The sequence below is a fragment of the Ahaetulla prasina genome, chromosome 11 (assembly GCF_028640845.1).
Source record: "Ahaetulla prasina isolate Xishuangbanna chromosome 11, ASM2864084v1, whole genome shotgun sequence".
NCBI classification, from domain to species: Eukaryota; Metazoa; Chordata; class Lepidosauria; order Squamata; family Colubridae; genus Ahaetulla; species Ahaetulla prasina.
The window spans coordinates 28,642,315-28,769,279 of NC_080549.1; the positions used below are offsets into that span (position 1 = coordinate 28,642,315).

General features: G+C 45.8%; 1 protein-coding gene across 1 annotated transcript; it reads left to right on the forward strand.

Annotated features, from left to right (window-relative positions):
- The first annotated feature begins 1,067 nt into the window (after positions 1 to 1,067).
- On the forward strand, positions 1,068 to 90,692 carry MSN (moesin). The gene is made up of 13 exons (XM_058196683.1): positions 1,068 to 1,219; positions 58,184 to 58,267; positions 70,466 to 70,561; positions 72,921 to 73,195; positions 73,909 to 73,992; positions 74,435 to 74,581; positions 76,401 to 76,497; positions 78,665 to 78,828; positions 79,760 to 79,890; positions 79,976 to 80,136; positions 84,765 to 84,857; positions 86,203 to 86,436; positions 87,837 to 90,692. Exons 1-13 carry the CDS (start codon positions 1,208 to 1,210, stop codon positions 87,999 to 88,001), a joined length of 1,743 nt encoding a protein of 580 aa, XP_058052666.1. The 5' UTR covers positions 1,068 to 1,207; the 3' UTR covers positions 88,002 to 90,692.
- Positions 90,693 to 126,965: the final 36,273 nt, after the last annotated feature.

Genomic DNA, 126,965 nt, shown 5'->3' on the forward strand with positions numbered 1-126,965 from the left:
AGGGATACATTGTTTTAGGAGAAAAAAAGCTTCAATCAAAAATCTAGGGAGATTTTATGGAAGGATTCTCTGTATAATTATGGTCCTAGTCATAAGATTAGGCTGGATAAGGGAGTCAAGAGACAACTCTGTCTAGAGGGGGCCTTGGGCTACTAACTGGCCATTGAGGAAGATGACCATTCCAAGACTCAGCTGTTGGGTGAATGGCCTTCTCCTCTATCCCAGACTTTGGAGGGGCTGCCAAGGAGGCTCCCTTCGCCCAATATTCCAGGAGTCAGGAAGATGGCAAATGCCCACCAGCTTTTTGTAACCATCCTAAAGAATTACTCGATTGTTGGAAATTACCTTAAGTGTTAGTGTATATAGAGAAAAAGGAGTATATATTGAGGATCAGTTGTGCAATCAATTGTGCAAACTTCTCGGCAGATCGCTTCCTGAGTGCGCAGGATAGGAGAACAGCATGAAATGAATCCACCTTCTGCATTTACACCATACAGTACCTCTGAGCAAGGCCAAAGGGTCAGCAGCACCGACTCGATGCGGGAATGTTTCAAAGGGTCGTCGGGCAACAGTGCCAAGGGAAGCCCCCTTGATTGAAAGGCCCAACCCGGATGACTGGGCCTGCTGATCGGGCTGGCATGAGGCGGGATGGGGTTGGGGGAGAAGCTCACTCTTCCCTGCCGCACTCAGCACCCCGGGCATCCGACGTCTTGCAGGCAGCCTGCGGGGGGGGGGAGGAGGGGGGGTTGCGGCATCGCCCGTGGGTCGCTTTCCACAGGCCAAGAGCCGGTCTTCGCCGTTCACCGGGCAGAAAAGCGCCAGAGCGAAAGCGTGTCTCCAGCTCAGCTCAGATCCCGCCGGCCGCGCACCAGATGCTCCCGAACGTTTCCTTCCCCGGCCGGGAGCAATGCTGGGGCCGCCCGGAGTGCCCGCCGAGCCCCTCTGGCGCCGGTACTCGCCCTGGCAGGGCGCGCGCCGGGCAGCCTTCACAGAGGGTGCCCCGAGGCAGGGAGGGCGTGAGGCCCGCCCGGGAAGGGCGGGAGAGCGGCAGGAGCGTCGGGGCGGGGGCTCCAGAGCGCCGGCCCCGAATAAAGGCGGCGCGCTTGGCCGAAGCTCTTAGCCTGCCGACGAGCGAGCCACTCCCGCCGCCCAGCGAAGCTCCAAGCCGAGACGCCCGCAGCCCCAGGACGCCCAGACTGCCGGCAAGATGCCGAAAACGGTATGGGGGGCCGGGCAGGGGAGGCAGCAGGCCGGGGGCGCCCCTTCTCTGCCGTCGTCGCATCGCGGCTGTCCGGGGTGCGAGGAGCGGAAGGGCGTCTTCCGGGGGTGGGTGGGTCGGGGAGTGAGCGTCGGGGGCTCCCGCGGGGGTTTCCCGTCCTACCGGCCGCGGACCTTCTTGCGCCGGGCACCGGGAGGCCGGAGGTCTCGCTCCCCTGTCCCGCCCGTGAATGGGGGCGTCGTTCGTGGGAAAGAGCCCAGGCCAGAGCGCCGGCCCCCCGCACACGCGCTTGCCGCTTCCGCCCACGGCCGCTCGGGGGGTGCTGAGCCCCTTGGTCTCGGAGCAAGGCGGGACCGTCCATGGCGGCGCTACCGGCAGCCTCATCCGCTGCGCCAGGCGGGCCCCGCCCGAGGAGAGCGCTTGGCGCGGCGGAAACTCCCGCCCGAGGCCCGGCGGTGGGGGGCGAGGCAGCCGGGCCCGAGGCAGCGATGGGCGGGAGTCGCCGGCTGACCTCGGGGCCGGCCGCGGGAAGCCGGTCAGAGGCCCCCCGTGGCACCCAGGTCGGAGTGCCGGGCTGCCGTCGGGCGGGAAGGAGCCCAGGGAGGGGCGGTGGGCGCGGCACCTTTCCCGCAGGCCCGCCCGCCTTCCTCCTTGGGGGCATCATGGCCGGAGCGGGGGAGCCGATGTGCTCGGCTGACGAGTCTATAGCGGCCGGGCCGGATACTGATGCTGGCCCGTGGGAAAGCGGGCCTCACTCCCGCCGGGTGGAAAGGGCGAGGCGGCCCAACCTCTCCGGATCCCGCTCCCGGTCGGCCTCCCCCTCAATTCTCAGGCGGAGCCGGCGGCCGCGGGAGAAAGGCTCCGCGGAGCATCGCCGGTTGCGCTGCGGCTAGCAGGTGGATGCCGCGACTGCCGAGAGGCTGAGGAGGGCAAAGGCCGGCGGGGCCACGCCGTCGTTTTCCCGCTCCTCAGGCGGAGGGGCGGCGGCTCAGGCCGAGAGTTTGAGCAAGGGTTAATTTCCCCCGCGCGGCCATTTGCCCACGTGAGGCCTAGAGGCGTCCACGCTGAAGAGGCCGCCAAGGAGGCGCTTCTGCAGGCTCCACCCGGCTCCTGTCGGCCGTCGAGTAAGAGAATCCCGGTTCCTTTCGGGCGCCAATGGCCGGTCCAGGTCTGCCGCTGTTGCTCAGTGCTGGGACCCAGCGGCGGGTGGCCGTCTGTGCCTTCAGCTGGGAGGGACCGTTTGAGACGGCGTGTTTTTTATTAAGAAAAGCTTCCGTTTCCTTTGATGGGACTTCCATTGTCTGCCTACCTCAACGTTTCTCAACCATGGCAACTTTAAGCTGTAGGGACTTCAACTTCCAGAATTCCCCAGCCAGCAGGACCTGCCCGCCATAGTGTCTGGCCAGCATAATCAGTGGCTTTGGGTGCCTTTCTTTGTGTCCTTTCAGTAGCTTTCAGCAGCTCATACCTTTCTCCCATAACCGTTGCCTGGGTGGGGAAAGGCTGATCGACTCCTTCGGGCATAGCCAGAGGCCTTTCCCAGCAGTTACTCTGAACCTCCTTGGTCTGGAGACCCCAGGGATGGAAGACGGGCCTTCTTCTTGCTAGACCTGTGGATTTCCTGACTCCTCGTGCACAAGGGCCCTGTTGGAAGAGTTGCAAGGCCAGTATCTTGTTTCCAACAGTATCGAGACTTTGCAGATCCAGAAAGCTGAGCAAGAAAGGGGACGCTCCTCCTTCATTGCAGAGAAGTGAAAGCTGCACCTACTCTCAGTAGTAGCAGTGGTTGGTCTAAGGGAAGGGTAATTTTCCCCCAAGAGGCCACCATGACAAACTGAGGTTGTTCTGTAGGGCTGAAGCAATAGAACTGAAGGTGTGTAGACATGCATGCACATGCGTAAATTGAAAAATAGTTGCCTTTAAAAGAAAGCAACGTAGTTGCATTGCCTGCGTGATATACACTTATTTCCATTTGATTTCTAATTTCTAAGTGATCTCACGTGGGCCAGACGGGGACAGCCAAAGGGTCAGATGTAGGCCTGGGGCTGTACAAGGCCCTGCTCTGGTCTTAGGGATCTGCAGTCCAGTATTGTGGACATCCCAAGTCTGAAACAGAAGCAATTCCCTCGAAGCACTGCATGTTTTGTCTGGATGTGTTAGCCTCATCAGATCAACCAGACAGGGAACACAACCAGATAAGATTAATTCTGCTTTATGGCAAAGCTACATTAACAGAATTTGGAAGCCTGAGATCTTGGGGAGGGTTCTTTCTAAGTCTCTTGCCCCACCCAGCCACAGGTTGTGCCCCCTTATCTGGTCACTCCTAGGCAACATCGCTTTGCCCCTGTTCCCCAAAGCCATTGTGACATACCTTTGCAGGAGGTGAGCAGCGGAGACTCTGATGCTACAATAAGAATTGTAGTTGGATCCCTGTGGAAAGTTAGAGGCCGGGGAGGCTGCTGAGGGATTGGGGTTCCAGTTTCAGGGACCCAAATGTTAGTTCCAGGGTAAGGTAACTTGTGGCTGGAGAGCTTTGCGCTTTTGAGAAATGTCACTGGTTCTCTGTGGGTGCTCATAAGAGTGGCTACTCTGTGGGTGCAGCTGTTTACAAACTGGTCCTTTACCAAACAGCAGCAGTGCTTAGGAGATGCTCTGTGCCATCCCTTCTGGGATGCTGTCTCTCACCTGCCTTACCTGCATCTTTGCATGGGATTGGTTGGCACTCTCCCAAATGAAGCCATGCTTATTTTTGAAGAATGCCAAAGGGACTGCTGCCCTTGGAGGCTGGCCTATTAACTTGTGTTGTTGTGTAATATTCTTTAAGTTAAAAATCTCTCAGATGGTGCAGAGAGATTTAGCCCTGCAGGAGAACCTGTTGATGCCAAGCAGCAGCAAGGCAGAGCTCACAGCTACAGTTGGGGTGCATGGCATGGGGAGCAGCGGCTCACACCTCTGGAGACTGGAGGCGTGTGCCTGGGGCATCTTGTCTTGGGGGACTGATGGGAGCTCCATGGTTTGCCAATCGCATTTGTGGTTGGCCTGGTTTTGCTGCCTTATGTTGGACCAGAGCCAGCCGCTTTAGAGAGCTTCCATATCTTGTATTCTTCCTTGTGTCTTTCAAAATGGAATTTCAGAGTTTTCCTTGTGATCGCTGAAATATACATAGCTGACATAAACTGTAATAAGTTATATCTTTCTGACTACTGGCTTTGGAAGAAGAGTTTTGAACTGAAATCATTGCAGATTCAGTGTGCCAAGAATATGTTATTTTGGAGCTGGTAAATGAGTTCAGAGTTGCTGCAGAGCCTTGTCTGAGCTTGACTGGAATGGCTTCCTTGGCTAAGGAAAGTGAGGTGTGCTAAACATGGAGCATGTCAAGTCTGTACTTGACTTTCTTTTGGGGAGAAACAGGAAGATTTTAGGAGAAAAGATTCCAAGAGAAAGGAAGGGACAATCTTGGCTTGTTTTCTAGCTGAAAACTTTAAGGAGCAAAATAGGAGACTAGTTTGATTAGCTCACAACAGGAGAATGTTTTTCAAAGTGGCATAGATGGGGGTGGGGGAAATGCAACGCACAGCTTTCTTAAAATACTAAGGGTATTGTGAGTGGATTCCCCCCTCCCCCCCCACTGCTGGCGAAAGATCAGCTTGATTCTCTAACTCCTTGTTCCTTGGGTTGTACAATAGCTTCTTTAAAGAGATGGGTATCTGATACTTGAGTGGTATAACCTTTGAAATGAGAAGGACCTGCAGCTTTCCTTTCTTCAGGTTTTTTTTTTTGTTTAAAACCCTGCCATTTTTAGAAAGAAAGAAACCAAATGGCTGCTTTGTTCCTAGGCAGGAGGGCTTTTTTTTGACATGCCAGGCTAGCACCCACTGTGGGGTTTGAAGACCTTCTCTTGAGAAGGAGGATGTCGTAACAAGCCCCCCACCCCTCTCTTCCTGTTTCCTTCAGAGGCCACCTCCCTTCTGCGCCTCCTCCCCCCTCTCCCCCACGCCTGGGGCCACCAGCAACCAATCCGCATTTTCAAACATTTGCAAATGTGCACATTTCTAGCCATCTACAGCTGTGATTCCATAGCTTGAAGGGGAATCTGGGGAACAAATCCATGAGCCTTCCCAACCAAATTCCTAGCTGGAGTCCTTTGGGCAGAGGGCATCTGCAGCCGTGCCTTCTGGGCACCTCTTATGGCCAGAGAAATGTGTACTAGTTGACAGGTGAAATCCTGGGGCCCGATTTCCTCAAGATTCCCACAGTGCCTGGGTCAGTTGTCTTTGCTTCCAGTGATCATGGATAGAAGCTATTTTGTCTGAACTGATTTCATATTAAAAAAGTAAAACAAAGCCAGAATTCCTGGGATCTATTAGTGCAGCATTTCTCAACTTTGGCAACTTGGAGAAGTGTGGGCTTCAACTCTCAGAATTCCCCAGCCGGCCAGGAAGCCCTGGCAGTTCTACACATCTTAAAGTTGCCAAAGTTGAGAAACAGTGTCTTTGTCTTTGCAATTACTCTAAATGAATAACTGAGAATGCACACTTAACCTTCTTAAGGCAAAACTATGTCTTCAGTGAGCCTGAGTAGCACTCTTATTTTAAGTGTGCCAGAATTACCCTGATGGTCTGAGAAGTGCCCCTTTTCCCAGGCAGAAATCGGTACTTGGGTGTTATTTATTTTTTATGTTATTCAATTTCTAGAGCTGCCTATCTTAGATACAAAATTAAGTCTTAGATTTCTTATTTTTTAATCCCACCTTTATTATGTTTATAAATAACCCAAGGCAGGAAACATACCTAATACTACTCCTTTCTCCTAGTTTCTCCACAACAACCCTGTAAGGTGGACTCGACTGAGAGGGAGCGAGTGACTGGCACAAAGGGGGTTCTGCTCCAAGAGAAAACCTGAGTTTGGTTAATTCAAATTAATTTGAATTAATTTGTTCATGTGATTCTTCATTTAATAATCTCTTTTTGTTACATTAAAATTACATTATGGGAAGAGTTTATAGGTCTGAGGGCCATCCAAAACCTCCACCAGCCTCAGGGTATTAGTAAGACTCCTTTTACTAATCTCTTACAATCTGAAGGAGTTGGTGACTCATGGTCCTTATCTTCTCCTGGAGATTACAGCAGGAATGTGTGGGGCCACATTCCTGGTCCTGCCCTATCTGACCTGCAAAACAGAGAAATGAGCAGTTGATGGCTGTTACAGCTCCCTGTTTTTGTATCACTTTGCTGCTCTCTCATGGCAGCCCACAACTGTTTGCCCAACATAAGCTAGAAAGTGAGCAAGGCCAAAATGAAGCTGTGGTCAGAAATAAAAGTAATTTAATAGAAAATGGAATTAAAATATTTATTATGCCAGTACTTTGATTACTCCTTGTGTGTTTAATAACTTTCCACTTGTACTAGAATAGAAATTGCAAGTTGGCAGTAGTCTTGCTGGTTATTTCCTTGCCTCTGGTTTGCATTCAGTATGTTTGTTTGATTTCTGTAATGGTCAGATAACATCTAAGGATGAAGCAGTCTTGTGATACAATATCTTCATTTTGTCTCATAACAGCAAAATCCAGGGCCTTGGTGGTTGAACAGGTAAACTCTCTTTCCTAAAACTTGGTGCCTTCAACATTTGCAAACAACCTTCAGAACCAAGTCTTTGAAAAAGTTCTCCTGACCTCAAAATAGACCTATTTTTGTTGTCAGGGATTCATCACAATTCCAGAGTTGTCTTCTGAGCAGAGCAGAGATGTGGTGTTCCTGTACAGCTTTGTAGACAGTAGCATTTTAGTGCTTTCCAGCTCCGTAGTGAATGGCTAAAGAAAGCAGCCATGCCTAAAGTCCATTTATTGTCACCGTCCCCTGCCAAGCATTCTCCAGATGCATGGAGGATACATGTCCCAAAGGTGCTTTTTCAAAAGGCAACTGGACTTCGTTTTTCATTGAAGACATTTCACTTCTCATCCAAAAAGCTTCTTCAGAACTGAAGAACTTTCTTGGACGAGAAGTGAAACATCTTCAAGGAAAAACAAAGTCCAGTTGCCTTTTGAAAAAGCACCTTTGGGACAATCATAACCTGGATGACTGAGAATCTCCATAGACATTGAAGATACTTGTACCTGATTTACATCTGGCTATATTTGTATGTTGAATACTTTCATAAACATTATCAGGGCTATTAATAGGGGAGCAAAACCCATGGAAACAAAAGGATTTTGGTATGTCTTTCTAGGCATAAGGAATAAAAGGGTTCTGTCTTCCTTTTAGGTTAGGATATTTTTTTTAAAAAAAAATGGAAGTAGGCTTTGTTCCTTATTGTTTAAAAGAGCCAAGTTATAAGACCATAACTTAAAAACTCTGAATGAGTCCAGTAAAATAAAGAGTCCTTCGTATCAAGGTTGGACTGCGTGACTCCTGGAATTATTGACCAAGCACAAATATTTCATTCTTGGCCAGGGAGATCAAGTTGGTGAAGACTTCTGGAGAAATGTATCCTAGTTAATAACTAAGAGTGATCTGGTCCATTTCAGCCCTGCTTTTGGTCAGGATGTGGGACTGAGTCTCCTGACCTATGTGAGGAAAATTGGAACGAGCGTGGATCTGTTACTCTACTCCCCCCCCCTTGATTGTTTAGTACATGCCCAGTGAGTGGAAGGGGCTGGTTTCCTTGCTTGTCAGCATGGACATTAGCCTGGGGTGCCTTGTGGGGCTCATCTTGTTCCCTTATTTGCCAGCAATGCAAAAGAAATCAGCTGGAGGTTTGCTGTGAGTTTTCATCAGTATTTCAATAATGGTAGTTTTATTGCTTGTTGTCATTAACCCCAAGCAAATTGGCCTCAGATGTTGCTTGAGTTTGGTAGTATGTGGGATGAGGGTGAACAAGCTGAAATTAAAGCCAGACAAGCCAGGAATTCAAATTTCTGTAAGAAAATCTGTCTCAGGGCTGAAATTCAGCACAACTCCTCTGGCAGTATTCTTGAAGGGGGGGTGGGGGCTTCCTAGCAGTGCCCCATGGCAGTTTTCAGATGAAAGCTGGGGAGCACATTTACAGAACTTGGCAACAGTTATCCATGCTTTTGTTGAATTGCATTTGAGCTGTTCCAGTACATTTATGCATTTATGAAAAGTACCCAAGAAAGCTCCTAGCCATGAATGGAATCACAATCGTCTCATGCCCACACAGATGCTGTAGGTTGGTGCTGTTCACCACTTGTTTTACGGGCTCAATTAAGCAGCACAGGCTATCTGATTTGCCAGCAAAAGGGGGGGGGGGCAAGGGACTCTCCGAGGGGTCATGCTTCTGTTCAAAAAAATGAAAAAATATTCAGGATGGCTTGCTTTTAAGACTTTGGAAGAGTGTTATATACCTTGCAGTGTTAGAAATGCTTAGGAATTGATGTGCTTTGCCTTTTAAAATGGTACAGTGCTCAATGGGTTGTGGTTGTAAAGCTGGTTGGGAAGATCATCTTCCCTTTTAAGGGAAAAAAGTGAGTAATTATGGCAAAAAGGAATATATGAACTGTTCTGTCTGCTGCCTTTCATATTCTACTATTTCACATCTTGGAAGCATTTTACTAGCTGCTGCCAGAAACAAGATGTTCCTTTTATTTATGCCAGTTTATTACATTTTTACTAAAGACCTGCCCTTTTTTTATGCTTCCCCCACTAATTTGCTAAGCTTTCTGTTGTGTTACTGTGATTTCAAAAAAAAAAAAAAAAGGGAAAAGGATGTTCATAAGGTTCTCCAAAGGTGACTTTCCTATAATTAAATTCAACTTTGGAGGACTTTCGCATCTTCTTTGTCTGTTCCCTGTTCATTTTTTTTTACAAAGGATTTGCACATGGAAGGAAGAACTTTCTCCATTTCTGATTTTTCATGAAGAGCTAGAACTTCCTTGCTTGCTAGGCCTCTTGGATTCTCACGCAACCACTTCACCAGTATCCTTCCCTGGCAGGATATTGCCCACAGTGCGACAAGCGTGTTTCCTCTTTTATTTTAACATCAGGAGCAGCTTGATTTTTATTAAAAAGGATTTCGGCTCTTTGTGTTTATTACTTAACATGGCTCCCTTGGGGATGGTGAAGATCTCTGAATCGTTGTGTTTTCCCCACAAATGGCATAAAACACCGTGTTCCCCCTCCTCTCTCCAAAATGGGTTTGGAGCTCCTCGAGTCCCTCCAGAAATTGCTGCAGTCATGCAGTTTTCACCATAAGAAGAAGAAATTGCTAAATAAATGGGAAGTGATCAACTTCCCATTTATTTACTTCCGTTCAGTTGTGTCTGATCTCAGAGACTGCCTGGACAAGTCCTTGCAGATTTTTTGGCAAAATTTTTCAAAAGTGGTTTGCCGTTGCTTGATTTCCAGGGCTGAGACAAAGGGACTGGCCTAAGTTCACCCACCTGGCTTTCTGCCAAATATGGGACTAGAATGTAGACTCCTGGCTTCTATAGCCTTGTGCCAAAATCACTATACCAAACTGACTTTTAATTGACATTGCTTAATTTACTTACAGCATATTTAAATCAGATTTAGTGTCTTTTTCTGTTCTTTGGAGTACAGCCCTCCAGCAGGTTCCTCAAAGGCTAAGAAATGAGCCTTCGTTTCAATATCTAGACTGAAGAGTTGGGCTGATTCTTCGTATTACTTTACCCTGGGGTGGGGCTTCTTCCTCGTCCCTCATGAGTTGACCTGCCACTGAATGGGTGGATGGGATCCCTGGGCTCTGACCTGGGCACAACACTTGCCAGGGATCTGCTCTAGGCTCAGTCCCCACTGCACATTGGTCACTGATTTGTCCCATTGAATCAAAGATACAGAACTTTGATAGCCGGGACGGCGGTTGAGACCCCCAGGCTTATGGTCATGGGGGATTTCAACTTGCCGTCGGCGGGCGATTCGTCAATGGCAGCTCGGGAGTTCATGGCTTCCATGACGGCCTTGGACCTGACCCAGGTAGTTGCGGTCCCCACCCACGTTGGGGGTAACACACTGGACTTGATTTTCGTCTCGGGACAGTGGCTAAATGATCTGGAGTTAGGGGAGTTAATATCTCAACCCTTGTCATGGTCAGATCATTTACTCCTTCAGCTAGACTTTCAGACCACTACACCTCACCGCAGGGAGACAGAACCGGTTCAATGGTTCCGTCCCAGGCGCCTGATGGACCCTGAGAGGTTTCTGACGGAGCTTGGGCCATTTCCGAGGGAGTTAGCCCACGGCTCGGCTGAGGAGCTGGCGGCCGCCTGGGATGAGGCAGCCGCTGGCGCCTTAGACCGCGTCATGCCTTTGCGGCTTCTGACCCGGCGACGAACTCGACCAGCTCCTTGGTATAACGAGGAGCTGAGAGAGATGAAGCGCCGGAAAAGAAGCCTAGAGAGCGCCTGGAGGTCCAGCCGCTCCGAACCAGACCGAACACTAGTGAGGTCATATATTCAGACTTACCTAGTGGCGATCAGGGCGGCGAAACATAACTATTTCTCCGCACTCATCGCATCGGCAGATAATCGCCCAGCCACCCTGTTTAGGGTGACCCGCTCCCTGCTCACGCAGGAGGCTCGGGAGGACCCCTTACAGGGACACGCTGAGGATTTTGTTCAGTATCTGTCTGATAAAATCGCTCAGATTTGGGACGGCCTGGACCCTGATTGGATAGATTCAGGTGGGATGGCGGAGACGAGTCTTGAGAGTGTTATCTGGGCTGAGTTCGATCCTGTGACTCCTGAGGACATGGACAGGTTGTTGGGTAGGTTGAACTCCACCACATGTTTATTGGACCCGTGTCCCTCCTGGATGGTGCTGGCCACTCGGGAGGTTACACGAGGCTGGCTCCAGGAAGTTACCAACGCTTCTTTGTTGGAGGGTGTTTTCCCCACCGCTTTGAAAGAGGCTGTGGTGAGGCCCCTCCTCAAGAAGCCCTCCCTGGACCTGGCTGTTTTAGCGAACTATCGTCCAGTCTCAACCTTCGCTTTTAGCGAAGGTTGTTGAGAGTGGTGGCATATCAGCTTCCTCAACACCTGGAGGAAACTGTCTATCTGGACCCGTTCCAGTTCGGTTTCAGACCGGTTACAGCACCGAGGCGGTTTTGGTCGCGTTGGTGGATGACCTCTGGAGAGCCGGGACAGGGGTTGTTCCTCTGTCCTGGTTCTATTAGATCTCTCGGCTTTTGATACCATTGACCATGGTATCCTGCTGCGACGGTTGGAGGGATTGGGGGTGGGAGGCACCGTTTATCGGTGGTTCTCCTCCTATCTCTCTGACCATTCGCAGACGGTGTTGGCAGGGGGGCAGAGATCGACCCCGGGGCGCCTCACTTGTGGGGTGCCTCAGGGGTCTGGTCTCTCGCCTCTCCTCTTCCACATCTACATGAAGCCCCTGGGCAAGGTTATCCGTGGTTTCGGGGTGGATTATCATCTGTACGCTGATGATACGCAGCTGTACATTTCCACCCCGAACCACCCCAATGAAGCCGTTGAGGTGATGGGCCGGTGTCTTGAGGCTGTGCGGGTCTGGATGGGGAGGAACAGGCTCCGACTCAACCCTTCCAAGACAGAGTGGCTGTGGGTGCCGGAGTCCCGGTACAGTCACCTTACACCATCGCTGACTGTGGGGGAGGAAGTACTGACCCCGAGGGAGGGAGTGCGCAACTTAGGCGTCCTCCTGGACAGTCGGCTGTCCTTAGAGGATCATTTGACAGCCGTCACCAGGGGAGCATTTTATCAGGTCCACCTGATCTGCCAGTTGTGCCCCTTCCTTGACCGGGACGCCTTACGCATGGTCACTCATGCCCTTGTCACTTCCCGCCTGGACCCTGATTGGATAGATTCAGGTGGGATGGCGGAGACGAGTCTTGAGAGTGTTATCTGGGCTGAGTTCGATCCTGTGACTCCTGAGGACATGGACAGGTTGTTGGGTAGGTTGAACTCCACCACATGTTTATTGGACCCGTGTCCCTCCTGGATGGTGCTGGCCACTCGGGAGGTTACACGAGGCTGGCTCCAGGAAGTTACCAACGCTTCTTTGTTGGAGGGTGTTTTCCCCACCGCTTTGAAAGAGGCTGTGGTGAGGCCCCTCCTCAAGAAGCCCTCCCTGGACCTGGCTGTTTTAGCGAACTATCGTCCAGTCTCCAACCTTCGCTTCTTAGCGAAGGTTGTTGAGAGTGTGGTGGCATATCAGCTTCCTCAACACCTGGAGGAAACTGTCTATCTGGACCTGTTCCAGTTCGGTTTCAGACCCGGTTACAGCACCGAGACGGTTTTGGTCGCGTTGGTGGATGACCTCTGGAGAGCCCGGGACAGGGGTTGTTCCTCTGTCCTGGTTCTATTAGATCTCTCGGCGGCTTTTGATACCATTGACCATGGTATCCTGCTGCGACGGTTGGAGGGATTGGGGGTGGGAGGCACCGTTTATCGGTGGTTCTCCTCCTATCTCTCTGACCATTCGCAGACGGTGTTGGCAGGGGGGCAGAGATCGACCCCGAGGCGCCTCACTTGTGGGGTGCCTCAGGGGTCTGTTCTCTCGCCTCTCCTGTTCAACATCTACATGAAGCCGCTGGGCAAGGTTATCCGTGGTTTCGGGGTGGATTATCATCTGTACGCTGATGATACGCAGCTGTACATTTCCACCCCGAACCACCCCAATGAAGCCGTTGAGGTGATGGGCCGGTGTCTTGAGGCTGTGCGGGTCTGGATGGGGAGGAACAGGCTCCGACTCAACCCTTCCAAGACAGAGTGGCTGTGGGTGCCGGAGTCCCGGTACAGTCACCTTACACCATCGCTGACTGTGGGGGAGGAAGTACTGACCCCGAGGGAGGGAGTGCGCAACTTAGGCGTCCTCCTGGACAGTCGGCTGTCCTTAGAGGATCATTTGACAGCCGTCACCAGGGGAGCATTTTATCAGGTCCACCTGATCTGCCAGTTGTGCCCCTTCCTTGACCGGGACGCCTTACGCATGGTCACTCATGCCCTTGTCACTTCCCGCCTGGACTATTGCAATGCTCTCTACATGGGGCTCCCCTTGAAGAGCACCCGGAGGCTCCAGTTAGTCCAGAATGCGGCCGCAGGGGTGATAGATGGAGCACCGCGCTGCTCCCATATAACACCCATCCTGCGCGGCCTACACTGGCTACCGGTAATCCTCCGGGTGCAATTCAAGGTTTTGGTTACCACCTTTAAAGCGCTCCATGGCTTAGGACCGGGATACCTTCGAGACCGCCTTCTGCCGCCGATTGCCTCCCAATGACCTGTGCGCTCCCACAGAGTAGGCCTCCTCAGGGTGCCGTCGACCAAACAATGTAGGTTGGCGACCCCCCAGGGGGAGGGCCTTCTCTGTGGCAGCACCAGCCCTGTGGAACGAGCTTCCTCCGGGATTACGACAACTCCCCGACCCCCGGACCTTCAGACGTGAACTGAAGACTCTATTATTTCAGCGCGCTGGACTAGCCTAAGAATAAAATGTTTTAGCAAAATTTTAATGGGGTTTTTACTGGTTTTTACTGTTTTAGTGATCAGGCCATGATAATATTTAGTCTTAACTGGGTTTTAATGCTTATTTATTATATTGTTTTAATATGCCTGTGAACCGCCCTGAGTCCTATGGGAGATGGTGCGGTATATAAGTATGATTAATAAATAAATAATAAATAAATAACTTTGGATAGAATCCAGAACTTCCAATATTCACCAGTTGCTTGAAGTTGGCCTCTGAATAAAATTGGATTGAAACTAACAGCTAAGAGATATTGTTACTGTTTTTTAAAAGCTCCAATTGTTTATTACTTCTGTTTACATGGCCACCCCTCTCAAATTCATGACTAGCCATGGCAACCACAACAACGCTTGGGGCTGTGGAAGGAAGGGCTCTGCTGGACTGGCCAAGACTGCCCTCTTCAAGGTCAGGCTGGTGGGGCAACCCTGTACTGCCCAAGGGCACTTACGCCTTAAGGGCTGTGGGGTGGGAGGGAGGCCTGAAGATTGTGAGGGCAGGATTGATTTTTTCCTTTTTGTGGGGTATTTGCAGGATTTTGTTTTGGCTAATTAAATATAATTGCCTATTTTAAGACCATGGGGGTTTTTTGGGGGGGGGGTCTTTCCATCCCAAATTCTGCAAGTTGGGATGGTGATATTTAGGGAACAGGTCACAAAAAAAGAACAGGAAAAAATTCAAGAGGCCCACCCTTCTAAGAAGTTCTTTGAAGGACAAAGCAATTTTCAAGAAGGCAGTATAAAATATTAACCAATGTATTAAAAATGGCAGATCAAACACCTCCTAAATATCTTGGCGCAACCCTCTTTGTTTACAGCCTGTTAATAAATGCTGGCTTAGAGGCCTCTTCTCTCCTTTGCCAGGTGCTGCTGGCTGCCTGCCTTGGTCACTTTTGTGGCCTCCAGAGAGTTGGGAAGGAACAGAATGCAGGAAAAGCTGCTGCAGGGAATTAAAGGGGTTGTGACAAAATGCAGCTGAAGGATGTTCACCACAGTTGCACCAGGTTGCCTGGCTTGCCAGCTGGAAAAGTTGGCTGTATGTCCTTGTGCAAAGGCATTTCTCTCCAAGTGGAGCTGAAGGTCATGCATTGTGAAGTGTCTACCTTTACTGCAGCCGCCTTATTCCCTCAAGCTGTGCTTGTAGAGTGGTCAACGTACCTAAAAATCCATGGAAGAAGTACAAAAGCAGTCAAATAAAAGATAAGACAGTCAGAACTACATTTAGTAAGCAAACAGCTGGCATTGTTAATGCCAGTGAAGCCGGTTTTAGTCATTGGTCTCACAGAGGTCCTTTTTTTTTGGTGAATTTTTAAAAATTTTTTTAACATACATAAAACCATCTTCGATCCAAATACATTGTGTCAGTGGGTTGATCCCTAATCTTATGTGCAACTTGCCATATACATTCCAATTAATTTATCTAAGCTTATATTTTATCAATCTGAAATGTATCTCAACACTATAATCAATTAATCTCTAATTAACTATAACATTTCAATTTCTCCCTTGAAATCAACTTTCCAAATTAATATTATACATCTTCAAATCCATTTCCTAAAATCAATTATATAATTTAAACATTTCCCTTTATTCTAACTTTTCTGAAATCCCTTTAACATAATTTTCCTTCTAACAATTGATAAGAGACCCCATATTTATAAAATTGTTTATCTTCCTGTTCTCTAATTTCTAATGTCAATTTACTCATTTCTGCGCACTCCATCATTTTCCTAATAATTTCATCTTGCAATGGTAATTTTTCATTATTCCAGTTTTTAGCAAACACAATCCTAGCTGCTGTCAAAACATTTACAATCAAATATCTCAGTTCTCTATTATACGTTTCAGATATAATTCCCAGTAAAAAAACTTCTGGCTTGAAGTCGATGTGTTGTTCATCTTTTCCAACCATGTGTGGATTTTAGACCAATATCTTTTAGCTTCTACACATGTCCCCCACATGTGGTAATATGAACCAGGAATCTGATGACACTTCCAACATTTTTCAGACTTATTCTTGAACATTCTGGCAATTCTTGTCGGGGGTAGGTGCCACCTATAAAACATTTTATACAAATTCTCTTTATACGCAGTAGACATTGTCATTTTATAGTTTTGTGTCCAGAGTTTTTGCCACACCTCTAAATCAATCCCATGTCCAAAATTTTTCCCCCAGGCAATCATCGTCTCTTTGACTTCTTCTTCTTCTAGTTTAAGTTCTAATAAGTATCGATATAATTTCCTAATTAGGTTGTCATCAGTGCCTGTCAAAATTTTATCTAGGTTAGTCATATTGTTATAAAATCCCTCAGTTTTGGAATCTTTGTTGTATCCGGAGCGTATTTGCAAGTAAGAAAACCAGTTCATTTTTATACCTTGTAGTTCTAATTCTTGTATTGTTTTTAGTTCACCATTTCATTCAACAGTTCACAATATCTCACAATTTGTTCTTTCCTAAATATTGAATATGAAAAAGCCTCAATAGTTGATACCCAGACTGGAATTTTTAAATAGTGGCTTTTTTTAATCTTTTCCCAGTTTAACAATAATGCCTCTCTCTTAAAGATAGATTCCCAAATACTTAACCTTATTAGTAATCTGCATCTCTGATCTTTCCATCAATTCAACTTTATGTTTTATTAATATATTTTTTGTTAGAATCTTTGTTTTGTCTTTATTTATTTTCAAACCTGCTACTTTCCCATATTCTCCTATCTTGTCAATTAGTATATTTATAGATTCTAATGGATCTTCAATAATGAAAACCAGATCATCTGCAAATGCTTGTAACTTATATTCTTTCTTTTGGATTTTCATACTCTTTATTCCTTCTTTCTCTCTACTATAGAATAGAATAGAATAGAATTTTTTATTGGCCAAGTGTGATTGGGCACACAAGGAATTTGTCTTGGTGCATATGCTCTCAGTGTACATAAAAGAAAAGATATGTTCATCAAGGTACAACATTTACAACACAAATGATGGTCAATAAATCAATATAAATCATAAGGATTGCCAGCAACAAGTTATAGTCATACAGTCATAAATGGAAAGAGATTGGTGATGGGATACTAATATTTCATTTAGTACTTCCAATGTTAATACAAACAGCAGAGGTGATAGAGAGCAACCTTGCCTTGTGCCTTTTTTTATTTGTATCATTTCTGTCAACTCTCTATTCATCATTACTTTGGCTGTTTGGTTATAATAAATAGCTTCTATAGTCTTAATGAACTTTTTACCAAAACCCATCTGTTCCAACTGTAGTATCATAAAACGCCAATTCACCTTGTCAAAAGCTTTCTGTGCATCAAGAAAGATCAAAGCCATCTCACAGAGGTCCTTTTGATGTTAGTAACAGGCGAAAGAACTGAGTGGACTTTCCTTCAGATTTTTTCAGAAATTAAAAGTCCCCAAGCTCCTGAAGGCCTGGGCGCCGCCTTAGCTCTGAGAAAGGGTCCTCTGTGTGTGTAGGGGGCGGGGGAGAGGGGTCCCTCTGAGATCTGCTCTTGAGATGGATGGGTGGAAGGAGAGAAGCCCAGGAGACCATCCCCCCATCATAATGGACAAGGTGTGGCCGTTGGGTCACCTGGTCACTAAATGCGTGCAACACAGCTCCCCTCCCCCTTTGGGGTTTGCTCCTTTCCTGCTTTGAAAGGAATTTCAATAATAAATGCTTTATCTGGTGGAACAAGAGCTGGTCGGGAAGAGGCAGGGAATTTTTCTACCTGGCACCAGGTAGGACTGACTAGGGAGTTGGAGTGTGAGATTGCAAAGCAACAAATTCTAAGCACTGAATAGCTTGAACTGGCAGGATTGGGGAGGCTGGCAACATGCTTGGGAACTCAAAGCTGAAGTGGGTGGACCCACCAGCTCCTACTTCCAAATTGCTGAGAGTAGCAAAACTCTTTAACTGTCATATCTAGCAGCTTTCAATCCTTCCTTTTTTTTAAAGTTGAAGTTCATTTTTTTCAGTGAAGCCTTGCTCGCAACATTCACACGGCTGCCCTCATAATTCCTTGAGCAGACCAGGCCAATATGCTAGGAGGGCTTTTGTTGGGTGGAGTCAAAGAAGTCAAGATGGTAGCTGTGACACATGTAAAAAAAAAGGTGGGCTTCAAACAAGGGGTTGTGGCTGCCAGTGCAGAGAGTAGCCTTCCTATCCTGGGAAGATCTTTTTCCTACCAGGGTGGTTAGCTTGCTTGATTCAGTTGAAACTGAAAGTATTTGCCCCATTTTGTGTCATATACTTATTTGGACATAAACTCACTTTTTTTTTAAAAAAATCATAGGTTGGTCCCCTCATATCTATGATAATTGATACGTTTAGTGGGCAACCCTGAATCAGTTTTGCAGTTCCTCACTAATGTCCTTGTCTGGATGGTGGATTAAGGTTAGGTTTACTTAATTGCTTGTTTCCATGCCATGAATGCCTGTGTTAATTTTTGCATCTGAGGCTGGTGGAGGTTTAAAATTTGCATGCTTGGCATTTAATTCAGATTGTGTTAAGGATCGTGCTTTAGAATCTAGGTCCATGGAGCCGATAACAAAGGGTTGGAATAATCACAACGTCGGATTTAACTGAAATGTTGAGTCTTTCTTTCTGAGAACCGGGCGAGCTTGAATCTGCCAGGATAAATTCTGCGAAGGAATGTCGGTGCCCCCCCCCACCCCCTCTGGCAGGCTTGCTCTGCCATTCTCTGCAGCCCCTCCCCGCCCCAGGAAGGCCAAAGGGAGCGAAGCTTCGCCCCCCCCCTCCTCCTCCTCCTCCGGGTAGGGCCGCGTTGCCCCCTCCCCGTCTGGGGCCAGGAAACGCGGCGTCCCGCAAGCCCCCCGCCTGCCGCGCTTCGGGCCGGGGCGTCTTTGCTCCTCCGGCCTCGGCCTCGGCCCCGCGCCAGGCTCGCAGGAAAGGGTGACTCAACGCTTCCTCCGGATGACGTCGCCGCGGGCGCTTCCCGGCCGGTGCGGCTCGAAGAGCGCCTTATTTGGCCGCATCGGCTGCGTCCCGCGCAGCTGCTAGCCCTGCCCGCCGTCTCCGCGCAAGGAAGCCCCGCGGCGGCCGCGCTTTGGGGAGGCGAGCTCGGCTCTGCCGGCCGCCGTGGGAGGCAGCGGCTGCTCCCCTGAACGGCCCGCGAAGAAGCCCCTCCGCCCGCCCTGGTTGCGGGTTCTCTGCTTGAGGCTGGCTCCCCTTTAAAAGGCGCCGGTTGGCAAACAGTCTGGGAGCCTCGAGTATTGGGGTACAGCTGCCCCCCCAACTCTCCAACACCCCCAAACTTGCTTATTAAGAGGGGACAGGAATCCATGGCCGGCAGGGGTTCTCTTGGAGGGAGCCGTGCTGGAGGACTGGGTGCTGCCCCTTGCCCGGTCCTGGGAGGGTGAGAACCCATTTCTGGGGAGGGGAGCGTTAAGAGGAAGAACAAGGAGCTGGTGCGTTTTCCTTTGGCTACCTTGTGTTTTCTGTATCCCCTCCTGCGCCCGCCTTGCCATGAGAAGGGTGGGCAGCCGGGCAACCCCCGCATGATATTTGTGTTTAGGGATGCCACCTCGGTTTCTTCCCAGCAGTGGCCAAACAAAGGCACATTCATAAGGCCTTTCCTTTCCTTTCTGTTTCCTTATTTGCAGACAGCCTGGGAATAAGTAGTTTTCTGCATAAAAATAGAACAATGCAATGAAAAAGAGCAGAAGCCCAAAATCAGTGTTAAGAAAACCAGGACATTAAAACCAACCAACTAGGTTAAGGGAGAATGAAAGTGGATAGAACAAAAAATTGTGTGAGCTTAGCAGGCACTTTTAATAACAGGAAGTGCCTCTTCTCCCGTTTCTGAATCCTCCACCCTCTCTTTTCACTACAGAGCAGCTCTGGCTTCCTGTGCCTTCATCATGCTGAAAGCGCCTGGCTGTTGCCCCAATGGTTCTAGCAAGGCGCAGGTGGCCTCTTAAGCAGACCGCTTGGAAGCCTTGGCCCTGGGCATACTTGTCCTTCGGCAAGGAAGCGGGGGGGGGTGCATTGCGCCTGCAGCTCTTTTGAATTTGCTTTTAACTGCATGGCTGAGCCCTGTGGTGCTGTGGTGGGGGACTGTGGATCAAGGGGTGCCTTGAGCTGTGCTTGGCTTGCCTGGTCTCCCTTTGGGAAAGTGGCCAGGGGCTGTTTTGTGTCTTCGGATGGTGTCTTTCTGTCTCTCTCCCTCCCCCTCTCTCTTCCTCTCTGCCCATGGATGGCAGTGGGCAGACCCCACCATCACAATCTTTGTTGAGTTTGGTTTTCTCCAGGCTGTTTTAAGGACGACTCTGTTCAGCTGCTCACCTCTAGGAAGGGCTAAACTCTGAAGGAGGGGTAAAAATGTGCAGCAGTGATAATACCAAGGATTCCCCCCTCCCTCATGCTCTGTGTTTCAAGGATAAGTATTGCTGTTCTGCAAAGCTGAGGGAAGGAGCCTCTTGGTGGCTGGTCCTGGTGTTCAGATCACTTCTGCAGGAACAGCTTTACTGTAGAGCTAATATTTTTACTTTAAAACTATAGTTTGCATGTTCGGCATGCAAACTGGCTTTTCTAGAAGATCTTAATCGGGAAAAGGCAAAACTGAAAACTTACTGCACAAGATGGAAGCAGAAGCCTCTAATGTATTCCAAAGTGGTGGGAGGCACTGTGGCTTTTCTAGAGAAGCCATGCTTTTTGCTCCTCCTCCTACATTTCGGCCACCAGCTGCATTCACACCCTAAATCTGTCCCAAGATGTGAGACTGCAAGGCCCTGGATTTCTTTGGGCCCCAGAAAATTCAAGTCAGTGCCAGATCAGTGTTAATGTGACAGAAAGAAAAGTGATTAACTGCAACTGCAGAGTTAATCTCATTAATCACACTATATTTGAATTCAAATATAAATTTACCATGTTTCTCCGAAAATAAGACAGGGTCTTATTTTCTTTTGACCCCCAAAATAAGGGCGTGGCCTTATCGCTGTGTGTGTGTCTTATTATTTTGGGGATGCAGGAGGTGGCAAGCATGGGACTGGATGTCCCGTCGCTGCTGTCGCCTCCCCTCCCTGTTTTTTGTGCCGGCCGAGCGACTGGCTGGTGCTGCCCTGGTGTATCCCACTGCCACTGTCACCTCATGGAGCAGGACTCTGCAAGGCTTGTTGTGCCATTGCACTCACGAACGGCAGCACTGCTGTGAGCTTCGTCATACTGGCACAGCTGGTGTCCTGGAGCTCGCGGCTGCACTGGTATGTCAGACCTCATGGCAGGGCTGCCATTTGTGCGTGCAATGGCACAACAAGCCTTGTAGACTCCTGCTCCGCGAGGCAGCGGTGCAATGAGTCCCACAAAACTCATTTCTGGCAGGTGGCAGGTGGGGCGGGCAAGAAGCAAGACGCGCGTCTTTCCAGCTCCATCGCATTCCCCACTGTTGTGTCAAGGGAAACACATTGTAAAAAAAATCTCGCAAGTTCAATCAAATTTCTCGAACTCACAAGAAGATTTTTTTTACAATGTGTTTCCTGGGCACAATGGCAAGGAATGCGATGGAGCTGCAAGTCTCCGGTAAGACGTGTGGGGCACAATTTGGGGGTGGCAGATGGGGTGGGGTGGGGCAGGGCGGGCCGTGAGACGCGCGTCTTACCAGAGACTGGCATCTCCATCATGTCTCTTGGCTGGTCTGTGCAGGGAAACACCTTGCACGGTAAAGAAAAACTCGCAAGTACGAACAATTAACAACTTCTCGAACTCATGAGAAGTTTTTATTTACTGTGCAAGGGGTTTCCCTGCACAGACTGGCCGAGAGACACAATGGAGCTGCCAGTCTCCGGTAAAATGCGTGTCTCGCGGTGGGGCACAATTTGGGGATGGCAGGTGGGATGAGGGATGGGGCGGGGCAGGGCAGGCTGCAAGACATAAGTCCCAGCTGGAAACTGCTCTAAGCGGAGAAGAGGCCAGTTGGGCCAGCCGCCTGCTGCCATGTCTTCTGGCAGTCGGGGCAGAGAGGCAACGAAGGGCAAAGGGAGCCACAGCCCCACATGGAGCTGGAACCATAGAGCAGGAAGCACACTTCCAGAGCGGCCGCTGCCAGAAGAGTCTGCCCTGGAAGGCTCTGCCCAGCTAGGCGGGGGGGGTTGTCCACTGGGGGGGCACTACGTGGCAAGAGGTGCTGGGCGGCTACTCTCTTGCGAGTGGGGCAGGAGTTTGCAGGCAAGGGGGATGGATGGATGGATGGATGGATGGATGGGAGGCAGGCAAGTGCCAAAAATACTCAGGAGAGATAGAACAGAGAGGCAGCTGCCGATCAGGTCAGCTGATCCACGGATCGCGATTAAGGGGCCCAGCTGCCATTAGCTGACCGGGGAAGGGAAGGGCTGCCTCCTGTGCTGGCCATGCCCACCCCTTCACTAGGGCTTATTTAGTGGGAGGGTTTATATTTACACCCTCCTTGGCTTTATTTTCAGGACATGCTGTATTTTCGGGGAAACATGGTATGAAATAGTATCTTTTATACTTTTATTTATCACAAGGAAGGAAGGAATGCTTGTGCAATTTATACATGATACAGAACTGTGGGAGAGCTAATATCTAATACATTGGTAGAAAAATATGTATTGTGATTAATAAACTGCTTTAATTGGTTGTGTGGATCCCTCCATTTTTGGCTTATTTAACAAACTGTGTTTAATAATGGTTTGATACAATCTGAATCCAGATATGGTTGTGCACAAAAACCACCCCTCAGTATCTGGAAGACAAAAGGCAGCTAATTCCACTTTAGTGATTGCCAAATTTACTCACTCCTAAAAAGTCCCCTGAGATCGGTGAAGTTATTTGCTCCTTAAACAAGTTCCGATTTTGGCTCATTGATGCTGTGTTTGACCCAGGAGCTGTGCAGCTTCGTCAGACAGTTTCAGCTCCATGTCCTTAAATTGCCAGCCATTTTCACCTCCAGGAGGTTGAGTCTTCCTCTTCCTGCCAGGATTTCTATGTCCTGGAAGGTCTATGACAACTCGCCATGGCCAACTTGCTGTGGCCAATTCACCGTGGCCAACTCACGCCAGGACAAGAGTTACACTAATATCAAAGAAGTTGTGGAACAAAATCATTAAAGAAAGGATGCCAAAGGAGGGACAAAATGAAATGTGAATGACAAAAATTAAAATATTTTTAAAATTTTTAAATAAATTGAATTGTTCTGTTGTCCTGTGGCGAGTTGTCCCATTGGAGAGCCCCAGGACCTTTATAGTCCGGACAGACATCTTACATGACTGCGTAGTCTCAGATCTGCAGCAGAAGATGACCCCACCAGATGGACAGCAGCCTGGCTGGATTTCCTTGCTACTCTAGTCATCCCCTGTGTTTCCCTTCAGGCCTCCTGCTTTCTGCTTCTGCCTTTGTTTGAGAAGCCTCTCCCTCCAGCCCCCTCCCCCAGCCCCCCCCCCCCCGTCTCTGGAGAACAGGCGGCAGGGCAGAGCGGCAGGGGGGTGGTAGAGCCCACCTACCCCCCCACTTTCTTGGGGAGTTTTGCAGGCAAGTGAAGCAAAGGAAATGGGGAACTGGCCCGGCTCCTGGGCGGGTCAGTCTGACTTTCCTGACTAGCTAAAGGAGTCATGTTGAAGAAGGTCTTGAATGGAAAAGGAGGGGAATAGTGGCTGTCAGGCACAGACTGCCTTGCTCTCTTCCACCCACCCCCACCCCAAAGAGACAGAGTGCAGGATCTTCCTCCCTTTCCAGGCAGAGCCCAAGCTGGCTAGAGTTAGTCCTCAGACCGAAAGATAGTCAAAAGAAAAAGGCTGTTGGTTTTGGGCTCCTGCCTCCAAGCTGGCAAAGGACTGGTGGGAATAACGTGATTTACAAAAGTCCACATGTCCACTAGATGACAGCAGAGGGAGTCAGAAAGCCAGCCTGTTACTGCCATCTGGTTGTTGCTCTGTGCTTTGCAACCTCTAACCTTATTCCAAGGCTCCAGGAAAATGCAAGGCTTAAGGAATGAATTTTATTTTACATCACTGGTCTGATAGTTTGAAAGCTGCCAGCCAAAGATAGAGATGTTGATAACTTCTGTGTGGGTTAAGTGTGGAAGAAAAACTATTTGGAACGTGGTGGCCATATTTGAGATAGGAGCAAATTCTAAAAGTAAAGGTGTGTTCCTATTTCTGTGCAGGGAGAGAATGGAGATGAGGTTTGTTTTTATTCCTACATTCAAGAGAAGAAGGGGAAAATCTTTTTTAGACTTCCTTTGCTGTGAACTTTAAAACAAAATGAGCTAATAAATCTTTCCAAGCCTCTGATAAAACTTATCAATCAATCAGAAGAGAGCTGGAAGATACCTTGGAGGTCTTGAAGTCCAATCCCCTGCTCAAGCAGGAGACCCTATACCATGTCAGATAGGTGGCTGTCCAGTTTCTTCCTAAAAACCTCCAGTGATTAAGCACCCACAACGTCTGAAGGCAACTTCTGTTCCACTGGTTAATTGTTCTCACTGTTGAGAAGGAAGTTTCTCCTGAATTCCAGGTTGCTTTTCTCCTTGATTAGTTTCCATCCATTGTTTCTTGACTTGCCTTCTGGTCTTTGGAAAAATAAATTAACCCCTTCTTTTTTATGGCAGCCCCTCAAATACTGGAATACTGCTATAAGGTCACCCCTAGTCCTCCTTTTCTCTAGACTGGCCATGCCCAATTCCTGCCAACTGTTCTTCATGTTTTTGTCTCCAGGCCCTTAATCATCCTAGTTGCGCTTGTTTGCACTTTTTCCAAAGTCTCAACATCTTTTTTGTAATGTGGTGACCAAAACTTGTCTTCTAGGGTGTTGGCTAGTGCTGCCAGCTTTGGGTCATCTACAAATTTGGTGAGTTCCCCTTCTATTCCCTCATCTAAGTTATTTATGAAGATATTGAAGAGTACTGGACCTAAGACAGAACCTTGTGTTATCCCTCTGCTTCCTTCCTTCCATGTAGGTGTAGTACCATTAAGGACTACTTGTTGAGTACGGTTTGTGAGCTAGTTACAAACACACCCAGTGGTGATGCTGTCTATCCCACATTTTTCTTGTTTCTAGAAAACTAGAATTATTTTTTCTAGTTTTCCCACATTTTTCTAGTGTTAGGCCAATCTGCAACCAAACTATTATGCAGAATTGGGTTCTGTATTTGCAGTTAAGCAGCGAAGTGTTCCTGTTTTAAAGGAAGCATATATTTCTGAAGAGAATTTTCAATTTTTAAATTATACATAGGGCCTAAGGGAGGGGCATATCTCTGCTTTAGATCCCATTCAGAATATTTTTTTGAACTGTCATCTGAATCAATTCTTTGCAACAAAACTAATCAGCTGAAATGGCTCAAAGAGTTATTACATTCTTTTGAGCTTCCCCTTGTCCTGGAACTTTAGTTGTGATACCAATAGCACTTAGACTTATATACCACTTCACATAGCTTTCCAGCTCTCTCTGAGTGATTTACAGAGTCAGCATCTTGCCTGCAACAATCTGGGTTCTCATTTTACCGACCTCGGAAGGATGGAAGGCTGAGTCAGTGACAAGAAAAAATGACAGTGACATAGGAGGCACTAAGATGTATTTGGGGGGTGGGACTCACACATAACAGAAATCCATTGGTCACTAGATGATAGTAACGAAATAGGGGAAATGATGATTATTTGTGCCCTCTAGTGCTCATCTGGGTTTTCGTAGCTCAGATAGTTCTCTGGGATGCTGGCCTTGCGCCAAAGAGAGCTGCACTCGAGTGGCTCCTTCCAAGAATTTGGGGCTGAGAGGAAGCTGCGAATGTTCTGGCCAGTTGCCTCCCGAGTGGATCTGGTGGAGAGGGGATCCTTGCCAATCAGATCAGGCTACCTGAGGTGGCACCACTAAGGCGAGAGGAAGCTAGTTTCAAGCCTTGCTGAGGAAGTGAGGGCTGAAGGCAGTCCTTCTCTACATGGGTTGGGAAATTCCTAAAAACTGTTGTCAAAAGTCATTTTGATTTAGTCATGTGCCGTATTGTTCAGGAACAAATATGATAATTGTGTTTCAGTTAACAATCATGTAACAGTTTTAAGGTTGGAAAATGTGAGCACCCCAGAGACTGATCAGTTCTGAAAACATGCAGAAGAATGCAGTCTGGGCTGCCTGATAGACTGTTCTGACAGAAAGGTGGAGTCAAATAATAGTTTCTTTTGTGCAACACACTAAACCAAAATGTAGCTTGCATATTTTTGACTTGGCATGTAGTTTGAATTCCATTACTGTGTTTGCAAACATGGTTTGACTGAACACAAGGTATGGATTCAGATTTCTTTTTTGTCTGTTTCTCAACCTCGGCAACTTGAAGGTGGGTGGACTTCAACTCCCAACTCTATGCTGGCTGAGGAATTCTGGGAGTTGAAGTCCACCCATCTTCAAGTTGCCGAGGTTGAGAAATACTGTTTTATGTAACCAAGAGTGGCTCGGCCTGCAATATGAATGCAGCCAATGGCCGTCAAGAGGGACAGGAGCTCCTCACCTTGACTCATTCCTTCCTTGATTCCTAGACTTTCCCAGCCCCCTCAGTAAAGAGAATGCCTTTAGTACAAAGAGGCACAGTAGATGAACAGTCTTCCCCCCCAAGATGGTTCTGGTGATGGGCCCCCTAACTCCTGGCCAACTGAGGCTTAAGAGAGTAAAACCCCAGATTGCTTTAGGAGAGAGCGGAGGAACCTGCTTTGGAAAAGAGCGGCTGCCATTTTCAAGAGGAATATGTTTCTTCTCCATCTGTGGGATGTTACAGCTAGGGTGGGGTCTGCCAGCTGGGGGAGATTCTTAATAACTGGAGCTCGTGATACCCTCCCCATACTTACGTTCCCTCCAGCTTCTCGGTCCCCCAGAACGATTTAGATTAATTAGTGTCACCCTTAATACATTTCCTGCCCTTAAGCAGTCTTGCCCTTCCTGAAAGTATTAAGAGTGCAAGGACTTTGTTATGGCTCAAAATGACAATTTCGCTTTCTTTGGGGGAAGCTGCTGGCGTATGGTTGCTTGACGAGTGAGGATTGGTTTGCTCCACCTTCTGTCTTCCTGAATGAAGGAAACCCAAATGCCTCTGTGATGCAGTTTTATCATATTCTCCCTCCTTGAAATAGAATTATTGGTGAACTCCTACAAACAGCCCCTTTTGAGCCCCACCAAGAGATGATGCTTAGCTGTTCTGGAGCCAAGATGCTACTTGGCTGCACAACTTCCAAATTAAGTTGTTCCTATCTGTGAGTTGGCCCTTTAAAATGGGAGAGAGGATTCCTTCAGGATGTTGCAGATTTCCACCTTATCTGTGTGCTGCTTGTCATCTGCAGAAACCATTACTTTTAATTTGTTAACTTGGTGGTTTGAAGTTTGTGATCATCAATATAATGAAATACAACTCTGCTTCTCAACTTCAGAGCAGAGACTACAACCAATAAGTCAAGGCAAAACACTCAATTTAGTACTTCCAGAAGAGCAGGATTAATCTTTATCTAAATTGAATTAAGTGGAATTCTACTCAGTGCCTGATAGGTAGAATTTCTTTACTTTGTTCTTGCTTTGTACCTTTGAACTCACCATCTCCAGATTTCTAGCCTGGTGCCTGAATCACCACACCAAATTGATCGTCCATGGAAGGCTTCTGCCACATCCAGTGTTTGAAAACCTTGATGGGAAAAAGGGAATGAGCAGGTACCATTTGTTTCCCTGAAAAATAGGCAGAGAATCATGAAAGCAGAGATGCCAACGTTCTCCATCTTCTCATGGCTATTAAAATACAGAGACTCACCATTGCTGAAGTGCCTGACTGACCATTGAGGGTTCTCATGGGCAATAACAATCACCTTGTCGTGCATGGATAGATGGCTGATGGCCAAGGGACATGACAGATTTCCCAGTTCAGGGATCTTCAAGCGTTTTGCATTGAGGGGCATGTGTGGAATTTTGAGAGCATCCCCTGCCAAATGGCTTCCATAGTGGATAGGGTCCATCTTAAAGCCTCCCTCTTTAGCAACCCCCATTTATTTTTGACCTTTTTCTTTTTCTAGCAAATGAACGTTGTGTCCATAGAACCATTAACAACATTTTGATGTTCTAAGAATGCTTTGGGGGTTTCACTATTGCTGGAGGATGTTGATTTGTTTTCCAGCGTATCAGTTTCCCCAAAAAAATTTTATGATAACTGAAAGGGGTTACAGGATTTTTTTCCCTAAGGCAGGTAGCTCAGGGAGCAGATGTCTCAAAATACCGGATAGGGGACCCAAGCTCTAGTGCCAAGCCAATAATAACAGGCAAGGTTATCTCTCACTTTGACCATTGTTCATAGAAATTTCAGCCAAGCAAAAGCCATGAATATATACAAAACGAATGGGGTGCTGACTCTGGCTTGCAGAAATAGGTAGGTTTGATCTGGGTTTTTTCCCCTTTCAGGAGGCCTGATCTGTTTGTATATGTATTCTTTATCATCAGCTGGTGACAGGCTCATTAGCATGGCCTTTGCAATCAGAGAACCAAGCTGATTTCTGAGGTGGTTTTTTTCTATTGTGTTTGCACAGAGGCTACCAAAGTCACAGGGAGATGGCTCTGCAGTATGTTGGGGTAGGTAAGAACGGTTGATACCAGAGGGCACTTCTGGAAAAATTTACCCTGCACCTTTTCTGACTTACGATACTCCTTCTTGCTCCCTCACGCACTCAGCTAATTTGTGTGAAACGCTTGTGCTGTGGAAGATTTTTCACCATTCGAGAACTATTTCGATATCCAAGGGCAGACTAATGTCTTTTAGCATAGGCCTTGTTTCCTTCTTTCCATGTTTTTTAATCTCACAAAAACAGTTGTAAAGTAGTTTGGTCAAAAAAGGAAGTTTCAAGAGAACAGGCACAGTCCTGTAAAGACTCTTGGGACAGCCTTAAAAATACCTCCCAGCAAAGACCAGGATCCATCCGGGTGGGGCACTTCTGATTCTGTGATGGCTCATCGTGTTGGCTGAGTAACTGCCGAGAAGTCCGATTGCTCAGAAAAGTGATGGTTGGGTCACTGGGCCTGCCCAGACGATGAGGTCTGCTCCAGAAATAGCTTTGGCCAGAAATGGTCATCTCGGGGAAGCCTCTTATCCAGCTCTGCCTGTGGCTGCCTGTGATAGCAAAGGACAGGGCCTTCACAAAGGGGTCGTGGACATTTTGTAAGCTGGACTCGCCCTGGTGGAGTTATTTTGAAGAAGATGAAGTCTTACAACCCACACTTCTGCAGCCCAGATTTGCCTACCTGTGGCGGGGCCAAGAAAAGGAAGGGCTTAGCAATGGTGAAATTTTGGACTCTAGTCACCTCTTTAGTATAGGGGATGGGTCAAGTGCTGAAGAGATTCTGCTTCTAATTCCTCTGGACCAGACAAAGTCCCTGGGAGATGTTGGGCCACCCTACCCCACGCTGAGCTCTTAAACGAAGAAAGATGGGGATCTCCATCCCCATCTCTGAATCTTGTCCAACCCGGATCTGCTGCCCAGGGATCCCAAGGAAGTAACTTCCAACTCCTGAAGGGGCACTGAAGCAATGGAGATCTTATGGAGATAGGCTTTGTTTAGAAATATAATCTTTCTGCCTACAATGAATTTAATGCAGTTGTCCCTGCAACAGCTTATGTGTAACATGTTTTCTGCAAATTTTCATTTTCTGGCAGTTTGATTATGCCATTTGGGGGGGGGAGTCAGAGGTGCCTGTTATTTCACAGACCTGTGCTTTCTGACTGTGTTTATGTATTACATTAAGTTATAATGTGGTTTGTTTAGCTGAAACCTGGGATATTACATGAATCTAATCAATGATTATCAATCATAGCTTATGGCACATACAGCTGATTGTCATACATCCACTGTAGAGCAGTGACGCCATATTGCTGCTCCCTGTTTTCTAAGCCATAGCCTAAAGCCTAGTGTGCAGGCTCCAATTACAGTTGAATTCAATAAACAATGATTGCCCAATTCTCAGCTTGTTGTGATTCTAGGAAACACATGATGGTTGGCTTTCTCAAACTGTCCTGTGTCTCTCTCTGTCTCGTAATCTCTGGCCCAAAACACCTGTGAGCTGTTTTGCCCAAAGCAGTGAAGGGAGACGGGGTGGGGTGGGTGAGGGGGCAGCCTTGTATTGCAAGCCAGACCAGGAGGAGAGATAGCAGAGCCTCCAGAGGGACGTGAAGGATGAAGTGTCCCTTTCAGCCCATTGAGGTTGACCGATGTTAAGAGGATTGGCCCTACCAGGTGCTCACCTCTAGTGACAGTGGCCATCCAAAGTGGGCTCTGGTCAGCTGAAACTGGAATTGATTTTTTTGGCACTTATAGACAGCCACTTAGAAAAGACCCCCATGAAGGACTGGTTTTGTATAAGGCATTGCAGCTACCATACGCATAACCAGGAAAAATAGTGAAATACAAGGGAGGAGTGGACCATGAAGTGGGCAGAATCTGCAGAAATGATAAAATGGACCTATTTGATCAGGATAAAACAAGTACTTTTATAAAAGTGTAGAAATTTTATGGACTTTTGGCTGAAAATCGAAAAAATGAGTTAGAGATTTTTGGCTCTGTTGATTGAAAAGGGTTGAATATGGAGAGAAGGGAATTATGTAATGTAACTTTAAGGAGGGAGATAAAAGAACTAAAGTCACTTGAATGTTCTTTTTTTCCTTTTTTAAAATTCTTATAAAACTTTCATATATATTTTTAACAGTGGGTTTTGGTTTTGCAAAGCAAAGTAAGAGCTACGGATGGATGATGGTATGGTGCCTCAAAGTAAATCCCCCACGTTGGGTACTTTTCTCCAGCTTGTAGATACCTTGAATCTTCTCATTGCAGGCGCTTAACTGAAGTGGGGACTTAGGAGTCATTAAGCTCTGCCCCAGACCCCCCATTCTCCTCCCCCAGGGCTGAGTGGGGGATGCCTGCAAGAGGAACCGTGAATGCAGAGCAGAGCCCTTCCTTCACAAACGCTGCTAAAAATAAGCCACATTGACCGAGTATTTCCCTCTGCTGCTTTGGGGGAAGGCATCGTTGAACAGGATGTTTGTGGCTTCCTGTTCAGCGCCCAACCTACCCTATCTCTTAACCGTTCAGCTCTACCAGAGGCAGATTTCTGGTGGAACAGGCTGTTGGGAACAAATATGCCAAGGTTTTGGTAATGCTACCATCCCTACTCCAGTCACCCTTTGGCTAGGCCAGGGCTATTCGCACATGGGCAACCCTTTTTAATGGCTTTTGCACCTGTATTTTAATTGCAACCTCTGCCAGCTTGGGACAAACCTCTAACTCCTTTGTACCTAAAGAAGTGAGGGTATTCCATCTTTTGCACATAATTTGTGTCATGTCCAGAGAAGAACTGACAGGAACAAGAAAAGCAATCAAATATTTGCAGGTTAGAAAGCATAGCTAATAAAAACAACAGTGAGGAGGATGAGGAGCACCAGGTTCATCGCACTTGCCAAAGGAAGCTTTTATAATCATCAGAAAAGTGCAAAGGACGAGACAACGTACCTTTTCTAAGGCAAGGGGGGATTCCACAATGTAGGTGACAGGACAGGTCCCCCCAAGCATGTTTGAGCTAAAAGCAGAAATTTATTTCACTTAGAGGTGAGGCAGAGGTGCAGCAGGCTTACATGGACATTTCTGTTCTCAAGTTTTGTAATCTGCCTGAACCCAGATAGCTCCCCAAAAATGATTGGGTCTGGGAGGGATTTGGGAGCTCTTAAATGACTGAATTGGGTGCCTTGAGGTTTTTTCTGCAAACCCCTTAAAGCAGCTGCTTTGCTGCTTCCAGAAGCCCTAAATATTTGGTCCTACCTTCCCCAGGTACTTATGGCCTTCAAAGGGGTCTCTGCATTCTTTAGGCTGATCTTGGTGGTAGCAGCCACTCTTTTGCCAGATGGCACAGTTGTTCCCTCTCTCCGAGGTCCTGGCCATGCCTTGTTCTCATGCAGTGGCATCCTACACGAGGCATTGGGAAGCTCCTAGGGGAGGAGAGTTAACTCAAAGCATGTCAGAGTTGCCCCTCTAGGAAAAACAAAGAATAACAGAGTTGGAAGGGGCTTTGAATGTCTTCCAGTCCAACCCCTGTTCAAGCAGGAAACTCTATACCACTCCGGACAAATGCTTGTCCAATCTCTTAAAACCCTTCAATAAAGGAGCACCCTCAACTTCTGGAGGCAAGCCGTTCCATTGGTTAATTCTTCTTGCTATCAGGAAATATCTCCTTCAACAATTTAGATGAGGGGATAAAAGGGGAGCTCATCAAATATGCAGACGCCATCAAGCTTGGGGGGGGGAACACTAGATCAGAGGTAGTCAACCTTTTTATACCTACCACCCACTTTTGTATCTCTGTTAGTTGTAAAATTTTCTAACTGCCCACCGGTTCCACAGTGATGGTGATTTATAAAGTGTATCGTTGTCTGCGCATGCCTCTTGTGCATCGTGGATTGGGTTTGGGGTGAGTGGGCGCCGGGTACCAGCTCTGCTTGTCTGTTACAGCTGGGTGGTGTGGGGGGAGATGCGCGAGCTATTCTGGGATGAGGCTCTTGTTTGCGGTCGCACTATAGCGCCATTTAGCTTCACTTAGGTAACGTGAATGAAACTTATACGTGGGCAATACAAATAGTATATTTTCAGAAATTTAAATTGTCATGGGGAATTTTATGAAAACCTAATGAAAATGTTTTTAAATAATGCTATGAAATTTTTTTAAAAAGTCAATTAAATTAAAAAAAAAAAGGAAAGTCCTTCAGTATCGGACAAAACCCCTACCACCCACCATGAAAGCTGGAACGCCCACTAGTGGGCGGTAGGGACCAGGTTGACTACCACTGCACTAGATGATACTCTAGGACCTGAAGGATCTTGACAGACTGAACACTGGGTAACAAAATGAAACTAAGTGGAGAGAAAAGTAAGGTTTTACACTTAGGCAAGAAAAACCAAGTGTACAGATATAGAATAGGTGGCCCCTGGCTCAACAATAGTAACTGTGAGAGGGATATTGGAATCCTAGTGGACAATCGCTTAAATAAGAGTCAGCCATGTAGCCACCAACAAAGGCAATGCAGTCCTAGGCTGCATCAACAGAGGGATAGCATCAAGATCACGTGAAGTGCTGGTACAGCTATATACTTGCACTGTAAGACCATGACTGAAATACGGCATACATTTCTGGTCAGCACGATACGAAAAAAGATGCTGAAACTCTAGAAAAGGTGCAAAGAAGAGCAACAAAGATGTTAAGAAGTCTGGAATCTGAACCATATGATAAATGATTGAAGGACATGTTGTTAGTTGCGAAGTCGTGTCCGACCTATCGCGACCCCATGGACAACGTTCCTCCGGACCTTCCTATCCTCTACCATCCTCTGGAGTCTATTTAAGCTCACACCTACTGCTTCAGTGAGTCCATCCAGCCACCTCGTTCTCTGTCGCCCCTTCTTCTTTTGCCCTCAATCTTTCCCAGCATTAGGCTCTTCTCCAGGGAGTCCTTCGTTCTCATTAGGTGGCCAAAGTATTTCAGTTTCATCTTCAGGATCTGGCCTTCTAAAGAGCAGTCAGAATTGATCTCCTCTAGGACTGAGTTGTTTGTTTGCCTTGCAGTCCAAGGGTCTCGCAGGAGTCTTCTCCAGCACCAGAGTTCAAAGTTCAATTCTTTGGTGCTCAGCCTTTCTTATGGTCCAACCTTCACAGCCATACATTGCAACTGGGAAAACCATAGCTTTGACTATACGCACTTTTGTTGGCAGGTTGATGTCTCTGCTTTTTAGTACGCTGTCTAGATTTGCCATAGCTTTCCTCCCCAGGAGCAAGCGTCTTTTAATTTCTTGGCTGCAGTCCCATCTGCGGTGATCTTGGAGCCCAGGAAAATAAAATGTGTCACTACTTCCATTTCTTCACCATCTATCTGCCAGGAATTGAGAGGGCCGGATGCCATGATCTTAGTTTTCTTAATGTTGAGTTCCAGCCAACTTTTGCACTCTCTTCCTTCACCTGCATCAAGAGGCTTTTTAGTTCCTCTTCGCTTTCTGCCATTAGAGTGGTATCATCTGCATATCTTAGGTTGTTGATATTTCTCCCAGCAATCTTAATTCCAATTTTTGATTCATCCAGCCCCGCCTTTCTCATGATGTGCTCTGCATCTAAGTTAAATAGGCAGGGCAATAGTATACAGCCTTGCCGGACTCCTTTTCCAATTTTGAACCAATCAGTGGTTCCGTGTCCAGTTCTCACTGTTGCTTCTTTATCTGCATACAGGTTTCTCAAGAGACAAATAAGATGGTCTGGTACTCCCATCTCTTTAAGAACTTGCCACAATTTGTTGTGATCCACACAATCAAAGGCTTTAGCATAGTCAATGAAGCAGAAGTAGATGTTTTTCTGGAACTCCCTAGCTTTCTCCATGATCCAGCGTATGTTGGCAATTTGATCTCTAGTTCCTCTGCCTCTTCAAAATCCTGCCTGTACTTCTGGTAGTTCTCGATCCACATATTGCTGGAGCCTAGCTTGTAGGATTTTAAGCATAACCTTACTAGCATGTGAATGAGTGCAATGGTGCGATAGTTTGAACATTCTTTGGCATTGCTTTTCTTTGGAATTGGAATGTAAACTGACCCTTTCCAATCCTGTGGCCACTGCTGAGGTTTCCAAATTTGCTGACAAATTGAGTGTAGCACTTTTACTGCATCGCCTTTTAAGATTTTGAGTAGCTCAGCTGGAATACTGTCTCCTCCACTAGCTTTGTTGTTGCTCAGATTTCCTAAGGCCCATTTGATTTCACATTCTAGGATGTCTGGCTCAAGGTCAGTGACCACCCCATTGTGGTTATCATGTTAAGCTCGTTCTTGTATAGGTCTTCTGTGTAATTTTGCCACCTCTTCTTAATCTCTTCTGCCTCTGTTAGGTCTCTGCCACTCTGGTTCTTTATCATGCCCATCTGCATGAAATGTTCCCTTCATATCTCCGTTTTTCATGAAAAGATTTCTGGTCCTCCCTATTCTATTGTTTTCTTCTATTTTTTTGCACTGTTTATTTAAGAATGCATTCTTATCTCTTGTAGCTGTTCTCTGGAATTCTGCATTCAACTGGATGTATCTTTCTCTTTCTCCCTTGCCTTTCGCTTCCCTTCTTTCCTCAGCTATTGGCAAAGCTTCCTCAGACAGCCGTTTTGCTTTCTTGCCTTTCTTTTTCTTTGGAATGGTTTTAGTTGCTACCTCTTGTACAATGTTGCGAACCTCTGTCCATAGTTCTTCAGGCACTCTGTCTATCAGATCTAATTCCTTAAATCTATTTGTCACCTCTACTGTATATTCATCAGGGATATGATTTAATTCATACCTGAGTGGCCTGGGACTTTTCCCTACTTTCTTCAATTTAAGCCTAAATTTTGCAACGAAAAGCTCATGATCTGAGCCACAGTCAGCTCCTGGTCTTGTTTTTACTGACTGTATAGAGCTTCTCCATCTTTGGCTGCAGAGCACATAGTCAATCTGATTTCTGTGTTGACCGTCTGGTGATGTCTATGTGTAGAGTCGTCTCTTGGGTTGTTGGAAAAGAGTGTTTGCTATGACCATCATATTATCTTGACATAATTCTATCAGCCTGGGCCCTGCTTCATTTTGTTCTCCAAGGCCAAACTTGCCTATTATTCCGGTTATCTATTGGCTTCCTACTTTAGCATTCCAATCCCCATGATGATAAGGACATCATTTTTTGGTGTTAATTCTATAAGGTGCTGTAGGGCTTCATAGAACCAGTCAATTTCATCCTCTTCAGCACCAGTAGTTGGGTTTGCCTTGGATTCGAACTGAGATCATTTGGGGATTATATCCTAGTATTGCTTTTCCTACTCTTTTATTGATTATGAAGGCTACTCCATTTCTTCTGAGGGATTCTTGCCCGCAGTAGTATACCTGATTGTCATCTGAATTAAATTCACCCATTCCTGTCCATTTTAGTTCGCTGATTCCTAAGATATCGATGTTTGCTCTTGTCATCTCTTGTTTGACCATGTCCAGCTTACCTTGATTCATGGATCTTACATTCCAGGTTCCTATGGAGAAAAAATCTTTACAGCATCGGACTTTCCTTTCACCACCAGATACATCCACAACTGAGCGTCCTTTTGGCTTTGGCCCAGTTGCTTCATTCTTTCTGGCGCTACTAGTACTAGCCCTCCACTCCTCTCCAGTAGCATATTGGACACCTTCCGACCTGAGGGGCTCATCTTCCGGCGTCATATCTTTTTTCCTTTTTGTACCGTCCATGGGGTTTTCATGGCAAAGATACTGGAGTGGGTTGCCATTTCCTTCTCCAGTGGATCACGTTTTGTCAGAACTCTCTGCTATGACCTGTCCATCTTGGCTGTCCCTGCCCAGCATAGCTCATAGCTTCATTGAACTACGCAAGCCCCTTCGCCATGACAAGGCAGTAATCCATGAAGGGGTTGAAGGACATAGGTATGTCTATTCTAATGAAGAGAAGGTATAGGGGAGGCTTGATCGCAGTCTTCTAGTATTTCTCCTCACAGAGAAGAGGAGGCTGACTTATTCTCCAGAGTGCCTGAGGGAAGGATAAGATGATCAGAGAATCAACCTAGAATTAAGGATAAATTTCCTGACAGTGGGACTAATTAATAAGTGGAACAGCTTGCCTCCAGAAATTGTGGGTGGACAGCCACTTGTCTGAAATGATATAAGAGTCTCCTGCTCAAGCAGGAGGTAGGACTAGAAGACCCCCAAGGTCCCTTCCAATCCTGTTACTGTATATGCTATGTTGTAATTGCAGAAAAGCTGGTATATTGATTGAAGCTGCATGGTTTTAGTTCTGGCATTAAAGAAAATTGAGGTGCCAGGTTTAGTCATTTTAAACAAGACTAAAATACATAAAAGTGCCTTTATGCTTCACTGTACTGAGGGGGGAACACCTTGTTCTGTGTATTCTTTTGTTAACATGGAAGTGGTGTTTTGCTAATCCTAGTTACTGTGTGGCTGGAACTCACAGCCAAAGTTTGACAGAGATAATTGCTATCCTAATTGCCATCCGTACCAAGGATGGCCTACCTCTGATTTATCATTTCAGTCCAATTCTCTCAAGCAGCAAAGTCCTGCTGGTTGGAGTTGGCTATGCAAACAAACACTCCTTGTCTACATGGAGAAAGAAGGAGGCAGTAGGTTTGAAATACTGAGTTACTTGCAAGATGTGCAACTCCCACCCTGTACTGGCTGCCCCTTTCCTGGCAGCTATTTAAAGAAAACCTGGTTGTCTGGCTGGAAATTTCAGGACTCATTCCAGGTGGAAGGTGAAACATGCTTCTGTGCCCCCCCCCCAAAAATCAGGGCCATAAATTGGGAGTGCCTTCTGCTTCTGATTAGCTTAAGGATATGAAAAGGCCTCTTTCAGTGAAGGTTTGCTTTAATTAAACATAATCCCTTCAGCAATTGCAAGCATTTGCCTGTTGCCAGAGTTGGGATTTTCATCCTTCAGGCAAAATGCCAAAGCTAGAGATGGAGAAGGAGAACGGTTACAAGAATCCACTGAAAACTGTCAATACGTTTAAATAAATTTAAATAATATGGGAAGGCAGCCACATCCCTTGAGAAAACATCTTGGGGTGGGAAATTCCTGCTCCCTCCATGGTGGTGTAACTCACCCAGGGAGCCTCCCAGGTTCCCAGAAACACTTTGCTGGGTATCTTATTCATCTGGAACTGTTTCTTAAGTCCGGCAGTTTCCAAATATGTGGACTTCAACTCCCAGAATTCCACAGCCACCATCTGGAAGGGCCAGAGTATGTCCAACGACATGGTCTGGCTGAAAGCTGTAGTGCCTCAATGGGCATAGCTAGGCGTACCCTCCAGTGGCCTCTGCAGTGGCTGTCTCTTTGTTGCCCTACTTGATGGAGTCTGGGCCAGTGGGCAAGGGGCAGATAGAACCCAGCCCTGCCAGAATTCTGCCTCCTGAGTAGCCAGCAAAATGCTTCTAAGGAACTCGGCAATTACCTTTTGGTCTGAATTTGTGGTGTTTTAAGGCATCCCGACCCTACTTCTGGAGGTTCTGGCTTGCTCTGGTTTCCATTTGTCTTAGCGGAGCACATCCGTCCAGAGCATGGCAGAGATTTCCACAGACTTTATGTTGCAGGAAGTGTTTCTGGCTCCACTGAAGAAACTGCTCATCAGGTCTGGTGCCTTTTTCATTCCATCCTGACAACAACTGTTCAGTCATACTTTCTTTCTGACCATACATCCTCCAAGGTTCAGATTGGGCAAAACCTGGTTCAAAAACAGTTACTGTGAGAAGGATACCTTGGAGTCCTAGTGGACGATCACTTAGACAGGAGGTAGCCCTGTGCGGCGGCAGCCAAAAAAGCTAATACAATCCTGGGTTGTATAAACAGAGACATAGAATCAAAATCACACGAAGTATTAGTACCACTTTATAAAGGCTTAACAAGACTGGAATACTGCATCCATCTTGGTCACCACATTTCAAAAAAGAGCTTCAGGCTTTGGAAAAAGTGCAAAGAAGAGCAACTAAGATGATTAAGGGCCTTGGAGACAAAAACATATGAAGGACAATTGCAAGAATTTGATCAGGCCAGTCTAGGGAAAAGAAGGTCTATGGGTGACATGATAGCAGTACTCCAGTATTTGAGGGGCTGCTACAAAGACGAGGTGGTCAACTTTTTTTCCAAAGCACCAGAAGGCAAGACAATGGATGGAAGGCAAGGTAATGGATGGAAACTAATCAAGGAAAGAAGAGAAGAAGAAACTTCTTAACAGTGAAGATAATTAACCAGTGGAACAGCTGGCCTTCAGATGTTGTGGGTACTTTATCACTGGAGGTTTTTAAGAAAAGACTGGACTTGTCTGAAATGGTATAGGCAGGGAGTTGGCCTAGAAGACCTCCCAAATCCCTTCCAGCTCTATTCTGATTGATTGGTTGGTTGGTTGGTTGGTGCTTCCTTGGGCAGGGCTTGTGGACTTGATTCTGATGGTTCATTCAAATCTATGATGATGCCTATTGGCGTCCAGTAGCAGCCAAGAAGGTCCTACATGCATCACAGCATGACGTGATTTGGTTTCTGAGGACCCTGGAAAGGGGACAAATGTGGACCAAAGCTATATGGCATTACCTGCGGAGAGGGAGAAGGGGGGAGGCATCATTTGAAGTAACATTGGTTGCTTTTGTTTCTGCCATTTGTGATTTTAAAGTTCTGCAGCTACAACAAAAGGAGGGCTTGGAAAGAGGTTATGGGAAACATTGTGAAACCCCCATTACAAATAGGCTTCCAAGAAGTGCTACCAGGCACCAATGTGATTTGCCTGCTCCAAATAGACCCCACTTAAGGAGCTCTTGGGATGCGTGTGCAGTGAGGAAAAGGTGTCTTCCAGAAGTGTGCAAGTCTGTGCATGAAAAAGATACGCTTGAACTCTACTGCTCTCTCCCACCTAAGCAAAAACACTTCTGCCCCACCAGGCTGATGTGAGGGAGTTGCCTCCCAGGTGCACCAGCCTTGCCTGCAGAAAGTATCCAGGACATGAAAATGTGTACTGAAAATGAAAATGTTTGCAGTGCAAAAGTTCTCACTTATCTGCAAAACCTGGGAATGGATGTTTTTGTTTTCCTTCAGCTATTGTTGTCCTGCCCCAGCCTGGGTGTCAAGGGCAGGTTTCAAAACCCATCGCTACTGGTTCACTTGTGGATGTGCATGACACTTCTGTGCATGTGCAGAAGCGTCCAGGCGGGTGGGCGGAGCCTCCCTCGGCTGCCGCTGCTGGTTCACCTGGTCTGGTCCAGTAGCAACCCACCACTGCTGGGTGCCCTCCAGATGTGTGGACTGTAGTGCCCAGAATTCACCAACCCCCCTGGCCAGTGCTGGGAATCTAGAAGATATCCAGGTCTCCTTTCAGAGAGAGAATCCTGATTCTCTCTCTGAGAGCAGAGAGTGTCATGCCATCTGTACGGTAAGTGGGAGAGGCAGATATGGCGGAGGCAAGGGGCCGTATCATTCTTCGGGAGCACGTGTTCGATGTTTAAAGGCAATCACATGCTCCGGCCCCTCAGTCCTTACTCGTTCCCCGGATGGTCTGGATCCCCAGAGCTTGGGTCTGAGGCTGATGCTTTGCAATGCCTGGTCTGTGGTTAATAAGGCTCCCCTGATTTGTGATCTTATTCAGAGGAAGTCCGCGGACTTTATGGGCATTACGGAGACCTGGTTGGGCACAGAGGGGGGTGTACCCCTGGTTGAACTGTGCCCTCCGGGTTTCCGTGCATTCCATCAGCCAAGGGCCCAAGGTAGGGGTGGGGGGGTGGCGGTTGTGATTAAAGAGAGTCTGGAGCCGAGGGAGTCCACTGTACCTCAGATAGCTGGTTGTGAATCCCTCCTTGTGAAGTGGGGCCATCGGAATCAGATGGGTCTGTTGATCACGTACCTGGCTCCTTGCTGTGTGACTACAGCCCTACCTGAGCTACTAGAGGTGCTTGCTGGCGTGGCAGTTGAGATTCCCAGACTTCTGGTCTTGGGGGATTTCAACTTGCCATCAGCCGGCTTGTCATCAACGGTGGTTCAGGAGTTCCAGGCCTCCATGACGGCCTTGGACCTGATTCAAGTAACTGATGGCCCTACACACATTGGGGGAGGTGCACTAGACTTGATTTTTATCTCAGGTCAGTGGGTTAATGATCTGGAATTAGGAGATATAGTGACGGAACCGGTGTCATGGTCAGATCATTTTCTCTTTCGCCTAGACTTTCGGACCGCCGCCCACCACCGCAGGGAGACGGAGCCAATGCGTTGGTTCCGTCCCAGGTGCCTGATGGACCCGGAGAGGTTCCGGACGGAGCTTGGGCCGTTTCCTGAGGATCTGGCCCACGGCACGACTGAAGAACTAGTTGCGGCCTGGGACCGGGCCGCGGCTGGGGCTTTGGACCGTGTCGTGCCTTTGCGGCCTCTGACCCGGCGTAGATCTCAATTGGCTCCCTGGTTTTCTGAGGAGCTGAGAGAGATGAAACACCGGAGAAGACGCCTAGAGAGCACTTGGAGGTCTAGCCGTTCCGAGGCTGATCGGACACTAGTGAGGTCTTTTACTAAGACCTACCTAGTGGCAATGGGGGAGGCGAAACGTTGTTACGTTTCCACCCTCATTGCATCGGCAGATAACCACCCGGCCGCCTTGTTTCGGGTGACCGGTTCCCTCCTTTATCAGGAGGTTCGGGATGACTCTTTGCAAGGACGTGCTGAGGAGTTTAACGGTTATCTATACGATAAAATTGTTCAGCTTCGGGATAGTTTGGACCAAGATTGCGATGATCCAACCGAGATGACAGAGATGCGTCTTGTTGAGGTTATTTGGGATGAGTTTGATTCTGTGGCTCCCGAGGACGTGGACAGGTTGCTGGGGAGGTTACATGCAACTACATGTTTACTGGATCCGTGCCCTTCCTGGTTAGTGCTGGCTGCTCAGGAAGTGACAGGAGGCTGGCTCCAGGGGATTATAAATGCTTCTTTTGGAAGGGGTTTTCCCCGCCGCCTTGAAAGAGGCGGTGGTGAGACCCCTCCTTAAGAAGCCTTCCCTGGACCCAGCTATTTTGGGGAATTACCGGCCAGTCTCCAACCTTCGCTTTGTGGCGAAGGTTGTAGAGAGTGTGGTTGCATGGCAGCTCCCTCGGCACCTGGATGAAGCTGTCTATCTAGACCCGTTCCAGTCCGGCTTCCGACCCGGTTATAGCACGGAGACGGCTTTGGTCATGTTGGTGGATGACCACTGGAGGGCCAGGGATAGGGGTTGCTCCTCTGCCTTGGTCCTATTAGATCTCTCAGTGGCTTTTGATACCATCGACCATGGTATCCTGCTGCGCCGGTTGGAGGGATTGGGAGTGGGAGGCACCGTTTATCGGTGGTTCTCCTCCTATCTCTCTGACCGGTCACAGACGGTGTTGACAGGGGGGCAGAGGTCGTCTGCGAGGCGCCTCACTTGTGGGGTGCCTCAGGGGTCGATTCTCTCGCCTACCCTGTTCAACATCTATATGAAGCCGCTGGGCGAGGTCATCAGTGGTTTCGGGGTGAGTTATCATCTGTACGCTGACGACACTCAGCTGTACTTTTCCACCCTGGACCACCCCAATGAAGCTATCGAAGTGCTGTCCCGGTGTCTGGAAGTCGTACGGATCTGGATGGGGAGAAACAGACTCAGGCTCAATCCCTCCAAGACGGAGTGGCTGTGGATGCCGGCACCCCGGTACAGTCAGCTGCACCCGCAGCTGACTGTTGGGGGCGAGTTAGTGGCCCCAAAGGAGGTGGTTCGCAACTTGGGCGTCCTCTTGGATGGACGGCTGTCCTTTGATGAACATCTGGCAGCCGTCTCCAGGAGGGCCTTTTACCAAGTTCGCTTGGTCCGCCAGTTGCGTCCCTTCCTTGACCGGGATGCCTTATACACAGTCACTCACGCTCTGGTAACGTCTCGGTTGGATTATTGCAATGCTCTCTACATGGGGCTGCCCTTGAGGTGCACCCGGAGGCTACAGTTAGTCCAGAATGCGGCTGCGCGAGTAGTAACGGGAGCCCCTCGTGGCTCCCATGTAACATCACTGCTCCGCAGTCTGCACTGGCTCCCTGTGGTCTTTCGGGTGCGCTTCAAGATTTTGGTTACCACCTTTAAAGCGCTCCATGGCTTAGGACCCGGGTACTTACGGGACCGCCTGCCGTTACCTTATGCCTCCCACCGACTGGTACGCTCTCACAGAGAAGGTCTCCTCAGGGTGCCGTCCGCCAAACAATGTCAGCTGGCGGCCCCCAGGAGTAGGGCCTTCTCTGTTGGAGCAGTGATGCTCTGGAATGAACTTTCCCCTGGCCTACGCCAAGTGCCTGATCTTCGGACCTTTCGCCGTGAGCTAAAAACATACTTATTTATTCAAGCTGGACTGGCATAATGGTTTTTAACATTTTAAATTGGGTTTTATTGTGGTGGGGTTTTAAATTTTTTAAATTTTAAATTTAAATTTTTATACATTGGCCTTTTTGTATTATGCTTTATTTTAAATTTGGATTTTAATTGTATATATATTGTGTTTTATTTAGGCTGTACACCGCCCTGAGTCCTTCGGGAGAAGGGCGGTATAAAAATTTGATAAAATAAATAAAAATAAATAATTCATTGGAGGGCGGGCAGGGGGAAAAGGTTGGGTCTGTTTCATGGAAAAGCTAGTAGGGCCTCTTAGACTGCCATAAGCCAGTAATAATTAGCCATAGTATATTGTATACATGATTGGCTGAGGGTCAGTAACTGAGCCATAAATCAAGGTCATGCAACATGGTAGGCAGAAGAGTGAGAACTTTGCCGGGATTCTCTCTGGGTGTCAAACTCAAGGCTTAAATCTGGCCTCAGGGGCGGGCCTGGAAATATCAAAGGACCAGCCTGCGGTGCCTCTGCCAGCCAAAACAGGCTGTGGGGAGGGTGGCGGGGCATTTTCAGCTTCCCCAACCTCCAGAAGCACTCTGCCGTCCAAAAACGTTTTTTATTTATTTATTTAATTTATTTATTTATTTATTTAATTTATATACCGCCCTTCTCCCGAAGGACTCAGGGTGGTTTACAGCCAGATAAAAACAAAGTAACAAAAAATTAAAAACATTTTAAAAATCTAATTCAAATTAGGCCGAAACGAATAAAAACAGTAATAAAATCATAATAAAACCCACATTTAAAATACATTAGGCCAGCCCTGCGCGATAAAACAAGAAGGTCTTTAGTTCGCGTCGAAAGGTCCAGAGGTCGGGGAGTTGTCGTATCCCCGGAGGCAGCTCATTCCAGAGGGCAGGAGCCCCCACGGAGAAGGCCCTCCCCCTGGGCGTCGCCAGTCGACATTGTTTGACTGACGGTACCCTGAGGAGGCCCTCCCTATGGGAGCACACAGGTCGCTGGGAGGCTATTGGTGGCAGCAGGCGGTCCCGTAAATAACCTGGTCCTATGCCATGGAGCGCTTTAAAGATGGTAACCAACACCTTGAATTTTTGGCCAGCAGAGTGTGCTGGAGGCGGGGGAGGCTGAAAACAAGGCATGCGGGGGGGGGAGTGTACGCCCTCCCATGCCCTGTTTTGGCTGGCAAAGTGCTGCAGGAGGCATCGGTCCCGGCTCCCTCCCACTCTGCTCCCCCCTGCTGGCCCGCAGAGGAGAACTGCAATGCTGATCCGGCCCTTGAAGAAATCCAATTTGACATCCCTGCTCTCGACCTTTGAGGGTGAATTGGTGGGTGGGTGCTGATCTACACTCTGAATTAGAAGCCTGTTTGTACCACAAAGGCCCTGCTTTTAATTGGGGACGAACTCTTGTAGTTCTGCTTCCTTCCATCTAACATTCTTGCCCTGACTGTCCAGTAGAAGACCTCATTTGGCTTCTCTTCCTGAGGGCAATTCTTTAATAAGATGAAGGCTAAAACATAGGAAGAACGGTTGGGTATGTCTAGTCTAGAGAAAAGAAGGAGTAGAATAGAATAGAATTTTTTATTGGCCAAGTGTGATTGGACACACAAGGAATTTGTCTTTGGTGCATATGCTCTCAGTGTACATAAAAATACAAGATACACTAGTCAAAAATCACAGGGTGCAACACCCTGTGGGTGTAGGAGAAGGGGTAACATGCTAGCAGTCTTCCAGTATTTGAGGGGCTGCCACAAAGAAGAGATGGTCAACCTATTCTTCAAAGCACCAGAAGGCAGGACAAGAAATAATGGATGGAAACTAACTAAGGAGAGAAGCAACCTAGAACTAAGGAGAAACTTCCTAATAGTGAGAACAATCAATCAGACGAACAACTTGCCTTCAGAAGTTGTGGCTGCTCCAATACTGGAAGTTTTTAAGAAGGGACTAGGTAACCATTCGTCTAAAATGGTATTAGATCGCCTGCTTGTAGGGGGTTGGACTAGAAAACCCCCAAGGTCCCTTCCAACTCTGTTATTCTGATAGTTCTTCTGCTTGTACTAAATGGTTTTCTACCTGCAGTAAATGAGATAAATTGTGGGTTTAAAAAGCCAAGAGGTTTAACTTTTGGTCAGGTTGTAACCTGCCCTATGAGACTAGTATGGATTGTGTTTGAATGCCATAATCCTGGCATGTTAATTTAGAGCAGGGGTGTCCAAACTACGGCCTGCGGGCCAACTGCGGCCCGCGGGTCAGTTTTTATTGGCCCGCAGCAAATTTTGAAAGTATAACTGAATATGGCCCTTTTCGGCTGCCTCCCGGTGGTTCGCTGCGAGGCTCGCGGCTCCTCCCCATGGGCGGGGAATAATGAAGGGAGGGGGCGGAGGAGGCGGCGAGCGGGAAAGAGGCTGCTGGCCGTGCCCGACCCCAGCAGTTCTACCCTCGCCTACCTCGGGCCGCCTAGTGAGGCTCCTCGCGCCTTCCCATGTCGGACACGCGTGGCGGCAGTGACAGCCATCGAGAAACAGGTGAGGAGGCGGCGAGCGGGAAAGAGGCTGCTGGCCGTGCCCGACCCCAGCAGTTCTACCCTCGCCTACCTCGGGCCGCCTAGTGAGGCTCCTCGCGCCTTCCCATGTCGGACACGCGTGGCGGCAGTGACAGCCATCGAGAAACAGGTGAGGAGGCGGCGAGCGGGAAAGAGGCTGCTGGCCGTGCCCGACCCCAGCAGTTCTACCCTCGCCTTCCTCGGGCTGCCTGGCGAGGCTCCTCGCGCCTCCACCCCTTGGGCAGGGAATAATGAAGGGAGGGGGCGGAGGAGGAGGCGGCGAGCGAGAAAGAGGCTGCTGGCCGTGCCCGACCCCAGCAGTTCTACCCTCGCCTTCCTCGGGCCACCTGGCGAGGCTCCTCGCGCCTCCACCCCTTGGGCAGGGAATAACGAAGGGAGGGGGCGGAGGAGGTGGCGGCGAGCAAGAAAGAGGCTGCTGGCTGTGCCCGACCCCAGGAGTTCTACTCTCGCCTTCCTCGGGCCGCCTGGCGAGGCTCCTCGCGCCTCCCCATGTCGGACACGCGTGGCGGCAGTGACAGCCATCGAGAAACAGGTGAGGCGGCGAACGGGAAAGAGGCTGCTGGCCGTGCCCGACCCCAGCAGTTCTACCCTTGCCTTCCTCGGGCTGCCTGGCGAGGCTCCTCGCGCCTCCACCCCTTGGGCAGGGGTGGGGGCGGAGGAGGCGGGGACGGAGGAGGCGGGGACGAAGGGAGGGGGCGGAGGAGGCGGTGGCGAGCGAGAAAGAGGCTGCTGGCTGTGCCCGACCCCAGCAGTTCTACCCTCGCCTTCCTCGGGCCGCCTGGCGAGGCTCCTCGCGCCTCCACCCCTTGGGCAGGGAATAACGAAGGGAGGGGGCGGAGGAGGCGGTGGCGGCGAAAGAGGCTGCTGGCCGTGCCCAACCCCAGCTGTTCTACCCTCGCCTCGGCCGCCTGGCGAGGCTCGCCCCTCCACCCCTGGGGCAGGGGTGGGGGCGGAGGAGGCGGGGACGGAGGAGGCGGGGACGAAGGGAGGGGGCGGAGGAGGCGGTGGCGAGCGAGAAAGAGGCTGCTGGCTGTGCCCGACCCCAGCAGTTCTACCCTCGCCTTCCTCGGGCCGCCTGGCGAGGCTCCTCGCGCCTCCACCCCTTGGGCAGGGAATAACGAAGGGAGGGGGCGGAGGAGGCGGTGGCGAGCGAGAAAGAGGCTGCTGGCCGTGCCCAACCCCAGCTGTTCTACCCTCGCCTTCCTCGGGCCGCCTGGCGAGGCTCCTCGCGCCTCCACCCCTTGGGCAGGGAATAACGAAGGGAGTTTCAAGTTCATACCAAATACAAAAGAAAAGCCAAGATCAGGGGTGTCCAAACCTGGTCTCTTTAAGACTTGTGGACTTCAATTCCCAGAGTTCCTCAGCCAGCTTTGCTGGCTGAGGGACTCTGGGAGTTGAAGTCCACAAGTCTTAAAGAGACCAGGTTTGACACCTAAGATGAATGAATATGAAACATTTCCTTAAATGAAGATGATATCCACATATTGTAAACTGCACACTTCCCTGCGCTGTCTGAAATCAAGTCTGCTTTTCCAAAGGCAGACCTTTCTGCTAAAAAGGAGAAATATGTTTCTGTAATTACATCTCTTGTGACAGAATTCAACCAGCGTTTTCAAGATTTTTCTGTCATTGAAAAACAAATCAAGCTGTTCTCGACCCCCTTCCTGGTGGATGCAGAAGAAGTGGAGGAGAGTCTGCAGTTAGAACTGATTGAAATGCAATGTGATGATTCTCTGAAGAGTCAACATCAGCTTCTCTCCCTCCCTGACTTCTATCAGAGTTTGGATCATGCCAAGTTTCCTCTGATGAGACGCCACGCAAAAAGAATGATGAGCCTGTTCGGCTCAACATACATATGTGAACAAACATTTTCTCTGTTAAATCAGAACAAAAGCAGACTGAGATCCAGAATGACTGATAGCCATCTCTGTGAAGTCCTTCGTGTCTCAACCACCAAACTTTCATATACTTAAGCCTAAACTGTGCATAGGGACTACCCAGACGGCTGAAAAAAGTGATTTCTGACAGGTTCTCACACTTTTGACCAGTCCTCACACTTATGACCGGTCATCATTTATGCCTGTTGCAGCATTTTGTGCATAAGGACTACTCAGAGGGCTGAAAAAGTTATTTTTGACCTGTCCTCACACTTTTGACTGGTCCTCACACCTATTTATTTATTTATTTTTATTTATTAATCGTATTTATATACCGCCCTATCTCCCGAAGGACTCAGGGCGGTTCACAGGCATTTAAAAACATATAAATATAAATACAGAATAAAAACAATTAAGAAACTTATTTGAAAGCCCGTTAATTAAAATATACAAATAAAACCCAATTAAAACCCATGAATTTAAAACCTAGCTCAGTCCTGCACAATTAAATAAATATGTTTTAAGCCCGCGGAAGGTCCAAGGTCCGGAAGCTGGCGGAGTCCGGGGAAGTTCGTTCCAAAGGGTGGGAGCCCCCACAGAGAAGGCCCTTGCCCTGGGCGTCGCCAGACGACATTGCCTTGCTGACGGCACCCTGAGGAGACCCTCTCTGTGAGAGCGCACGGGTCGGTGAGAGGTATTCGGTAGCAGTAGGCGGTCCCGTAAGTAACCCGGCCCAATGCCATGGAGCGCTTTAAAGGTGGTCACCAAGACCTTGAAGCGCACCCGGAAAGCCACAGGTAGCCAGTGCAGTCTGCGCAGGATGGGTGTTATACGGGAGCCACGAGGGGCTCCATCTATCACCCGCGCAGCCGCGTTCTGGACTAACTGCAGCCTCGGATGCCCTTCAAGGAGCCCCATGTAGAGCATTGCAGTAATCCAGGCGAGACGTCACGAGTGCGTGGTGACCGTGCATAGGGCATCTCGGTCCAGAAAGGCGCAACTGGCGTACCAGGCGAACCTGGTGAACGCTCTCCTGGAGCGGCCGTCAAATGGTCTTCTAGAGACAGCCGTTCATCCAGGAGGACGCCTAAGTTGCGGACCCTTTCCATCGGGGCCAATGACTCGCCACCGATGGTCAGCCGCGGATTAAGCTGACTGTACCGGGATGCCGGCATCCACAACCACTCTGTCTTGGCGGGATTGGGCTTGAGCCTGTTTCTCCCCATCCAGACCCGTACGGCCTCCAGGCACCGGGACAGCACTTGATAACCGTTGGGGTGGTCCGGTGTAGAAAAGTACAGCTGGGTGTCATCCGCATACAGCTGATACTTCACACCGAAACCACTGATGATCTCACCCAGCGGCTTCATGTAGATGTTAAACAGGAGGGGCGAGAGAATCGACCCCTGCGGCACCCCACAAGTGAGGCGCCTCGGGGTCGACCTCTGCCCCCCTGTCAACACCGACTGCGGCCGGTCGGAGAGATAGGAGGAGGACCACCGATAAACGGTGCCTCCCACTCCCAATCCCTCCAACCGGCGCAGCAGGATACCATGGTCGATGGTATCGAAAGCCGCTGAGAGGTCTAATAGGACCAGGGCAGAGGAGCAACCCCTATCCCTGGCCCTCCAGAGATCATCCACCAACGCGACCAAAGCCGTCTCCGTGCTGTAACCGGGCCGGAAACCGGACTGGAACGGGTCTAGATAGACAGTTTCATCCAGGTGCAAGGGAAACTGATATGCCACCATACTCTCTACAACCTTCGCCGCAAAGCGAAGGTTGGAGACCGGACGATAGTTACCTAAAACAGCCGGGTCCAGGGAAGGCTTCTTAAGGAGGGGCCTCACCACCGCCTCTTTCAAGGCGGCCGGGAAGACACCCTCCACCAAAGAAGCGGTCGTAATCGCCTGGAGCCAGCCTCGTGTGACCTCCCGAGTGGCCAGCACCAGCCAGGAGGGGCACGGGTCCAGTAAACATGTGGTGGCATTCAGCCTACCCAGCAACCTGTCCATGTCCTCAGGAGCCACAGGGTCAAACTCATCCCAAACAATATCGCCAAGACCACCCTCGAACATCTCGCCCGCATCACCGCAATCTTGGTCCAACCCATCCCGAAGCTGAACGATTTTATCGTATAGATAACCGTTAAACTCCTCAGCACGGCCCTGCAGCGGGTCATCCCGCTCCCCCTGATGTAGGAGGGAGCGGGTCACCCGAAACAGGGCGGCTGGGCGGTTATCTGCCGATGCAATGAGGAGGAGGCGAGCTACGCCGCTTCCTCAATGCCACTAGGTAAGTCCTAGTATAGGACTTCACTAGTGTCCGATCAGCTTCCGAACGGCTAGACCTCCAGGAACTCTCTAGGCGTCTTCTCCGGCGCTTCATCCCTCTCAGCTCCTCGGAAAACCAAGGAGCCGGTTGGGACCTGCGCCGGGTCAGAGGCCGCAAAGGCACGACACGGTCTAAGGCCCCCGCCGCGGCCCGTTCCCAGGCCGCCGCAAGTTCCTCAGCCGAGCCGTGGGCCAGACCCTCAGGAAACGGCCCAAGCTCCGTCCGGAACCCATCAGGGTCCATCAGGCGCCTGGGGCGGAACCAACGTGTCGGCTCCGCCTCCCTGCGGTGGTGAATGGCGGTCAGAAAGTCCAAGCGAAGAAGAGTGATCTGACCATGACAAAGGTTCGATGACTATTTCCTTTAAGTCCAGATCTCTCAACCACTGTCCAGAGAGAACAATCAGGTCCAGAGTGCCACCCCCAATGTGAGTAGGGCCATCAACTACTTGGGTCAGATCCAAGGCCGTCATGGAAGCCGTGAACTCCCGAGCTGCCGTCGATGATGAGCCGGAAGATGGCAAGTTAAAGTCCCCATGACTAAAAGTCTGGGGTCTCAACTGCCACCCCAGCCAGCATCTCCAGGAGCTCGGGCAGGGCAGCTGTCACGCAGCAAGGAGCCAGGTACGTGATCAGCAAGCCCATCTGACACCCACGACCCCATCTCACAAAGAGGATTCGCACCCGGCAATCTGAGGTACAGTGGTCTCCTCGGCTCTAGACTCTCTCTAATCACAACCGCCACCCCCACCCCTACCCTGGGCCTCGGCTGATGGAATGCACGGAAACCCGGCGGGCACATCTCTACAAGGCACGCCTTCAGTGCCCAACCAGGTCTCCGTAATGCCCATAAGGTCCATGGAACCCCTGTATAAGATCACAAACAAGGGGGCTTTGTTCACCACAGACCGAGCATTGCACAACATCAATCAAGGCCCAGGCTCTGAGGATCCTGACCATCCGGGAACGGAAAAGTCCAAGGGGTCGGAGCGTGATCGCTTTAAGACATCGAGCACGCGCTCCCGAATTTGATATGACCCCTCGCTTCCGCCATACCTGCCCCTCCCACTTACCGTGTCAATAGGACCACCTCACAGATAGGAACAAACTCCTCCCCCATAACCTCCGAACCTGATAATAAAAAACCGCCGCGAGCATGTGCAGGAACTGGCCCCTTACCCGACGGGTTACCCCCATTACCCGCCCTTACCCTCCCACCCCTTAAAAATTCCCTCTCTAAAAAACCCCACAAGCTCTTCTTTTTCGCATGCCACCTCTGTGGGTCCCAAGACCCGTCATGGAGGCCGGCCCTCGATAATGAGGAGGGCCATTCCTGCGGGGGCGGGGGGGCTCCGAGGCGCAAGAGTTCACAAGCAGTATAATGCGAGCAGCTGAGACTAAGAATCGGCAAAGTAGAGGCTCCATCTCCGGATGGCAAGATGATGACTGATGGTACTAGTCCAGAATGAAGGCATACAAAGAATGGAACAGCAATTAGCACCGAATGACAGTCAAGATGGTATTCTGTCCGGTGCCTAGTCCAAACATCCTGGAACCGGGGGTGAGGGGAAATGGTATTCCAGTCGCTGGCTACGTCCTCCTCCGTCCTCCTCTGTCCCCAACTAAATCCCATGTCCCCCCCCAAGGAGTCCTAATAGGACCATAAACGGCCATAGTAGTCTCAAAAAAGGCCGAGGGGGGCATGGGTGATGTTAAAATAGTCACAGTCATAGACTGGTTGCAGGGGGCAACTCCGGGGTGCCTCCATCGTCTCCCCGCAATCCTCCAATAACCATCTCCAGACATGGCCAGGAAAAGAATCCTAACCACTCCAGAAGCCGGGTCTCCCCAGACCTCTCCCTCCAACTATCTTTACATTTTGCACCCTATCTTGTAACCGTGGTGAAGAGAAGCAGTTGTGAAATGAGTGATATGGTTGTTAAAAATGCTGCAATGGGGATAAATGTGAGGATGGTCATAAGTGTGAGGACTGGTCAAAAATTACTTTTTTTAGCCCTCTGAGTAGTTTCTATGCCCATAGCCACATCCACTCAGTCACATGAGGAGTTAGCCACGCCCACCAGTCACATGACCACCAAGCCACACCCCAAAATAAGCCACGTCCACAGAACTGGTACGAAAAAAATTACACCCCCCCCCCCCGTTCAATGGTGTGGCCCGGGCCTTTGCTTATTTTTCTGTATTTGGCCCTCACCAAAAAAACTTTGGACACCCCTGATTTAGAGTGTTTAGACCACATGGGACCCCCAGCACAAATAATAGTATGCAACTTTCTCAGTTGCCCATCCTGGTTTTCTGGGAAAGGTGAGTGGTTTAGAAAACCTTTGGAAAAGAGCAGTGATAGTTCTGGAAACTTGTGTAGCCTTAAAAACAGTGTTTGGAGGTTGGATCTGGCCTGCGACCAGAGCTTCTCAGCCCCAACAACTTCAAGATTTATGTACTTCAACATAGTCCTGGCAGTTGAGGCTCATACATCTGGAAGTTGTTGAGGTAGAGAAATATTAATCTAGACTATAATGTACAAATTAGGGCCCTGGAACAAAATTTGGTCCTTCTAGAAGTTGTCGCCTAATTGTGATTTTTAATCTGGCAGAAGGGAGACTTACTAAAGGAATTATTCTAACTTACTCTTGATTTACTCTTAATTTGATTCAGTTTATTTTTGATTGTTCTGGTTCCATTCGGTTTTGTCCAACTGCAGTTTGTAGAGCATTTATCTGTAAGGTGGCTCCAAAATGTCAGGTTGGGTTTTTGCATAAAGCCCATTTAGGATTCACGCATCAGGTGAAACCCTAACTCAGTTTGTTTTGAACTAAGAGAGCTGTGTTTCTAGCTTAGCATGTAACATGAATGCCACAGCATCTTTGGCTGAAATAGTCAATTCTTTAGAGAGCAGGATGCTGAAGGTGAGTCTTTGCCAGGCACGTGAGAGGGAAAATGATGGCAATCACATCTGTTTTATCTAATTCATTATATTTGTGCAACTTACAATGTATAATGTAATGGCTGCTGCTGGTGCCCATGATATAATGATCTCTGATGCTTGGGCAATAGAACCTTTCTTGACAATTTCTGGAATCAAGTTATCCCTGCAAGTGGCCTCTCATGTGCATTGGCACCGTGGCAACTGCGGGGGCCTTTGGGTCTGCTGTGCTCTTGGGGGTCTGCTCGGAGAAGATAGGCAGGTGCCACTAGAGGCTGCATTTAACTTTACCAGATACTGTAGATGAAACACTCAGCAAGAATCTAACGACAAGTTTTTCTCTTGAATGTCAGGGTTGCTGGTGAAGAAGACAGGACAGCACCCCGTCTCTTCCCTTTGTTCCCTCCACATTGCTTGGTCTCAGTGTGGGAGCTCAGGCCGCTCTTTTGGCTCAGCTCTTTTGCAAGGGGGCAGGTGATTCTCTCTGCTTTCATCCCAGGGAAGCGCCCCCCACTCCCATACACAAACTCATGTATGCACACTGGTATTGCTGGGCTCCCAATGGGCCGCAGCTTCTTGGTACTTACCAGTTTTGGGCTTGCACTGATATGATTTGCACATGCATATCCCTGTGCATGCACACCTATACATCAGCTGCAGTGTATGAAGGGGAAACAACACAGCCTTCAGTCCTGCCCTATTTCCAGGCACACACTCTGGGCACCTTGGCATCTCCGGGTGGTGGTTATAGGGAAAAATCGAAGAGGTAAAGCTCCTTCTGCCCCCTTGAGCTTTTGATAGGAAAGCCCCAAATGTGAGAAATAATATCTGGGAAGCAAAAGTTCAGTAGAGCGAATTCCGACACATTCTCAGTGTCCCTCTCAACCCCACAAAAGGTTGCATCCTGCAGGGAGAGAACGTGCCTTGGGCGGGCATTCTGAAATAGCATTGTCAGAGAAGCCTGATAGAAGGGTCGGCTTGGTGTTTAGGACGTCTTTCTGAGCCCCCACCAGATGTGTTGGGGTTGCATTCCAAAGAGGTGGGGGTGAGGAGGCTCAGAAATGGCTGAGGGGCAGCTGACTCAGAGTGTCTTTTCTGCTGTTCATTTTCATTGGAATAGAACCATAGAGTGGTGGGGATAAATCTCTGTCTTAGCAGGGAGAAGGAAGTTTAGGTAGGCTCCATTTCATGACTATTTAGGTTGTTATTATAATAATAGACCAAAACAGTGTTTCTTTTTTTTTTTTTTTATTCAAAAAGTTTTACAAAATTTTTTTTTCCCCCTTTCCCCCCCTCCTCCCTCCTCCCTCCCCCTCCCCGACTTCCCGGAACGAGCACAAGGTATAGTTAAAATAAAACAAACATATGCTAAAAATTTTCATCCCAACTTAATTATACCCCTACAATCATCAATTCCTAACTTCCCCAAAAGCAATCAAAATAATACATCATAATCATTCAAAACAGTCTGATAACTCTTAGTCTGATATCTACGTTGAATATAGTCAATCCATTTTTCCATTCCTTTAAGTATCTTTCTTGCGTATTGTCTTTCAAAAGGCTGATATCTTCGCCATCTCAGCCAAATTGGCAACTTTCAATATCCATTCTTCTATTGTTGGTACTTCTTTTTCTTCCAATATTGTCCTATTAGTAATCTTGCTGCAGTTATTAGATTTAAAATCAATTTAGTCTCAATTACTGTACAATCCGTAATAATTCCCAACAAGAAAAATTGCGGCAGGAACTTTATCTTCTTTTCAGAACATTTTGTAAAATCCACCAAATTTTTATCCAAAAGGCCTTTATGTCCTTACAAGTCCACCAAATGTGAAAATATGTAGCGTCATCACAATTACATCTCCAACATTTTGCTTGCATTTCTGGATACATACACGATAATTTTTAGGATCTAGATGCCATCTATAAAACATTTTATAAAATTTTCCTCAGATTCTGTGCCTGCGTGAATTTAACATTTCTAACCCAAATTTTTCCCACGTTTCCAATAATATTGGCTCCTGAAAATTTTGTGCCCACTTTATCATACAGTCCTTTACCAAGTCCCTTTCAGAATCTATTTCAAGTAACACATTATACAATCTCTTTATATGCTCCTGAGACTGATTTCTAATTTGCTTTACCAAATTTCCCTCGTTCTGCTCTATACCAATTTTCTGATCTCCCTTCCATCTAGCACGTAGTTGCTCATATTGAAACCAAGTATAATTTTTCCCTTCCTCTCTTAATACTTGCAGAGATTTTAACTGCAAATTACCTCTTTCAGTATACAAAAGATCTTTATATGTAATCATTTCCTGATTCTGTTCTATGTTTATATTTTCTACTGTATGTCTAGGACTTGCCCATATAGGAACCTTATAATTTAATTTATAAGAGTATTTTTTCCAAACACGCAGAAGGGCATTTCTTAGCACATGATTTTTAAAGGCCTTATCCACTTTTTTGTCATAAATTAAATATGCATGCCATCCATATAGCAAATCATAACCTTCTATATTCAAAATTCTGTCCTCTGTTAAATTAAACCAATCACTTATTGCAGAGAGAGCAGCTGCTTCATAATATAATTTAAAATTAGGCATTTTAAACCTCCCTTTCCGAGAATCTTGAATTATTTTCATTTTAACCCTAGCTTTTTACCTTCCCATATAAATTTGTTAATTCCTTCTGCCATTCCTCAAGATTCTTATCTTTCTTAATTATTGGTATCATCTGAAAGAGGAATAAAATCTAGGTAAAACATTCATTTTAATAGCAGCAATTCTCCCAACAAAGATAATTGCAATTTTTCCAAACAATCAACTCCTTCTGAACTTTTGCCATAAAACCTCATAGTTATTCTTATACAATTTCACATTTGACGACGTAATATAAACCCTAAGTACTTAACCTTCTTTACAATTTCAAATCCTGTTACTTCCTCTAGTTTTTCTTTCTGTTGTCTGGCCATATTTTTATTATCACTTTTGTCTTTTCTGATTTACCTTAAACCCTGAGACATTCCCATATTGATCAATTATTTCCAACAAAGATTTACTAGAATTTATAGGGTTTGTTAAAGTAATCACCAAGTCATCTGCAAAAGCTCTTAACTTATATTCATACTGTCTAACTCTAATTCCTCTGTCTCCTTTACTTCTCGAATTTTATCCAATAATGGTTCTAGAGTTAAAATAAACAATAATGGTGATAAAGGACATCCCTGTCTTGTTCCTTTCGCTATCTTAAAAGGTTCTGTTAGGCTACCATTGGTTAAAATCTGTGCTGTTTGCTCTCCATAAATTGCCTAATTATTCTTAAAAACCATCTCCAAATTGCATCTTTTCTATTAATTTAAATAAAAATCCCAATGCAATCGATCAAAAGCTTTCTCTGCATCGAGAAAATAAATGCTGCTGGAATAAAAATTTTCTTTTCTAAGTACTCCAATAAATTAACAATCTGCCTAACATTATTCCTCATCTGTCTCCCTTTTATAAATCCAGATTGATCATTATGAATTCTTCGCTGCAGAATCAACATTAATCTATTAGCTATTATTTTAACAAAATCTTATAATCATTATTTAAAAGTGAGATTGGCCTATAATTCCCAGGTTTAGAACAATCCTGTTCCTCTTTGGTATCAATGAAATAAAAGAGGTTCTCCATGAGGGGAATTCTCCTAGTTGTATCTGATTAAATAATTCCTTAAGTGGACCTAACATCTCATCCTGTAAATTCCTATAATAACTAACTGTGAGCCCATCCGTACCAGGAGTTTTCCCCATTTTTAATTGTTTAATTACCAAAATAATTTCTTCCGAAGTTATAGGCCGATTCAGTTCATCCGTTTGTTCTAAAGTTAAATTTTTAACCTTATATTCCTTCAAATAATTATCAATATCCCTATTCAATATATTATCTTTAAGATATAAATTTGTATAATATTCTAAAAAAGCTTTTTTAATTTTATCCTGTTGATATCTCTCTTTACCTTTATATTCTATTTTTTCTATAGTACGTTGTTTTTGTCTTTTTCCATCATTCTATACTGCATCACCACCACTTGATCTTCATTTTTATCCAATTTGATTTGCATTCCCCCCATTCTATTTTCTATTTGTTGATTTGACTGAACAATTTCTTGCACCTCCTCCTCCACTTCCTCCAGTCTTTTTGCCAAACCTTGAAAAGCCATCAAGATATCTTCTCTTATTTTTTTATTATTCTCTTTTATTTTTTCTCTTATTTTCTCATTATTATCCATAATCTCCTTAAACCTTTCTTCAGACACTTTCCCTTGCTCTTTAATCAGATCTTCTAAAGCTGGTTCAGAACCCCTTCTGCCCCCAGTCTTAGGTGGTTTAGTAGCCATTTCAGTTTTAAAATTCACAAAATATAAGTCTAGAAACTTCTCTTTTCCCCTTTAAGTATAGGAGAGCTCAGTTCACTTCATTAAAATCCACACATAACATTTCTTATCTTCTTAGTTGCACAGACTGTTTGAAATTCCATTCGTCACTTTCACTCCCGTTCAGGCGCCATCTTTAAGAGTCAATTAAAACAAAGGAAAATTTTTTTTCTCTTTTTTAGAAGGTAGAAGTCAGGAAATCAAAAATACTTGCAATCCAATAATTGTCCGCTGGCACTCATTCCGCCTGCTTAAAGAGATCCATAAAGATAAGACAATTAGCAGAGATGGACACTTTCTTCTTTTCCTGCTTTTGCAGGAGCGCACTGAAGTCGGAGCTTATGGCAGGAATATTTATGGGACCCGTCGACCCTTCGAAGCTCTGCTTAATTAAAACAAAGCCTCTGGGGAGGTCTACCAACATTTCCTGCTGCTCTTATCTTCCCCTTTCATCCAGGGAAAAAGATTAAAGCCGGCTTTTCCTGGCTTTACGATGTTCAGTGCGGAGCCCCTTTAATTAGGGCTCAGCGAAGAGGTGGAGCCACCCGGAAGTCCCAAAACAGTGTTTCTAAGGAGGACCTTTTGCAATGTTGATTCCAAAATACACAATTGCACCTTTTGAATGAAACTCTGCAGGATCTTTCGGACTACAGTGTATGTCTTTATATTGCTTTAAATTTTTCATTGCACAATTTGAATTCTGTACAAACACAAAAAGACCTTTGGGCAAGCTGTCCTGTGGAAATTGCATTGGAAATAATCTGTGGCTTGATTTTTTTGGAGAGAAGTTGAAAAGAAAAGGAGATGGATAAGGTTTTGGAACTCCAAAGAAGCCTTTGTATTTGCCCATTAAAAGCTTAAATGCAACCCAATAAATGGTTAATGGGCTGCATTCCCCCCCCCCATGTCTTAGACTTTGAGTCCCTCCCATAATCCTCCCATTGTTTGGCTTGTGGATTGGGACCTATGGCAGTTGAAATCTGTCCCTGGAAGGGCTTATATAGGGCGTGTTATTATTTTTCACTGTTGATGGCTGCCTCTTCCTTTATCCTTCAGGCTGTTCCACTCTTTCGAAATCTCTTCCCTCTAAGGCATCAGAATCTTTTTTGTAACCTGGGGGTGGATATGACTTCCTAGTAACTGTGATGCTATTGGTTCCCCCTATTTTTCAACCCAAACCCTCCCCGCCCCCTTAATCAGAATGGAAGGCTTATCCAGATGACTTCTTGCCCTTTGAGAGATGTGAAAAACATCTTGGAAACATTGTCTGTGCCCAGTTGTGTGAAGTTCTCAGCCTGCCTCCTGGAGAACGTCTGGATCCCAATTGCCTGGTTGTCACCCTGAACTACATTCCTAATAGTGGTGCTGCCATTTTTAGTTAAGGGGTTGTCTTGTAGCTAAGATTGTGTTTTGTGTGGTGTGCTGGATTTTTCATTATTTTCTCCTTCTAATTCCAGATTAGCGTACGAGTGACCACCATGGATGCTGAGTTGGAATTTGCCATTCAGCCCAATACAACGGGGAAGCAGCTCTTTGATCAGGTAAGGTGGCTGGCCAGGAATCAACTGTGTAATGTTGGATTGTCCTCCTCAAATCTGCCCTGGTCAGATCCCCTCGAGGGCTCTGTGTTGAGTTCTGGCACTACCACAGTTCACAAAGAACAACAAATTGAATGAATCCAGAGGTTTCTAAGGCTTCTAAGATGATGAATCTGGAAATAAAGTCCTGTGAGGAACAGTGTGGAGGATTAGAGAAGAATGACCGAGGAGAGATGCAAAAGCATTCTTTAACTCTCTCTGAAGATTTCTCATGCAGAAAAGGGAATAAATTTGTTCTCTGTCAGTCAAGAGGATAGAATCAGAACCAGTGAGCAGAAATTGCAGGGAAGAACTGCCAAAATGATGGAGGCTCCAGAAACCAAATTGTGTGGTTAGAGGTTCTGAGTATGTTTAGCCTACAGGAGAAAAGGCTAAGAGGAAAGAGATAGGAGCAGTCTTCAAACATGGGAAGCATTGTCATGTAGAGGAAGATGTGAACTTATTCTCTGTTGCCTTTGAGGCAGAGGTGGGTTCCTACCAGTTCAGCCCGGTTCTACCGAATAGGTAGTAACTAGGGACTGGTTCTCTGAACCGGTAGTAATGGCAGCCTGGCCACGCCCCCAAACCGGTCCCCCGGTCGCTGCTTACTCGCCCACCCGATGCGTCCATCAGATGGTAAGCTGACCGGAGCTGGAAAGCTGCTGGCTGGCAAAGAAGCCTCTTGGCTACCTGGCTGCAGGGCGCCGAGAAGTCCTTCAGCTGGTGAGAAGAAAGCTGCGTATGCGCAAAGTTGGCAGCAGTGACCGGAGGTCTTTTTGGCACCCTGCGTCTGTGGCTGGGTGGAAAAGAAGCCTCTCAGCTTCCAAGTTCTGCAGCAGGCTCGGTCCCTTCACAGGGTCGCTTTTCTCCATGCCTGAGAAAGACCAAAAGCCTTTAAGGACAAAGTCGGCGTAGCCGCCTAGATGAGGAAAAAGAAAATGAACCACAGAGGAAAGGAGCCTCCCTGAAGCTGCCGGTGTTGCAGCTGCCCCCCACCCCCGTCCTCACAGCTTGGAGCTCCAAGTGGAAGAGGTCCTCGGGTGTTGCAAAGAAGCGGCAGCTGAGGACGGAAGAGTTCACTCAGGAGTAACGCTGATGAGGAAGGTGGCCAGGTCAGAGGGAGGCGTAGCCCGAGCTCTCTGGGATAGGTAAACAAGTATGGGGAGGTGAACTGAATGAATGAATGAATATTTTAATTTGTATACCGCCCTTCTCCCGAAGGACTCAGGGCGGTGAACACGCAGATAAAATACAAATATACACAATAGTTAAAACAACCCTTAAAAAACTGATTTAAATTAGCCCAAGTATTAAAATAACTTACACCCCCATAAAATAACAAAAATTTATAAACCCATCAAATACAATTAAAATCTAAAGATAAAAATCAAGCTAGTCCAGCCATACGAAATAAATAGGTTTTAAGTTCGCGGCGAAAGGTCCTAAGGTCAGGTAGTAGTCGAAGTCCGAGGGGAAGTTCGTTCCACAGGGTCGGAGCCCCCACAGAGAAGGCCCTCCCCCTGGGGGCCGCCAGTCGACACTGTTTGGCTGACGGCACCCTGAGGAGTCCCTCTCTGTGGGAACGCACCGGACGATGGGAGATAGAGGTCGGCAGTAGACGGTCCCGTAGATGGCTAAGCCTTGCACACTCATCTCGCGGACGGGACCCAGTCGGCCTGGTCCGTAGCCCGGTCCTAAGCCATGGAGCGCTCTAAAGGTGGTAACCAATACCTTGAAGCGCACCCGGAAAACAACAGGTAGCCAGTGCAGTCTGCGCAGGATAGGTGTTACGTGGGAGCTCCGAACCGCTCCCTCAATAACCCGCGCAGCCGCATTCTGAACTAGCTGAAGTCTCCGGGTGCTCTTCAAGGGGAGCCCCATGTAGAGAGCATTGCAGTAGTCCAGGCGAGAGGTCACGAGAGCATGAGTGACCATGCATAAGGCATCCCGGTCCAGGATGCCTGGTGGATCAGGCGAACTGAGTGGACTCGGCCCCCTGTGTATTGCACCCCCACTCCCAGCCTTTGCCCGTGCCTCCGTGCCGCCAGCATCTCCTGAACCCACCGCCATTGGAGCCGCGACAGGGACTAGGGCAGCCCGGTAAGCTGGGCGCCTGAAAATGCGGCGGAGACTCCCTGCAGTTCCTCGGTTTGTCTGGGCTGCAACTGAGCCGGCTGCCTTGAGCCGGCAGACGGAGGCACCCTTCCCCAGCCAGATCTTTCCGGATTTGACTTAGAGGAAAGTGCAGCTCATGGTTGCTATATTTCGCTGTGCTGCAATAGCGAAGGGGAAGAAAAAACCAGTGGAGAGCATGTTGAGCTGCTCCAGTCCACATGTTCTCCAGATCAGCGGCTGTTTCTCTCCTTCGTTGCTCTTTATGGGAAAGCGTTTGGCGCAGCACACTGAAATGTAGCAGCCATGAGTTGCACTTTCCTCCAAGTCTCATCCCAAAAGCTCTGTGCAGAGAGAAGCTCCTGTTTCCCTCTGCCACCCACAGCGCCTAGAGGAAAGCAGGGCTCATGGCTGCTAAATTTCGCTGTGCTGCGCCAAACGCTTTCCCATAAAGAGCAATGAAGGAGAGAAACAGCCGCTGACCTGGAGAACACGTGGACTGGAGCAGCTCTGTGTGCTCTCCACTGGCTGTTTCTTCCCCTTCGCTAGTGCAGCACAGCGAAATGTAGCAGCCATGAGCTGCGCTTTCCTCTAAGTCAAATCTGGAAAGATCTGGCTGGGGAGGGGTGCCTCCGTCTGCTGGCTCAGGGAAGCGGGCTCAGCTGCAACCCAGACAAGCCGAGGAACTGCAGGGAGCCTCCTGTGTGTTACACCCCCTCCTCCCAGCCTTCGCCTGCACCTCTGTGGCGCTAGGGTCTCCCAAAGCCACCGCTGTTGGAGCCGCGACAGGAGCAGGGGCAGCCCAGTAAGCTGGGCACCCGAAAACAGCACAGAGGTGGGGGCGAAGGCTGGGAGGGTGGGGGTGCAACATGCAAGAGGCTCCCTGCAGTTCCTCAGGTCATCTGAGCTGCAGCTGAGTCTGCTGCCCTGAGCTGGCGGAGGCTGCGTAGGGCACGGCTGGGAGCATGCTAACCTTGACCTCCCAGAATGCTGGACTCTGCTGTTGCCATCGCCCCTGGCCTGCCCACCTCAGCCCCGGCTGACTCCATGCTCATGTGGGCTATAGCATGAGCGTGGCTCTCCAGGAGTTCAGCAACAACAACGCCAAAAAAGTTCTCTGGTCAGCCGGGGAGAAGGAAGCTGCTTTGTGCTTTCCCTCCATTGCACTTCCAGGCCAAAAAGCCATGGATGGTGGGCTGCAGAAATAGGGTCATCCTCTTCACTGTAGACTTGGGCGCATTCTCGGTGAAGCTGCCCCCGAGGTCCAGAGGTAAGCCTTGCACACTCATCTCGCGGACGGGACCCAGTCGGCCTGGCTCAGCGCGCCAGCAGGAGTGGGGTGCTCCGGCTGCAATCATAGGCGAGAAGGGGTGCTTTTCGGCCAGGAAAGGCAACGGAGGGAAAGCTGAGACAACCACCGCCACCCCACCTTGTCCTGACCTGGATATGGGGCCAGAGTATCCAAAAAAAAAAAAAAGTGTCAAAAAGTGCCAATTTTTTTGGGCCACGTTTCAGTGGGCATGGTTTGGTGGAGTGTGTGTCATGTGACTGAGTGCGTGAGTGACGTCAAGTTGACCACACCCACCTAGCCATACCCACAGAACCGGTAGTAAAAAAATTTAGAACCCAGCACTGCTCTGAGGGGAGGATCAGGGCCGATGGGTTACAGTTGGGGGAAGGAGGCTCAGGCTAGACAACAGCCTGAAGTGCTGTCAGCCAGTGAGGTGGCTGCCCTGTTAATTGGTGAGTTCTCCTTGCTAGAAGTCTCCAAACAGAGGCTTGATGCTCATTGGTCAGAGATCCAGGTATTGAACTTGGACTAGAATGCCATAATTTTGTCATAAATCCATGTTAATAAAACACAATGGCAGGACTCGGTCAGTATGTTTTACCCAAATAAATATATACCTGGCTATGTTGCTGAGCCAGGGCCCTGGAATGCATTAAGAACCCCATTTCCTGGCTATATTGCCAAGCATCTGGGCTGCTATGTATATTTATTTTGGATGTTTCTTTTGTTTCTATTGTTTTAAAATGTTATTAGTATTTTGACTGTAATATATTTTTTGACTTGTAAGCCACCCAGAATCCCTGACCAAGTTGGGCAGCTATAGAAGTTGATTGATTGATTGACTGATTGATTGATTGAATGAATGAATGAATGAATGATCTAATGTAAAGGAGTAGCTCACAACTTAGATCAAGGCAATGCTGGGGTTTTCACAACATACTGGACCAAAAACCTGCCTATTTTACCCCTGTGTAGCATTCATGGAGAGCCAGAAGTATAAACATGAATATGAACTTGGTCAAACTTTCCTAATCCTCTATAGAATAATCAATGGGCTTGTCAGAGTCATCAACTGTGCCATTGGATCCAAGAGTCTTTAGCAAGTATCTGCTAAAAAGTGACTGAAAGATGAATTGGGACTTCAGCTGTTAAAAACAAAACTCCACTGGCTGAAAAGGTCTCCGGAGATCCTGGATTCTCTCTGACAGTCCCTTGAACAGTTTGCTTTTGCAAGCCTGCCTTCTGGGCCCTGAGGCCAGCTTGCTTTGGAGGAGGTTTTGCTGCTTTGGCTTCCATGCTTCTTCTTCTTCTTCTTCTTGGCTGCAGACGCACCTGGGGAGAGGAGGGGAGAGGGAGGAGAACACGGCAGCAGGAGGTCATTTGTGCAGAGATGTCACCCACTTGTGTCATTAGCTTGATGGCTTGTAACTGGTGTCACTGCAAGAACCCAAGTTAGTGTAATAGGTGTGTGTCTGTGCGGTTTCTGTGTCTACATAGTGTTCTGTTTCCCTTCCCCCAATACTCCCAGCAAAGAGTCCGTCAGAGGCCTTCCTTTTTTCCTTTTATTTACATAAATAGATGTCCTGGCCACGTCTACCCACGGGCCTGCCAAGTTTCTGGAGATAACGAGGAAATTATAGATAAGGCCAGAATTACTCACGAATATATTCTCCCCTCCATTAAAACAGTTAGCTCGCGCCAATTCATTAGCTCGCGCCAACTCATTACTTTGTCCAAGACAAAAAACCAGGAAGTCCCGCCTCCTATTTATAGTCTCTGCAGATGTCACTGCATGACAATTATGACTTGGCTTTGTCCCAACTCTTCCGCTGCTGCGCACGCCGATCAAGCCTTCGTAATCTTGCGTCCCTCCAAAACTGTTCTTGGGGCGTTGCCAAATCAGAAGAAGGCCCGGGAGAATCAGGCCTTGCCGGCCCCTCCCTTTGAGTGGGTGCCAGGGAGGGAGAGGGCTCAAGAGAAGCAGGGCTTGCCAGGTCTTCTCCCTCATTTTCTGAATCATCCGAGTCCAGGAGTCTGGGTCCAGGAACCTGGGTCACAACACATAGGTAGTCCTCGATTTATGACTGATCACTTAGTAACCATCGACAGATCGTCTATAGACCCGCCCAAAAGGTACTTATAACCTGGATTGAAGTTCTGACATGCCCCCCCCCACCCCTGTCATGACATGATTACATTTTGGGCAAACCCAAACCAGGTTTACAGCCATCAGCAGCGTCCTGGATCCTGTGGTTGAGTTTTATGACGTTTCTGCCAGAAACCAGGTTTACATCTCAGTGAGCCGGTTCACTTAATGATTCCTACATTTTGTAAAAAGCAGTGCAAAGAAAGTGCTAAAAATCAGATACGGTCACATGATGATCCTCTTAACAATCATCTTGACTTATGACCATAATTGCATAAAGTTGAGGATACCTGTGCACCATATCTACCTGTGTTTTGTATATACTGCATCATTAAACTTACCTGCAAGATAACCTCCTTCTGAGTGACTAAATCCTAACTCTGATGGAGCCACAAAAGTAGGTCTGGAGTGAGCTGAGACCTGAGTAGCTGAGTAGCTTAATTCTGCAAGAGGGCAGCTGGGTCAGCAGGACTGAAGAAACACGGTTAAGGAGCTTAGATTCATTCCAATTCCATAATTTTTGTAAATGCAGTGAATTAATCAAATTAGATTTCTGTTCCATTAGATAACTTCCAGAGGGGCAGCCATGTCCTATGTAGCAAAAAATCAGGGTTGTTCGGATACCATTTTGGAAAATATTGAATTGAAAATAAATACAACAAAGGAGAGAGCATGGAAAGAGGAGTAGAAGGTTAGATGGGAGGGGAGAAGAGAGGAAGGAGAGAGAGGAACAGAAGAAAGGGAAAAGGAGAGGAAGAAAGGGAGGGGAAATAAGAGTAGAGAGAAGGTTAGAAAGGGAGGAAGAATGGAGGAGTGGGGGAAAGGAAGGAGAAAGAGAAGAGGAGAGAAGAAAGTAGAAGAGGACAGAAGAAGGGAGGGAAGGGAAAGGGAGGAGAAGGAGAAGTAGGATTGTTGTAAAATACGAGAGAAGGAATGGTAGAAGAGTAACCCCGAATATACATAATTTTTTTAGGATGAAGAATAAAGTAATATGAAAGTTAAAAGAGAATATATATGATTAACAATGGATAAGAGGCTGTAAATTTAAGACATATTTATGAGAAATAAAAATTATTTTTTTTTCAAAAATAAATAAAGAGCAGTCAGGGATGATCTCCTCTAGGACTAACCGGTTTGATCGCCTTGCAGTCCAAGGCAGGGGTGAAATGCTCCCAGTTTGGACTGGATCGGCTGATCCGATAGTGATGGCAGCAGGTGGTTCGGAGAACCGGTAGCAAAAATCCCTGCCCCCACCCCCGCCCCCCCACCCCCCCCGCCTATGCCCACCCATAGAAATGGCCTGGTCGCCCGCTTGCCACTTCTTTCTGGCTCACTCACTTTTCCCGCCCGAATGGTAGGAATAGGTTGTAAAAAATGCTTTTAAAAGGTAAAAAAAGGGCTCTGACGATCACAGCTGAGCTGCGTGATCAGTCCACCCCCCCCCACCCCCCATCCCAACACTACATGCAACTGAAGAAAAAGAATACCCAGAACTACCAAGGAAAATTTGGCTGACTCCAAAAACCACTCATTTGGCTCCTACACCAGCCTTAACCTGGAAAGAAAGAGCCCTCGTGAACTTCATTGGAAAATAGCCACCTGCATGTTATCCAAGGGAGCCATGTTGGAAATGTCTGTTGAGGCCGTGATGCTGGAGATGGTGAGGCGCCTGCTTGGAACCCTTGGAACTCTTGGGATCCAGCGCCTAACCTGGGGCACCTCTCTGAGTTGGCCCAGATGATGCTAAAGTGCATGGAGCAATATTTCTCAACCGTGACAGTTTGAAGATGGGTGACGTCAGCTCCCCAGATTCCCCAGCCATCAGGCTTGAAATCCGGACATCTTAAAGCAGGCCACGTTGAGAAATACTGGTGTGGAGCATTGTTCAAACCGTGGAACATTTCCCATATATGTCAGTTTCCCACAAGGGAGAGATCTGGACCAGGAATACCTTGGCTGTTCCCCCCTGTGGACCTCTCTTGTGAAGTGCCAGGTTGCCTCCAGAGCCCGGCTGAGATTGGACGGCAGGGCTGCCTGGCCTCAGGCGGAGGGTGTGTCTTCCGAGGAAGGGACCAGGCTGTAGATAAAGCATCTAATCTGCTCTTTCTCTAACGCAGCTCTGGAATTCAACAACTGTCTCTGGACAATTGCAAGAGGAGGAAGTTGATTTGCAAAGGAAATAACCCGTTTAGCCTGGCCACAATGGGAAATCAAAGTAATTGCTCCCTATTTTTTTATTTTTTGCCCAACTGAATGTTCCAGCTTGCCCAGCCTGCCCTGTTGAGAAATAAAAACAGCTTGGCTGACTGTTCTCATCCCCTTCCAATGCCAAGTCTTGCCATGGCCCAGCTTTTAACTCTGCAGTTAGTATAAACATTAAGGTAAGTTTTAATGCTTTTTGTGCAAGGCTGGCTAACCATTGAAATGACTCTTTTAAAGATAGCGGTGCATCTTTTTAGCAGTTTTCTTGCAATAATAATAATAATAATCCCACCACACTCCTCTTTATCACTCGAGTTCTTTTGCATTGGAGGTGATATTGACAACGTATTTCAAATGTTGGATTGGATCTTGTAATCCTTTCAATGTGCTGATGCATGATGGTTGGCACAAAAGGCTATTTCTTCTTCAAAGATATTAACTCACCAGGGCTTGCCAGTGGAATGGACACACTAGAGGCGAGGCTGTATATATGAAGCTTTACAGCTGCCAGTCTTGTCAGTTCAAATAAAGGAGACAATAGGTGCCTTCAGAAATGTCATAGGTACCATCTCTTCTTTTTTCCCTTTTCCCAGTTGTGAATTCTAAACATTCCTGGACATTCCTCCCTTTTCCCAGGCGGCAAGCAGGGTCTGTTGTTCCAAGAGCCCTGATCGAATAGGATATTCAAAGGTGGACAAGAATGTGGCCAAACCAGAAGAGGGTCTTTTCTCCAAAGCTCACTGGGAATCCTACAGCTTTCATCTTTGTTGACCTCTGCCCCCTTCAAGCTGCCCAAATGAACATCCTTGCAAATAGGGAGGAGGAGGAGGAGGAGGGAAGGAGATGCAAATCTCACAGCAGAGTCCCAGATCAGTGCATGTATATTACCTGATTTGCCAGAGAAAACTTCAGCACAATTAACACCTCTAATTGTCTGTCTTCCACACTTGGGCCCCTGTCTTTCCCCCATGGCCGAATGGAGAGCTGGGCAAGCAAGCAGGTGGGCGAGCAAGAAGGCTGTCAAAAGTGGGGGGGGAGGGTGATGTGCGGGGCAGCCCACTCTCATCCAGCTCTCCACCGGGCACCCACGAGAGTTATCCCCACAGTGAATTTCTGGTGTTGACATGTCCTGCGAGGAAATGGCACTGAGTTGGCAGAGGGGACTTGGCGGTGACAAGAAGGCCACACTGAGCTAATGGCAACGAGTCATCCCATTCTACCTTCCAGCAGTAGCTTGGAGGGTTCCTGGGCAGGAGATTCAGTTCTTCTGCTGTTCTTGAGCTACCAATTCCTGAGCCTGGGAAAAGCCATGTCCTGCTTCTGCTGGCTGGCTCCTCATCTGGTCTCTGGATTGCCTTTGGCAGCCGTTGCCGAGATACCTTCTTTGTGTGAATAGATGGTGAGCTACCTCCTTCCATGCCATCTGAGTGTCTCTTTCAATGTCCCATCTAATATGCCTGGCGGTTGGTTGGTGAATGGAAGCATTTGTCCATTGCTCAGGAAAGCATCTAGATGGTGCCAAGTTGCTGTATTGTCTTTTGCAATGGTTTTTTAAAAAATATTTCTGTCTTAAGAACAACAGTGTAAAAACAGTGTAAAGAGTGAAGAATAACTATTCTAATTTCTAAATAGTTATTTTATTGCTTTCAAAATGTGCCTTGATCATGTTTTAAGGTATGAATTGACTTATATTACAGTGTTCTTTTAGCAGTTCTTGATGATAGAGAGTTCTCTATTGTCTTTCCTTTTGTTATTTTTTTCCTTTGGCACCAGTAGAAAAAATGTAAACCATTGTCATTTTGGTCAGCACTTTGTGTTGCCTTTAACGTGGGAATCTAGCCCCCTGTAATCTAGTAAAGTTTAGGACTTGACCGCACATTAGACAGCAAGAATGTATGAAATTTGCACAGCAGAATGTAAGAACAAATCTCTCTTCGGTATCCAAGGCTTGTCCATTCATAGAACTCTCGGGTTGAAGGGATCTTGGGGTCTTTGAGTCTAACTCCCTTGCCTGGTGGAGGAATTCTTATCCCATTCTGGACAAATAGTTGTCCAGTTTTTTCTTGAAAATCTCCAGTGATGGAGCACCCACAACTAAAACTTAGTCAAGCTTGGCTCTCTCACTGTATAACTTGCAGCCACTGGTTCCTACCCTACCCTCCAGCATAGGGAGAATAGATGGACTCCCCCTTCTCTGGGTCAGCCCTTCAAGTATTGGAAAATGACTACCATGGCTCTCCTTCTCCTTTAGGCTAAACAGACCCAGTTATTTCAACTGCACTTCAAAAATCCAGCCTTCTAGCACCTTACTAGCTCGGTGGGGTCTTCTCTGCTTTCCTTCTGGTTCTTCGGCATCTTTCTTTTTTTTATTTTTATTTATTTGTCAAATACAACAGTATATATAAGTATAAGCATGAAATAACCATACAAATTGGATACAATCAAAGGGAACATTAGGACAGGAACGGTAGGCACGCTGGTGCTCTTATGCACGCCCCTTACAGACCTCTTAGGAATGGGGTGAGGTCAATAGTAGTTTTTGGTTAAAGCTTTGGGGATTTTGGGAAGAGACCACAGAGTCAGGTAGTGTCTTCCAGGCATTAACAACTCTGTTGCTGAAGTCATATTTTCTACAGTCAAGATTGGAGCGGTTCACATTAAGCTTAAATCTATTGTGTCCTCGTGTATTATTGCGATTGAAACTGAAGTAGTCTTCGATAGGAAGGACATTGTAGCAGATGATTTTATGAGTTATACTCAGGTCATGCCGAAGGCGGCAGAGTTCTAAATTTTCTAAATCCAGGATTTCAAGTCTGGTGGCATAAGGTGTTTTTTTTTTATAAGGTATATTTTTCATAAGGTATTTCTCGTATCGTGGGGACCAGCACTGGAACCAGTGCAATGTAGGGCAGTACTATCTCTTCCCAGGTTAGGCTGTCTTGTATTGTCCAGATGTTTTGGAATCCAAATTCCATGAGGTAGGACATTGGTGTTCATGGATTTTGGGAGCTGTAGTCAAGCACCTCAAAGGCACCATCTCAAAACAAGACTCAGCAATCATGATTTCATTATGTGCTGCCTACTGAAGTCCCATTTTTTAAAATAATATTGTCCCATACCTTACAGGACAAACAAAATTTTGAACAGCCTCTCTATTCTCACATGGAATGCAGGCTACTTGGTGGCCACAGCTGCCTGTGGCTTTGCATGAGCTACGCCCTGACGCCTTCTTTTGGAAAAGCGAGAAAATGCCAGTAGGATATTAATGACTCTTCATACATTTCAAACTGAATTGGGGGTCAAATAAATCAAGATAATTCCTGCAACTGCACGCTCCTTTTTATGATTGTTCTGCCATCTGGACTTTTTTGACCTTCACCCTCACCTATGCATCTTTTCTCCCTTCCGTGCAAGGCTGATGAGGCCACACTGTGCAAAGCCCAGTGGAGTTGCCTGGCGGAGAGAAGTTGGCCGGAGGAGTGGCTGGTTTGCAGCAGCACAGGCTCCCCAAGTGGAGCCTAGCACAGTGGTGTGTGCATACGTGTGTGTGTGTGTGTGTGTCTGTGTGTGTGTGTGTGTGTGTTGCATGTGGAAATGTTCTTCCCCTTGGACGAAGCGGAGACTCTTCGTCACCCAGGACCATCAAAGGCAGAAGGAGCCACAAGTGGCCATGCTGCTTTCAAGTTTTATTCTGAGGGACAGGATTTCAGCTAAGAGAAGCATCTCAAAATGGATCCAGCATCTAAAAAAGAAAAAATATGCTAGGACTTGTAAGGAACATTCAGCATTTGAGTAGAGAAATGAGAGCTACGTAGTTGTGGAAATAGTTGGTATTTTTTTTTTCCAACTCTAACTGAATATTTGTCATTCTTTGTTGAATGTCCTGTATTTTTCCCTACCAATTTTCCCCAAATAATTCTTTCTTTTTCCTAGAAAAAGCCTCTTCTTGCAGTCATAGCTGTTGAGAATCTCTACTTAGCAGCTGGTCTGGGGAGAGCTGTGTGGAAACCTTCTGCGGGCAGAGCTTCTCTGCGCATTTCACCCTAACCCTAACCCACCCACCCCCAGCCAACGGCTGCCTGGGGGATGCTGGGAGGAGCCATCGCCACTTCCCTCTTGGCCCCTGTCGGGGGAAAGAGGACAGCTCCCTTATGGCAGGTGGCCGCTTCCCAGCTGAATCTCAGTTTCTCTTAGAGGGTATTTAGGGCAGAGCTTGTTCTGTGCCAAAAACCCGGAAGGAAGGGAGTCACCCACTGATGCTGGCATGCAGCCATGCCTGCCATTTGGCCCTCTTGGAGCTGTCCTACAATGGACCTTTGAAGGTGTTTGGTGGTCCTTCTCCTTCTGGGGTGCAGTGAGCCGTAAGCCCCTTCCTCTTGCTCATGCGTTGATTTCTGGTTTTCATGAACAGGTGGTGAAAACGATTGGCCTGCGAGAAGTTTGGTTCTTTGGACTCCAGTACCAGGACACCAAGGGCTTCTCTACATGGTTGAAATTAAATAAAAAGGTATGGAGGTGCCTCTCATTTTATTTTCTGCTTCTGCCCCTCCCCCCTAAAAAGGGAGTTTACTTTCTTGGGCAGGGATTATTATTATTTTATTATTATTATTTATTGAATTTTTATACCGCCCTTCTCCCGAGGGACTCAGGGCGGTTTACAGCCAAGATAAAAACGACAACAATATACACATAAAACAATGAATTAAAAAACTTATTACACAAATGGCCGAATTAAAACATTAAAATAATAAAACCCCATAAAATTATGAAATATTAAAACATTAAAACTATTAAAATCCTATGTCAGTCCTGCGCGAATAAACAAATAGGTCTTCAGCTCGCGGCGGAAAATCCAAAGGTCCAGCAATTGACGAAATCCAGGGGGAAGTTCGTTCCAAAGGGTGGGAGCCCCCACAGAGAAGGCCCTACTTCTGGGGGCCGCCAGCCGACATTGCTTGGCGGACGGCACCCTAAGGAGTCCCTCTCTGTGCGAGCGTACAGGTCGGTGGGAGGCATTCGGTAACAGCAGGTGATCCCGTAAGTACCCTGGCCCTAAGCCATGGAGCGCTTTAAAGGTAGTCACCAAAACCTTGAAGTGCACCTGAAAGACCACAGGTAGCCAGTGCAGTCTGCGCAGGAGTGATGTTACATGGGAGCCACGTGCGGCTCCCACTATCACCTGCGCAGCTGCATTCTGAACTAACTGGAGCCTCCGGGTGCTCTTCAAGGGGAGCCCCATGTAGAGAGCATTGCAGTAATCCAAGCGAGAGGTAACCAGAGCATGAGTGATCGTGCATAAGGCATCCCGGTCAAGGAAGGGGCGCCACTGGCAAACCAGGTGAACTTGGTAAAAAACTCTCCTGGCGACGGTCGTCAAATGATCTTCGAAAGACAACCGCCCATCCAGGAGGACGCCCAAGTTGCGCACCCTTTCCACTGGGGCCAGTGATTCGCCCCCAACAGTCAGCCGCGGCTGCAGCTGACTGTACCGGGGTGCCGGCATCCACAGCCACTCCGTCTTGGAGGGATTGAGTTTGAGCCTGTTTCTCCCCATCCAGACCCGTACAGCTTCCCGGACAGCACTTCGATAGCTTCATTGGGATGGCCTGGGATGGAAAAGTACAGCTGCGTGTCGTCAGCGTACAGTTGGTACCTCACCCCGAAGCCATTGATGATCTCACCCAGCGGCTTCATATAGATGTTGAACAGGAGAGGCGAGAGAATCGGCCCCTGCGGCACCCCACATGTGAGGGGCCTCGTGGTCCATCTCTGCCCCCCTGCCAACACCGTCTGCGACCGGTCAGAGAGATAGGAGAACCACCGATAAACGGTGCCTCCCACTCCCAAACTCCCTAACCGGTGCAGCAGGATACCATGGTCGATGGTATCAAAAGCCGCTGAGAGATCTAATAGGACCAGGGCAGAGGAATAACCCCTGTCCCTGGCCCTCCAGAGATCATCCACCAACGCGACCAAAGCCGTCTCCGTACTGTATCCGGGCCGGAAGCCAGACTGGAACGGGTCTAGATAGACAGATTCATCCAGGTATTGGGGTAATGAAACAGGTTTGCCTTTGTGGGGTTGGGCCCCTGTCAGTCTTCGTTGAATGAGAGTCACAGGCAATGGCCTTGTCATTCTCTGAGACAGGCTGCAGCCCCACCTCTGAATCTGGAGCACCCTCCCAGCTTTCCTTCCATCTAGCAGGCTGCTAGGTTGCAGGTGGCATTGCTGGCCTACTGCTTTGTCCACCTGAGCACCCAGAAGGTGCAGGACATTCAGCACCCAATATTTTCTGCCATCGCCATTCCAGAATTCTGGAAGCTGGAAAGCTACAATGGTGGGCAGAGGCTGAGCTAGAAATACTAGGCTAGTCAAGCCAGTGGAATAGATTAACAAACTGTCCTTGGATTTAGGGCAGGCACTCCCTGGGCCACGTGGCTGGGGTCATGGGTAATGGATTTAGAGGGGCTACTAGCTTAGTAACCCCAAGGGCACTTTTTCGAAAGGCTACTGGACTTTCTTGGTTTTTCCTTGAAGACATTTTGCTTCTCGCCTAAGAAGCTTCTTCAATTCTGACTGAATGTTGGAGAATGGAAGGATTTAGAGTCCTTATATTCCAGATGACTACCTCCCATTCTCCACCATTCAGTCAGAACTGAAGAAGCTTCTTGGGTGAGAAGCAAAATGTCTTCAAGGGAAAACCAAGGAAGTCCAGTTGCCTTTTGAAAAAGCGCCCTTGGGAGAGCCATGATCTGGATGACTGAGATCTCCACAGACCTCCTGACTTAGTATTTGTCCCTAGAGTTCTGAGTTGTGACGCTTCTGGATACGTTTCCTCATCCTGATTTTGCCACAATGTGCTGCAGGTTACAGCTCAGGACGTGCGCAAAGAGAGCCCGCTGCTTTTCAAATTCCGGGCCAAATTCTACCCGGAGGATGTTGCGGAGGAGCTGATCCAAGACATCACGCAGCGCCTCTTCTTCCTTCAAGTCAAGGAGGCCATCTTGAACGATGACATCTACTGTCCCCCGGAGACGGCCGTTCTCCTGGCTTCTTACGCGGTCCAGTCCAAATATGGGGACTTCAATAAGGAGGTTCATAAGCCCGGCTATCTGACGACTGACAAACTGCTTCCTCAAAGGTAGAGTGAAATCTGTCAAAGTTGCGGTTCCCCCTTTAAATGCATGTTGTTGTTGTTAGTTGTGAAGTCGTGTCCGACCCATTGCGACCCCATGGACAACGTTTTTTAAATGCATAGCTATATATTTTATTACGAGCTTTATATGCCATTTTCCTGCTGTACAGTTTGGATGTTGTTCCACAATGGATGAGCCTCACACTCTTTTTTTTGAGGTTGGTTGGGGCACACATTGCGCTCAGCTGTGGTTTGCTGAATAAACCAGAATTATGTGAATAGCCATCTGACGTTAAGACACAAATAAAGTTGTGCTGAGCAAAGTGTGTGAATGCAGCCGAAATGCCTTTGGTGTGTGTTTTTCATTTATTTCTTTTCCTTAGTGAAATAATACTTAGATTCCAAACTACTGTTGCTTTAAGAGCTAGGAAAGAGACATTCTGAAAAATTGGAAAACAGTGTGAGAAGGAGAAACCCTTGGGAAGCAAAGACCCAAGAGAGGCGATTTTTAAAAGCACCCAGAAAGAAATTTAAGCTTTGGAGATTCAAGACCATAAGCGATTGCAGTGTGATCTGCAGCCCACGTTCATGTTGCCTCTCTTCCACTATGTGTAAACCTTGGAGGTTCTTTTCATGGTTGAACTTCATATGGCTGAAGAATTTGTTTTTGCAGAGCTGTCCATATATCCTAATATGTCTTCCATCTCTTTGCCTTGTAGAGTTTTGGAACAGCATAAACTTAACAAGGATCAGTGGGAAGAAAGAATCCAGGTGTGGCATGAGGAACATCGGGGGATGCTCAGGTATGGCTGGCAAGAACAGAAGGTGCTTTTGTGGTTCAAAAGAGAGCATTATTTATGACTTGTACAAGTCCCCTTGTGAGGTATTTGCTTGCAGGAGCATCTGCAAGGTATAATTGCGTCTAACAGTGCATCATGCATGTAAAAAAGGTTGGTGCTTTGGCCACGACTTTCATTTATCTGAGCCTTTGGTCACCCATCTACCCTTAAGACAGATGGGAAGATTGATAAAGTGTCTGTGTCTCCATGTGCTGACTGAGCTAGCTGGTGGTTACTCTAAAGCAGACGACCAGATGCTCTAAAAGTCACAATGCTCCAATTAAATGGGCAGTGCCCTCTCTTGGATGCATTACCAACTGTTGCAAAAAGAGGATGCTTTTGAGAATGCGTCACCAAAATGTAGCTTTTAACGTTAACATATGTTTTGTTTTCTTGGTCCTTTCAGAGAAGATGCCATCTTAGAATACCTAAAAATTGCACAAGATCTGGAGATGTATGGTGTGAACTACTTTAGTATTAAGAACAAGAAAGGCTCAGAACTCTGGTTAGGAGTAGATGCTCTTGGACTCAACATTTATGAACAGAATGACCGGTAACAAAACTATTCTCCTTAATATTCCGATAGAGTGCACAGTGGTGTGTGTGTGTGTGTCTGAGTGATTGAGAGAGGGAAGGGGTTTATAAGAGCAGAACACAGCTGGATCTGACAAAGTCTCCACAGATGGTGACAGCCCCCTTCTCCTTTGATCAACTAGATGCTGCCACATTCTTGGGAATATAGAATTGCAAGCAATTCTCTTTTCCTTTTCATCTTAAGTGGTTTTGACATTGTTCTGTTGGCTCTCTCTAGCCCTGTCTTAGCCAAAGTGACTCTCTGTGCTGACATTGGTTTGCCATTAGTTGCTTCCAGTTCTCACACAATTCTATGAATCTACTGACAGATTTTACTGGAATATTAATTAATTAATTAATTAATTCACATAGCTGTCCAACTTAACCAAGTGTCTCTGGTATCTTATAATTCTAAAATTATAAAACAATTAAAACAGTTTAAAAACATTAAAACAATAAAAACAAATGTAACTTGCTTTCTAATCCCAACATAATTATTTCCCAGAAATTAAATTACTTCCTAGGCTCAGAGGGATTTTGTGATTCATTTCGCTCTCATCCTCATTGTCCTTGAAACAAAATTGAGAAACTTCCTCAGATTGACTAAGAGGGTTGGGGTGTTTTTGCTTCCTGTTGTATGTAGCTAAGCTCACTGCCTGAATTGTCTCTGTATGGTCTGTATCTTCATATATGGTAGCGGAAATTTTGAGTAGTTTGGAGAACTGGCAAATACCACCTCTGGCTGGCCCCAGAGTGAATGGAGATTTTGCAATATCCTTCTCCCAGGAGTGGGGTGGGAATGGAGATTTTGCAATATCCTTCCTCCAGGAATGGGGTGGGAATGGAGATTTTGCAGTATCCTTCCTCTGCCACGCCCACCAAGCCATGCCCACAGAACCGGTAGTAAAAAAATTTGGATTTGACCACTGTCCCTACCCTAGTGTAGGAAGCACCATTGAAGTAAATGCACTATGAGGATGTCTTCCGGCCTTTGTGGAGTGGGGTGGCTGCACAGTTTGCACCAAAACAGAGGTGAGAGTGCATGGAAGGCAGGACTTACCTGGCATTTTAAACTGGGCATTTCCCCCTTCCTTGCAATCGCTGCCCTTTTGGGGTTCAAGGTCGGATTTGTAGGCATCTGCAGAGAGGATAAGAGACAATATAGGGAATCCTTAACTTAAAACTGTTTGTTTACCAACAATGTGAAAAGGCTGAAAAAAGTGACTTATGGCCAGTCTGCACAGATCCCCATGGCAAAAGGGCCAGATATGGGGCACTCGGCCACTGTTTGTGAGAGTTACAGCATCCCAGGGTCACGCAGTCACCATTTGGCTTCTAGTAAGGAAGGTCAACGGGAGAAGCTGGATTCACGTAACAACCACAGGATTTGTTTAACAACTGTGGCAAAAGCGGGTGCAGTTCAGTTAACAGCTACCTTGCATAGCAACAGAAAGTTCAGTCCTAATTGTGGTTGTGTGGACTACCTTTATGCATATCACGATGCCATCACACACCCGATACAGATTATATTCTGGTCGTCCTTTGGACCCGATTCCCGGCTTGGACTGGATGCCTCGGATGGCACCTTAGAAATTAGATGCCTTGTTTCGAGCTGCCATTTCTTTCCTAGGTCTGTTCAGTTGCATTGTTTGGTCAATTTGAAATTTCCACTTACATTCTGAATCCAGACACGTTCATTGGTGGGAAATGTCTGGAGGGTGTGAACAAAAACAGGTATTTGGATCGCTGCAATTGTTCATTGAGGTTTAATTTTTGAAATTACAAATCCTCTTTCACAGGCTAACACCCAAAATTGGGTTCCCCTGGAGTGAGATCAGAAACATTTCCTTCAATGATAAGAAGTTTGTCATCAAGCCCATTGACAAGAAAGCCCCAGTAAGTTACGCTTTGCAACTTAACTGTTTTAGTGTATTAATTTATTCAGAGATTAATTAAAAAGAAGTGGAAAGTTCAGATCAATTTAAATTGAAGACTGGGGGCCTTTGGGGCCACTTCCGGGCAGCAGGTTTTTGTCTCTGCATTTGACTTTCTTTACTGTGGTCACCAACCAGAAATGAGCAGGAAGAATAGCAGGGCTACCTCAGCCAATCAGTCAGGCCAGTGATGGCTAACCTTTTCCGGACCGAGGCGCCAAAGCATGCGTGTGCGAATGCATGTGTGCCCAAACCCCAAAATACAATGTGCATGTGGCTCCGCACATGCATGCATGCCCCCACACGCACGTGTGCACCCCTTGCACATGCCCCACCCCCCCATACATGCACAGCAGAGACCCGACAACCAGCTGGCCAGTGGGAGGCGTGCGCGTATGCACGGCGGAGCTGAACCGGGGTGGTGGCTCGTGTGCCTACAAAGAGGGTGCTGGGTGACACCTGTGGCACACGAGTCATAGGTTCACCATCATGGAGTCAGCAATAAAACACAAAACCAGTTGGCAATAAAGATAATGAAGATTAACTGTTGGCAAGTTTTGCAGGCAATAAAAGAGTCTATAACAAAAGACATATAAAGAGATGGCATTGCTCTGGCTGGGCAGGAAGTCATGTGAATAGAATTCAGTGTAAGTGTTGCAAGAACTTTACCGAAGGAAAAAAGAGACCAACCTTCGATGGCTCCAACTGCAACACAGCCAAATAACCTACAAATCCTTTCCAAAGCAATCACGGGCAGTCACTGCATCAAGCTAATGATAAGATCTTCTAAATTTGATGTTTATATCTTGGTTATCTAAGGAGACGGGCGGTTAAGAAATATGAAATACATTTATTTATTTACTGAATTTATTTACTGCACACCTTGTAGTGAACGACTCTGGGTGGTTTCCACATACATACATATATACATACATACATACATACATACATACCTGTAAAGTTGGCTTTGTAAAAAGACCTCTTGAAAAGAGGCGGTTTCTGGAATTGTTTTTCCCACTCCAAGACTGCTAACATGGCCTTGTCAAAACCCATCACTGCTGCTTTTGTCCCTGTTGAGTTTTCATTTTGGGTGACACATCCAAATTTTACACATTATCCTAAGCCAGGGTTTGTTTAGTCACTGTGGATGGCTGAGCCCCACAGATCACCCTGAGCCCCCAGCCTCTCTTCTACTGACCCATCTCCTCTGGGATATCAGAAGTGGCTTTAGCCCAGGACTTGACTCCCAAAACCTTGCAGTTGTTACCAGATTATACATTTTAATGTGTCTGAGGAAAAAAACAACGTGTTAAATATATTTAATTTCAGTTAAATAAGGTAAAAGCTAGAAAGGCACTAATTTTGTCCTGGCCACTTCACTGCTCTTTGGACTCTGTCGATGGCCAGGGGCATTTTATGGAAGAACACTGAGCCATGGCTGAGGAAAGGGCCTCGGGCTTAGCACGGCCTCTGCCTTTTGCCTGAGACATGCCGAGATTTGCTTCCAATGGTAACAGCTGTCGCCCTGCCAGTTGTCCTCATTGCCCTCCTTCTGCAGGATCTTTGGGGCAGAGGGGGATGATAGCGGGGCAGCTCAATAGAAAGGGACGGCTGAGCTGGGCACCTAATTTCTGCCTGGAGACCATAGACTAGAGACTCTAGATAAGCAATATCTAGTTTGTTCATGTAGACTAGCAATTTGCTTACAAATGGGATAGTATCCGAATTTAAAAAGAGCACCACAAAATTATGTTATGCGCACTAGGGATTTGAACTGCTGAAAAAGGTCATAAGACAACAATTTTTACAGCAAGGTATCTTGGATACGGTGGCTCAGTGGTTTTCGATCGACAAGCTCAGCGTCTTAGCCACTGAGCCAGCGCATTCGAGAGACCTTGCTGTAAAAATTGTTGTCATGACGTGCACTTTTTTCCTCCAATTGAAAGTTACAAAAGATACAAGAATTGTAATAGTATATACGGTAGATGCTTGCAAAACTTGTTTGGAGATATGCTTAATTTCCTAAAAATTACAGCCCACATAATCAAGTTGGGTTGTTACTTCTGGAGAAAAAGAGGGCCGAGAGAAGCTGCATTCAAGGCTAACCTTGTCCTTTCTCCTTTGCCAAGGATTTTGTCTTCTATGCTCCCCGGCTAAGGATTAATAAGCGCATTCTGGCTCTGTGCATGGGGAACCATGAGCTCTACATGCGCAGGCGTAAGCCGGACACCATCGAGGTGCAGCAGATGAAGGCCCAGGCCCGAGAGGAGAAGCATCAGAAGCAGATGGAGAGGTGAGTTGGCTAAGCACAGAGCTGCCCACTGGCTGGGCCTCTCCGGCCAGGGATTCTCACAGCAGAACGTGGGTTGCGGTGCAGAGCCTTCTCAGGGGGCAAAAGACTCGGACTCCCAAGGGACAGGTGGACAAGTGGCAGCTAGGAGATTGGCAGCTAACTCTTTGAATGCAGGATCCAAATGAGGATAACAACCAAGTCACATGAGGAGGAGGATGTTCCAGGGTGCTTTGTTAAGGGGGTGGGAGGTTTCAAGAACTCTTATTTCATAAGGGGGGAGAATCAAAGGCTCTTTTGAGGTATGTTTGAACAAAATCTCGGTCTATTGTATACTGGAATAATTCTGCACAAAAGCACATTCTTGCATGTTAGGGATGCCAAGCGATAAAGTCATTTTTTGTTCCGCCTCTTGGAGGTCTGGGAGGATGGGGACCCCGCAAAGACAGAGGAATCTCTGACCCCCCTCCATTACCAGGAAGGGTTCTCTTGGTCCTGCCAGGGGATTAAAGACTTCTGAACAGGTTCCTTCAGCTTTTAAAAATGTGGAAAACCTGTTGAGACAACCCAGAGAAACATGATGAATTTTGAATTGAAAGTTTACAATTCCCAGGAGAGATCAGTTTTCCAAGCCATATTTTAATTTGAGATATGCAGATTATGTGGTTGGATTAAAAGATTTGGAGGAGACAAGTTTTCCCAGTCTTCCTTTTCAGTTTGTTTAGAAGTCACTAGAGGTCTTCAGGCAGAAATTGGTGGAAGCAAGGTCATCCGTCAGAAGTATGCTAGAGGGATCCTGTATTGAGCAAGAGGTTGGACTAGATGACCTCTAAGACCATTTTCAACTTTAACTAAGTAGAAATTGCACACTGAAAGCCCATTTTTTTATATATAAAGGAGGCATGAGATTGCTGCATGTTTCCTTTCCTCTCAGGGCTTTGCTGGAGAACGAGAAGAAGAAGAGGGAAATGGCTGAGAAGGAGAAGGAAAAGATTGAACGTGAGAAAGAAGAGCTGATGGAGAAGCTCCGGCAAATTGAGGAGCAAACTAAGAAAGCTCAGCAAGGTGGGCAGGAGGGCTGGCCTCAGGATGGGCCCCGGGAGAGGAGCGCCGGGGGCAGCACGGGTGACGTCTTTGCCTCTTTCTCCAGAGTTGGAGGAGCAAACGCGCAGGGCGCTGGAGCTGGAGCAGGAGAGGAAGCGAGCTCAGGAGGAGGCAGAGAAGCTGGCAAGGGAGCGGCAGGAAGCCGAAGAAGCCAAGGAAGCTTTGTTGAAAGCCTCCAATGATCAGAAGAAGACCCAGGAACAGCTGGTAGGCATCGGCCCCAGGCATCTGGCGCTGCTTCCAAGCTGCCCAAACACCAGGGGAGCCTCTTTGGTAGAGGGGCCTGCATCTGAGAGTGGACAATGGGAAAGTCAGCTCTGCAGCCAGGATGACCGCAGGGGAGGTGCTGCTGTGCTGCGCAGGACAGGGAGGAGGATGTCCCTGTGGACTAGAGCGGAAGTGTGCAATAGGAGGTTATGCAAGTCTGGAAAGCATCCCCAACTGTTCTGTCCACCCACCTCATATAGGACGACACATGAGCAAATGACGTCTACCAGTAATTTATTTTTACAAGCCGACCTGAATCCCTGTAGCAGATAAAAGTGCTGGCAGCTACTTTCCGAATGCCTGCCAAGTTTCTTATCAGCTCTAGAAACAGGAGTCAGCGTATTTGTAGTCTGTTGCTGGAGCAACCAAGAGTTCAAAGAGTAGTCAGAAGTCATTCACAAAGTCCAAGCCTTAATTCCGAAAAATATCCCATCCGAAACTCACGATATGCAGTTTTTGTCCGTCACAGAGCCTGCAGAGCAACCCCACCCACTTTTATCCCCTGTGGGGTGTGGCTCAGTGATTCAGCAATCTCTGGCCCTTCCACACCTCTTCCTTTGTTGCGCACGCCTCTCCCTCCGACGCTGCCTGGGATCAATCCAAGATTGATCTTCATCACTCCCTATTAGTGGGTGCTCCAACATGCCTTCCTCCTAGCCTTCAGCTGGAACCTGAGGCGTTGCCAGAAAGGAGGGTCCTGGAGAGGGAGGCCTTGTCAGCTCCTCCCCATCACTTTCAGAGTCATCTTTGTCCGTGAGGACAGGCTCAGGAGCCAGAGTCACAACACCAACACCTCTCAAAAAGTTGCCCTTGTAGTAGAACTCTCAGCATCAGGCAGAGGGAAAATAATTCCTCCTGCCCATTCTAACATGCATTAATGATACTGCCATTAATTTATTTCAACGAATTTAATTTTAAATGCTGTTTCATCCAGAAGCCCAACCAACTTTCAAAGGGTAGCCCCTGACATGCCTTCCAAAGATGTGCAGCCCAACAGAAGATGCACTTCCTGGTGTGGGGCATGCAAAGAACCTCCCCCCACAAAGCAGCTCCCTGCTGTGAGTCACAGAAAGTGTAGGAGGCCACTTTTCCTACTGGATCGGCTCAGGCCTCCTGAGGTGGACTCCATCTCTTCCTACCGAAGGCTGCAGCTGATTAACAGAATAACAGAGTTGGAAGGGACCTTGGAGGTCTTCTAGACCAATCCCTGCTCAGGTAGGAGACCCTATATGAATTTGAATACATGGTTGCCTTACCACTTCTCGAAAACGTCTAGTGATGGAGCATCCACAACTTCTGGAGGCAAGCTGTTCTATGGATGATCATATTTTTCAGACTATAGAGCACACTTGCCCCCACCCCCGCCCCGGGTAAAATGCTCTCGATTCGGACCGGCTCGCCCGATCCGGTAGCGATGGCGGCTGCTGGTTCAGAGAAAGTCCCTGGCCCCACCCCTCCGCCTCTGCTGAGCTGCACCATCAGCAGAGGTGTTTTTTTTACTTTTAAAGCAGTTTTTCTTCAGCTAAAAACATGCCTTTAAAAGTAAAAAAAAGCCTTTGAGGCTCCCACTGCTCAGCTGAGATCAGCAGAGCCTTTAAACTCTTTTTTAAAAAAAGTTTTAAAAGGCTCCTCTGGCGATCTCACCTGAGTTCCTCATCAGCAGAACCTTAAAAAACATGTTTTCTACAAGCTCTTCAGCCCAAGAGCTTGTAGAAAACCTTTTAAGAGATTCTAAAGCACTTACCTAACTGCTCTAAAGAATGGCTTTCCCAGCCCGAAAGGAGCAGTTTCAGCAGGGAAACAGAATCAGTTGCTAGCTAATCTATTTCCTCAGTGAGCAACTAATCTGCCTGCTTTGCTGGCTGAGGACCTCTGGGAATTGAAGTCCACAAACCTTAAAGTTACTAAGGTTGGAGACCCCTGATCTAAAAAATATTAATAAAATAATAAAATAAAATATTTATGCAGCTTTCTGAGATTTAGTGTGTTTCTGTAGTGTTTCACTCCACAAACACACAATCTCACAAAGCAATATGTGGCATTTTGTGTGTGTGTGTGTGTGTGTGTGTGTGAGAGAGAGAGAGAGAGTTGTGTTGTGTTGTGTATGTGTAAAGTGTGAAAGTTGGTTCTTGAGCTTTTTGTGGCTGTGAAGTGCAGCTGCTTTTACACTGTGTGTATGTCAGTTGTGTTGTGTCGTGTGTGTGTAAAGTGTGAAAGTTGGTTTTTGAGCTTTCTGTGGCTGTGAAGTATGTGAAGTATGAAGTGCAGCTGCTTTTACATTGTGTGTGAGTCTGTTGTGTTGTGTGTGTGTAAAGTGTGAAAGTTGGTTTTTGGTACCTCTTATTGTTTTTTATACTTTATTATTTTTATTATTTTTTGTTATTGGCCACGCCCACCCAGTCATCTGACCACCAAGCCACGCCTACCAATTAAGCCACGCCCACAGAACCGTTAGGGGAAATTTTTAGATTTCACCCCTGCCCCCCTCCCAAAAAAAAGTGGGTGGAAATCAGGGTTGGGTTCCACTTACCTTTGCTACTGGTTCACAACAGGAGCATGCATGTGCGTGGTGCTTCTGTGCATGCGCAGAGCGACCATGATGACATCTGGACGGGTGGCCGGAGCCTCCCGCCACTGTTACTACTGGTTTGCAAGATCCAGACCGAACCAGTAGCAACCCAACACTGGTGGAAATGTCTGTGCATCTTATAGAGGGAATACGGGCCTGTTTTTGGCCTCCTAAATCCTCCAGGCGTCCCATTTTTGCCCTCCCTCGTGTCCAGAAGGACTCTGCAGGCCAAAACCCCTTTTGCCCTCCCCAGCGTCAGAGAGGCTGAAAACGGGATGCGTGGAGGGTCTTCAGAGTGCTTCTGGATGCCGGGGAGGGCAAAAACGGGACCCACGGAGGCCAAAAACCTAGGTGCATCTTACGGTCCGAAAAATACAGTAATTGTTCCCATTGACAGGAAATGTCTCTTTAATTCTAGGTTTGATCTCTCTTAATGATCTTCCACTCTTACTTCTTATCCTGCCCTCAGATGCTTTGGAGAATAGGTGGACTTCTGTTCTCTGTGACGGATTCTCAAATACTGGAAGACTGCTCTGATGTCTTCATCCTTCTATTTGTTAAACATTCCCAATTCCCACAAGCATTCCTCATATATTTCATTCTCCAATCCCCTAGTCATCTGTGTTGCTCTTCTCTTGACTCTTTCTAGAGTCTCAGTTTCTTTTTTGAATCGTGAAGAACAAGACTGGATTCCGTATTCCAAGCGTGGTCTCATCAGTGGGCTATAAAGCAATACTACAACATGTGATCTTGATGGTCTCCTTCTGTTGATGCAGCTCAGGGCTGCGTTGGCCTTTTTGGCAGCTGTAGCACACTTTTCGCTCATACACGATTGTCCACTAGAACTCCCGCATCCCTCTCACAGTTATTGCTGTTGAGCCAGGTATCACCTATTCTCTATTTGTGCATTTGCATTTGCTTGCCTAAGTGTAAAACCTTACTTTTCTCACCATTGAATTTCAGTTTGTTAGGGCCCAGTGTTCAAGACTGTCAAGATCCTTCTGGATCTTCAGCCTATCTTCTAAAGCAAACTCAAGGCCTGGGGGCCAGATCTGGCCCATGGGGTGCTTAGATCTGGCCCGCGAGGCCACCCTGGAAATAGTGAAGGACTGGCCCATGGTGCCTCTGCCAGCAGAAACAGCTCACGAGGCCTACATGCGTCCCTCCCGAGCTCCGTTTTTGCTGGCAGAGGGTTGTAGGAGGCCATCCCAACCTTGATGCAACCCTCAATGAAATTGTGTTTCATACCCCTGTTCTAAAGTGTTGGCTATTCCACCTAGCTTGGTGTCATCTGCAAATTTGATGAGTTCCCTTCTATCCACTCATCTAAATCGTTTATGAAGACATTGAAGAGTCCTGGTCCTAAGATGGAACCTTGGGGTACCCCACTACATACTTCCCTCCATGTCGATGCATTTCCATGGAGGACTACGTGTTAATTGTGGTTGGTCAGTCAATTACAAAGTCATCTGGTGTGATGCTGTCTCCAGAAACATGGGGAAGGGAGCTCTCCAAATCCTATCAGTTCCCACCCCCACATAATTGGAAAACGCCATGCTAAGCCACACACACACACACCGGTCTCTCCCACTCCCACCCTTCCTCTCCACTTTGGCTCTCTTGTAGACTTCTAAGGCAGGTCTGTTCAGAGGTTAGGCCTTTGCAGCTGAGCAAACACAGAAGAAGCCTTGGAAGGAGGAGCAGGAAAAAGAAATGAAGGGAGATGCAGGACATCATCTTTTTTTCCCAGCAGCTGTGATTTAGCAGCTAATCCGGACGATGTTAAAATGCGAGTGGACAGATTGGTGGAAAATATGGGGGGATCTGACTAGTCCCTGAATTGTGGCCTGGAACTCCTGACGGCCGAGAAGCCACCCAAAAGGAGCCTTCCAGGCACAGCTGGTGACCTTGGAGGCTGGAGAGGGGGGCCTTGGCCCTAAGGCTGCCAGGCTTTCTAAGGTTACAGAGGTTTGACTGGGCTGCTCTGTTCTCCTTGCAGACCAGCGAGATGTTGGAGCTCACCACCCGGATCTCGCAGCTGGAATTTGCGCAACAGAAGAAGGAGAGCGAGGCAATGCTGTGGCAGCAGAAAGTGAGTGCCCGTTGCTCTCCTCCGCTCTGCCCACCCAGCTCCCCGCTGGGACTGGTGAAGGGAGAGGGCTGGGGAATTGGAAGAACTTTCAAAGAATGCCCATTTTTGTTTCAGAGAAGTGGGAAAGCCAAGGCTGTTTCTAAAGGGTGTCCAGCCAACCTACACCGATGTGCATATAAATACACATGGACATGACTTTTTGTTCTCTGGCCTCTGCTCTTTTTCCTCCCTGTGTGCTGCTTTGACTCATTCACCAGGGGACTTGCTCGTCCTTCTGGGCCGAGGAGTACAAGGGCTCTGAAAGTCTCACTAAGGCCCATGTGGGCCCCAGGGAACATAGCTCACCTATCCACATGGAGTAATAGCTGTAGTGGTCAGAAATTGCCTCTCAAAGCAAAATGAAAGTGGCTGTATACAATTTGTACAAACATTGTGGCTTGCCTATTTTGGATACTGGAAGATAGCTGTAGGGAAAAAAATCCAGTCATTATCCAGAAGGCAAAATGCACAAAAAATTCCCAGCAGACGGATGCCAGCAGAAGGCTGGCTGGAGAGGCATCTGCAAGTTCCAATTGCTGGAATTTGGATTCCTGCTCTGCAGGAGGAGGAAGGAAGGAGCCTTTGATGATGACAAACACAACGTTTCTCTTTTTACCTGGCAGTGCTGTTTTTCTCTAATTGCCAGGACAATTGTGTTTCATTTTAATTTGATTTTAAAATTCTTAGTAGTTTCTACACTTAGCAGCCATTTTTTACAGTTTTTAATAACCTGAAATCAAGCAGAGAAATTTGGCTCTGGGTGGATGAGCATATAAATAATGAAAACCATTTGATCCCAGGACAAGTTATTATAGACACCTAAGCCTTTTTCCAGGGGCACCTTAGCAAAGGGTATAAAATGGGCCGTTGGGATTCCTTAATATTTTGGCTGGTGACAGAATTCCAAAGATCTTCATGAAGGCCCCACTTCTCTCCTCCCATTGACTTTCTTTGTTTTGTAAAGGCTCCCAGAGTGACTTTTCTGCACAGAGTGCTATTTGTGTGACTTAACTTGTTCCGAAGCTTTCTTTCCGATCAAAAGAGCTTTCCAATATTACTATACAAGACCAAAATATATCTGGAGATGTGAAGCCAATACATTTTTGTTGCCCTTAAAACTTTGCATGCAGACTCCTCCTTGGGCTGCTTTTGCTCTTAGTTCTTGCAAAAGTCACATTTCTGACATCACGGACGGAGGTGTTCCAATCAAACGGCTGGATCTCCTCACAAATCTAGTTTCTGCTCTCTTGACCTAAGCAGGTTTCTCGGGGTGCTTTCAGCTGCGCTCTCTCTCTCTCTCTTTCAGGCCCAGTTGGTTCAAGAGGACTTGGAGAGGACCAAGGAGGAGCTGAAGTCCGTCACCTGCACTCCGCACGTGTCTGAGCCCATGCAGTCGGAGAATGAACACGATGACGAGCAGGATGAGAACGCAGCGGAGGCCAGTGCGGAACTGCGGGCACACGCCTCCATCAAGGACCGCAGTGAGGAGCAGCGCACCACCGAGGCAGAGAAGAACGTGCGGGTTCAGAAGCACCTGAAGGTGAGGTGGGCTGATGGAATCGGGTGGGGCTTCTCCACCTTGACCACTGGAAGGTGTGTTCACGTTGCTGGCTGGGGAATGCTGGAAGTTGCAGTCAACACACCTTCCAGTGGCCATGGTGGAGAAGCAGAAGACTAAGGAAAAAGCCAAAGGCCAAGACTGGAGCTGCCCTTGGATGGGACAAAAGATGGATGGCTTCAGGATCTTCAGAGATGGTGGCTCCACAATTGTTTACCCCATGAATATGGGGCAGGGACAGGCAAATATTTTTGCAGTCATTTGCGGTCTTTTTTTAAAAGAACAGAAGGGAAAAAAATATTCTGATTTGGGATCACCAAGAAGCATGGCAATTTCATGGGACATTATCAAAATAGGCTGGCTGGAATTTTTAGACTTTTTGTTAAAAAAAGAAAAAAGGTCAAATAGTGTTTTAGGGTATTTTTCTGAAAAGAGAAGGGGAAAGCTTATTGAGCCCTGGTGGCACAGTGGTTAGAATGCAGTATTGCAGGCAAACTCTGCCATAGTCTCTAGTTCAGTTTGACAGGCTTGAGGTTGACTCAGCCTCCAATCCCTCTGATGTCAGTAAAATGAGGACCCAGATTGTTGGAGGCCATATGCCGACTCTGTAAACTGCTCAGAGAGGGCTGGAAAGCACCGTGGAATGGTATATAAGCCTTAAGTGCCCTTGTCTATTGCCATTCTATGGGCAGCTGAATTTCACCAACATGGCCTCGGTGCGGGTGTAGCTCTTGGGGGCAAAGAAGCAGCCGGAGGTGAATTGCCCTACCCAGTCTAGGCAGTAAGGCTGCCCCCGGCTCCTACTGCCCAGACCACTGTCTGAGAGCAGGCACCGCTTGTAGCTCTGGGTTGAGGTTCTCACTCACAGGGAATCTTCTCATTATCCTTGATCTTGTGGGGAGGAGGAAGGGATCCAGTCAGCTGCTTGGGTGGCAGGTAGCCTTGTGGGATCTCTGCTCTGACCTCCAGGCACCTTCAGCCTGGGATCCCTGGATGTTAGCGCTCAGTATCCACACCAACATGCCCATTCCTGTCTGGGCTGATGGAAACCGAAGGCTCCGAAACAGGGAGTGCGCTGCCTACTTGAGTGGTGGTACCAAGTGTGAATTAATTCTTCCCACTGCTCTGTTCTAGCAAATGGGGGTGGGGGAATGCCATGACCCATGTGACATCCAGGCTACCTGTCCCCTTGTAGCCACCCAAGTTTCTGAGGGCAAGACACAACCCTTGATCGCGCCCTGCAGGGAAAGTGTCAATGAGATAAAGCCTTGTGCCAAAAGGTAGAACGAACCAGTCCCAGCCAGGAGGAAAGATCTTGGATGAGCTCCCTCTGGATGCCTCCGGTGGCTGATGTCTCTCCCTTCTCCCTTACTGCCCTGCAGGCTCTCACCTCTGAGTTGGCCAATGCACGGGACGACACCAAGAAGACAGCCAACGACATGATCCACGCAGAGAACATGCGACAGGGCCGTGACAAATACAAGACACTCCGCCAGATCCGTCAAGGCAACACCAAGCAGCGCATTGATGAATTTGAGTCCATGTAGTCATTCCAGCCTCTGCTGTACCTTCCCCCCTCCCCCCTCCCCCTCCCCCCATGCAAATTTGCGATGCTGGAACCATCCACTACAGGAGTGAATAGATCGGCCTCCTGGGCTGGTGTTCAAAATAGGACCAAACAGGAAGAAAAAGCAAAAGTCAATTGTGCCTTATTATTATTGCAGTTTTCCAGCGGCCTGCTTCTGTTTAGCAGGGCTGATGAGCTTACATATCCCAATGCTTTTTATTGCTTATAAGAAAAATATTAATGCTGCTGCTGCCGGCACCACTGAGCTGCTGGTAGAGCTGCTGCCTAACCACGGACCGCTTCCCTCTCCTAAGCTCCCTTGCTGGGCTCTGGAGGGGCATGGCCTTGCTCTGTCCTAACTCCAATCCCTGCTGAAGTCCCTGCTGGGGCTTTTGCTTCTCCAGGTAGATGCTCTGCTTGGGAAGAGGACATTGTGGAGAAGGGAAGGAAGCACCCAAAGGCGATGGTCAATGTGCCTTCTCCCCTCTTGGCGCCAAAGAGCAAACCGCTAAGCAGACCAAGCCAGGCCCTCGGGTCTCTTTACGTTCTCCAAGTGCTCCTTACTGAGACTGTTGAACAAAATTGGATGCGCCTTCCCTTCTTCCCAGTAGATTTGCTACAGAACCGTTGTCTTCCCAAAAGGAAAAAGTTTGGCCATGGAGCGGTCGTCATTCATTTTGCCAACCCAGTCAAAACATTCAGAGAGGTTTTGGTTCAGCCGGAAATCTCAACCGGCGCGGCTGCAAAACTACACCGCTCAGCCTTTTAGGGCATGCCTGCCATGTGCCTGGGCCCACGGACATGCCTGATGGTGCCTTAATGACACTCCCTTTCCCTCCTCTAGTTGTGTAACATTTTACAAAAGTCTTCTTAGTTCCAGTAATGCAAAACCAAAAATACTTTACACAAAGATGTATTTTGTGTCTGAATCTCCATGTTGCCAGCTGTTCCACCGTTAGGAAGGTGAGGTTTGGTTTTGAACAGCTGCCGTTTCTGCTGCTTTCTTTTCTGTTGGAAGGGCGGCCGGCCCCTGTTTCCAAACCCCGTCTCTCGGGGGGCCTGCAGGTCTGTGACTCTAGACAAAGATGGGTGGTTGGCCTCACAGGAACACTGAAGGGTCTCTTGGTAGTTGAGCCACTTGGCTCTTTGAAAGGAGCCTCCTTTTTGAATTGTCCCGGGGTGCCTGTCCTGGGACTCTTCCCATGGATGCAGAAGGGTCGGAGATGAGTCTGGGCTCTTCTGCCTCCTCTCCCAAACTTCATTATAAATGGCTTCCTCTGCAGGAAAGCTCCACACCCCCTCCCCCTTTGCTTAGCATCCTTCAAGTTTTTTCCTACACTTTTGGCCTTTTTCTGCCTTCCTTCTGCACAAAAATGCGCACACACACACCAATCCCAGCCTGCATTTATCCAAAAAGTATTATTCTGAAACGGCACCACAGCTCTAAAAACAAATTGTACTGGGTGTTAGGTTGGCCAAAGTCAAGTCCACTAAGGATGGTGAGAAGGAGCTGCCGCACAATTGTCCCAAAGCCCCAGCTGAAACCCTGGGCCTTGAGGCCAGGAGACCTGCGCAGCCAGCGGGGTCTCGGTGTAAACAGCCTAACGTTTCCAAACAAAGACCCTGCAGAATGCCCCCCTCCTCCTCTCTTCCTCTTCCTCCCCTTCCTACTTCCGATTCCATATGCCTTTGGGAAGGGATGGATGAGAGGGTGTGGACAACCATCTTCTCCTCCACCTGAAATATTACAATGCCATGGCTTTGAACCGTTTCCTAAAAATTACTCATTGAGGTGATTTCCGTTTCTCTGAGTCAGCATTAAAACTTGTGGTGCTGACATTGTTTCTGGGCCTTCCTGTAAACTTGGCCTAAGCTTGCCAGAGGCCTGCTTGGATTTCCTTTCTTTGCCCCTGCAAAAATGCCTCACAGGTGTCTTCTGTGTTGCCCCAGGCGCTGTGGGGCTGCCGGGCACCACAGTGCTGCCACCCAGTCGTTTCCAGGACAGGCAGCCACCTGCTGGGGGCCATAAATTCACCTCCTCCTCCTCCTCCTCCTTAGTAGTTGGTTCAACTCTTCCCTGATTTTAACCAGTATTATGTACTCCAGTGACAATGGTATTGATTTCATGCTCTTTTCTAGCTATGCATGATTAGAAAATATTAATCTCAGAAGTGTTGAGGGGGAAGTAACTCTGTTCTCCCTTCATAGAAAATGTATACTGTGTTGTAAAGAGATGATATTTTGCAGAAATTAATGTAAGATGCATTCAGTATTACAATGAGATTTTTAGTTTTTTTTTTTAATTATTGGATTAGAAAACATGGAGGCTTTTTTCTTCCTCTCCGCTCCCCCGTCTGTTTACTGCTACACCTGGGTATGTGCTTTCCCTCTGGGGGAGGGAGTTTGCCCAATTAATCATTATTTTTTTTTGGTCTGGCTTTATATTTGTGTTACGGAATTTTTGCTGTAAATTATGTCTTCTTTTTTTGACCATCCTTTTTACATGTAATGTCGAAGCACCAGCCTTCTCAGGGGAGGGTCTGCAAGGTGGCCTGTGGGGGGAAGCGGAGACCCCCCCCAGCACTTGCTACTGTCCAAGGTGTTTGACTCGACACCCCCCCCCTTTGTATCAGTGCCAATAAAGTTTAGACAAGGCAGCTGCTGCCTCTTCCTCCGGCCTTGTCTTTTCTTAGCCAGGATGTCCTATCTAGCCCCTGCCCTGCCAGAGGGCAGAATGCAGCCGCTGGGGCCAAGGGGACGGGGTTTGGAATGGGCTCTGGCATGCACCTTCTCTGGCAGCTTTTGCTGTGTCTGGTCCAGGAAGCTGGGGAGCAGCATCTGCTGGAGGGGACAGCCTTGGGTTGCCCAAATGCCAGATAGAAGCATCTTCAGAGAATTTTGCCCCCACACTATCCCACTTCACCACGTGACCCCTCCCCACCCGAATGCTCCCTGTTACATGGCAGGACACGGAAGGCCCCTGGTTCCCCAGCTGCTCCCACCGGTGCCCTTGCAGATCAGCAGAGGGCAAGCAAATGGCCCCAGCCCTCCTGTTCCCCAGGCACCTGGGAGTGGGGGTGGGGGGCAGCTGTGCAGTGAAGCCTACCATTTGGGTGGGACTGGTGAGAGTGACCCCCAACATCCAGCCTCAAGTGGGGTCCTGGCGTTCCCATGGATTCGGGAGTAGCCACACCTTCCCCTGAGCTTGGCCAGGGTGACATCCTAGATAGTAAACAGCAGAAGAGTGAATTGGTCATTACATGACTAGTCATTTCTCCCATCTCAGATAGTGGACACATCTAATACTTGTTCCCTTCTCCTACTTTCCTCGCAACAACCACCCTGTGAGCTGGTTTGGGCTGAGAGAGAGTGATTGGCTCAAAGTCACTTAACTGACTTCCATGCCTAAGGCGGAACCCGAATTCACAGCTCCTGGTTTCTAGGCCAGCACCTTAAGGCCAAAGGGGCTCTATAGTTTTTCACTGATTAGAAGCAGGCAAGTTGTAATTGACGGGAGCCACACAAACTTTGGAGAAGTGCAAGGGGCATGGTGGATGGGTGGGCCTTTATCCTGCATGAGGACTTTCTTCTTCCCCATTGGAAGTAACTTTATTTCTTTTCCGTTTCTGAGCTTACACCTCTGTTTTCTCTCCTTCCAAAATGGCCAGTAACCTGCAGAGACTTTCAGCCAAGTCCTGGAGGCCAAAGGAGAAGGGCCTCAGGTGGGGCTGCGCTTGCTTGCCCTCCCAGCACTGGCCTTAGTGAGCTGCTCGGCCTCTTTCAAGGGCATCCATCAGAGGTTCGTCATCAAACTGGACTTGGGTTAAGTGGATACCCATCAGACTTGACTTCAGTATTAGTAATGGTTCAGACGAAGAGCTGGAGGGGATGCACGACCAATTTGCAAATGAAGTGAATGAGGAATAGTCAGGCGAATAGAATAGAATAGAATAACAGAGTTGGAAGGGACCTTGGAGATCTTCTAGTCCAACCCTCTGCTTAGGCAGGAAACCCTACACCATTTCAGACAAATGGTTGTCCAACCTCTTCTTAAAGACTTCCAGTGTTGGAGCATTCACAACCTCTGCAGGCAAGTTGTTCCACTGATTAATTGTTCTCACTGTCAGGAAAGTTATCCTTAGTTCTAAGTTGCTTCTCCCCTTGATTAGTTTCTACCCATTGCTTCTTGTCCTGCTCCTCAGGTGATTTGGAGACAAGAAACAAGGAAACATTTTGAATGGTCTTTATAGCCCAGAGAACAAAGCTACAAGTAACAATAGCTTTGAAAATAAATAGATGCAAAATGAAATAGAAATCAAATGCAATGTTGTAGGATGTGACATACTAGATTTAGTAATCGCACTTGTGGGGGGGGGACTTGTAGTCGTCGCCTGTGGACAGAAATGAACCAACAACGGGGTCATGGGATGCAATTTTAGGGCTCATCCAAGAGTTTCCAAATAACAAGACAAAATCCGGTTGCACTAAATAAAATTATGCTTAAAATTCAGAGAAGAGAAACAGAGATTTATTAGTTTAGAAAGTAGAAAAAAGGCCAGCAAAAATTGTGAAAGGAAAGGAAAGGAAAATGGGTACATTTAAAATAATAGTTTTAAATTTTAAAGCAGAAAAAATAATTGCTACCAATCTGGTTTCCACTGAGGACCTATATACTGCACGAATCAAAAAGAGGGCCGTGAAAATATTTGCAGATCCCTCACATCCTGGACATAAACTGTTTCAACTCCTACCCTCAAAACGACGCTATAGAGCATTGTGCACCAGAACAACTAGACACAAGAACAGTTTTTTCCCGAAGGCCATCACTCTGCTAAACAAATAATTCCCTCAACACTGTCAAACTATTTACTAAATCTGCACTACTATTAATCTTCTCATCGTTCCCATCACCAATCTCTCCATTTATGACTGTATGACTGTAATTTTGTTGCTGGCTTTTCCTGGGAATGGGAAACTCTTGAAAATGGTGCCATTAGAGGGCGCTCTAACCTTTATGCGGTCGTTTTTTATACCATTCTGTTCAAATCCAGCTGCTTTGCTGGCAAAGTGCAGCATTAATGAACTAACCAGTGGATTTTGCAGATGCCTCCTTTCCCTCATATGGAGCCCACCTCCTGCAAGCGAAAGGCCACATTTATGCTACCGGCCTGTTTCTTTTTCAATGCTTTCATGCTTCACAAGGTAGTCGTGTTTTTCCTTGTGTTTTAATGCATTTCCTTAAAAAACAAAAGCATTCCGAAGATCAACAGAAAAGCAAATTCAAGATTTCCAAGCAAGTCAGCCCAGCTAGGTGAAGGATTGCAAGGCAGAAGACCGAGTGCTCTTTATCTGAAGCAAAAAACACCACCTCGGCTCCTCTTCCCGGTTCTCCTTCTATAAGGCAGATACCAGACTTGCATTATAGGCAGGGTCCCAGTTACGTAGGAATATTGACAACAGCCATGTAAAATGTTCCCAACATTTTCTAGTCCAACACCGCCTTCACATTTCTCATAATGTACGTTGCAGTTAAAAGTGCCCAGGAATCTTTTGACAAGCCCTGCTCTCCATTTTCACATACATTTACATTTCCCGCGTAAGCTCATTTCTAAACCATCATCGCTTCTGTGCCTGGTCTGGTCAGAGAAGCTGAGCAATATCTGACCTGATCAGTCTTCAGCTTCTCTTTAGATTCGATTCCTACCAGATTTCAGATAGGAAAGCCTGGAGCGAAATGCTGAAATCTGCCCTCACCCACTGCAGAAGCTCTCAGTGTACCTGCAAAGCATATAACAATCATCAATAATGATTGTCATCATCATCATCGTACCAATAAGAGTGGGGGGAGTAGAGAAGATAGTAAGAATAAATAATACTATAGCCCTACTACATGGGTATGTACACATAGACATTAGGCAGCACTGTGAGAATTACATCTTTAAGTCTACCTAATACTGATTCCAAATTATTTTGATTCTCACAGCAACCCAATATCATTTCCCCACTAAAATATATGCCTCATCTAATGCCTCTAGCATCATTTCGGAGCTCCCTGTACATTTAACTCTCAAGGCATTTAAAGGCTCCAAGGAATCCTGGTCCCCACTCCTCCCTCTCTCTCTGTATATGTTCCTTCTACTCCAGAACAATGCTCCATTATTTTCTTCAGACCCCAACATGCCACCCGTCCTCTTGATGGTCATCCCTGACCAGCTCTACTGTCTCCACATTCCAGAATGAAGAGAGGTCACCAGCTGGCCTGCCAATGTCCTTGGCACAGGCTCCACACCACATATGTCTCTCATATCTCTCTGCTCAAGGTTCTCCAGTGAGATAAGCAGCTTAGTGATTCCTGAGCCAGGCACTTCTATAGGTTGATGTGATCGACCAGTTTTACAGACAATGTGAATACGGGATAGAACATGACAGGAGTTCATCACTGCTCAGGACAGCTGGGGAATCAAACCCTTCAAATCCTGGCCAGGAAGTTAGTGGCTGATTTTGCAAAACAGAATACACAATAATAGTGTTGAAAGGGACCTTGCAAGTCTTCTAGTTCAACCCACTGCCAAAGCAGGAGACCCTCCATTATACCCTACGACTATCATTAAGTGTTGTACCTTAGAATTCTTGATGAATGAATCTTTTCTTTTATGTACACTGAGAGCATGTGCACCAAGACAAATTCCTTGTGTGTCCAATCACACTTGGCCAATAAAAAATTCTATTCTGTCCTGTCCTGTCCTGTCCATTCCTGTTCTGTTCTATTCTATTCTATTCTATTCTCTACCATTCTGGACAAATGGCTGCCCAGTCTCTTCTGAAAAATCTCCAACGATGGAACACCCACTGTCAGGCTGCCTCTGATCATATCTAGGAAAGAATACACCTTGACTTCATTTGCAAATAAAGAAAAGTACTTTTACTAAATACATCTGGATAGCAGCTGCGCTTAGCGGTGCAAAGTTGAATCTGAGACAAAATATGGCTAACAATCTGTATCACCCTATTCCTCCCTCCCCTTTCCCAATAGGTCATCAGGTCTGGTCCAATGCCAGCTCCTTCCCGGGGTCCCATGGTAATCTTGTTCCGCAGGTCTCTGGTTGTCAATCATATCAGGAATGCAATGTCCGTTAGAGTTCGCGCCAAACATTCCTGTTGAATTCAAACTCGCAATCTCCCCTCCCACCTTAATTATGTCAGACTGACACTCTTAAAGGTCCCTCTCTATTTAACTTGAATCCAATAGCTATGTACATTACAAATACAATCCTATGCTATCTAACAACTAAATATAAGGAGTACAAAGAGATACGAAGATTGGAGTGGAGGCTGACATTCGGCCCTCCTGCAACAAGGACGTCAGTCCTAGAAAGAAAAAAGAAAAGTTAGGGTTTGTCAGGATATTTTTTATAGAATTGAGCTATTTTTTCTGAAGCACAAACATCTTCCTTGTTCACCCATTCGGCCTGGGATAAAGGGAAGTGCTTCCAAGCAATAAGATGTTGAATCTTATTTCTATGTTTTCTGGAATCCAAGATTTCTTTTACTTCAAAATGTTGTTCGTCCTCAATGAGAATAGGAGGGGGTACATGATCAGCACGGAAAGTGGATGTGTGTTCTGGTTTCAACAAACTGACATGGAAAACAGGATGAATTCTTCTAAGAGTTTTTGGTAATTCTAGTTGTACAGTCACGGGGTTGATGATTTTCACGATGGGGAAAGGTCCCACATACTTAGGTCCTAGTTTTTTAGATTTTTGAGTGGTTTGTAAATATTTGGTGGAGAGATAAACCTTGTCACCAACTTGGTATTTGTTCTCAGGGGATCTTTTTTTATCTGCTTGTTTTTTATGTGCATGGTGAGCGTCACTGATCGCCTTGCGAGTCATTTTCCATGTGCTTTGTATTAGATCTATCCATTCTGATAAGGAGGAAACCGTGGTTTTCTCCTTGGGAAGTTCTGAAATGGGGACAAAATCTTGGCCTGTAGCTACTTTAAAAGGAGTAAATCCTGTGCTACTATGAATTGAGTTATTGTAGGCGACTTCAGAAAAAGGTAGTAGGTCTGCCCAATTGTCTTGTTGATAGTTAATGTAACAACGTAAATATTGTTCCAGTACTGAGTTCGAGCGTTCATAACTTCCATTAGTCTGAGGATGATGGGAGGAGCTTAATCCTTGGGTGGAGCCAATTAATCGTAAAAATTCTTTCCAAAATTGAGAAGTGAATTGAACTCTGAGATGATGCGATCAGGGACACTGTGTAGTCTATAAATGTGTTGCACAAACAACTTCACCAGAGTCTTTGAGGAGGGTATCTTTGAACATGGAATAAAATGAACTTGTTTGGAGAAAAGGTCTGTCACTACCCAAATCACAGTATTGCCAGCACTTTCGGGTAGTTCTACTATGAAATCCATGGATATTTCTTTCCATGGAGCTCCTGGTCGGGCTACTTTTTGAAGGAGTCCAGGAGGTTTTCCTGGAGGCCTTTTAGATGATGTGCAAGTAGGGCAACTTGAGATATATGATTGAATGTCTTTTTTCAGACTTGGCCACCAAAATTGTCTTTTAAGAAGATGTAGAGTTTTTACAAATCCAAAATGTCCTGCCATTTGGTTTCTCTAAGTGATAAAGGAACATACAGTTTCGGTCCTATCCAAGCTAGTCCATCACGGAGTGTGCATTCATGCAAATGTGTTAAGAACCAGTCATCAGTTTTCAAAGCTTCCTTAAACCAGTTAGTTAGTTCATCTGGTAGGGATGATTCGGTCTTGGTATGGCTTCAGGTTATAGCTGGAGCTGCTAATTGTTGAATGGGAAGTATTGGTCGAACCACCTCGGAACGAGTACCATTGTATTGGGGCAAACGTGAAAGAGCATCTGCCAAAAAGTTTTTCCCTCCAGGAATGTAATATAAGGAGAAGTTAAATCGATTAAAATATTGAGCCCACCAGGATTGTTTGTGAGAAAGAATTCTAGGAGTTTTTAGCGCTTCTAAATTTTTGTGATCAGTCCAAACTTCAAAAGAATGATTAGAACCCTCTAAGAATTGTCTCCATGTGCGAAGAGCCCAGTGGACAGCGAATGCTTCTTTTTCCCAAATAGCCCATCGTCTTTCCATTTCAGTTAATTTTCGAGAAGTGAAAGCACAGGGTTGTAGTTTACCATCGGAATTGTTTTGGAGTAAAACGGCGCCGACTGCTACATCACTTGCATCAGCTTGTATCACGAAAGGAACATCCATGTCTGGGTGTTTTAAGATAGGTTCAGCGGCAAACAATCTTTTTAATTTTGGTAAACTTGGTGGTAGACTTTAGGAAAAACCCTTCCATACTTCCACCTCTCACAATACTTGACAACACAGTATCAACAGTAGAAACCTTCAAATTTCTGGGTTCTATCATATCGCAAGATCTCAAATGGACAGCTAACATCAAAAACATCATTAAAAAAGGACAACAAAGAATGTTCTTTCTGCGCCAACTCAGTAACCTCAAACTGCCCAAGGAGCTGCTGATCCAATTCTACAGAGGAATTATTGAGTCTGTCATTTGCACCTCTATAACTGTCTGGTTCGGTTCTGCAACCCAACAAGAAAAACACAGACTTCAGAGGATAATTAGAACTGCAGAAAAAATAATTGCTACCAACTTGCCTTCCATTGAGGACCTGTATACTGCACGAATCAAGAAGAGGGCCATGAAAATATTTGCAGATCCCTCACATCCTGGACATAAACTGTTTCAACTCCTACCCTCAAAACGACGCTATAGAGCACTGCACACCAGAACAACTAGACACAAGAACAGTTTTTTCCCGAAGGCCATCACTCTGCTAAACAAATAATTCCCTCAACACTGTCAGACTATTTACTGAATCTGCACTACTATTAATCGTTTCATAGTTCCCATCGCCAATCTCTTTCCACTTATGACTGTATGACTATAACTTGTTGCTGGCAATCCTTATGATTTATATTGATATATTGATCATCAATTGTGTTGTAAATGTTGTACCTTGATGAACGTATCTTTTCTTTTATGTACACTGAGAGCATATGCACCAAGACAAATTCCTTGTGTGTCAAATCACACTTGGCCAATAAAAAATTCTATTCTATTCTATTCTAATTTCTCAAACGCTGCTTGAAATTCCATTGTCCATTCAAGAGGTAATGATGGTTTGGGTTTTGTATCTCCTTTAGTTTTTAAGAGGTTGGTGATAGGCAAAGCAATTTGAGCAAAGGAAGGGATGAATTGATGATAAAAGTTTGCAAATCCCAAGAAACTTTGCAACTGTTTGCGTGTGCATGGGAGGGCCCATTCTAAGACAGCTTTCACTTTCTCTGGGTCCATTTCTAGTCCATCCGCCGATATGCGATACCCTAAGTAGTCTATTTTAGTTTGATGGAAATCACATTTGGATAGTTTGCAATAAAGTTCTGCAGATAATAACGTTTTAAGAACTGCTCTTACTAGTTTAATATGTTCTTCCATTGTTTCTGTATAGATAAGTATATCGTCAAGGTAGACCAGAACTCCTTTAAACAAATGTTGATGGAGTATTTCATTTATCAGTTGCATGAAAACTGCAGGCGCTCCCTGCAGTCCAAATGGTAAAACTCGAAACTGAAAACACCCTAGTGGGCAATTGAAAGCAGTTTTCCATTCATCCCCCTCCTTTATACGAACTCTGTAGTAAGCCTCTCGTAGGTCTAATTTGGTGAAAAATTTTCCTTTTCCTAGATGTGCTAACATATCTTTCATGAGCGGCATGGGGTATACGTTTTCGGCGCACACTGCGTTAAGGTTTCTATAGTCAACTATAAGACGAAAAGAGCGATCTTTCTTTTCTCGGAACATCACTGGCGCAGCCACACGAGGCCTAGCCGGTTGGATAAACCCCCGCTCTAAGTTTTTGTCTATGAATTTACGTAACTCCCCCAATTCCTTTTGGGTCATGGGGTAAGCTTTTGGTTTTGGAAGCTTTACCCCTGGAAGGATGTCTATTGCACAGTCAATAGGCCTATGGGGAGGTAGAACATCTGATGCTTTCTCACTAAAGACTTCTCGCAAATCCCAATATTCCTTAGGTATCCTCTCCTCCCCTTCTATCCGTTTGATCATTGCCCCCATCGTATCTTGGAACAAGGCCACGGTAGATCCCTCCTTGGCTTCCCGTTTCTCCCCTCTTAGTGTCCTAGAGCGGAAACGTAAAACTCCCGTCCTCCAGTTGATATGGGGGTTCCACTTCCGTAGCCATGACAACCCTAGCAACAGGGGTTGGTCCATCCCTGGGGCTACTATAAAGTTTAGGATCTCTCGATGGTCTCCCATTATCATTTCTATGGGTTCTGTTACAAAGTGGGCGGGTCCTCCCCCTGCCACAGAGCCATCCAATTGGGCAAAGGCTATGGGCCTACTTAGGGTTCTCAGTTTTAGTTCCATTTTCTCTACTAGTTCGGGACTGATCATGCACCTACTGCATCCCGAATCTAGTAATGCTAACATTTCCCCCTTATTACCCGAAGAGGGTACATGCAGTTTGACTGGAATGTCCAAAGGACCCCGTGTCCAACTCACCAGAAGATCTTCATCGGACTCTGACGTGGTTTTGCTGTCATCAGTTTCGGTCGACGCTTCGCACTCCTCCCTGAGGGGCGTGGCCTTCTTAGCGATACCTTCTCCCACTTTTGCCGGCTTTCGCACCTTAGCCGCGGGTTTCACTGGTTCCTTTTCACCACCAGAGGTCGTCCTCGGCACCAGCTTCACCCGACAGTCGGCCGCTCGGTGACCTTCTTTTCCACATCTGTAGCATGCAGTCGATTGTTGTCTCCCACCCTCCGATCTAGGGACGTCCCTATAAGCGCCTCCAGGAGAATGGGCAGGGTACGGTCCTCCAGTGCGCTGTCTTCTGCCACGGTCTTTCACTAGTTCGATTTCCATCTCCACTGCCAGGGTGTACCAGCCGTACAACATGGTTGGAGAGGCTCGTGCCCGACACAGTTCATAGAGATCTCCATTCAGACCATCTTTGTAAATGTCCACAAGGGTCACCTCAGACCACCCTCTCATCAAGGGAACTAAATCACTGAACTCCTGGCTGTAATCAGCCACCGGTCTCCTCCCTTGCCTGATAGTTTTCATCCGGCCTTTGGCCTTCTGCTCTGCCAGGGGGTCCTTGAACCTCCTCCTCAGTGCAGTAATAAAATGCTCGTAGTTTTGCAGTAAGGGGGAGTGGTTGGTATATAGCGACACAAACCATGCAGCTGCTCTTCCTGTCAAGTTGTGGGTCACAGCTCTAACTTGTGCCGCCTGTGACCAATAATCTTCCCCCCAGTCTATCATGTGGTCATTCACTATCGCCAGGAACAGTTCCAGCTCCTTGGCATTTCCATCAAATTTCTCTGATATGGGGGGAATTTTTGGCTTTTTCCTTCCCCTGCGCAGCCTCGCTTGGTCAGCAGGTGGCATGTGTTCTCCATCCAATTCAGCTGCCTCTGGGAAGAGGTTTTCTAGCTCTGGGCCTTCCGAAATCTCTCCGCCTTGGGAATCTCCTCCAGCTGGCCCCTTTGTATTTATTTCCTCCTCTTCTCCCTCCCACCGGGAGGACTGAATAGGGGATTCATACCTTTGGCGAGCAGCTTGCCTTACTTTCACTTCACGAAAAAGACGCAACGCCTCCTCCAACTGGAGCTTGTCCCTTATCTCTTGCTCTTCCTTCCAATCCGAAAGTCTTTCCTTCCCCATTTTTCTCCTTTTAGTCACTCTAGACGGAAGCTCTTCGGTGTTTGGTTTCCACCCTTTCTCTTCCAGCTTTAATTGCTCTATCCACCGAGCTCTGCAATCTTCCAGCTCAGGGTTAAAAGTGTCAGCAGAGAATCCTCCGGACGCCCCCCCCCCCCCCGGTTCAGCAGTTGGCTGGCTTTCCATCCAATTTTTTCTGTCAACCCCCTCGGTATTTTGGTTAAAATCCTGGTTGGTCAACATGTTGTGAGATTCAACTTAATGTGAGGCTGCCTCTGATCATATCTAGGAAAGAATACACCTTGACTTCATTTGCAAATAAAGAAAAGTACTTTTACTAAATACATCTGGATAGCAGCTGCGCTTAGCGGTGCAAAGTTGAATCTGAGACAAAATATGGCTAACAATCTGTATCACCCTATTCCTCCTTCCCCTTTCCCAATAGGTCATCAGGTCTGGTCCAATGCCAGCTCCTTCCCGGGGTCCCGTGGTAATCTTCTTCCGCAGGTCTCTGGTTGTCAATCATATCAGGAATGCAATGTCCGTTAGAGTTTGCGCCAAACATTCCTGTTGAATTCAAACTCGCAATCTCCCCTCCCACCTTAATTATGTCAGACTGACACTCTTAAAGGTCCCTCTCTATTTAACTTGAATCCAATAGCTATGTACATTACAAATACAATCCTATGCTATCTAACAACTTGTTGTGTCTTGCCCGCTCTCACAGCAGCCGGGGCCTTCTTATCTGCTCCCGAACACGGAGGAAAGTATGCCTCCCGGCCCCAGTCCTGGCTCCATGCCCAGACAAGCTGAAGAGGAGGGGGCACCTCCCGGTCCCAGCCCTGGCTCCATGCCCAAGCAGGCTGCAGAGGAGGGAGCACCCCCCGGCCCCAGCCCTGGCTCCATGCCCAGGCAAACGGAGCAGCTAGACCCCTTCCCCTCCTCCACAGCATGTGAGCCTGAGGAAGGTTTATTTCCAACAGCTGCTGATTGGAGTGACCCTCGCATCAGAAGACTGGATAGGCGGAGGCAACAGAAGGAAGGGAGGGGCAGGCCTTAATGAGTGCTGAGTCATGGAGCCACACCCCATGGCCTATATAAAGGATCTGCTTTCTGGCAGTCTCTGAGTCAGGCAAAGTCGAACTTATCTTGCTGAAGTCACTTTCTGGTCTCCTGCCTGCTCTGAGGACTTTGCTAGGACTTTGGGCAGAGCTGCAAAGGCAAGCCTGATTCGGATTTCCCTGACCCGGCCGTCAGCGGAGGAGTGGGACACGACACAACTAAATATAAGGAGTACAAAGAGATACGAAGATTGGAGTGGAGGCTGACACCCACAACTTCAGGAGACAAGCTGTTCCACTGATTAATTGTTCCCACTGTCAGGAAATTTCTCCTTAGTTCTGGATTGCTTCTCTCCTTCGTTAGTTTCTACCCACTGCTTCTTGTTCTGCCTTCAGGTGCTTTGGAGAACAGATTGACTGTCAGCCTGCTCCAGATCAGTGTTTGAGAAAATAAAAACCCAACTTCATCATGTTGAAGAATTTGGTAATCTTTATCATACAAGTCTGGATGCGGTGAAAGCAAAGCTGGAACTGGAAGTAAATCAAATCCCCAGAGTCATATTCTCTCCTGAACCCTCCCCCTACTAGAGGTCATACAATAATAGTCCAATGTCTTCTTTCTCCTCAGCCACGTGTAGTTTCACTTCCGATATTCTCCCTCTGTCAATCTTCCGAATGGAATGTGGAATCAGCAGCTGCCGTTACATTCACGCGCCAACACAATTCAAACCTCTGGTTTTGAAAATGGCATTTCCCCTCTCCCCCACATACAATGTCAGCTGACGCTGGGAACAGTGAAAACCTCCCCCCCTTCTCCATAAAGCATGTAAGACAATCAGTAGAGCAAACTTTTAACAAGGTAATAAAATAGTCAGATAATCTAGTAGGAGAAACACACTAAATTAAAGCGGAGGCTGACATTCGGCCCTCCTTCGAAAGAAGGACGTTAGTCCTGGAAAAGAAAAAGGAAAGTTAGGGTTTATCAGGATATTTGTTATAAAATTGTGCCAGTTTTTTGGGGGCCTGCATATCTTCTTTGTTAACCCATTCAGCTTGTGATAGAGGGAAGTGTTTCCATGCTACCAGATATTGGATTTTATTTCTATGTTTTCTAGAGTCTAGAATTTCTTTAATTTCAAAATGTTCTTCTCCGTTGATGAGGATAGGTACAGGGGCCTTAGTAGGATTTGGTCTAAAGGGGGATGTGTGCTCAGGTTTGAGCAAACTAACGTGGAAAACTGGGTGAATTCTTTTGAGAGATTTAGGTAGTTCCAGTTGGACCATTACCGGATTTATGATTTTCACGATGGGGAATGGGCCCACATATTTTGGTCCAAGTTTTTTAGATTTTTGAGTTGTTTGTAAATATTTAGTAGATAAGAAGACTTTATCTCCTACTTGGAACTTTTTCTCAGGAGCTCTCTTTTTATCTGCTTGTTTTTTGTGTGAGTGATGAGCATCATCAATAGCTTTTCGTGTAATCTTCCATGTACTTTGCAATTGTTCTATCCATTCAGCCAGGGACGGAATCAATGGTTTTTGTTCAGGGAGTTCGGGAATGGGGACAAATTCTTGACCAGAGGCAATTTTAAATGGGGTGAATCCAGTGCTGCTATGAACAGAATTATTGTAAGCCACTTCCGCAAATGGTATTAAATCTGCCCAATTATCTTGTTGATAGTTAATGTAACATCGTAAGTATTGTTCCAGTACTGAGTTTGAGCGTTCACAGCCGCCATTAGTTTGAGGATGATGGGAGGAGCTTAAACCTTGGGTGGAGCCTATCAACTGCAAAAATTCTCTCCAAAACTTAGAAGTGAATTGCACCCCTCTGTCTGAGATTATTCGTTTAGGAACCCCATGGAGTCTGTAGATGTGTTGGACAAACAGTTTTGCCAACGTTTTTGAAGAAGGAATTTTGGAACATGGGATAAAGTGTACTTGTTTGGAGAACAGGTCAGTAACCACCCAGATTACTGTATTTCCTCCACTTTCAGGTAATTCCACTATGAAATCCATGGATATTTCTTTCCATGGGGCTTCTGGACGGGCTACTGTTTGTAGCAACCCAGGAGGCTTCCTAGGTGGTCTTTTAGCTGATGCACAAACAGGACAGCTTGCTATATAGGATTCAATGTCTTTTTTAAGACCTGGCCACCAAAACTGTCTTTTCAGGAGGTGTAAGGTTTTGACGAATCCAAAATGGCCAGCCATTTTAGCATCATGACAACGTAGAAGTATGACCTCTCTCAGAGATGCAGGCACGTATAACTTTGCTCCTACCCAAGCTAGTCCATCGCAAAGAGTGCACTCGTGCGAATGGGCTAAGAACCAGTCATCTTTGTTTAAGGCTTCCTTGAGCGAATTGGTGAGGTCGTCTGGTAACATCGGATCGGTATGAGCTTGGGTATGAGTAATCGCTGGGGCTGCTAACTGTTGCACTGGGAATATAGGTCATGCTACTTCCTTGCGAGTACTGTTGTACTGAGGTAAACGGGAAAGGGCGTCCGCGAGGAAGTTCTTTCCCCCAGGAATGTAGTGCAAGGCAAAATTAAAGCTGTCAAAGTATTGGGTCCATCGAGCTTGTTTTGGTGATAGCTTTCTGGGAGTTTTCAGGGCTTCTAAGTTTTTATGATCAGTCCATACTTCAAAAGGGTGTTTGGCCCCCTCTAAGAATTGTCTCCATGTTTGAAGAGCCCAGTGCACTGCAAAAGCCTCCTTTTCCCAGATGGCCCATCTCTGTTCTGTTTCAGTGAGTTTACGAGATGTGTAAGCACATGGTTGTAGCTCACCTTTAGCATTGGTTTGGAGTAAAACTGCTCCGACTGCTACGTCACTAGCATCAGCTTGAACCACGAATGGGGCTTCCATGTCAGGGTGCTTGAGGACAGGCTCGGCGGCGAACAATCGCTTCAACTTCTCAAAAGCGGCCTGACACTCCATTGACCACTCCAGTGGTAAGGATGGTTTGGGTTTAGTATTTCCTCTTGTTTTGAGGAGATTGGTGATTGGCAGGGCAATGTCAGCAAAAGAGGGAATGAATTGGCGATAAAAATTAGCAAATCCCAGAAAGCTCTGTAATTGTTTGCGGGTGCGAGGAGGTGCCCACTCTAGTACTGCTCGGACTTTGGCAGGGTCCATCTCCAAGCCATCAGAGGAAATACGGTATCCCAGATAGTCGATTTTTGATTGGTGGAATTCACATTTTGACAATTTTGCATAAAGTTCAGCAGCCAGCAATTTTTTAAGTACTGCTCTTACTAGCTTCACATGCTCCTCCATGGTTTCAGTGTAGATAAGTATGTCATTAAGATAAACAAGAACCCCTTTAAACAAGTGTTCATGGAGAACCTCATTTATTAGTTGCATGAAAACTGCTGGGGCCCCTTGCAACCCAAATGGTAAGACTCGGAATTGAAAGCAACCAAGGGGACAATTGAACGCCGTTTTCCATTCATCCCCTTCCTTTATGCGTACTCTGTAATACGCTTCTCGTAAGTCCAGTTTAGTAAAGAACTTTCCGTTGGCCAAGTGGGCGAGCATGTCTTTCATAAGAGGCATGGGGTATACATTTTCCACGCACATACAGTTCAGATTTCTATAGTCAACTATCAAGCGAAAGGTGCCATCTTTCTTTTCCCGGAACATGACTGGGGCTGCAACCCGAGGCCTAGCCGGTTGAATGAATCCTCGTTCTAAATTTTTATCTATGAAGTTCTGTAATTCCCCTAATTCTTTTTGGGTCATGGGGTAAGATTTTAGTTTCGGGAGTTTCACTCCTGGTAGAATGTCTATTGCACAGTCTGTGGGCCTATGGGGAGGCAGTACGTCAGAGGCCTTTTCACTAAAAACCTCTCGTAGGTCCCAGTACTCTTTAGGAATTTTTTCCTCCCCCTCTAGGTGCTCAACCATCGCCCCTAGTTTCTCAGGGCAATCAGGATCAGGGGTTTTTTAAATTATGTTCTTCTTTTTTAGTGCTTTTGTGCGGAGTCGCACCACCCCTGTTCTCCAGTTTATTTTAGGGTTCCATTTTCGGAGCCACGAGAGACCCAGCACGAGACGCCCGTCCACCGCCGGAGCATTCCTGAAGTTTATGATTTCTTTATGGTCATCTATGGTCATCTCTATGGGCTCTGTCACAAAGTGGGCTGGGCCTCGCCCCGCTATCGATCCATCTAGTTGGCAGAAGGCTATGGGCCTGCTTAATGTTTTTAGTCTCAGTTCCATTCTCTCCACCACTTCGGGGCTTAAGATACATCGGGTACACCCAGAGTCTAGGAGGGCTAGCATTTCCCCTTGCATTCCTGAGGATGGGATATGCAGTTGTACAGGAACGGTAAGGGGCCCCCCTTTCCAACTCACCAAGAGGTCCTCATCCGATTCCGAAGATGGCTTGGTGTCATCTGACCCGGTCGGAGTCCCAACTTCCTTCTCGATGGGAGGAGCGTACTTTGCGTCATCTGTTCCCCTCTTTGCGACCTCTCGCGATTTTGGTTCCACCTGCGCCGTTGGTTTTTTGCCACTAGGGGTCGCCTTCGGCGGCAGCTTTGCCCGACAATCAGCGGCTCGGTGGCCTTCTTTCCACATCTGAAACAGCCTGTGGGTTTCTTCTTCCCACTCTCCACTGCAACAGAATCCTTGGTTGGTTCCCTCTGGAATTAAGGTTGAGTTTGCCTCCAACTACGATCGCTTCGCAGGCGGTCCTTGGCTAGGTCTATCTCCATTTCTGCTGCCAGGGTGTACCAGCCAAGCAGGGTAGTCGGGGATGCTCAGGCTCTACATAATTTATATAATTCTCCGTTTAGGCCGTCTTTATATAAGTCCAAAAGAGCCACTTCCGACCATCCTCTCATGAGAGGTACCAGATCGCTGAACTCTTGGATGTAGTCGGTCACTGGTCTCCTCCCTTGTCTGATGGACCTCATGCGAATCTTGGCCTTTTGTTCTGCCAAGGGGTCCTCAAATCTCATTCTCAGGGCAGCCATAAAATGATGGTAGTTCCTTAGGAGAGGGGAATCCTCTTGGTATAAAGTCACGTACCAGGAAGCCGCCCTACCGCTCAAGACTTGAGTCACGCTTCTTACTCTAGAGGCTTCTGACAGATAATCTTCCCCCCATTCTTGCATGTGGCTATCCACCATAGCCTGGAATAAGCCTAATTCTTTGGGGTCCCCATCAAACTTTCTGGGAATTGGTGGAATTTTAGGTTTTTTTCTTCTGTGAGGCAACATTTGTGGAGTGGGGACCCCCTGACCCGTGGCCATATCTGCAGCTCCTGGAGAACGCAGCTCAGGCTCTCGGTCCTCCTGAATCTCTCTGGTGTATGCTGCATCACCGGTGGCCATTGAAATTTCTGTTTCCACCTCTTCCCTCTCCCCCCAGGGCGTTTGGGTGGGGTTTTCATACCTTTCACGATATCTCTGTCGCTCTTTCGCCTCACGATACAGTCTCACAGCTTCTGCAATCTGTAACTGATCTTTGATTTGCTGCTCTTGTTGCCAAGCAGAGAGTTTTCTTTGTTGTTTACGTCTAGTAACTCCGGATTGTGGTTCCCCTGGGTCTGGAAAACTTTTAAAATCCAGTTTGGCCTTCTCTTGTTTTTCCTCTAGTTGTAATTTCTCCAGCCACTCTGCAGAAATTCCTGAATATTTGGGAGGGCCCGACGTGGCTGCCAAAGCTGCTTCTGACTCCTCCAGCTCATCTTCTGAGATTGGCTTTTTTCCCAGAAAATATTTTTTATCAGCTTGTCTGCGATGGTCCTGGGATGAGATGTCTGCCAGCTGTTCCTCATCAGGTTCGTATTCGTGCTCTGACATCGTTATGGGAAAAAAAAAATTCAGTCCCCTCGGTTGTGATCCGGGATGACTGATTTTGGGTGTGTTCCAGCTTAATGTCAGCCTGCCCCAGATCAGTGTTTGAGAAAATAAAAACCCAACTTCATCATGTTGAAGAATTTGGTAATCTTTATCATACAAGTCTGGATGCGGTGAAAGCAAAGCTGGAACTGGAAGTAAATCAAATCCCCAGAGTCATATTCTCTCCTGAACCCTCCCCCTACTAGAGGTCATACAATAATAGTCCAATGTCTTCTTTCTCCTCAGCCACGTGTAGTTTCACTTCCGATATTCTCCCTCTGTCAATCTTCTGAATGGAATGTGGAATCAGCAGCTGCCGTTACATTCACGCGCCAACACAATTCAAACCTCTGGTTTTGAAAATGGCATTTCCCCTCTCCCCCACATACAATGTCAGCCGACGCTGGGAACAGTGAAAACCTCCCCCCCTTCTCCATAAAGCATGTAAGACAATCAGTAGAGCAAACTTTTAACAAGGTAATAAAATAGTCAGATAATCTAGTAGGAGAAATACATTAAATTAAAGCGGAGGCTGACATTGACCCCCTCTTCTCTGTGACAGCCCCTTAAAATATTAGAAGACTGCTATCATGTCACACCTAGTCTTTCTTTGGTTAGACTAGACATACTTAATTCCTGCAAGAGTCCATTGTACATTTTTGCCTCCAGTCCCCTAATCATCTTGCTTTTCTTTGCACTTTTTCTAGAACCTCAACATCTTTTTTATATCATGGGGACCAAAACTGGATGCAGTGTTCCAGGTATGGTCTTACCAAAATAGTATACAGTAGTATTACCACTTCATGTGATCTTGATTCTATACCTTTGTTAATGCAGCCTAGGATTGCATTGGCTTTTTTGGCAACTGCTGCACACTGCTGGCTCATACTTACCGTATTTTTTGGAGTATAAGATGTTCCGGACTATAAGACGCACCTACCTTTTTTGGGGAGGAAAACAAGAAAAAAAAATCTGCCTCTGCCTCTCAGCAATTTGCCTCCTTGCAGCAAACACCAAACAGCCTGCTTTAGTTTCATTTTCATTTTCAGCACAGCCTGATTAGCACAAGAAAGAAAAATCTGCCTCTGCCTCTCAGCAATTTGCCTCCTTGCAGCAAACACCAAACAGCCTGCTTTAGTTTCATTTTCATTTTCAGCACAGCCTGATTAGCACAAGAAAGAAAAATCTGCCTCCCAACAATTTGCCTCCTTGCAGCAAACAGTGGAGGCCCGCGCGGCAATAGGCAGTGGCAATCCCTGCAGCCTGAAACAACTGAGGGTCTGGAGGTTGATCCAACCAACAATCAGCTCCTTGGGCTTAATCAGCTGTGCTGAAGCTGAAACGAGCTGTTTGATGTTTGCTGCCAGGAGGTAAATTGCTGGGAGGCAGAGGCCAAAGGTTGGGGGCTGGTGAATGAGCAGGGCTACATTCGGTGTATAAGATGCACCCAAATTTTCACCCTCTTTTGGGGGGGGGGAAATGCATCTTACACTCCGAAAAATACGGTAAGTGGTTGTCCACTAGGATTCCTATATTTCTCCCACAGTTACCGCTGTTGAGCCAGAAACCATTTATCCTATACTGTACCTGTGTACATGAAAAGCCTTACTTCTTTCAACACTGAATTGCAATGTTGCAATTGCAAAATGCTGGATATGGACCAGTGTTCAAGTCTGTCAAGATCCTTCTGGATCCTGGGCTTCTGCAACAAAACAATGGCAAAAACCATTTTGAATGCCTTTGGGTCAATATAAAAAGGGGAAAAAAGAGGGACATAGCTCAGGCAGTAGAGAAGTCTGTTATTAGAACACAGAGCCTGCAGGTTCGAGCCCGGCCCAAGGTTGACTCAGCCTTCCACCCTTTATAAGGTAGGTAAAATGAGGACCCAGATTGTTGGGGGGGCAATAAGTTGACTTTGTAAAAAATATACAAATAGAATGAGACTATTGCCTTATACATTGTAAGCCGCCCTGAGTCTTCGGAGAAGGGCGGGGTATAAATGTAAACAAAAAACAAACAAAAAAACAAAAAAAATTTGTATACTACAGGCTACCCAACCAAGTAGAGGAAATAGATGAACTTTTTAGTAGTAAGGTATATAGGAAGCACACCACAATAGGGGGCTTTAACTACCCTGACATCAACAAGGAGACAAACTCTGCATCTAGTGGAAAAATCAAACAGATTCCTAATGAACTTAGCACACAACTTTGTCTTCCAAAAGGTACAGAAGGGAACTAAAGGGTCAGCCATACCAGACTTAATTTTCACTAACAGAGTTGAAATGATAGAAGGCATTAAAGTTACAGGAAGCTTTAGGGGACATACCATGCAATATTGGAATTCAACATTATGAAAGCACAAGCAATCGAACAAAGTCAAACTAGTTTTGGAGTTTAGAAGAGCTGATTTCAATAAACTTAGAGCTTGGGAAAGATTCAATGAATGAGAATCCTCAAGGGGAAAACAGTTGTAGGAATTGGGTATGTCTAGTTTAATGACAGGAAGGATTAGGGGTGACATGATATCTAAGAGGGCTGCTACAAAGAAGAAGGGGGTCAGCCTATTTGTGGTCAACCACAAATCACCACCAAAATCAGAAAAAACAATTTACTCATATCAATAAAAAAGCTCCAATCAAAAAAAAAAAATCCCTCTGGAGAAGAAACAAAAAGGGCTATGTAGCAAATTTCAAAAACCGCTACAGAAATATATGCAACCAAATAAAAATTGAATGCACCAATTACCACACCAAGCAAAAGGAAGACCTTCTGCACACAAATTCCAATCGTGCTTTTTATAATTTTGTGAACAACAAACTTAAAGACTCGAGATCCATCTCTCCACTAAAAGAATCTAATGGCAAAGTATATAATGATGAAACAGCTAAAGCAAACAACTTTAACACATTCTTTGGCTCAGTCTTTGTTAACAGTAATGACTTATACCCGACATTCCCCAATCGTACCAACAATGAGTACAACGACCTAACACATATAGATTTCACTGAAGAAAATGTTGAAAAAGCTCTTCACAAACTGAAACCATCCCTATCTATTGGACCTGATGGACTATGTGCATACTTCTTAAAAGAGCTTTCCACTAATATAGCAGAACCCCGAAGCATAATCTTTGAAAAAGCCTTCATGACCAGTTCCCTTCCCAAACTTTGGTCACTAGCCACGGTCATCCCTGTCTTTAAAAAAGGAGACCCCAGCCTAGTTGAAAATTATAGACCAATCTCTCTATGCTGCGTCACCTGCAAAGTAATGGAATCTATCATCAACCAATCCATTACCCTCCATCTAGAAACAAACAACCTACTCTCTAATAAACAATTTGGTTTCAGAAAAAATTATCATGTAATTTACAACTTCTTCACTGCAAAACATATGGACTACAAATCTTGATCAAGGCAAAGCAATAGCTGTAATTTACATAGACTTCTGTAAAGCTTTTGACTCAGTAGTACATGATAAACTTCTCCTAAAACTAAAATCCTATGGCATCTCAGGACCCTCCACAATTGGATAACAGCTTTCTGTCAAACGGACAACAAGTGGTCAAAATTGGCAGTGCTCTATCGAATCCTGTTCCTGTCAAAGCGGCGGCGTTCCCCAAGGCAGCGTTCTTGGACCAACACTCTTCATATTATACATTAATGATCTCTGTGACCATATTATAAGTAATTGTGTTCTCTTTGCTGATCATGTCAAACTATTTAACACCACCAACAATACAGCTACCCTTGAAAAAGACCTTGACTTTGTATCTGAATGGTCTAAAACTTGGCAACTCCAAATCTCAAGCAGCAAATGCTCAGTCTTACATATTGGAAAAAAGAACCTAAACAATAAGTACAAGCTTGATGGACATTACCTTACAGATGACACCCACCCTGTTAAAGACCTTGGAGTTTTCATATCAAAGGATCTAAGTGCCAAAACCCACTGCAACTACATCGCAAAAAAGGCCTTAAGAGTTGTAAACCTAATCTTGCGTAGCTTCTTCTCCAAAAACACTATACTACTAACCAAAGCATATAAAACATTTGCTAGACCAATTCTTGAATACAGCTCACCTGTCTGGTACCCATACCACATTTCTGACATCAATACAATTGAACGTGTTCAGAAATATTTTACAAGAAGAGTTCTCCACTCCTCTGAATACAACAAAATATCTTATGCCACCAGACTTGAAATCCTGGGTTTAGAAAATATAGAACTCCGCCGCCTTCGACATGACCTGAGTTTAACTCATAAAATCATCTATTACAATGTCCTTCCTGTCAAAGACTACTTCAGCTTCAATTGCAACAATACACGAGCACACAATAGATTTAAGCTTAATGTTAACAGCTCCAATCTTGATTGCAGAAAATATGACTTCAGTAACAGAGTTGTTAATGCTTGGAATAAACTACCTGACTCTGTGGTCTCTTCCCAAAATCTCCAAAGCTTCAACCAAAAACTGTCTACTATTGACCTCACCCCATTCCTAAGAGGTCTGTTATGTGCATAAGAGCACAAGCGTGCCTACTGTTCTTGTCCTATTGTTTCCTTTCATTATATCCAATTAATATAGTTATTACATACTTATGCTTATATATATGCTTATATATTGTATAGTTATTTCATGCTTATGCTTATATATAGTGTGACCAAATAAATAAATAAATAAATAAATAAACTATTCTCTAAAGCATCTGAAGGCAGAACAAGAAGTGATGAATGGAAATCAAAGAGAGAACCAACCTGGAAAAGACATGTTCTGACAGAAAACAATTAAGCAATGAAATGGCTTGCCTCCAGAACTTGTGGGCCCTCCAACACTGGAGGTTTTTAAGAAGAGACTGGACAATCTCTTGTCTGGAATGGTGTAGGCAGGTTTCCTGCTTGAGCAGGGTGTTGGACTAGAAGGCCTCCAAAGTCCCTTCCAACTCTCTTATTTTTTAAAGTGTTGGCTATTCCCCCAGTTTGATGGCTGCAAATCTGAAGGGCTGCCCCTCTATCCCCTCATCTAAATCATTTGAAGATGTTGAAAAATACTGGGTCCAAAGCAGAAACATGAGGTACCTCACTGCATGCTTCCCTGCGTGTAAAATGTAATTCCATTAAGGATCACATGTTGAGTGTGGTTGGTCAGTCAGTTACAAATCTATCTGGTGGTGAAGTTGTCAATCCCACATTTTTCTATCTTGCCAAGGAGACCCATTCTGACTTCTTGTCTTTTTAACAAGACAAGGGTCTCAGTGCTTCTCAGACATGGCTGGCATCATGTCTGGCAGTAATAAAAATAAATGCAACACAGAACAATTATTCAAAGGCAATCTGATATTTCTTAATCTGATATCTGTTTTGTAGATAATCAATCCATTTTTCCATTCAATTAAATATCTTTCCTGCGTATTGTCTTTAAAACGCTGAGATTTTAGCCATCTCAGCCAAGTTAATAACTTTCAATATCCATTCTTCTATTGTAGGTATCTCTTCTTTCTTCCAGTATTGTCCAATCAACAGTCTTGCTGCTGTTATTAAGTTCAAAATCAGTTTAGTCTCAATCCCTGTACAATCCATTATAATTCCCAAAAGGAAAAATTGTGGCAGGAACTTTATCTTCTTCTTCAGTACATTTTGAATAATCCACCAAATTCTTATCCAAAAGACCTTAATTTTCTTGCAAGTCCACCAAATATGAAAATATGTAGCATCATCACAATCACACCTCCAACATTTCGCTTGGATATTAGGATACATACATGATAATTTTTTGGGATCTAAATGCCATCTATAAAACATCTTATAAAAATTTTCCTTAAATTCTGTGCTTGTGTAAACTTAACATTTCTAACCCAAATTTTCTCCCATGTTTCCAACATTATTGGTTCCTGAATATTCTGTGCCCATTTTATCATACAATCCTTTACCAAATCCTTTTCCGAATCTATTTCAAGCAACACATTATACAATCTCTTTATATGCTCGTGGGTCTGATTTCTAATTTGCTTTATTAAATTTTCCTCCCTTTGCATTATACCAATTTTTTGATCTTCTTTCCATCTAGCACTTATTGCCCATATTGAAACCAAGTATAATTCCTCCTTCTTCATTTAATACCTGTAATGATTTTAATTGCACCTCCTTCAGCATACAAAAGTTCTTTATATGTAATCATTTCCTGTTTCTGTTCAATAATTATATTCTCTATTGCATGTCTAGGGCTCGCCCATATAGGAATCTTATAATCTAATTTATAGGAATATTTATTCCAGACCATAAAAGAGCACTTCTCAACACATGATTCTTAAAAGCCCTATCCACTTTTTTCCATAAAATAAGTACGCATGCCATCCATATAACAAGTCATAACCTTCTATATTCAAAATTCTTTCCTCTGTTAAGTTAAACCAGTCACTTATTACTGAGAGGTTACTGCTTCATAATATAGTTTAAAGTTAGGCATTCTTAAACCACCTCTTTCCCGTGAATCCTGTATTATTTTCATTTTAACCTCGCCTTTTTACCCTGCCATATAAATTTATTAATCCCACTGCCAATCTTCCAAATTTTTATCCTTTTAATTATAGGTATCATCTGGAACAGAAACAAAAATCTAGGTAACACATTCATTTTAATAGCCGCAATCCTTCCCAATAGGGATAACTGCAATTTCTTCCAGCCACTCATATCATTCTGAACTTTTTGCCATAGCAAGTCATAATTATTCTTATAAAGTTTCTTGTTCGATGAGCTAATATAGACCCCTAAATATTTAACCTTTTTTACTACCTCAAATCCTGTCATTTCCTCTAGTTTTTGTTTCTGTTGTATAGACATATTTTAATTATCACTTTTGTTTATTCTGATTTATTTTAAATCCTGATACCTTTCCATATTTATCAATTACTTCCAACAAAAATCTACTTGAATTTATAGGATTCATTAACGTAACCACTACATCATCTGCAAAAGCTCTAACTTTGTACTCATATTGTCTAATCTTAATTCCTCTATTTTCATTAATTCTCGTATTTTATCTAATAATGGTTCCAGAGTCAAAACAAACAATAATGGTGATAAGGGACATCCCTGTCTTGTTCCTTTCGCAATCTTAATAACTTCTGTCAAACTACCATTTACTATAATCTGTGCTGTTTGCTCTCCATAAATCGCTTTAAATATTCTAATAAAACAGTCTCCAAATTGCACTTTCTATTAATTTAAATAAAAATCCCAATGCAATCGATCAAAGGCTTTCTCTGCATCCAAAAATAAGTGCCGCTGAAGTATTCTTCTTTTCCAAATATTCCAATATATTAATAATCTGTCTAACATTATTCCTCATCTGCCTCCCTTTTATAAAACCAGATTGATCAGTATGAATTCTTTGTTGTAAAACTAACATTAATCTATTTGCTATTATTTTTACAAAAATCTTATAAACATTATTTAAAAGTGAAATCGGCCTATAGTTACCAGGTTTAGAGCAGTCTTGCTCCTCTTCGGTATCAGTGAAATAAAAGATGTTTTCCATGACGGGGTATTCCCACTCCTAATTGTATCTGATTAAATAATTCTTAAGTGGGCCTAATATTTCATCCTGTGTTTTTTATAATAAGTTGCTGTAAGACCATCTGTACCAGGGTTTTCCCATTTTAATTGTTTAATTGCCTCCACTATTTCTCCAGTAGCTATCGGCCGGTTCAGCTCCTCCTCTGTTCTAATGTTAGAATATTCACCTTATAATCTTTCAAATAATCATAAATAGTCCCTATCCAATATTTTGTCTTTTGTATATAGTGCAGTATAAAATTCTGAGAATGCCTTTTAATTTTATCCTGTTGATATGTCTCTTTACCTTTATATTCTATTTTTGTATGACACGTGCTTTCTGTTTCTTCCTTAAATTATATGCCAACCATCTCCCAGGTTTATTTGCATTACAAAAGGTATTATGTTTAGCATATTGTATATTCGTTGCCACCTGGTCTGCCATTAACATATTAAATTGACTCTGTAATATTTTATAGCCTCTTTAAGTTTATGATCTTGTGGGTTTTGAATTAATAACTGTTGCTTCCTTGAATTTCTTCTTCCAAATATCTACGCTGCTTTTGTTTATTATTCCTTTGCCTATTGTCCAAATAAATCAATATCCTCTAATAAACGCTTTGCTCGCTTCCCACACAGTTCCTATAGGTGTCCCTTTGTACATATTAAAATCAAAAATTCTTTTAACTGTTTCTAATAAGTTACATTATCCTCATATCTAAACAGATTTTCATTCAACCTCCATGTTCTACCACCTTTTTCCCTTGTAATAATTCCATCCATACTGGGCTATGGTCAGTTAAACACCTCGAAATATCTTCGCTTTTCTTCACCCTAGAAAGCAAGTCATTAGAAATTAAAATAAAATCAATGCGTGAAAAGATTGATGCCTATCAGAAAAAAGTAAAATCTCTCTCATCTGGATTCGTAACCTCCATATATCTCTAAACTCAAAGTCTTCCATCATTTCAAAAAAAGATTTTGGTAATTTTGCATGTATAGGTATCTTCTTGGAGGAAGTTCTCTTATCCCTTCTTGTATCAATTACTCCATTCCAGTCTCCTAATAAAATAAACGAACTATAATCCCAGAGGGTCAACCTCTCATGTAACATTTTGTAAAACTTTTCTTGTTGCTGATTAGGTGCATAAATACCTATCAACAAAGTCTTTTTTGCATCTATCACCAGTTCAATAGCAATAAATCTTCCTTGAATATCTGCCTCAATTAGCTTAGCTGGTATATCCTTCCTGATATATACAACAATTCCATGCTTCTTTTCCAAAGCTGATGCAACAAAATGGTTACCCAATTTTGAATTAATTAAATATTTTTGGTCTGATAATTTTATATGTGTCTCTTGCAAACAAATCACATCATTTTTAAATTGTTTCAAGTAGTGAAATATTTTCCTTCTTTTCTGAGCTGAATTCAAGCCATTAACATTCCATGACAAGATTCTATTTGCCATTACTGGCCTCCTGAAGCTTTGAAGCAGACAACGGAAGCTCCTCCTCCGGTATCTTCCGTCTAGCTCCTCCCACAGCTTCCATAATGGGATCCTGACTTTTACTTTGAGACTGTTGCTCTTCTTTACGCTTAAGGGCCCCTCTTGTCACCCTTTGCTCTTGTGGTTCCTCTAATACTGGCAGCAATAAAGGCTCTTGGGTCACCACGCCTTCTTGAGTCTCTTGAAGTTTTTCTATCACTTCTATTTCGACTTTCAAAACTGTAGAAAGAAAATCCTTTGCCTTTAAAACAGTGTCAATTCTATATCTCCTTCCTTGATAGAATAGTGTCAGTCCAACTGGCACCTCCCATCTGAATTGAATCTGATGTTTTTTAAGTTCTTGTGTAAAAAAAATCCTTCCTGTCTCTTAACATCTTTGAAGGAATCTCTTTCAACACCTTCAACTCCTGTTCTCCAATTTTTAAAGTTGTCTGATATGAAACTTGCAGAATTTGATTTCTCATAGTCCTTTTCACAAAATAAACCACAATGTCGAGGAAGCTTTCTCTGTCTTGCAATCCAAGAATTAACTCTATATATTTTATCAATTTGGTAAGCTACCTCTTGGGGTCCGCTTCAATAAATTCAGCCAATGCTTCTGATATAATTTTTCTTAAGTCTTCCACGCTCTTCTGCATACCACAATTCTAAGAGCTCCTTCCATAAGTTTATATTGTAATATCACAACCTGATCTTCATTTTGATCCACTTTTTTCTGAACACCTTTCATTTCATCTTCTAAATACTTATTTGACTGAGAGATCTGTTGCATTTCACTTCCAATCCTTCAATTTTTTACTCAGTCCTTGAACTGCCATAAGAATATCTTCTCTTATTTTTGCATTAAAATTCTCCATCATCTCTTTTGCCTATCTTCAGAAAGTTTTAATTGTTCTTTCAATATTTCCTCAAGACTTGGTTCAGATCCCTTCTTCCAGAAGGCTTTAAAGGTTTAGCTGCCATTCTGTCTTCAAAAGAATCAGGAATTCAAACTTAATAACTCTCCTTCCTCCTTTCAGTATAAAAAACTCCGTTTGTAACAATCCACAAATAGCTGCTTCATCGTACTAAAAATTTTACTTTCACTTTTAGACGCCATTTTAAAGTCAATTAATCAAAGACAAAGAAAGGTTTCAAATTTCAAAAAGGGAGTCGGTACTTGCCGTGCTGATTCTACATCAAAGTTCGAACGCTTGTGAAATTCCCGTCTGCTTGGAATATCAATCAATTTAATAAGTTCTCTAGAGCAGAAGCAACATTCCTCTCCTTTTCCCTGATAAAAAACAGGGGCGTGCTGAAGTTGGAAGGAGTGGAATTCGGTGGGGTCATAAATCCAGGAAAATTCGCTCTTAAGAGCAAACCCCCTGTCAGACCTGCCACTCTTCCACAATTCTGATAATCTCTTTCACCCAGACATTCCCCAATCGTACCAACAATGAGTACAACGACCTAACACATATAGATTTCACTGAAGAAAATGTTGAAAAAGCTCTTCACAAACTGAAACCATCCCTATCTATTGGACCTGATGGACTATGTGCATACTTCTTAAAAGAGCTTTCCACTAATATAGCAGAACCCCGAAGCATAATCTTTGAAAAAGCCTTCATGACCAGTTCCCTTCCCAAACTTTGGTCACTAGCCACGGTCATCCCTGTCTTTAAAAAAGGAGACCCCAGCCTAGTTGAAAATTATAGACCAATCTCTCTATGCTGCGTCACCTGCAAAGTAATGGAATCTATCATCAACCAATCCATTACCCTCCATCTAGAAACAAACAACCTACTCTCTAATAAACAATTTGGTTTCAGAAAAAAATTATCATGTAATTTACAACTTCTTCACTGCAAAAACATATGGACTACAAATCTTGATCAAGGCAAAGCAATAGCTGTAATTTACATAGACTTCTGTAAAGCTTTTGACTCAGTAGTACATGATAAACTTCTCCTAAAACTAAAATCCTATGGCATCTCAGGACCCCTCCACAATTGGATAACAGCTTTCCTGTCAAACGGACAACAAGTGGTCAAAATTGGCAGTGCTCTATCGAATCCTGTTCCTGTCAAAAGCGGCGTTCCCCAAGGCAGCGTTCTTGGACCAACACTCTTCATATTATACATTAATGATCTCTGTGACCATATTATAAGTAATTGTGTTCTCTTTGCTGATCATGTCAAACTATTTAACACCACCAACAATACAGCTACCCTTCAAAAAGACCTTGACTTTGTGTCGGAATGGTCAAAAACTTGGCAACTCCAAAACTCAACCAGCAAATGCTCAGTCTTACACATTGGAAAAAAGAATCTAAACATTAAGTACAAGCTCGATGGACATTACCTTACAGATGACCCCCACCCTGTTAAAGACCTTGGAGTTTTCATATCAAATGATCTAAGTGCCAAAGCCTACTGCAACTACATCGCAAAAAAGGCTTTAAGAGTTGTAAATCTAATCTTCTGTAGCTTCTTCTCCAGAAACACTACACTACTAACCAGAGCATATAAAACATTTGCTAGACCAATTCTTGAATACAGCTCACCTGCCTGGAACCCATACCACATTTCAGACATCAATACAATTGAACGTGTCCAGAAATATTTTACAAGAAGAGTTCTCCACTCCTCTGAATACAACAAAATATCTTATGCCACCAGACTTGAAATTCTGGGTTTAGAAAACTTAGAACTCCGCCGCCTTCGACATGACCTGAGTTTAACTCATAGAATCATCTATTACAATGTCCTTTCTGTTGAAGACTACTTCAGCTTCAATTGCAACAATACACGAGTACACAATAGATTTAAGCTTAATATTAACCGCTCCAATCTTGATTGCAGAAAATACGACTTCAGTAACAGAGTTGTTAATACTTGGACTTGTACCTGACTCTGTGGTCTCTTCCCAAAATCCCCAAAGCTTTAACTAAAAACTGTCTATTATTGACCTTACCTTATTCCTAAGAGGTCTGTAAGGGGCGTGCATAAGAGCACAAGCGTGCCTACCGTTCCTGTCCTATTGTTTCCTTTCATTATATCCAATTAATATAGTTATTACATACTTATGCTTATATATATGCTTATATATTGTATAGTTATTTCATGCTTATGCTTATATATACTGTGTGACAAAATAAATAAATAAAATAAAAATAAATAAACTATTCTCTAAAGCATCTGAAGGCAGAACAAGAAGTGATGAATGGAAATCAAAGAGAGAACCAACCTGGAAAAGACATGTTCTGACAGAAAACAATTAAGCAATGAAATGGCTTGCCTCCAGAACTTGTGGGCCTCCAACACTGGAGGTTTTAAGAAGAGACTGGACAATCTCTTGTCTGGAATGGTGTAGGCTGGTTTCCTGCTTGAGCAGGGTGTTGGACTAGAAGGCCTCCAAAGTCCCTTCCAACTCTCTTATTTTTTAAAGTGTTGGCTATTCCCCCAGTTTGATGGCTGCAAATCTGAAGGGCTGCCCCTCTATCCCCTCATCTAAATCATTTGAAGATGTTGAAAAATACTGGGTCCAAAGCAGAAACATGAGGTACCTCACTGCATGCTTCCCTGCGTGTAAAATGTAATTCCATTAAGGATCACATGTTGAGTGTGGTTGGTCAGTCAGTTACAAATCTATCTGGTGGTGAAGTTGTCAATCCCACATTTTTCTATCTTGCCAAGGAGACCCATTCTGACTTCTTGTCTTTTTAACAAGACAAGGGGGTCTCAGTGCTTCTCAGACATGGCTGGCATCATGTCTGGCAGTAATAAAAAATAAAATGCAACACAGAACAATTATTCAAAGTAGAAAGCAATATGGCCACATCTCCAGGAATCTCCAATGTTTCGTTCACCTGTTAAAGTGATGCATTGAGCATCTTCTGGAGGTTCAGTTACACATACGCATTGGGGCACTGCATATCAGCCATGATTCTTTTTACTGTTCTGATCCTACCAATCTATTCTCTTGCAAATGAAGAAATCGAGATTACCTCAAAGAGCTCTGTTGGTCCAAAAAGACATGCAGCATCTTTTTTTTATTATTATTTGCATTTATATCCCGCCCTTCTCCGAAGACTCAGGGCGGCTTACACTATGTCAAGCAATAGTCTTCATCCATTTGTTTATTATATACAAAGTCAACTTATTGCCCCCAACAATCTGGGTCCTCATTTTACCTACCTTATAAACGATGGAAGGCTGAGTCAACCTTGGGCCTGGTGGGACTTGAACCTGCAGTAATTGCAAGCAGCTGCTGTTAATAACAGACTGTCTTAGCAATCTGAGCCACTCAAGGACCCTTCTTCCAGCCTTGAAGGAGGCTTGAGAAGTGGGGAGTCGAAGCCATAAATACCACTGACAAGCTTTGGGCGAGGTTGCCAAGTTGCCTTTGCACAAAGAATGTGTCCCCTCTTAACCTTTGCATCTCATAAGAAGGTCACTGCAGGCCTGACAGATGGAATTCTTGTCATTTCGCCTGGCGAGGACATTTTTCTCTGTCTTCTCCTAAGGACGTTATTGGCCATCACTGGCTGGCTTCATCACCTCAGGAAGCCTTTAGCTCTGGGCATGTGCTTTGCTATCATGGCTTGTTAACCATAGTTCATGCCTAAGCAGATTGTGTGAATAGCACTGATTTCTGCATCTGAAACATTTCCATTTAGGGTTTTTGCATGTTTTATGTATAAAACAACGAATGGAGCCATTATACTGTTCTAGATTTCATCGAAGTCTGATAGCTTTGGTTAGAATTTTTCTTTTCTGCATTAATTTAAGCCAGGATCTGTCTTCTCCAGGTGGCCCTCCCTGTTCTCTCGTGGGTCCTCTTCAGGTGATGAGTGGATTAGAGGGAGGGCTTGTCTCCAGATTGAGTCATGTGCTCTGAGATGGCCCTTTGGCCCTAGGCCAGTCTTTCTCAACATGGGCCGCTTGAAGATGGGTGGACTTCAATTCCCAGAACTCCCCAGCCAGCCAGTGGGGGGATTCTGGGAGTTGAAGCTTGAAGAGGCAGCCATGGTTGAGAAATTCTGCAATCTTCTCCCAACGCCTTAGAAGCCTTTTTGTAAATATGCCCCAGGGATGAAATTTCCAAATTCCCGACAAGCGCGTTTCCTTCTGGAGCTCTTCAATTTGACGTTAAGGAAGATGTGGAATCAGTGGGTTTCAGTCCTGGTACCTGAACCACCAGGCCAAACGGGCATTCAGAATAGTTTTCAAGGGCTTCCTTTGCAATGGGGTGAGGAGAAGCTTAATCTGTGCTGTTTGCTCTCCATAAATCGCTTTAATTATTCTAATAAAACAGTCTCCAAATTGCATTTTCTATTAATTTAAATAAAAATCCCAATGCAATCGATCAAAGGCTTTCTCTGCATCCAAAAAATAAGTGCCGCTGAAGTATTCTTCTTTTCCAAATATTCCAATATATTAATATATATTAATAATCTGTCTAACATTATTCCTCATCTGCCTCCCTTTTATAAAACCAGATTGATCAGTATGAATTCTTTGTTGTAAAACTAACATTAATCTATTTGCTATTATTTTACAAAATCTTATAATCATTATTTAAAAGTGAAATCGGCCTATAGTTACCAGGTTTAGAGCAGTCTTGCTCCTCTTTGGTATCAGTGAAATAAAAGATGTTTTCCATGACGGGGTATTCCACCCTAATTGTATCTGATTAAATAATTCTTTAAGTGGGCCTAATATTTCATCCTGTGTTTTTTATAATAAGTTGCTGTAAGACCATCTGTACCAGGGTTTTCCCATTTTAATTGTTTAATTGCCTCCACTATTTCTCCAGTAGCTATCGGCCGTTCAGCTCCTCCTCTGTTCTAATGTTAGAATATTCACCTTATAATCTTTCAAATAATCATAAATATCCCTATCCAATATTTTGTCTTTTGCATATAGTGCAGTATAAAATTCTGAGAATGCCTTTTAATTTTATCCTGTTGATATCTCTTTACCTTTATATTCTATTTTTGTATGACACGTGCTTTCTGTTTCTTCCTTAAATTATATGCCAACCATCTCCCAGGTTTATTTGCATTACAAAAGTATTATGTTTAGCATATTGTATATTCGTTGCCACCTGGTCTGCCATTAACATATTGAATTGAATCTGATGTTTTTAAGTTCTTGTGTAAAAAGCAAATTGCTTCCTGTCTCTTAACATCTTTGAAGGAATCTCTTTCAACACCTTCAACTCCTGTTCTCCAATTTTTAAAGTTGTCTGATATGAAACTTGCAGAATTTGATTTCTCATAGTCCTTTTCACAAAATAAACCACAATGTCCCGAGGAAGCTTCCTCTGTCTTGCAATCCAAGAATTAACTCTATATATTTTATCAATTTGGTAAGCTACCTCTTGGGGTCCGCTTCAATAAATTCAGCCAATGCTTCTGATATAATTTTTCTTAAGTCTTCTCCACGCTCTTCTCGCATACCACAATTCTAAGAGCTCCTTCCATAAGTTTATATTGTAATATCACAACCTGATCTTCATTTTGATCCACTTTTTTCTGAACACCTTTCATTTCATCTTCTAAATACTTATTTGACTGAGAGATCTGTTGCATTTCCACTTCCAATCCTTCAATTTTTTTACTCAGTCCTTGAACTGCCATAAGAATATCTTCTCTTATTTTTGCATTAAAATTCTCCATCATCTCTTTTTGCCTATCTTCAGAAAGTTTTAATTGTTCTTTCAATATTTCCTCAAGACTTGGTTCAGATCCCCTTCTTCCAGAAGGCTTTAAAGGTTTAGCTGCCATTCTGTCTTCAAAAGAATCAGGAATTCAAACTTAATAACTCTCCTTCCTCCTTTCAGTATAAAAAAAACTCCGTTTGTAACAATCCACAAGTAACGCTGCTTCATCGTACTAAAAGATTTTACTTTCACTTTTAGACGCCATTTTAAAAGTCAATTAATCAAAGACAAAGAAAGGTTTCAAATTTCAAAAAGGGAGTCGGTACTTGCCGTGCTGATTCTACATCAAAGTTCGAACGCTTGTGAAATTCCCGTCTGCTTGGAATATCAATCAATTTAATAAGTTCTCTAGAGCAGAAGCAACATTCCTCTCCTTTTCCCTGATAAAAACAGGGCGTGTTGAAGTTGGAAGGGGTGGAATTCGGTGGGGTCATAAATCCAGGAAAATTCGCTCTTAAGAGCAAACCCCCTGTCAGACCTGCCACTCTTCCACAATTCTGATAATCTCTTTCACCCAGACATTCCCCAATCGTACCAACAATGAGTACAACGACCTAACACATATAGATTTCACTGAAGAAAATGTTGAAAAAGCTCTTCACAAACTGAAACCATCCCTATCTGTTGGACCTGATGGACTATGTGCATACTTCTTAAAAAAACTTTCCACTAATATAGCAGAACCCCTAAGCATAATCTTTGAAAAAGCCTTCATGACCAGTTCCCTTCCCAAACTTTGGTCACTTGCCACGGTCATCCCTCTCTTTAAAAAAGGAAACCCCAGCCTAGTTGAAAACTACAGACCAATCTCTCTATGCTGCGTCACCTGCAAAGTAATGGAATCTATCATCAACCAATCCATTACCCTCCATCTAGAAACAAACAACCTACTCTCTAATAAACAATTTGGTTTCAGAAAAAAATTATCATGTAATTTACAACTTCTTCACTGCAAAAACATATGGACTACAAATCTTGATCAAGGCAAAGCAATAGCTGTAATTTACATAGACTTCTGTAAAGCTTTTGACTCAGTAGTACATGATAAACTTCTCCTAAAACTAAAATCCTATGGCATCTCAGGACCCCTCCACAATTGGATAACAGCTTTCCTGTCAAACGGACAACAAGTGGTCAAAATTGGCAGTGCTCTATCGAATCCTGTTCCTGTCAAAAGCGGCGTTCCCCAAGGCAGCGTTCTTGGACCAACACTCTTCATATTATACATTAATGATCTCTGTGACCATATTATAAGTAATTGTGTTCTCTTTGCTGATCATGTCAAACTATTTAACACCACCAACAATACAGCTACCCTTCAAAAAGACCTTGACTTTGTGTCGGAATGGTCAAAAACTTGGCAAGTCCAAAACTCAACCAGCAAATGCTCAGTCTTACACATTGGAAAAAAGAATCTAAACATTAAGTACAAGCTCGATGGACATTACCTTACAGATGACCCCCACCCTGTTAAAGACCTTGGAGTTTTCATATCAAATGATCTAAGTGCCAAAGCCTACTGCAACTACATCGCAAAAAAGGCTTTAAGAGTTGTAAATCTAATCTTCTGTAGCTTCTTCTCCAGAAACACTACACTACTAACCAGAGCATATAAAACATTTGCTAGACCAATTCTTGAATACAGCTCACCTGCCTGGAACCCATACCACATTTCAGACATCAATACAATTGAACGTGTCCAGAAATATTTTACAAGAAGAGTTCTCCACTCCTCTGAATACAACAAAATATCTTATGCCACCAGACTTGAAATTCTGGGTTTAGAAAACTTAGAACTCCGCCGCCTTCGACATGACCTGAGTTTAACTCATAGAATCATCTATTACAATGTCCTTTCTGTTGAAGACTACTTCAGCTTCAATTGCAACAATACACGAGTACACAATAGATTTAAGCTTAATATTAACCGCTCCAATCTTGATTGCAGAAAATACGACTTCAGTAACAGAGTTGTTAATACTTGGAATACAGTACCTGACTCTGTGGTCTCTTCCCAAAATCCCCAAAGCTTTAACTAAAAACTGTCTATTATTGACCTTACCTTATTCCTAAGAGGTCTGTAAGGGGCGTGCATAAGAGCACAAGCGTGCCTACCGTTCCTGTCCTATTGTTTCCTTTCATTATATCCAATTAATATAGTTATTACATACTTATGCTTATATATATGCTTATATATTGTATAGTTATTTCATGCTTATGCTTATATATACTGTGTGACAAAATAAATAAATAAAATAAAAATAAATAAACTATTCTCTAAAGCATCTGAAGGCAGAACAAGAAGTGATGAATGGAAATCAAAGAGAGAACCAACCTGGAAAAGACATGTTCTGACAGAAAACAATTAAGCAATGAAATGGCTTGCCTCCAGAACTTGTGGGCCCTCCAACACTGGAGGTTTTTAAGAAGAGACTGGACAATCTCTTGTCTGGAATGGTGTAGGCAGGTTTCCTGCTTGAGCAGGGTGTTGGACTAGAAGGCCTCCAAAGTCCCTTCCAACTCTCTTATTTTTTAAAGTGTTGGCTATTCCCCCAGTTTGATGGCTGCAAATCTGAAGGGCTGCCCCTCTATCCCCTCATCTAAATCATTTGAAGATGTTGAAAAATACTGGGTCCAAAGCAGAAACATGAGGTACCTCACTGCATGCTTCCCTGCGTGTAAAATGTAATTCCATTAAGGATCACATGTTGAGTGTGGTTGGTCAGTCAGTTACAAATCTATCTGGTGGTGAAGTTGTCAATCCCACATTTTTCTATCTTGCCAAGGAGACCCATTCTGACTTCTTGTCTTTTTAACAAGACAAGGGGGTCTCAGTGCTTCTCAGACATGGCTGGCATCATGTCTGGCAGTAATAAAAAATAAAATGCAACACAGAACAATTATTCAAAGTAGAAAGCAATATGGCCACATCTCCAGGAATCTCCAATGTTTCGTTCACCTGTTAAAGTGATGCATTGAGCATCTTCTGGGAGGTTCAGTTACACATACGCATTGGGGCACTGCATATCAGCCATGATTCTTTTTTACTGTTCTGATCCTACCAATCTATTCTCTTGCAAATGAAGAAATCGAGATTACCTCAAAGAGCTCTGTTGGTCCAAAAAGACATGCAGCATCTTTTTTTTATTATTATTTGCATTTATATCCCGCCCTTCTCCGAAGACTCAGGGCGGCTTACACTATGTCAAGCAATAGTCTTCATCCATTTGTTTATTATATACAAAGTCAACTTATTGCCCCCAACAATCTGGGTCCTCATTTTACCTACCTTATAAACGATGGAAGGCTGAGTCAACCTTGGGCCTGGTGGGACTTGAACCTGCAGTAATTGCAAGCAGCTGCTGTTAATAACAGACTGTCTTAGCAATCTGAGCCACTCAAGGACCCTTCTTCCAGCCTTGAAGGAGGCTTGAGAAGTGGGGAGTCGAAGCCATAAATACCACTGACAAGCTTTGGGCGAGGTTGCCAAGTTGCCTTTGCACAAA

Bases quoted from the DNA above. Each gene is read 5' to 3' on its own strand.
- MSN (XM_058196683.1), top strand. The intron at 84,858-86,202 runs GTGAGTGCCCGT...TCTCTCTTTCAG, and splicing joins CAATGCTGTGGCAGCAGAAA to GCCCAGTTGGTTCAAGAGGA. The intron at 86,437-87,836 runs GTGAGGTGGGCT...ACTGCCCTGCAG, and splicing joins GGGTTCAGAAGCACCTGAAG to GCTCTCACCTCTGAGTTGGC.